This window comes from Natrix helvetica (assembly GCF_964273705.1).
Source record: "Natrix helvetica genome assembly, chromosome: 3".
Lineage (NCBI taxonomy): Eukaryota > Metazoa > Chordata > Lepidosauria > Squamata > Natricidae > Natrix > Natrix helvetica.
In genome coordinates this window covers 158,567,255-158,711,433 of record NC_138549.1, presented here as the reverse complement: position 1 = coordinate 158,711,433, position 144,179 = coordinate 158,567,255, and the positions used below count along the sequence as shown (strand labels likewise).

The following is a 144,179-nucleotide window of genomic DNA, read 5'->3' as shown; positions in this document are numbered from 1 at the left end:
CTGGATATAATTTTATAGAATTATTTTTCCTATGTGTACATATGTCTCCCTCTTCTTTTCTTTCAAGCAGTCACTTTCTCCTGTCTCTCCCCCACCCCCCAAAAAATTAAAAGGGACTTCCTGTCATACTCCATGCAATAGGCATGTTGAAATAAATCAACTCCTTACTTTTCTGATATTTCTTCTGTATTATTTATCCAAATTTTCAGGTTTAGAGAGAGAACTCAAATCATGTGGAAATGATCTGAGACATTGTTTATTAACTTTTATCTTTACCTGTTTTACCTTTACTGTTTTTTTTTCTCCCATTTCTCATTAGGCATACATTCTTCTTCCAGATACAGATCTTTTAAACTGAAGTTCTGTTCTATTCCTAATACTAAAAAACCAATAATTTGAAAAGCAGTTCACCTTTTCAATGCACTTTCAGCTTAAAGCTCAGAACACAGGAGCTGGCATATTATTTGATCTCGTGAGCACATGTTTTATTTAATCGTTGCCATTCTGTAGGTTTTTATGGGGCAGAGCTGACAAGAATGCTTTATCATTTCCCCATGCTGCATTGCTTTATTCTAAATTAGCTTCTTACCAGACAAGGGATATGAATACATAGATATTGTTGTTACAGAGACAAGTCTAATTTTAATTAAAATATTGGCAGCTTGCTAGTCTGTGTACCTTGAACTATACCTTCTTCAAGTGAAATTCATATATCCCTAATTAATTATTGCTGATCCTTCTTGTTTATACCAGATGATTTCCAAATCATCAGCAAGAAAATCATGAATCAGGTTAAAAATGCAGCACCCAAGTGCATATTGAAAGAAGAAGCAAAAAAGAATATGTGAAATGCTCAGACATGACGCTTATGTTAATAAATAACATAAGTTCCTCACAGATGAAGGATAAATTTTCTGTTTGAACATAGTAAGTCAATAGTCAATAAATATGTGTATTACAGAAGGGAGGAGAAGTTATAATTAGGCCAACACACTCCCTCTTTTCTTTGCTCCCATTGGTCAGAGTGTCTGCCAAAGAGTCTACACATGCCAATTCCTAATATTAAAGTCCAAATGTCACCATAAAGTGTTGTGTCTGGTTCAAGCAATATCCCTGAATTGTCAAGGATATCCAGCCAAGGAATTCTGTATGCAGCTGAAGGAAGGAGACTTTCATTTTGTACTTATTTTATAGCCCATCTTTATTGTTTTTTGTATAAATATCTTAAAGCGACAACCACACACAATACTCCTTCTTCCTCCTATCTTCCCCACAGCAACATCCTGCTTTTAAAAACTTTTTAAAAAGCTTTTGACAATCACGTGGCTCACAGTTGCTTTAAAAAGCTTTTTTTTAAAAGCTGAAAGTGAAACAAAAAATTGGCCACACCCACCCAGTCACATGACACCACCAAGGCACGCCCACAGATCGGGAGGGGGATTAGATTTCACCACTGCCCAGCCAGTTGTCATGACTAAGGAGGGACTAGAACTCAGAATCTCCTGGTGATTGGCCCAAAGTTACCCAGCCAGCTTTCATGCCTAAAATTGGGATTAAAAACTCACAGTCTCCTGGTTTCTAGCCTGGAGCCTTAAGTGCTTGACCAAACTAGATCTCATCCTGAACTGAGAACTGAAAACTCGTTGTGATTTGGAAGAAATTACACAGCAAAAAATAGAACTGAAACCAGAAGCATTCTTATTAGGACTATTAGACCAAAGAAATGGATAAATAATCTCAATACATAATCATACACATGCTCACTGCAGCCAGGATTGCTTTCGCACAAAACTGGAAAAAAATCAATACACCTGCAGATGAAACAATAATTAGAAAAGTACTTGAATGTGCAGAGATGGACAAAATGACAATAGAACCAAAAGAAAGAGAAGAATCAGATTTTTATAAAATATTGAATAAAATTTATAAGTGGCTAGAAAACAGAAGCCAAAACATAAAATAGAGAATGCAAATATATGGTGATATAAATAATCAATATTATTATAAGTGTTAGAAGTACTGTTGTTATATTATAGGACAAGGTTAAAGCAACAGGAAGGCAATGCAGAATGGAGAATTATAAAAGCTAAACAGAAAAGCTGATACAGAAGGCTGTATAATTACTTTATATTGTTATGTATGTTCTGTGTTTTGTTTGTTCTTGTGTTGTTTTTTCTTTCTGTTTTTAAAGATTAAAACATTCAATAATAAAAAAGAGAACTGAAAACTCATCCTGAACTGAGAACTTGTGCTCATTCTACAGCAACGTATACTGTTATTCTGCCATTTAAAAAAAAAAACACGGTTAAATCAAGTTAACCTAGTAGCCAATAGCCCTTACTACTGACTTGGGCTTCCATTTTTTTTCCATCTGAGCAATTCATCAGTGGGATTCACTGTTCTAGAGAACTATAGGCTCTGCTTGGAATGAAGGACCAAAACAAAAATGCACCAAAATAAGAGTGAATCGTAAAAGTTCATTGGATTATAATTTATTCAGCTCAGTATGTTGCAGTTATATTTGTCATAGACACTGCACAGCAAAACAATGCTGTTGTGTTGCCTTGGTGATCCGTTTCACAGCGAAACATGACGGATGGCATCACTCTATAAGATACATTACAGCGGGAATCCCACAGTCCTGTTTTTCTTTGGCAGCCTTATTACACTTGCCTTCCAGTTGGTTGCAGTAGAGTTGGGAGAAATACGTACATCAGGGGAAAACTGGCAGGAGTTTGCTAGAGGTACCAAACTTAATTGTTTGTTAAGCATCTGGTTGCAGAGTAACAGGAGGATGTCAGAGAAGAGGAGACCAGCTTCTTGAAGATGCTGGAGAAAGTAGAGGCAGAGATGAAGAGAAGCAGTAAAATGCCTGCTGTAAGACAACTTGGAATCAGTCCAAAAATCAAAATGGAGGACCTCTGGAATGGTGGGTAGAGAAATAAGAAATGAAGCTCAGGAAAAGGTATTAAAAAAAACTATGGAGACATCGCTCCTTTGAAGTAGTGTAGCTGAAGAATTAAATACCAAAAGAATTACAGGAATACTACTTTTTTTTGTTGAAAACTAATTTGAGAGACAGTTTGGTCTAGTGGTTAAGGCACCGAACTAGACCACTGGAGGCCAGGAGTTCTAATCTTGCCTTAGCCATGAAAGCCAACAGAGTGACTTTGGGCCAGTCACTCTCTCCCAGCCCAATTCACCTCACAGGATTGTTGTGGGGAAAATAAGAGGAAGGTATGTTGAATATGTTTGCCATCTTGAGTTATTTGCCAAAAAAAAAAAAAAAAGGGAAGTCAATACAACTTCCAGAGTAATGGGGTCACTAGGATACACCCATTACTGCCCAACTGTCATGTTTCATACAAGCTTCTGAAAATTCTTCAAGGACCACTTTATTGAGAATACATTATGGCAATGCAAACAGGAGGTGACTAAGATGTGAATGCCTACAAGTAGGGTTTCCCAATCTAGGAATGGCTGCATTTGGCACCTAATATGTAAGTGGGGAAAGCTTTCCTAGTCATAGCTGTTACTTGCTCGCCATGCAAGAGTTGTGAACCTAGGAAGAATCCCAATTGTGAACCATCTTTGAGGGGAGGAGCAGAAGTCTATTCAGAATCAAAGCTGGTATGTCTTTGGAATCATTAGTCCCACAAGCCCAACACGGGTTGCTCCTAGGGGATTCTGAGTTTGTTTCTTCTCATCCAGATCCTGACAGTCTTAAGGCACTGAGATGCCCTCCTGAAGTATTGTCTGTTTGGCCAATGGCTAAGACCAGGGGTGAAATCCAGCAGGTTCTCACAAGTTCTGGAGAATCGGTAGAGGACTTTTGAGTAGTTCAGAGAACTGGCAAATACCACCTCTGACTGGCCCAAGAGTGAGGTGGGAATTTTGCAATATCCTTCCCCCAGGAGTGGGGTGGGAATGGAGATTTTGCATTATCCTTTCCCTGCCACGCCCATCAAGCCACGCCCACAGAACCGGTAGTAAAAAAAATTTGAATTTCACCAGCGGCTAAGACTTATTGATGATACCAAATCCTGTTCAAAAAGATGACCCACCCCAACAGTACTTCCTATAAGTACTAGAAAGAAATGGGACAGTCCACATAGTAGGGAGCCTTTGAGCAGAACATTTTCCCATTATTACCACCCCCACTGAAGCTACCTCTAGCTCATACTTCCAGAAGAAGTATGAGCTCCTTTCAGTGTCCACTCAAACTCAAGACATGTCTCTACTGTAGGCATCTCCTCTGCTGCTATTTCTCTCTGTAAGTTTTATAAGGTAGACCAGACTAAAAAAACTATGCCATGCAGGTGAATACTACTTTTTTTTTATTGTAACAGCAATAATAGAATATTGCAAGTCTGAATGTGCTTCTTCCTTCCCTCCTTCTTATGAGCTACAGAGGGGTTTATCTTTGATATTTTCTCAGGTTACTTTCTTGGACTGAGTTCAGATTTATCATTTGTCTTGGTAGGAGTTCTTCCCTTTATCTTTCAACACCATTTCCTCTGTTCTCCCTGAGCAACTTAGGGAAATAAGGAGCAGCAGTAGACCTGTGAGAGGTGAGAGTCAGCTCCCTGCAATCCCCTTAAGCATCCTAACCATCTCCTTCCTCCAGCAGGTAACTAAAGTCTCAAGTCCATCACTTATCAGAAAAAACTTCAGGTGCCCTCTGAAAGTCAAGGGATTCATTAGATGCATAATAGGTTCTTCTCAACTATGGAGAACCAGATAACTCCACATCAGTGCTTCCACTGACTTCACGGCAGTTTTGGGGGCATCATGATCAGCTGGACTGGTCTCAGCTGAGCACCAAGTCATTCCACAAGTCATCTGAACTGATGCTAAACCCCAACAGATTGCAAATGATTTAGAGGGGGTTTTAATACAACAAGCCCAGGAAGAAAACAAGCCTTCCATTCCACCACCACCCCAAACCACCATGTCCAAAGTTATATTGCCACTAAAGACTCTAAAGACCAACATATTGTTCCTGGATTAGGAGAAGAGCCTAAAAGCACCGGGCTTAAATTGTCACCAGATGGTTACTAGGACTGCTTCTTCACTCTCCAAAAAAATAATATCCCTCTCACAGGTGGCCCAAACCAATGGCTCAGCTTTAGCAGCTGTGGCTCATATGGCTTTTCCTTCAAAGGCAGCTAAATCTGTAGCTAATGCAGGAAGGATAAAGTTCTGTCCAGAGAGCCATGCAACATGCCATGATTGCACAGAAGAGCAATAAAATAAATACAGAAAGTGGCAAGTTTTAGCACCTGGCTGGGATGCATTGGCAGTTGCTAAGATTGCTAATACATGTACTGCCCTAAGGGTGTTGGTGTCCTTTTTTATCACAAAGCAGCCACACACACACACACAAATTGTTCTCACAGATCTCTCCTCCCCATTGTTGGGGATCTCTGAATACATAGGAAAGGACTCCCCAGTGGTCAAAGATTGTATGTGTTACCTCCACATACACAAACTGTCAATGCAATTTAATCATTTTGGGAGAAGTGTAGAGGGGGAAATGTGAGTATATTTCTGTTTGGAAGCTGATTATTAAAGCGAAATATAAACTGAGTTCTTCTCTTGAATGTACTACACTAAACCGATGGGCCTACAGGGTTAATTGCAAAGGAACAAAAAGTCAAATTCTGCATGAAAATTTATGGTTGCTCTTTTATTAATATTGTTGCTTGAATACTTCTGACTTCAAGCTTTAAAGTTCTATGTTATGAGGTACTGTCAGTGTCCTGATGGGGACGCAGTGGCTTACTGGCTAAGACACTGAGCTTGTCGATCAGAAAGGTTGGCAGTTCAGAGGTTCGAATACCTAGCGCATGTAATGGAGTGAGTTCCCATTACTTGTCCCAGCTTCTGCCAAACTAGCAGTTCGAAAGCATGTAAAAATGCAAGTAGAAACAAGGAACCACCTTTGGTGGAAAGGTAGCAGCATCCCATGCGCCTTCGGCATTTAGTCATACCGGCCACATGACCACGGAGATGTCTTCGGACAGCGCTGGCTCTTCAGCTTAGAAATGGAGATGAGCACCGCTGCTTAGAGTTGGGAATGACTAGCACATATGTGCGAGTGGAACCTTTACCTTTCACCAAGTGTCCTGATGCAGATTGTATCTTGAGAAATAGGAGCAGATGGATCAACTGAGTATAAAACATATGTGCATTTCATTTGGATAAAGACATTTGGTATCAGCTGTTTCTCTAATCAGGCCGAGGCATGCTTATAATATAATACAGGTAGTATTATGTATAACGTTTGTGTAAAGACTATTCAAAGTTACAATGGTACTAAAAAAAATGACTTATGGTTGTTTCTCACACTTATAACTTGCAAAATCCCCATGGTCACATGATCAAAGTTCATATGCTTAGCAGCCAGCTCATATTTACGACAGTTGCAGTATGCTGGGGTCCTTTTGCCACCTTCTGACAAACACAACCAATGGGAAAGCCAGAACACTTAACAACTGTGTTACTAACTTAACAACTGCAGTAATTCGCTTAACAACTCTAGCAAGAAAGGACAGAAAAACTCCTCCTAGCATAGTACATGATAAACACACTCCAGCCTCAACTTTTTGCTTTTACACATTAATATATAACTAGCCATTTCTATAACACCAAATCTTTCTAACCAACAAAACCAAGATCAAAGTTTCGTTGTTTTTCTTCACATGCACAAATTCCAGAATTGATATCCAAATAAAAACATATTTTCCTCTTTAAATAACCAAGTTAAGCATTCCTGCTTTATCTTCCTTGCTATGAAAATGAGGTGTACTTCTACTTGCACCTAATAATCTGTATGTCACCATTTTTATTTACAAAATTTATTGTATTCGGGAGGAAGATAGCACCCATCCTTCTCCTAAGAAAATGAGATATTTAGGACATATTAAAAGGGCAGAATATTTCCCCTAAAAGGGAGGCAGAAACTCAGCTCCCCCCCCTCACCTGCCTCCATCTTTGTCAAAGGGCCATTAAGGCCTGAGTCAGTCTATTCTACATAACAAAGATCTACCTCCTACAGGCAGAGCCATAGGAGGAATTGCCCAAAGTCCCTTCATTACATCATCACCCAGGAAAACTCAACCAAGCCTGGGACACAGACAACCTACAAAGTTACCCCTGCATGGCCCCATGGGAGTCTGACAACCAATCAGAATACAAGCTCAAATTCAACAGCTCAGGGAGGGCGAAAAAACCAGGCACTCTCAGCATCTCTTCCCTTTTCGACTAGGACCTCAAACCATGTGATCCTGTCCACCATTAAAACCATCTTTCCAAGCAGTCTCCGTGTTTCCAGTGTCTTTCTCCCCACTTGGAACTGAACCCACATGGACATTTCTTCTAACACTTCTTTCAAATCCTTCAAATGCCTAGAAGTCCTGAAGCATTCAGAATGTAAAAAGTATTTGTCAGGATGAGGAAGATGGAGCTGGGGATGGTGGGAAACAGAACTGCCTACATGTCTTTGTTCTCATTCCATATATAATCCCCCTGTGTTAGGCTGAATGCTTACAGAAAGTGATTAGAAAAGATGAGAAGGTACCGTTTTAGAAACAATAGAGGGATGTAATGGAAATCTGGAGTGATTTGCAGAGCATCAGCTGGTTCAGTTGAAGAGACTGTAAGTAAGCACCTTTGGGAGATCCTACACAGCGGAGAGCACAGCATGAGCAGAGAAATCAGCAGTCTTCGTTTCTTTTCTTTTCTACGGTTTTCAACACATTAATAAAGGCAAAAGTGAAATGAAGGTGAGATCTATCAACTGTCTGTCAATTGGAAGTCTGCACCTGCTTAAATAAAACTCTACAGAGAAACAAAATGGACTGCCTGTCCCTGAGTGTTACCCTTAAGCAGGCAAATATAAAGTAATAATGGAGGGTTTTCTGCCCGGGCTTTTAAAAGACTGACAATTTCCTGGTGTGCTTCAGTTGCATAAAGCAGGGCAAACAGCATGGCTGTTTTGCAGTTCCATGCCTCAGCATTCAAAATCTTGAAACAAAGCCATTGCAGCTACTGGGTACTCTTAATGAATTGCTCCAGTTTGTTCTATTATTCCGATTCTTGCTGGAGATTTTGCATTCACTTGAAAATTAGGGATGCATTTGGAGATTTTTCTTGGTGCGACATGACAATGAGAAAATGATGAAAACAGGAGGGGCCCAGAAGACTAGGTTTTCCAGCTATCTTCATCAGAAATTCTTCTATGCAGCCAATAGGTATGTACACACATGCACATGCATACACACACACTCCCAGGGGGCAGGGGTCTTAGCCAACTTTGTAGGCTGTCTGTCTTTTGAGTCCCAAGCTTGGTTGAGCTGTTGCTGGGTGATGATGTAATGAAAGGGCTTTGGGATTCCTATATGGCTCTGTCTGAAGGAGGTAAACGGACACTCTCTTGTCTGAAATGGTATAGGGTCTCCTGCTTGAGCAGGGGGTTGGGCTAGAAGACCTCCAAGGTCACTTCCAGCTCTATTTTGGTTGATTAATTGATTGATTGACTTCCAATCACAATTGGGACCAGAATTTCCATTGCTAAGCAAGGCTGTTGTTAAGTGAGTCACACCCAATTTTTACAACCTTTTGGTCGTGGTTGCTAAGCAAATCACTTGTTTAATTTGTTAATTGGATCCAGCTTCCCCTATTGACTTTGCTTGTCGGAAGGTCACAGATAGTGATCATGTAAACCCAAATGCTGCAACTGTCATAAAGGCATGCCAGTTGCCAAGGGCTCAAATTTTGATCATGTGACTGTGGGGATGTTGTAATGGTTGCAAGTGGAAGTACCGGTCATAACTTACCTTTTTTCAGTGCTGATGAAACTTTGAGCAATTGCTAAATCAGGGGTTTCAAAGTCAACCCCATTGTGGGCTGTATCAGGGTTTTATTTCTCCTTGGGGGGCCAGGGTGGGCATGGCCTGTTTGTTGTGGCCAACCAGCACAGCTGGGGTGGGCCGAGGGTGGCAGGAGCCAGTCCTTTGCCATCTCTGGGACAGCCCTGCAGGACAACTCTGGGACTATTGTGGGGCAGATCCAGCCTGCAGGCCGCATGTTTGACACGTCTGCGCTAAATGAATGCTTGTAAGTTGAGGACCGATCTGCAATGAGCATCAAAGACTATCTGCAGTTTTGAACCAGAATTAGTCCAACAGCTTAACCACTGTACCACAATGACTCTTTTGTCCCTGATTTTTCCTCCCTTTATTCAAATCTTTATCTTCTTTTTTCCCTCTGGGGAATCAGGATGGCCTGGCATGTGTGTATTTTGATTTATACTATTGGAGGCTGAGGTTTTAAATTGCTGGAGAATTTTTGATGGTAACTCTATTGGGTTTTTTAATTCAATACAATACAATAGTAGAGTTGGAAGGGACCTTGGAGGTCTTCTAGTCCAACCCCCTACCTAGGCAGGAAACCCTATACTTGGTTGTAATTATTATTATGTTTTATTTTTCTGTTTACATTCATTAAGTTTAGAGGCCAATATCATAAATTTATGTTTATCACAATTTCATCCATTTGTGATATAACATACAAAAGCAAATACAAAAGCAAAAGAGGAATAGGGAGGGGGAAGGGAAAAGTGTGGAGAAGAAGGGGGGAAGAAAGAAAGAAAAGACTGATTTCAAACTCCCTCTGGTGCAGTAGAATGAAGCATTAACATCAAACCTCAACTTCTTACTTTTACCTAATAGTATAAACTAGCCATTTCTATAACAACAAATATATCTAATTGGTAAAACCCAAAATCAAAGTTTCATTTTTTTCCCACCTCAAGCACAAAGTTCAGAAGTGGCTTCCAGCTAGAAACAATATCTACCATCATCTATCATATTTATGATATCTATCATAAATTTCTTAAATAAGTAACAAAGCTTCCTGAAAGAGCCACTTTGGTATAGTAGTTAAGGAGACAGGCTAGAAACTGGGAGTCTGGAAATTCTAGTCCTTATGACAAAAAGCCAGTGGGGTGACCTTGGGCTAGCCACCCTCAGCCCAAGGAAGGAACCTTGCCAAGAAAACTGCAGCACTTGTTCTGGCAGCTGCCAGGACTCAATAGCTATTCAAAGTCACCCCTGAAAGGAATGCTTCCTGCAAGCCAGTCATTCTTCAAGAATTGAGTTCATGGCCAAATGCCCTGACAGTATCTCGGTTACTGTAGCGGGATTGCTGGGCAAAGTCAGCCAAAAGGAAAGGAGAGATGCTGCTGCTTGAAATCATGCAAATGCTGAAAAGACAGTTCATTCCTGAAATAGCAACTTCCCAATTATCTCCAATGTCCCACATTGTACCACCTCACGCAGGAAATTGTGGACTTAGCTGCTGCTTTATATTTCAATCAGGGACGCAGTGGCTCAGTGGCAAAGACACTGAGCTTGTTGATCAAAAAGTCAGCAGTTAGGCAGCTCGAATCCCTAGTGCCGTGTAATGGAGTGAACTCCCGTTACTTGTTCCAGCTTCTGCCAACCTAGCAGTTTGAAAGCATGCAAAAATACAAGTAGAAAAATAGGAACTACCATATTTTTGGAGTATAAGATGCACCGGAGTATAAGAAACACCAAGGTTTTGAAGAGGCAATTTTTTAAAAAAAGTAGGTAGGTAGATAGAGGGATGTGGAAGAGAGAAATGCAGTAGATAAGTAGAGAGATAGAGAGAGTAGTTAGGTAGGGAGGTAGATAAAGGGGGGAGAGAGAGAGAAATAGAGATAGAGAAATACAGTAGGTAGGTAGCGAGAGTGTGTGTGTGTGTAGATAAGTAGGTAGGTAGGCAGTGTGTGTGTGTGTGTGTGAGAGAGAGAGGGGGGGGGATGAAGTAAATAGGTAGGGAGAGAGAGAGAAGGGAGACAGGTAGGTAGGTAGTAGGGAGAGGGAGGGAGGGAGGGAGAGAGAGAGAGAGAGAGAGAGAGAGAGAGAGAGAGAGAGAGAGAGATACAGTAGGTAGGTAGGGAGAGAAAGTAGGTAGGTAAGGAGATATTTCCAGGTGTATTTATCCATGTGCTGGAGAAGGAAATCGCTGACAATCTGCAGCACCTAAGACTTTGTTTCTGCTGGCACAGTGCTTTCCGAAAGAGGGGGGGAAAGCTTTTGCACTCTGAAAACCTCCCAAAAACGGCCCGTTTTCGCAAAAACAGGCCTTTTTTTTTTAAAGGCATGAATAGCCTTGGGGGGGGGGCTTGCAGAGTGCTCTTGGGGGGGAGGCAAAAACTAGCAAAAAAACGGGCCTGTTTTTTGTCAAAAAAATTGCATGCATAGCCTTATGGAGGCTTATAAAGTGCTCCTCAGGGCTGGGGGGGGGGAGTGAAACGGAGCAAAAAAAAAAGGCTGTTTTTTGCTCATTTCTGCCCTCCCCAGCCCCCAGGAGCTCTCTGAAAGCCCCCATAAGGCTATGCGCTGCCATTTTGGTGAAGGGGCAGAGCTTTGGGATGCAAAAGTGCTGTATTCAGTGTATAAGGCACACCCAGATTTTCAGCCTCTTTTTTGAGGAAAAAAGGTCCGTGTTATACTCCGAAAATACGGTACCTTTGGTGGGAAAGTAAAAGCATTCTGTGTGCCTTCAGCATTTAGTCATGCCAGCCACATGACCACGGAGGCGTCTTCGGAAGGCTGGCTCTTCGGCTTTGAAACTGAGATAAGCACCGCCCCCTAGAGTCAGGAACAACTAGCACATATGTCCGAGGGGAACCTTTACCTTTCCTTTACTATATTTCAATCAATCAGAATCAACGGAATAGAGCTGAAAGGGACCTTTGAGGTCTTCTAGCCCTGCTCAAGCAGGAGACCCTATACCACTTCATACAGGTGGCTTTCTTTTCTTTAAAACTTTTCTTAAAAACCTCCCGTGATGAAGCACTTACAACTTCTCTCCTTGATTAGTTTCCATCCATTGTGTTCTTGTTTTGCTTTCTGGTGCGTTGGAAAATAAGTTGACCCCCTCCTCTTTGTGGCAGCCCCTCAAACACTGTAATACTGCTATTATGTCACCCCAGCCCTTCGTTTCTCTAGACTGGCCATACCCAATTCCTGCAACCATTCTTCAAATGTTTTTGTCTCCAGGCTCTTGATCACTTTATTGTGATAAAGCAATTCTGTCTCCTACCCTCCTCTCACCTCTTTTTCCTTCTGTCCTTTTGCAGCTATACACATATATCATATTTCTTTCTTATGATTGTACTGCATGCCCCCAAACGTGAACTCTGATTCATGGAGGAATATGCCTTAATACATTAGGTAATCTTTAAGACGCCACTAAATTCTTTTTTTTTTTCATTTATCTGTACACTCCTCTGGAATCTTTGCAAAAGTGTATCATAATTACAATGTCCTTAGCTTGCAGCGGAGTGGGGAAATTTCTGCCTTTTGCCCCCCTTTCAGAACATTTAACAAAAACTAGTTTCCTTGGAAACACAAAATGGGTTATTAAGTGTCTTTTGTTAAGACACAGGCTTTGGCCAGATATTAAACTGCTAATCCAACTCACAGAAATTTTATAGAGAATTTTACAGAAAAACAGATATAAAAGAAATAGTGGGTTCTCTTTCTTGCCTTAATATTAACCTTTCTTCTTTTTAAGTAGTGAAGAAATCACAGCTTTAGTCTGCCATGCACTTCACATAGGACCATGTATATTTCCTGTCTTATTGCAGGAAAAGCATGAACCATTTTGGTCAACCACCTGAGAATGGACCTTCATCATCATCATCATCATCATCATCATCATCATCATCATCATCATCTACATCTCCAATGCTCTTTTTCTGTATAAAATATAAGTTGCCATTACTACTTTTAAGGGGATGCAGTGGCTCAGTGGCTAAGACACTGAGCTTGTCAATCAGAAAGGTCGGCAGTTTGGCGGTTTGAATCCCTAGTGCTGTGTAATGGAGTGAGCTCCCATTACTCGTCCCAGCTTCTGCCAATCTAGCAGTTCGAAAGCAGGTAAAAATGCAAGTAGAAAAATAGGGGCCACCTTTGGTGGGAAGGTAACAGCCTTCCGTGTGCCTTTGGCATTTAGTCATGCCAGCTACATGACCACGGAGACATCTTCGGACAGCGCTGGCTCTTTGGCTTTGAAACGGAGATGAGCACCTCCCCCTAAAGTCAGGAACGACTAGCACATATGTGCAAGGGGAACCTTTATCTTTACCTTTATTACTGCTTTTGTGTCAGAAGCACCGAAATGCTTCTTGTGGTGAAAGGATTTCATGGCTACATCACCGATGCCTGGGGGATGCCCAGTTGGGGGCTCCTTTTGTGTCCCCATGAAGTTATTCACTGAAATGGCACCCATTTATCTGCTCGCAGTTTTCCACTTTCGAACTGCTGGTTGGCAAGCTGGAGCGTGTGATGGGAGCTCACCCCATCCTGCAGCAGCAACAGATCTCGAATGTGAGCCTGCCAATCATCAACCCAGCATTCTAACTCCTTTCTGCACAAAGTGAAAACTTATTATGCCTACCAGGCAAGTGTGATCAGGTAGGTTCTACACTCTGTGAAGAGCCATGGTAAATTTGGATACTATGGAAAGTCTACAAGAGCACAGAACACTGTACTTGACAAGAGGCCTAATTCCAGCTCTCCCACCTCAGTCTGTATTTTTAAATTTCACGGGTTGGTCTTAAGGCTAAGTTTTTAATTTTTATAAACTTGTACAGGGGTTTAAAGTTTAATCTGATTTTAATTACATTTATATGGTTTTTAATTTGATACCTGTACACCGCCCCGAGTCCCTTTGGGGAGAGGGGGCAGTCTAGAAATCAAATAAAATAATAAAATAAATAAATAATAAGACATTTAACCTTTAGCCTATGAAAGATGATGGGGTTTGCTGGGGATTGATGAGGGATGACTGTGCAATTCTAATGGTACAAGAGGAACATTGATTCCAGAGTAAAGGCACTTAGAGATGATCTTGATGTGAAAGAACTATTAAGGAGGGACACTCTAGGCTGAATGTCCCAAAGATGCTTTTTCAAGACATCTTGAATACTTCCTTAGTCCAGTTGCCTTTTGAAAAAGGATCAATGGAGCAACAATGATCTGGATGACTGGTGTCTCCATAGACAGCTAGGCTGTGTGAATGATTGATTGGATAATGCCTGGCTGCTATGCATTGTATTTTTATTTGTTGCATTGTATGCTTTATTGTAAGCTGTCTAGAGTCGGGGAAAAGTGAGATGGGCAGCTATATAAATTGAATAAGAAAACGAACAAACTCAGACAAGCTTGGAACAGGATTAATGTCAGTTGTTTGAGGTAGCTCAAAAGATAGATGTCAAAAGGGAACCCAGGAATCTTGAAAGTCTCTCCAAATTTCTCTCTGTCAGGATTAAATGACTGAATGCTGTATATCTTTTTAGAATACACAGCTTAGAAGGACCACTTCTATTGTTTCAACCTTTCCAGAGCCATAGATCCATGTTATAAGAGAGAAACCACTCTTACAATATAGTCTTCCTCCCCCCCCCCCATTTCCCCCAAATAGAATTGATGTTGAAGGCTCTTAAGTAATTGGGAATTGTTATGTTGAAAAGAAAATTAACTGGCTTCAGGGAACAATTAATTCTATCCAAATTAAACTCACACTTGTGATACAGCCAAATAATGATTCATATCCCTTTCTCTTTGTTTAATATTGGCTCTGAGACTTCCTGACCCTAATACCAAGAGTCCCTCTGAAAAAATGTGCCATGCAGTGGGCTTTTGCCTCCAAGTGATACGATCTGTCAATAAAATTCTATTTCCCTGCCAGATTTCTGTTTCCCAAGCAGGATAGGAAGACTATTGATGGGTTTGAACTTCAGCACTGGAGGAGACAGCTGTCCAAATCAAATCAAATCTTCATTATGGCCATAAGCCAACATAGAAGGTAGTGGTTGGGCCTACGGTCAATTAAAAGCATTAAAAAATACACCAGAGTCTTTAAAAAAGATATGAAAAGTTAAAAGATACATTAAAAAAGGAACATATAAAAAATAAGAGTCAACAGGAATCCAAAAAGAAAGGGTAGGAGCATTAAATGGATAAAGGGGAGCATAAAAGTTAGCACATGGAAAAAAAATATCTATCAAATTACAGAGCACTCCAGTGTAGCGAACTAGATGCTCATTAAATCTATTTTATGGCACAGGTCATTATCCGTCAAATTTTAAGCATTGCTGCACAGAACCTGGCAACATTATATGTTGCAGCAGAAATGGGACAACTCGGAGTGGCCATCTTGGCACAGCCAGCTCACCACCACTATCTCTCCACTGCCAAGTTGCCTCTGCCAACTCACCACTGCCAGGTCATTGCAGGGCAACACAGCATGGCCAATTTTCTCCTTGGACAACTCACAGCCAGAGGGAGAACCGGGTGAGTGGGTGAGTGAGTGGCTTGCAGAATGCAGAGTGATTGCAGTGGAGTCCCTGCACACCCCATTTTCACACTGCCCACTGTCACTTCTGTGAGCCATTCGGCAGTGGCAGAGGTGTTCAGGCTGTTTGGTGGCAACAATGAGTGGTCATGTCCCATTTTCATACACTCCCACTGCCACTCCCACTGCGCTGAGCTCCCACTCTGCCCACCGCTGGTGCTGTCTAATGACTGTCAGTGGTGGTGATGGCAGCAGGGTGTGTGAAAATGTGATGAGCCTGATCTTTGCTGCCACTGCTCTGCACTCTGTCTACCTGCTTGCTTACTCACCTGCAGGCTCTCCCTCCAGTAGGATGGCCCCAGCCATTGCTGCTCTTCCTCTTTGCTCTGCCTACCTGCTCACTCACCCACCCACCTGGGTCTCCATTCAACTGCCCATAATGAGTTGTCCCCACATTGAATTGGCCTTGTTGAATTATCCTACAATGACTTGGAAGCAATGAGTTGGTGAAAGCAATTTGGCAGTGGCAAGCTGGTGGCAATGAGTTGTCTTAGACCCTGTTGTAGCAGGATTGGTATCTGAAAGCAGCAGAGAAGTACACAATTGTCCTGTTGCACTCTGGGTATTTATGAAGTAATGATGAGATGAGGCTACTATGAATGTCTCTGTAATCTGCATATATAAAAATGGCTGTGTGTGTGTGTGTGTGTGTGTGTGTGTTCTCCAACATAACTCTGGAACACCTCGATCAATTTCAACCAAACTTGATACACAGATTACTTAATCTCTGGGAACAAATACTGTGGGCAGGGGGTGCTCTGTTAAGATACAGCCTGTTGTGCCTTAAAATGGCTTCTACTGTACAGTGCAGTGGAGTTGCCATGGTAATGGCTTCACAGTACTCCACAAGGGGGCGCCCTCTGGTAAGGGGAAAAAATCCAACATTAGAAATTTTGGCAATGTTCATGGAAGGAGGGCTGGGATAAATAAATACCTGGGCAGCTCCAGGTTATCAACTAGTACAGGTACTAAAAAGTCATGTGATCTGTTGTTTCCATGGGTCCTGAGTCACAAGAGTATTGTCACTCCGGGTAAGGAATCTTATGGTATGGCTTCTGAGAAAATTGTAGTAACATATCGAGTTCAGAATCAGTCATAATTGAAAAGAAGAAAAAAAGAATTGTGTATATAAATAGTTAATATTTATATACTGAATTCTTTAATACTTACAGTTTCTGAACTATATCCAAATGTCAAAAGCTGTTTCCACTGGAGACACTCTCACTTTGCATTTTCTGGCAAATTATACAATGAACGCCAGCAATACAAAGCATATAATCCTGTGAACTGATCTGAGCTAGACAAGACTTTCACCAAAGCTAGTCTAGACGAGACTTTCACTTAAGACCCCCAATAAAATAAATGTGCAGGTTGAAGAGCAAAACAACTATACAGGAGCACCCAAAGGAGGATGCAGCTGCTTTAATGCTTTGGGGAGACATGACTTGCTCACTCTAGTATGCACTGCAAAAACACCCCTTAGGATTTCTTTGCACAATCCTGAGGGGAAGCAATTATGCTGCCTTTAATTAACTGCATTTAAATAAGATTCATTCCTCCCCTCCCCTTTCATCTACATTGGAGATTCTTCAGCTCCCTTGTGCATCAGCCAAGGGCCAAATAGGACCCTTGACCTTACAAGTTGCGTGCTCCACATCGTCAACCCCTAAAGCAAATGTTTGTGATAAGAAGGGTTGGCCACCCTAGCAAGTTTCCCCAGGCCTTAACTTTCAGAAGCTGAATGTGGAGGATTTTGTTAGCTAGCTTAACGATGACAAAAATTACATTTATCAGGTCAGGTGCCTAACACACGGGTTAATTGGAGCTGTGCTCTCACTTGGCGCATTGCCTGCAGGGTTCAGCCACAGCTGTAGACTGTGAATCCGTTTCAAAGATGATGCTGTAAGGCAAACATCAAGAATTTTTTTTTTCTCTCTCACCCCTGAATAAATTCAATTAGCCCCTTCACACAAAATTCTGCATGTGCAGTATTTGGAAACATAGCTCCCAGCTCAAATAGAAGAATGTCGCCGTGAAGGGAAAGGTGTTTTTTATTTTGGATTAAAGCAATGCCATTTTATGGGGAGAGGAAGAGTCAGCTTGGGTAAGATTCTTCAGGTCTTGGTGATTCCCCTGATTAAACCTGTTCGAAGGACCTTGTCGTGTCTTTGGAGTCACGGGAATTGGAGGCAGCAAAGTATTGTGTTGGCCAAAAGAAAACTCAATATGGTTTTCACGGTAATTGCTGCTAGGCATAGAATAGAATAGAATTCTCTGTTGGTCAAGTGTGATTGGACACCCAAGGAGTTTGTCTTTGGTCCATATGCTCTCAGTGTACATAAAAAGACAAGATACATGCGTCAAGACTAGGCCACCACACCTGTTCCCCCAGAATGCTATGATGGGGTCTCAAAAGGACTGAAGGTGAATTAAAATGGTTTGTTTTACTATTTTATTTTATTTTATTTTATTATTTTATTTTATATTTCATTTCATTTCATTATTTCATTTCATTATTTCATTTCATTATTTCATTTCATTCTATTCTATTCTATTATTCTATTCTATTTTATTATTTTATTTTATTATTTTATTCCATTTATTTTATTATTTTTTATTTTATTATTTTATTTTTATTTTTTATTTTTTATTTTTTTATTTTTATTTTTAAAGAACATTTATGGAGTATGGCCATCCAAGTCACTCCTGAAGATGAAGGGAGGCTTACGGAAATAAAACCCTAATATAAAAACCCATAAACCCCTACCTGCCGGTGACCACAATCAAATCAACCACTTGATCAGCTCCATATCACCCCTGGGTTCCCAGGCCCATTGGCAAAACCAGGGCCTTTTGAAAGAGTGTCAGAGTGGAAGCCAATCTTATTTTTGCAGGAATCATGTTCCACAGGGAGGGAGTCACCACAGAGAAGTCCCTCCTTGGTCCCACCAGATGGACCTCCTTAAGAGAGGAGACCTGTTACCGGGGTGGGATTCTACCAGTTCGAACCAGTTTGGGTGAACCAGTAGCTCTGACGATCAGCTGGGAGTGAACCAGTTTGCTCTGATTATCAGATGGGCCCACCCGCCTGCCCACGCTATTTTCCTACCTTTATCTTCTCAGCTGATTTGCGCAGAAGAGCACATTGTAACACAGCAGCTGTGTTACTCCTCCGAAGAAACCCGGAAGTGGAGATTTCTTCAAACTGCAATGCGTGTGCAAATCATGTGATCGCTGAACCGGTTCTTAAACCAGGAGGATCCCATCCACTGCCTGTAACGTACGCTGCCTCCATTCTCTGGTGGGTTGGGTGGATATAACTGGGAAAAGGTAGTTCCTCAAATAGCCTGATTCCAGACCATGTAGGGCTTTAAAAATGACAACCAGCACTAAACACAAAACTGGGGTTCAAGCATTAAGAGGAGAGCTGGGATCAGGTGATGGCAGTTGTCTGGATTGTCAGCTGAATGTGAATTCTGGCAACAATTTGAATTGAGTTGTCACTATTAAAATCCAAAAGATCCTTGACCCCAACTATTCCTCTCCTCCCTTATGATTCTACCCATCTCCAATCCACTGTCTTTGGGGTGTTGCAGACAAGGGGACCTTTTTCCATGGGGAATGCAGAACTCCCTCACTGTGTTTTTCTGTCCTCTAACAATGTCTTTTTCTGACAAGCGTTAGAATTATCTGCTGCTCAGTAATGGACTTCTGGCTGATTATTGATATTTTAGTCATTTATCTATTACTTCTTGGTATATTTGGCTTTACTTTTCTGTTGCTTCTTTGTGTTTATTGTATAATTTGATTTAACTGGTGTACAATGTAGAGGGAATGGTTTTTTTTTAAAGGCAACTTCCTGCCTGAAAGCCAAAGACCTCATTTTCTATAGTTAAGCTCCGCAAATCATCCCAGAGGTATTCAGCTCATGCACTCAGCAGGACAATTTGGTTGTGTGAATAGGACAATCACTATGTAGTGAATAAGCACAAAACCGCTGAACAGGAGCCACTAAAGCAGAGTTCTCCAGCTTTCTATATCTTTTGTACAACAGCTCTAATCTTTATTCTAGCCCATCAGAATGCCTGAGGATAAAAACCAGTTATAAATAAGTTTAATGTTTGGGATATTTCAATTCCATGAACCTATTTACTTAGGTAATGTGATTCAGTACAGCTTAGGTCAAAATTGCTCATATTAAAGTATTGAAAAATCACAGGGTTGTTTTTTAAAAAAAAAATACATGGGCCAAACAGCTGTCACTGGGCAGTTAGAATAAATGATTTAGTCAGTGCGTTTCTCTCTGCAACATGGGAAGAAAATATTAGCAGCTAGCCTTCCCTTGAGAATAAGTTGAAGACTTATCTCCATTTGTAGATTGTAAAATCATTTTGGATTCATTTCATTTTTTCCAGCAAGGTACATCTGATTTCCAAGCATAGAAATAAATCAGATCAATCTAGGATTCGTCCCACATTTTTCCCTTTAAAAATGTGCAATATTCAGCCAAAAGGAAGCCTAGTTTAGAAACTGAGACACAGTAGTGAGATGGATGCCATGTAAGAGTTTGTGTGTGTGTGTTTGCTTGTATATTAAATTGATACACTATCCTCCCCACTTTGGATAAAGCATCCCTCTGAATTTTCCGGTTCCTATTCTGTCAAAAATCAAGGACTACTTGTCTTATATATGTTAAGAAACAGCCTGCTGTGTCTTAAAATGGCTTCTACTATACTTCCATAAAATGGCTTCTACTGTACAGCGCAGTGGAGTTGCCATGGTAACAGCTTCACAGTACTCCGTGAGGGGGCTCCCTCTGGTAAGGGGAAAAATCCAACATTAGAAATTAAGTTTGGCCCAGACATTTCCCCCCAATAAATAAATACCCGGACAATGCCTGATTATTGGCTAATATATCTATAAAGTATACACAAGTAATACAGATACAAGTCTTTTCTCAGAAGAATAAAATGTAAAAGGGGAAGAAGGATTCCTTCATTAAGTCATAAAACTTTATTCCCGCAAACCAAAGTTGCAAAGATATATGGGGAAGGGGGGAATTTCACATTTGGCTTGTGATAATCTTTTGTAAGAAGGTGATTAAGGACTGATAGAAATTAAAACTGTTTGGCATCTCATTTTTAAAAAGACGTACTTGTTTTGCTGATTGATTATTCGATTTACTTGTTTTCAACATGAAAACAAATGGATCCAGAGTTGCTTCTCTTTTGCAGCATGTAATGGCGGAGTCCAGAAAAATGGTTTGAAACAGTGTGATCCATCAGAACAGGGCTTTAATTAGAATTATATTTTCATATTCAATGCTAAGATCTCTCTTTATTTCTTCAGAATAACAGAGTTGAAAGGGATCTTGGAGGTCTTCTACTCCAACCTCCTTTTCAAGCAGAAGATCCTATACTCGTGACGGCGAACCTATGGCACGCATGCCACAGGTGACACGTGGAGCCATATCTGTGGGCCATTGCCCTAGCTCGGCTCCAGCTCCTGGTCCTGTAGTCTGCAATTTTTCCTCTGGAAATCCATTCCTACTCCCACCGCATTCAAAGGGTGTTCATCCCAAATTGTATAGCTAAAAGTCACCCTTTGAATGGTGTGGGAATGTGTTTCCAGAAGGGAAAAAAATTGCAGACTACAGGAACCAGGATCACTACTCAGGTGACCCTGAAGACACAGGTAAGCCTCCAAGTGCTTCAATGACCTTCTAAAAGGATGCAAATGACCAGCCGTCTGCAAGGAACATAATCCTTCCATTGCCCTCTATGCTGTCAGAGTTGAAGAAACTTCTTGGATGAGAAGTGAAACGTCTCCAAGGAAAAAACAAGAAAGTCCAATTGCCTTCTGAAGAAGCACCTGGATGACTGAGAATCTTTACAGACTTTAAGATTTGTGGGCGTATGTGGACCAGAATTCCTCCACCAGCATGGAAATTGCCAAGGTTGGAGACCCCTGATTTAGGCTATCAAACTTACCTCACATTCAGCAAAAGTATCCAAATCAAATTCCTTTCCCCTCCCCCATCCCAAAAACCTGCTGAAGGAAAGTGAACCTTTCTGGATAATTAATTCCATCTTCTTTTCAGAAACGTTTTTCTGTCATTCAATATGAAACTGCCTTTCTGCAATTTAAAGTCTGCATCTTTTTGTCTGGAAAAATGGAAAGCAGATCTTGGTCTTCGAAATGAAGTCCATTAATGTATTAAATGAATATTCTCATGCCCCCCTTAATCTTTTCAAGGCTAAACATTCATGAGTCTTTCAATGTCTCTTAATAAAGATTTATAGTTTCTCTGGCTCAATGGTGGGACTCAATTTTTTTTTACTACCGATTCTGTGGGCATGGGGTGGTGGTTGTGGTGTTGCTTAGTGTATGTGGAGGGGAAGGATACTTCAAAATCTCCATTCCCTCCCTACTCCAGGGGAAGGATACTGTAAAATCTCCATTACTCCAGGGGAAGGATACTGCAAAATCTCCATTACTCCAGGGGAAGGATACTGCAAAATCTCCATTACTCCAGGGGAAGGATACTGCAAAATCTCCATTACTCCAGGGGAAGGATACTGTAAAATCTCCATTCCCTCCCCACTCCAGGGGAAGGTTACTTCAAAATCTCCATTCCCTCCCTACTCCAGGGGAAGGATACTGTAAAATCTCCATTCCCTCCCTACTCCAGGGGAAGGATACTGTAAAATCTCCATTCCCTCCCTACTCCAGGGGAAGGATACTGTAAAATCTCCATTCCCTCCCCACTCCAGGGGAATGATACTGTAAAATCTCCATTATTCCAGGGGAAGGATACTGTAAAATCTCCATTCCCTCCCCACTCCATGGGAAGGATACTTCAAAATTTCCATTCCCTCCCCACTCCAGGGGAAGGATACTTCAAAATCTCCATTCCCTCCCTACTCCAGGGGAAGGATACTGTAAAATCTCCATTCCCTCCCCACTCCAGGGGAATGATACTGTAAAATCTCCATTATTCCAGGGGAAGGATACTGTAAAATCTCCATTCCCTCCCCACTCCATGGGAAGGATACTTCAAAATTTCCATTCCCTCCTCATTCCAGGGGAAGGATACTGCAAAATCCCCATTCCCTCCCCACTCAAGGGGAAGGATACTGCAAAATCCCCATTCCCTCCTGATCAGCTGGGACTTGGGAGGAAGAGAATTGATGGGGGCGGAGCCAATCAGAGGTGGTATTTATCGGTTCTCCGAACCACTCAAAATTTCCGCTACCGGTTCTCTGGAACTGGTCAGAACCTGCTGAATTCCACCTCTGCTCTGGCTATCTCGACTGCTTTTCTCTGGACCTGTTCTAGACACAAATGCATTGTTTCCAATGCAAAATGCTGGGGATAGATTGAGATTTGTTCTATTTCACTACAACATGTTTTTGTTGCTGGTTTACAAAATATATGTCCAAATCCTTATATATGTATTTGATAGGTTGATGGTGTGAGCATACTATAAGGAGAGTATTAAACTCCTAAGGAAGTCTGGTTCTCCTAGACATGAAATATGGCTTATTTCTTTGCTAATCTCAACCAGCCATATGGACAAATAGGGAATAGCCTATTTTGAAGTCTGTATTGATTCCTAAGTCTGAGAATCGGGATTGTGAACAGAAGTATCCCCTACCTTCCCAATGAGAGCAAACAGCAAGTCCAAACAAGAATCATTGCTGATCTAAAAATAGCAATGTAAAGCAATAAATGTGACATCCATTTCCCCAAGTTTAAATTAAAGCAGCACAATATTTCCTGCATTACTTCAAAGCAACTAACATGACAATATGTTAAATGTATATGTCTGTCTTATCCCCTCATTTGAATTATGCTGAAATGCAGATCATCTATCATCTAACAGCATGCAGATTTCATCAAGATCAGTATGAGCTGATGAAAACATAAAATGTTGATGCTATTGTTAACGCTGAGTTTAGAAAGAAGGATTGCCTCTCTGTCACATCAAAATAGAACTGCTGACTTTAAATAAAAAACTTATTGAAATTTGCAAACTTCCTTATAAGAAACGTAATAAATTTGAGATTTTTAAAAAAAAAACTAGAAGAAAGAAAAATTAGCAAATCTGTGCACATATAAGTACCATGTTTCCCCGATAATATGACATGTCTGCTAATAAGCCCAAGCCTGTTTTTTGCCTGGTTTTTGAGTTGGATGTAAATATATGCCCTCCCCCGAAAATAAGACCTAGTGAAAGGGTGCCATGGCAAGTACAGGAGGAAGCCCTTCCCTTCCCTGGTCACCTCAGAGTTTCTTGGCTCCTTAATCGGATCAGTTGAGCCGATCCTACCATTCAAAAAACAGCTGATTTGCGGGTGTTGCTCAGGCTATGGACTCCAGCAAGTCTGGCTGCTTTTGCCATTGATTATGGCCAGAAAAGCAGCAGGAGGCCAAGTGATGCACCCCACGTGCCTTGCACCGGCCTTCCGAAGGGTACTGTAGCAGCAGCTATCCACAATTTTTATCATTATTTCGTCCCGATCCTCGTGGCCCAGTGAGCCACGTGGATCGGGACAAAATTAGGGTAAAAAAATTGTGGATAGCTGCTGCTACAGTACCCTTCTGAAGGCCAGCTTGACTCTCCTGCTGCAAAAGTGGCTGCGCCCAAGATTGCTTTTGGGAGAGGAGGCAAAGGGGAAGCAACCAGCTTCATCTCGCCCTTGCTCTCAGCCCCCACCCACTTCAGCTGAGCTCAAGCAGAGAAGTGGCCCGCAGGGTTTCAGGAGCAAAGTTGAGGCTGACAGGAGTCAGGGCAGGGGGGAAAGTCCAATGCGGCCCCAGCGATCTTCTTTCTTTGGAAACGGAATCTTGGGAGTGGGAAACGGCGTTCCCAGGAAGGGCGGGTATATCGGCATGTGTATAAAAACCACAAAACGAGGGAGCCAGCAGCCGCGACTAAGGAGCTTTGTGAAATGTTACACTTACATGCAAAGTTTGGCAAGGGAGGAAGAAGAGATACTTCCCTCTCTTGGCAGTGTTTTGCTTGAAAATATTTGAGAATCAGCCAGAGAGAAGGAAGAATGAGTCCTGCGAGGAGATGCTGCCGACACTGCTGCCTGCAGAGACACAGATAGAGCGAAGTTCATTGAAGACCTCTCCAGCTAGCCCACAAGACTAAGTGAAAGTTGAGTGGGGGGAGATTTCCTGCACATCAGCAGCGGCGTCTTCTCACAAGGCTTCTTCCAACATCCCCAGTTGTATGTATTTCCATGCCTTCCTTTACGGGATGTTACTTTGCACCTGGGACATCGGGAGAAGCCCTGTGAGGAGACGCCGCTGCCAATGTGCAGGAAATCCCCCCCCCCTGCAGATCATCCTTTCAAAACGTAGTGTCACCAGGATGAAGAGGTGGCTGGAGGTGGCGTTTGCGTTGGGCTTTCTTTGCAAGGCGGACGATCTGGGGAGCAAGAGATTTAGGAAGCCTGGGCTGGTGTGGGTCCGTTTCTCCAGTGAAGCATCTAATGCATCCCTAGGGGTGAACGTTTCACCCTTCATCATCTCTCTGCCCTGGCCTGGAAGCTGCAGAGGAAGCCTGCCATGCCCGGTGAGGGGTGGGGGGAGAAGTGACAGCAAAAGGAGCCATGTTTTGCACCACACCTCTCACTTCTCCCCCACCCCACCTGACACCTGTCTTGCTAAAGAGATGGTGGGGAAGGGAAGCAGCTTGGATTCTGTTAGCATTGGGCCAGGGTGGGAGGAGTTGGGCTGCGAGACACGCGTCCTACCCGAGACTTGCAGCTCTGTCATGTTCCTCACTGTTTTGCCCAGGGAAGTTGAACTTGCAAGATTTTTTTTTACAGGGTGCTTCCCTGGACAAAAAAGCAAGAAACACAACAGAGCTGCAAGTCTTGGGTAGAATGTGTGTCTCACAGCCCAACTCCTCCCACCCCATCCCAATGCTAACAAAATCCAGGCTGCTTCCCTTCCCTTTAGCAAGAGGGGTGGCAGGTGGGGTGGAGGAAAAGTGAGAGGTGTGGAGCGAGACGTGGCTTCTCTTGTAGTCTCTTCTCCCGCCCCCCTCACCGGGCATGGCAGGCTTCCTCTGCAGCATCCAAGCCGGGGCAGAGAGGAGGCAAAACCCTCACCCCTGGGGATGAATCAGACGCTTCACTGGAAAAACTGCCCCATGGCAACCCAGGCTTCCTAAATCTCTCACTCCCCAGATTGTCCCCCTCGGAAAGTAAGCCAAACCCGATGCAGGGCGGTGACAGGACACATCAGAGCAGTGCCGGCCAGCCGCTCGGCCGGTGCAAAGAACAGGGACGGGAGGTGATGGGGGTGACAGGACATGCAGTCCCATGCTTGCTGCCTCCTACATCCCCAAAATAATAAGACACACACACACACACCGATAATAAGACCAAGGCCATATTTCATAGGTCAAAATAAAATAAGACCCTGTCTTATTTTTGGGGAAACAGGGTACATGTAGGGCATTGTGTTAGTGATTAGCTCCTATAATGTGAGCTTGAATTCTTGTTTCTTGGGTCTAGGACAACTTGTCATGGCCAATTCACCATTGTCTACTTGCCATGGCCAACCTGCCATGGCCAATTCACCATGGGACAATTTGCCATGTCCGACTCGCCATAAGACGACTCACTGCAGGACAATTCAAGACTATTCTGTTATTTTTTATTATTGGTGACCATATTTTGGTATTTCTGGATTGACTTTCTTTATTTTATTATTATTGGCCATGATTCCATTCAAATTAATTTAACTTTTGTGTTTGTTGAATTGTCCTGCAATGTTGCCCTGTGGCGAGTTGGCCACAGAGTTTGTCCCATGGCAAGTTGACTGTGACTAGTTGGCCGCAGCAAGTTGCCAAGATGAGTTGGCCACGGCAGTTGTCCCATTCTGTGTTTCTCAGCCTTAATTAGAGCACTAAGCTAAGGTCACCATGCTTTTTCCTGAAAACAGTAGGCCTTCATGCGTTGGATCATTCTGACTAGTTCTCTCCATACTGATATTGACTTTCACATGGCAATATTTACTCCATGATCCATGTATTTCCAAAATATCGGAGTCATATTCACATGGGACAGTGAATCCTGGTAACTTAGCAATTGGCTAGTGCATGCCTCTACAGCTTCTTTCATTGAGATATCTTCGTTTTTTTATTGCCAGATTCTCCAATGTGATATTTTTAAAGATGAGATTTCAGATGCCTCTTCTGTTGCCTGTGATATATGATACTTACTTTTATTTTTAAAGTTCTTTTTTAGGGCTATCGATAATCTGACATGCCGTAGAGTTCCCACAATCACTTTTATTGGAAAGAATGCCTCTGAGTTCTATAAGATGCTATTGGATGTGCTTTGAAAATAAATTTGCTTTGTTTATTTGCTCAGAATTAAGGGGAAGGTAAATTTGAAGTGAGGATCCTTCAACCTTTTTGGGCTGATGAGCACATCCATAAGTTTGAAAATATGCTATGATAATTTTCAGCACATGGTTGCCATCCACAAATAATTTGCCAGGAAGGAAATTGGGTACAGAAGATGCTTTATTTCAAAATTCTGATCTTCAAACTGCAGAAATGATACCAAGTTCAGCATACTTCTACCCAACCTTCTTGTGATGTCCAAATACTTTTTACAACTTACTTTCTTTTTTTCTTTTTTTCTTTCTTTCTTTCTTTCTTTCTTTCTTTCTTTCTTTCTTTCTTTCTTCCTTCCTTCCTTCCTTCCTTCCTTCCTTCCTTCCTTCCTTCCTTCCTTCCGTCCTTCTTTCCACACATCCATTAAAAATTCTTTGGGACATAGCTTGTGATAATTATTCACTATAAAAAAAGCCTCCAGGTTATGTAGCATGTGAATTGTAAAGCCATTTCTGAACAAAAAAATAAATAAATACTTAAGGCTACATTGTATACATATATCCATACACATATTTTCAACTAGCTAAACAAGATACAAACATACAAAAGCATACAAAACCTTTGCCAGACCAATTCTTGAATACAGCTCATCTGCCTGGAACTCACATCGTATATCGGACGTTAACACGATTGAGCGTTCAGAGGTATTTCACAAGAAGAGTACTCTACTTGTCTACTCACAATAGAATCCCTTTCACCATCTTGAAATTTTGGGTTTGGACAATCTGGAACTGTGCCACCTGGTTCGATCTAAGCATAGTACACAAAATTATCTGTTACAACGTCTAGCCTGTCAATGATTTCTTCAGCTTCAACCACAATAATATACAGGCAAACAATCGATACAACTCAAGGTAAACTGCTTCAAACTCAATTGCAGAAAATACGACTTCAGCAACAGAGTGGTCAACACCTGGAATGCCGTACCCGACTCCATTGTTACATCCTCAAACTCCCACAGTTTTTTTCTTCTTCTTTTTTTCTTTTTTTTCTTTTTTCTTTTTACAAAAGGTTGTGTCGAGGGCTGACTTTCAATAGATCGCAGCGAGGGAGCGGAAGGTATTAGATGGTTCCGCCCCAAGCGCCTGATGGAACCAGATAGGTTCCAGACGGAGCTTGGGCCACCTCCTGTGGACCTGACCCGCCCCCGAGTGGAGGACCTGGTGGACGCATGGAATAGTGCGACTACCGGGGTCCTAGACCGGGTGGCGCCTTTGCGGCCTCTCCTGCGGCGATGAACCACCCTGGCCCCTTGGTTTACCGAGGAGCTAAGGGTGATGAAACGCCACAAGAGACGCCTAGAGAGTCGTTGGAGATCCTCCCGTTCCGAATTTGACCGAGCACAGGCACGAGCCTATTTGAGGACGTACCTTGTGGCATTAAGAGCGGCCAAACGTCAATATTGTGCCGCTCTTATTGCATCCGCAGATAACCGCCCTGCCGCCCTGTTTCGGGTGACTCGCTCTCTCTTGTTTGAGAGACCGCGGGAAGCCCCTTTACAGGGCAGAGCAGAGGAGTTTGGGAAATATCTACAGGACAAAGTCGCTCAAATCCAGAAGGGATGGGCCCCTTTCAGTAGTCCAGCTGAGACGCCTGCGGCAAGTCTTGAGGGACCGCTTTGGGAGGAGTTTGACTCGGTTGCCATCGAGGATTTGGACAGGTTGCGTGGACGTCTGCGACCTACCACATGTTTATTGGACCCGTGTCCCTCCTGGCTTGTACTGGCATCCTGGGAGGTTACACGCGACTGGCTCCTGGGCCTAGTGAATGCCTCGTTGGGCGAGGGGCTTCTACTGACCGCCTTGAAAGAGGCGGTGGTGAGGCCCCTGCTCAAGAAGCCTTCCCTGGACCCAATGGACCTAGTCAATTATCGTCCAGTCTCCAACCTTCCTTTTTTAGCGAAGGTTGTAGAGAGTGTGGTAGCACAACAGTTCCCATGTCACCTGGAGGAGAATGATTATCTAGACCCGCGCCAGTCCGGCTTCCGACCCGGGCACAGCACGGAGACGGCCTTGGTCGCATTGGTTGATGATCTCTGGAGGGCCAGAGATAGGGGCTGTTCCTCTATCCTGGTCCTATTAGATCTCTCGGCGGCGTTCGATACCATCGACCATGGTATCCTGTTGCACCGGCTGGAGGGGCTGGGAGTCAGGGGCACCGTTCTACGGTGGTTTGGCTCCTACCTCTCTGACCGGACGCAACGTGTGTTGGCAGGGGAGCAGAGATCGACCCGGAGGCCACTCACATGTGGGGTGCCTCAGGGGTCGGTGCTCTCGCCTCTCCTGTTCAACACTTACATGAAACCACTGGGCGAGATCATCCGTGGTTTTGGGGTGGGATATCATCTGTATGCTGATGATACTCAGCTATACATTTCCACCCCGAACCACCCCAATGAGGCTGTCGAAATGATGTCCCGGTGTTTGGAGGCCGTACGGGTCTGGATGGATGACAACCGACTCAAACTCAACCCTTCCAAGACGGAGTGGCTGTGGCTTCCGGCCTCCCGGTTCAACCAGTTGCTTCCATCTCTGGCCATTGGGGGCGTGCAACTGGCCCCCATGGAACAGGTGCACAATTTGGGCGTCCTCCTAGATGCCCGGCTGTCCATGGATGACCATGTAACAGCCGTGGCAAGGGGGGCGTTCCATCAGGTTCGCCTGATGCGCCAATTGCGCCCCTTATTGGACCGGGATGCCCTACGCACAGTCACCCATGCGCTAGTGACGTCTCGCCTGGACTACTGCAATGCTCTCTACATGGGGCTTCCCTTGAGATGCACTCGGAGACTGCAGTTGGTCCAGAACACGGCTGCGCGGGTGATTATGGGGAGGACGAGATACTCCCCTGTAACACCTCTCCTGCGTGAGCTGCACTGGCTTCCTGTAGTCTATCGAGTGTGTTTCAAGGTTTTGATTATGATCTTTAAAGCGCTTCAAGGCACAGGACCTAGTTACATGCAGGATCGCATCCTGCCCCATACATCCCTACGACCAATCCGCTCACACAGAGAGGGACTTCTTCGGGTGCCGTCCGCCAAACAGTGTCGGGGGGCGACACCCAGGAGCAGAGCCTTCTCTGTGATGGGCCCAGCCCTATGGAATGACCTCCCCCGTGACATCAGGACTACTTCCGATCTCCGCTCCTTCCGTGTACAGTTGAAGACCCACCTCTTTCAATTATCTGGCCTGGCTCAACCGTAAATTTTTTCTTATTCCTCCTGACAGTTCTTTTAAATTTTTTAAATTTTAAATTGTGTTTTTACAATTGGGGTATTTTAATGGTGACTTTTAATTGTCCAATGTGATGTAATTTGTTACCTCCTCCGTGCATGTTATGTCCTGTATATATGTAGGTTTATGTGTTTGTATACATGTTTTATGTTTTATACTCCATTGTACGCCGCCCCGAGTCCTGTCTGGAAAGGGAGCGGCTAATAAATTTAAATTTATTAATTTATTATTATTACGCACGAAACCCCGACCCAGAATCAGGTTGTCTACGAATGATTTAGCACCGGGTTCCCCGCAGCGTGCGCTTCACCGCGGGCGAGAGGCGGCCACGCTCCACTCCTATGACGGATGGCTCTCCACACCGGGCCGGGCGGGCCGGCTATCCGAGGCCCACCGAGGCTCCTCGGCGCTGCGGTATCGTTACGTTTACGGAGGATTCTGACTTAGAGGCGTTCAGTCATAATCCCACAGATGGTAGCTTCGCCCCATTGGCTCCTCAGCCAAGCGCGTACACCAAAAGTCTGAACCTGCGGTTCCTCTCATACTGAGCAGAATTACTAGCGCAACAACATATCATCAGTAGGGTAAAACTAACCTGTCTCATGACGGTCTAATCCCAGCTCACGTTCCCTATTCGTGGGTGAACAATCCAACGCTTGGTGAATTCTGCTTCACAATGATAGGAAGTCAAACTGTCTACCGTTGACCTCTCCCCATTCCTAAGAGGTCCGTAAAGGGGGCGTGCATAAGCGCACTAGTGTGCCTACCGTCCCTGTCCTACTTTCCCCATTTATCTGTATTTACTTCCTTTGTTCATGTTTGTGTTCATGCCTATACTTGTTATCTTTTACATGTTTGACAAACAAACAGACAAACAAACAAACAAACAAATAAATAAATAAATAAATAAATAAATACATAAATAAATATCAAATGGAGAATGGAAGTGAATAGATGATGAGAGCAAATTGGTAGACCTCCAATTGAGAACTTAGATTGTAGATGATAGGGAGCATCCTAGGGTAGCAGGAAACAGGGACTGAGAGCGTCTTCACCAGTGAGCTTGAGAGTAGCTTGTGAGTTTTGTCCATTTTCATTGAGGCAAAGGCAAACTCTAAACTTGTGAACAACATTTCCTAATGTGCCAACTAGAGGAAAATGCCACTTATTGAGTTCCATGAATTGGGTGAAACAAATCTTTTCCAAAATGAAGAATAAGATCTTGCATTGAACAGAAGGCAAAACTATGGAACTGGCCCATTGTGGTTAGTATAAGGCACAGGTGACAAACTCGCTGTGTCATGTTGCCATCACGTGACGTATTGAGCTGTGCGGGTGCAGTGGTTAGAGTGCAGTACTGCAGGCTACTTCTGCTGCTTGACAGCTGCCAGCAGTTTGGCAGATCGAATCTCGCCAGGTTCAAGGTTGACTGAGCCTTCCATCCTTCCGAGGTCAGTAAAATGAGGAGCCAGATTGTTGAGGGCAATAGGCTGACTCTGTAAACTGCTTAGAGAGGGCTGTAAATAAGTCTAAGTGCTATTGCTAGCGTGATTTTTTTCCCCTTTGCAGAGCTGGGGTGAGCATGGCCTACTCAAGATGCATCTGGTCCGCGGGTCACCAGTTTGACACCCCTGGTCTAAGGCTTTGTGAGAAGTACAATTTGTGTATTATTGTACGGTAGGATATGAGGAGATTGCAATCAATTTGAGGAACTGAAAGTTGGATTGAAATTGTTTATCTCCCATTTCATAATTAGCTTTGTATCAGAAATTGATCCCAAGAAACAATGGCGACAACTGGTGGAAAACCTGACCAATAAAATCTAGGTTGTTGTTTTCCTGTTTCTAGCAATAGATAATCAGAGATGTGCTGAGGGTTGCAAAAAAATGGAAGCTCAGGCATCTCATTGTGGAAGGCTGAAACCCCATTATTATGTCCATTTGTAAAAGGTATAAGCTTCTTTTTCATTGATACAACGGGCTTCGTAAAAGATTCTTTGAAACCTTGAATGATGTTGCTAGTCAAGGGAAGAGGAACCATTTGTTATAGGCAGGGGTGTCCAAACTTGGGAACTTTAAGACTTGTGGACTTCAACTCCCAGAATTCCCCAGCCAGCATGGCTGGCTGGGGAATTCTGGGAGTTGAAGTCCACAAGTCTTAAAGTTCCCAAGTTTGGACACCCCTGGTTATAGGGATTGGATGCCATAGGACCTTCTCTGCTGTGGCTGCCATCTCAGCAGCACCTAACTATCTCCGATGAACAAGTGCTGATTTGTCTTGAATGCAATGTTTCCTTCAGCGGTGGGATTCACTTAGGTTTACCACCCATTTGCCACTGTGAGTGTGTGTGCATGCATGCTTGTGCCTTCGGTGCATGTGTGCGACCTTCTGCATATGCTCTTTGCTCGTGCGTGCAGTGTGCACCATGTGCGTGGCATCAAAAACAAGGCTACATAGGACGTTTTGGAGCCGGGATTGGTGGGCAGGCAGACGAATTGGTCCGAACCGGCTGAATCAGAGGTGGTATTCGGCAGGTTTTGACCAGTTCTGGAGAACCTGTAGCAGAAATTTTAGCTCAGAGAACCGGTAAATACCACCTCTAACTGGCCCTTCCCCCATCTATTTTCTGACTTCCGAGTCCCAGCTGATCGGGAGGAAATGGGGATTTTACAGTATCCTTCCCCTGCCAGGCCCACCAAGCCATGCCACACCTATCAAGCCATGCCCACAGAAATGGTAGTAAAAAAAATGAATCCCACCACTGGGCTGAATGTCACCTCTGGTCTCCTTGAACATTGCCTTAATCTGCAGGGCAGCTCCATGATATCCCTAACCAGCAACCTCCAGCAGCTTCTGATACTTTGTGTTTAAAAATCCCACCCGGGGTTTCTTGTCTGGCATTAGTGCAAGCAGCAAAGGTTTGCCATGGACCCATATATGTGTAGAGAAGGCAGTTTCGTTTCATTCGGTTTCATTGGAAAGATCCCCCCCCCCCGCCATTTAATGAAATGCCAGGGTCCCATTCTGGCACTGTAGCTCTGCCAGGTAGCAGAAGAGATAAAGAATAGAGGCCTGATACAGAAAATGGGAAGTTCCAGAAGTCAGATAAAAGGAGAAATAAGTATAAGATATTTTTTGACTTTATTAGCTATAAACCCCAGTTTAGCCAAGGATCAAAGCATGGAGCAGGACTGATAAACCAAATAAAAGTTCTTGCTATTACTATTTCTTTTTTCAACCCATGGGCTCCTGTTCCTTTGAGATGGAAAGAGAGAGACACCTAGTGGTTAAAGAAGCAAAAAAATATATAAAGACAAGAGTTTTAAAAGAAAGCTAAGTATTCTTACGTTGGTAAGTATGTATTTGTGTATGTGTGTATTTATGTATATGTACGTATGTCTTGTTCACATTTTTCAAGGCGTTTTTATTTTCCCAATCAGTTGGGAAATATCTGTTTAGCAGGACTTTGGAAACCGAATGCGCAAATGGGAATGATGTGTGATTTATATGATGAGCCTCTGTGTCATTTTTTACTGGAGTCTCAAGGCATCATTAGACAGTACTTGATTGCATTTGCATATTTTATTTTATTTTGCATTTAAAATAAATAGCAGCTGGAGGTTTAGACTGAGAATACATGCAGGGTGCTCCAGGAAGCAAATGACTGCTGTAGCAGCAAAGAGAAAAAAGAAAAAGAAAACGAATTGCTAGAGTAGAATAGCAGGAAGGGGGGGGGAAAGATGATTTATGGAAAAGGAAAAGCGGATCTATAACTTTTACAGAATTATATATCACTTTTGTTACATTACATATGATAACCTAAAAAGGGGCAGAGATTTCAATGGACAGTTATTTTTTTAACCTCTTTTGTAGACACATGCACACTTAATGTATCTCCTGCTTCACTGTTTGTTGTTAAACTAAATCTTGATATTTTTTTTATTGCATTGGTGTCTTAGCACACAGAATACCATAAGACAACTGTGGCTCCATTTGAAATTCCTAAATTCTGAAAAATGCCATTTTCAAAATTTCAATAGCATCCACATTAATATTGTGTGAAAGGCTCCTCACAATTTATCTACTTCTACTTTATTGTGAAGGTAAATCGAGAGACACTTGCAAGTATGAAAGTCTAGTTTTCCCAAGCACTCTACTCCCCCTCCCCCCCGCCTCTCCTTTACGCTGAGAAACTAGGGAGGGTGTTTTTTTAGCATCTTGCTGCAGGTTATGCTGTCTCTTCTTTGATTGTTCCCTTAGCAGCATCTCTTTGCTCCATCTCTCAAGGTCTTTCTCACACACCATTAAAAAGGGCCTAAAAGGGATGCCATAGACCCGGGCATCTGGGCGGAGCCATCCGTGATTTCTGCTACTTGTTCGGGTGATCTGGTCCGAACCGGTAGAATGCCACCTCTGATGCGTGTGAAAAAGTGATATTATGTACTGATACATTATTCTACTTCCCCCCTCCCTCTTATAATGACTTTAAACTAATCATAATGGGATTTTCACATCTGAAGGAATCTGATCAAATTGAGTGTTCTAGATAATACAATCGCTGCATCTCATCATGCCCCTATTTGAAAGGATATCAGATTAAGCACTTGATCCTTAATCTGTTTAAGGACGGCTTTTGCTATAATTTTAAAACCAGTAGTTGTCATGAACAAACTAGCAGCAACAAATAACAACAGCTATGCCATATTTGTTAGAGCGTGCATAGGGGATTAAAGTGTTCTTACCTGAAATTAAAATTTAATCCCAAGAGAGAAAGGTGAAGAATTGTGTATTGTATATAATTAGATAGATCTGCATTTTTCTTAACTCATGAAGGGAAGTACAGTCGTGAGTTTTCCCGTTTTAGATACTAGTTAGAGCAGAACATTTTCATTTAAAATATGACTTTATCATCATTCATCGGTGTTTTTAATTCATTTGGAACAAAGGAAGGTCACTCTGCTCTTGTGATAATGAAGTGACACAGAAAAATGTTTAATAACTTGAAATCTGAAGCTAGCCATGGAGTTTTGTACACTGCTTAGAACTGCTACATAGCAGTGCAAACTCTTATAACTTGGACACGCCATTTATGATTAATGTCCAGCTACCATGCTTTTGGTTGCATTTCAGCAAAGCCTCTTAAGCATTTCATAAATCCCATTGATTTCAGTACATGCTTAGCTATGAACAAGATGATTCATTTTCCTGCTTTCACTGTCCATAGCACTTGAGAAAATGAAGTAGGATTGGAAGGTTGAAAAAGGAAATGAAATCTGCACACGTACATCTACACAGAGAGAGAGAGAGAGAGAGAGAGAGAGAGAGAGAGAGAGAGAGACAGACAGACAGACAGACAGACAGACAGACAGACAGACAGACAGACAGACACTGGCTTTTTCATTTTTCATCATAAGGAAACAGAAACTGGATCCGATCATTATTTCATCAATGGCATTGCATTGTTGCCATACCAGGCTCAGCCTTTTGCAATTGACTGATGGTGAGTTTGTCAATGCCAATGGTGTTGAAGTAGTGCTCCAGATTGCAATAGCACCTAGGCTTATATACCGCTTCACAGTGCTTTACAGCCCTCTCTAAGTGGTTTACAGAGTCAGCATATTGCCTCCAACAATCTGGGTCCTCATTTTACCCACCTCAGAAGGATGGAAGGCTGAGTCAACTATGAGCCTGGTGAGATTCAAACTGCCAAATTGCAGGCAGCCAGCAGAAGTAGCCGAATACATTGTAACCACTGTGCCACCCACAGATGCTGTTTTGAGATTGCACCCAAGGTGCCTATTATTACAGGATCCAATCTGGGTCGGTCACCGGGACCAGAGATTTTGTCATCTGACCTTTCGGACTCATGCTGCTAGAGAGAAGTTCCCTAAAGATGGGCTCCAGCATGAACCCAAAAGCTCGGAAGACTCCAACTCTGGTCCCGGTGACCGACCCAGATTGGATCCTGCAACATTATCCTGGGACACATATATTCTCCTTCATTCATGTCTATTACTATTGATATTATATTTTATTTATTTTGCCACAGTCATTCCACTTGTATTATGGTTCACCACCCAGTCAGATGTTTAGACTGGATTTGGCAATTTTATTCACTTATTGAGTCATTATTGTTTGTCGCACAGTAGGCCAGATGTTCTGACTGGATCTGGCATTTTTGTCTACCTATCGAATCCTTTCCAAAGATCTGGGACACGTGGATGTTTGATGGTGCTACAGATATCACTACAAGATGTAAGCTATTTCAAGCAAAGCCGCCTTTTGCAAGGGACTGATGGTAAATTTGTCAATGCCAATGGTGTACAAGTGATGTTCCAGTTGTTTTGGGATTGCACCCAAGGCGCCTATTACTACTGGTATTCCCTTTGCTTTCTTTTGCCATAGTCATTCTATTTCTATTTGCAGGTCTTTGTATTTTGTTATCTCCTCCAGTTCTATCTCTTCTCTTTCTATTTTGCTAATGACCTCTCTGGTTAATTCTCATTTGTCCTCGAGGAGAAGTTCATAGTCTGCGCAATTGATCCTGATTATCAGCAACAAGTACCCATTTCTCTCATGATTTTCGGCAGCTTGCTGACGTGACCTATCATATACAATATTCAAGGCATACAAAAAGTACAGAACAATGTAACATTATCTTTACAATTTTGTTTTGCTTCCTACAACTAATGCAGGTTTACCAGATGTCTAGTGCTGCCTATTCAAGGATCCATTATTTCAAGGCCAATGCAATGTAATTACTTGTCTCACAAATAATTGGACTGTTCAGCAGAACATAAAGACTTTCTGTATCAATTGCTGAACAAATAAAGTCTGAATAGAAATATTTACTGAACTGTTATTTTCAGGACAAAGAAATAGATGCTCTCATTTAGCAGAGGGAATGTCCTGGTGGGACAGACTTCTAGATAAAAAATTTGCTTACTCCCTAACTGCCATTTAGGTCACATTTACATGAATATTCCTGTCTGGAAATGAATGATTTTCATTTCTTTATTTTTTAAAAGGAAAAATAATCTTTGTTTCAGGTAAATAAAGCTCACAGTGTAACTGCATCCAATACCTTTAAACAATGAGGTGCATTAATTTCCCTGCCTGAGAAATATAATGCTATTTAGCTTCCTTTCATTTCATATTGTTCCCTTTTGCCAAGACAAACTCTATTTTACGATGTCCCGATGCTTTGTTTTCATTGTTATTCCAGCATCTAAATTTTTCTGCAGATTCTTCTGTTCTGAAAGGTCTTTGGTGTTTCAGATCCAATAACATTTCAATGTCAAAGTTCCTTTTCCTCATTCTCAAAGAAACATTTGGCCTAGGTAGGCCTACTTGCTTCAGATTATTCAATGCTAACTTTAGGTTCTGAATGAATGAATGAATCAATTCATTCATTAATTCTCCTGTTTTTTCCCTTCTGGAAAATTCAAGCAATGTGCCTCAAATTTTCCCCTAATTTATTATCATCACAACAACTCTGCTTCTTATGCTGATCTGAGAGTGACTGACACAAATCACACATCAATTTCATGGTCTGGTGGTGATTTGAAGCTGAGTATTTCTGGTCCGAGTAAAACCTTTTAAACATATGCAACATCAGCTCTTGTTCTTCTTATGCCTTTTTCCGGATATTCTGGTATTGCTGATGAATCGCTAGGCATTATTTTCTTCATTTGAAGGCTCACAACAAAAACATGTTCCATCCTCATGCATTTTTATTCTTTTCACTATCCATGTTTTCCCAAAAATAAGACTGGGTCTTATTTTCTTTTGACACCCCCCTCAAATTGTCTAGGGCTTCTTTTCAGGGGGGTCTAATTATTGACTCACCTCGTGGCAGCAACACCGACAATCCCACACAGCAGGAGCCCTCTGCCGGCCCACTTCTTCTATGGCCACTTCCTGCTGCTCGCACGCATCACCCCCGGCTTTTATCAGCTACAGATGCCTTCCAGGAAGCTCTCTGCAGCCGATAACAGAACTCCGGATTGATCCAGACCTCCTGGGTGGGCGGGGTCTTAATTAGGGCTAATTTTGGGGGCAGGGCTTAATTTGAGCACATGTATTTAAAACCATGATAGGGCTTTTTTTGAGGGGGAAATATGGTATTAACATAATGGTTTATGTGCCTCATGAAATCCCAAATTACTGAACATTTGAACTATACATGTGCTATCAATCTCTACTTGGACTTCATTATGTTTATTTCTGCAAATTGCATTCCTTTGTTGCTTTCTGTGTTCTAAATACACGGAGCAGCATCTGAAGAAATCTCACACAACTTTGAGAAAGGCATGTTCTTTTTCCTCCCTAATATCATCCCATTAACAATAAAGATGTCGTTTATCATTTTTACATATGCATTGTGTACTTAGCATGTAGAAGAATTTCAGAGAGGATCTGGGGGGGGGAAATGGCGCCAGATCCTGAAAAGCAATTGTTACTCTGTACCAAAATTCTGGTTAGATAAGAATTTCCTGTGTTTTTTGAGTTTTAGTGAACTTAGCTTTTACTGCATTCAGCAACCATCTTAGTAATGGCCTTCATATTTTGCTACATCCATACTCTTTTTATTGTTGCTGCTCTTTTCTTAATATCTTTCCTTTTATTTTCATCACCTTCATATTAAATTTTGAGCATGTATTTCATTGCACACTTTGATGTTTGCTTTATTGGTTCACTATAGACGTACAGCTGCAGTTATGAACTCAGCTTCATTTTAAAAAGGAAAGAATAAAGAAATATCTGCAACTAAATGTTTACAATATTTTTTATTTGAACTGTTTACCAGGAGTTTGAGCTCAAGCTGAAATCTTTACACGGTTATTTTGCAGTGCCCTTAGAAAGTGCCTTGACTATCCTTTGCTCTCACCCACTGGTGGATGACCTCACCCTTATTGTTTTCTGAGATATCTTATTATACTTTTAGAAAGGCATTATCAGAAGCAATTTTTCACTCCCCTGTCTTTTGCATAAAATACAACTATTCTGTTGAAAATGCGATATCATCATCTGGGATGTTGAATTCTTAGAATCAGAGCATCAGAGAACTGAAAGGGATTTTGGAGGTCTTTTGGTCCAATCCCTGACCAAGATAGGAGATGTTATTGTATCCAGACAAATAGCTGTCCAATCTACAGATCTACAGACCCAAGGCCTGAGACTGCTGTTATGCAATGCGAGGTCCGTTGTCAATAAGGCCCCCCTCATCCACGATCTAATTTTGGAGGGGGACCCGGACCTCGCCGGAATAACCGAGACCTGGTTGGGCCACGAGGGAGGTCTACCCCTCGTGGAAATGTGCCCTCCAGGTTATCGAGCATTTCACCAGCCTCGGGCCCAGGGAAGGGGCGGTGGGGTAGCAGTGATTATCCGGGAAGACTTAGAGCCGAGAGAGTTCACTGTGCCGCAGACATCCGGGTGTGAGTCCCTCGTCGTGAGATGGGGCCCAGGGAGGCAGTTGGGCCTGCTGATAGTATACCTGGCTCCTCGCTATACTTCAGCGGCCCTGCCCGAACTCCTTGAGCTGATCTCATCGGTGGCGGTTGAGACCCCCAAACTTTTAGTGATGGGGGATTTTAATCTGCCGTCGATGGGAGAAGCGTCTGAGGGGGTTCGGGAGTTCATGGCTTCCATGACAGCCATGGACCTGACCCAGTTAATTCAGGGCCCTACTCACGAGGGAGGCCACACCCTGGACCTTGTTTTTGTCTCTGGCCAGTGGACGAGTGATCTGGGAATAGGGGATCTAGACACTATTCCCCTGTCATGGTCGGATCACTCACCTCTCCGGCTGGACTTCCCCGGTGCTACCCCCCGCCGCGAGGAGGCGGAACTGGAAGGTATTAGATGGTTCCGCCCCAAGCGCCTGATGGAACCGGATAGGTTCCAGACGGAACTTGGGCCACCTCCTGTGGACCTGACCCGCCCCCGAGTAGAGGACCTGGTAGCCGCATGGAATAGTGCGGCTACCGGGGCCCTAGACCGGGTGGCGCCTTTGCGGCCTCTCCTGTGGCGAAGAACCACCCTGGCACCTTGGTTCACCGAGGAGCTAAGGGTGATGAAACGCCACAAGAGACGCCTAGAGAGTCGTTGGAGATCCTCCCGCTCCGAATTTGACCGAGCACAGGCACGAGCCTATTTGAAGACGTACCTTGTGGCATTAAGAGCGGCCAAACGTCAACATTGCGCCGCTCTTATTGCGTCTGCAGATAACCGCCCTGCCGCCCTGTTTCGGGTGACCCGTTCCCTCTTGTTTGAGAGACCACGGGAAGCCCCTCTACAGGGCAGAGCAGAGGAGTTTGGGAATTATCTACAGGACAAAGTCGCTCAAATCCGGATGGGATGGACCCCTTTCAGTGGTTCAGTAGAGACGCCCGTTGCGAGTCTTGAGGGACCGCTTTGGGAGGAGTTTGACTCGGTTGCCATCGAGGATTTGGACAGGTTGCGTGGACGTCTGCGACCCACCACATGTTTATTGGACCCGTGTCCCTCCTGGCTTGTACTGGCATCCTGGGAGGTTACGCGCGACTGGCTCCTGGGCCTGGTGAACGCCTCGTTGGGTGAGGGGTCTCTACCGGCCGCCTTGAAAGAGGCGGTGGTGAGGCCCCTGCTCAAGAAGCCTTCCCTGGACCCAACGGACCTAGTCAATTATCGTCCAGTCTCCAACCTTCCTTTTTTAGCGAAGGTTGTAGAGAGTGTGGTAGCACAGCAGTTCCCACGTCACCTGGAGGAAAATGATTATCTAGACCCGCGCCAGTCCGGCTTCCGACCCGGGCACAGCACGGAGACGGCCTTGGTCGCATTGGTCGATGATCTCTGGAGGGCCAGAGATAGGGGTTGTTCCTCTATCCTGGTCCTATTAGATCTCTCGGCGGCGTTCGATACCATCGACCATGGTATCCTGTTGCACCGGCTAGAGGGGCTGGGAGTCAGAGGCACCGTTTTACGGTGGTTTGGCTCCTACCTCTCTGGTCGGACGCAACGTGTGTTGACAGGGGAGCAGAGTTCGACCCGGAGGCCACTCACATGTGGAGTGCCACAGGGATCGGTGCTCTCGCCTCTCCTGTTCAACACATATATGAAACCGCTGGGCGAGATCATCCGTGGTTTTGGAGTGGGATATCATCTGTATGCTGATGATACTCAGCTATACATTTCCACTCCGAACCACCCCAATGAGGCCGTCGAAATGATGTCCCGGTGTCTGGAGGCCGTACGGGTCTGGATGGATGGCAACCGACTAAAACTCAACCCTTCCAAGACGGAGTGGCTGTGGCTTCCGGCCTCCCGGTTCAACCAGGTGCTTCCATCTCTGGCCATCGGGGGCGTCCAACTAGCCCCCATGGAACAGGTGCGCAATTTGGGCGTCCTCCTGGATACCCGGCTGTCCATGGATAACCATGTAACAGCCGTGGCAAGGGGGGCGTTCCATCAGGTCCGCCTGATGCGCCAATTGCGCCCCTTATTGGACCGGGATGCCCTACGCACAGTCACTCATGCGCTAGTGACGTCTCGCCTGGATTACTGCAATGCTCTCTACATGGGGCTTCCCTTGAGATGCACTCGGAGACTACAGTTGGTCCAGAACGCGGCCGCGCGGGTGATTATGGGGAGGACTAGATACTCCCCTGTAACACCTCTCCTGCGCGAGCTGCACTGGCTGCCTGTGGTCTACCGAGTGCGTTTCAAGGTTTTGATTATGATCTTTAAAGCGCTCCATGGCACAGGGCCTAGTTATATGCAGGATCGCATCCTGCCCCACACATCCCTACGACCAATTCGCTCACACAGAGAGGGACTTCTCCGGGTGCCGTCCGCCAAACAGTGCCGGGGGGCGACACCCAGGAGCAGAGCCTTCTCTGTGATGGGCCCAGCCCTATGGAATGACCTCCCCCGTGACATCAGGATTACTTCCGATCTCCGCTCCTTCCGTGTACAGCTGAAGACCCACCTCTTTCAATTATCCGGCCTGGCTCAATCGCAATCGTAATTTTCCCATTCCTCCAAACTGTTTTTTAAATTGTTCTTAAATATTGATTTTATTGGGTTTTTACAATTGGGGTATTTTAAAGCAGATTTTTAACTGTCTATAGATGTAATTTGTTTCCTCCTCCGTGTATGTATGTGTGTTGTGTATGTATGTACGTTGGGTGTTGTCATATATTTTTTATGTTATATGCTCCATTGTACGCCGCCCCGAGTCCTACTTGGAAAGGGAGCGGCTAATAAATCCAAATTTATTATTATTATTATTATTATTTTCTTGAAGATCTCGGCAATGGAGTCTTCACAACTCCAGGAGGCTTCACCATAATAGTATTAATAGATATTCCTCCAAGTCTCTAAAGCAGCAGAAAATTATGTGGCATAAATAGATGAACCCCTTTCTCTCTTAATATCAGAGCTAATGGATGTTGCTATTAATTAAGTTTTAATGCGGGACAAGCTAAGTAAAGAATAGCAGAATAACAAAATAACAGAAGGGACTTTAGAGGTCTTCTAGTCCAACATCTTCAAGCAGGAAAACTCTTCTTAAAAACCTCCAGTCATGGAACACACACAACCTCTGAGGCAAGCTGTTTCACTGGTTAATTATTCTAACTGTCAGGAAATTTCTCCTCATTTGTAGGTTGGTTCTCTCCTTGATAACTTTCCATCCATTGCTTTTTGTTCTGCCTTCGGTTGCTCTCTTCTTTGTGGCAGTGCTTCAAATATTGGAACACTGCTATCATGTTACCCCAGTCGTTCTTTTCACTAGACTAGACAAACCCAATTCATTGAATGTCATCTGTCAGGTCTGCAGTCATATTCCTTTTTAGGATCTTTGGCCTGTCACAGTCTCTATTATTTCATTATGCTGTTTCATTAGTGAAGTAATTGGGAGGGGGGATAGTAAGGAGTAGAATTGTAGAATGTGTTGTTGTCATTTCTTTCTAGAAATCAAGGTCATCTTTTGTCTCTGCACCTCTGCATCTGACCGGAACTAGATGGGTGGAAATGCCAGCATGGACAAAGATTGGACCATGTGACGGATTTATGGGTGTGGGGATAAGATCATGAACTTTCAACTGGGTGGAATCCCAGGAAGCTTTTAGATTTGGGATTCCACAGTTTGTTGCCAACATGTCTGACTTATTAAATTGGAACTATAAGGATAGTTTTGCCTTGGACTCTGATTTAATTCTGCATGATATTTGGAATGCTGACATCATCTATCATAACAGACTGAGCAAGCAGTTGTTCTCCATTATGTAACAGATTTGAAAGAGCTAAATCCATATTTTTGTAAAGCCTAAATGAAAGAATATAAGACTGTGAGGGAGTTGTCAGACACCTTTGAGAGTACTTCGGCTTTATCCCCTTCAGCTGGGGTGGTGTACATACACAGGTAAAATTTGGTAATTATTTGCACTTATAGGAAGGTGTACATCAGCGGTGGGATTCACTTACCTCCCCTACCAGTTTGCAAATGTGAGCACGCACATAGTGAAGGCTATCTGTATAGAAGAATTAGAAATGTTCAATGCACATCCAATTGCATGTACACCAGTGGTGGGTTTCAAAAATTTTTAGAACCTATTCTGTAGGTGTGGCCTGTTTTGTGGGAGTGCCTCGGTGGTCATAAACAAATGATTGTAACTTGATGAATACCTGCACACAACCAGGTGTCTCTGCAGAAACCAGGGGTCTGGCCATTCCTGCAGTCCAGACCAAAGTACCCATGGAGGTTAATGCCCTACAGCTAAACAGAAGGATCATACTTCTAACAGGGTGAGGTAGCCTTTAATAGCTACACAACTTCCAGCCCAGATCAGGTCATCCACCATATTGCTTAAAAACATCACAAATCGTATCTGCAATTAAACAAAATAGCACACGAACCAGAAAAACACTTTTAAAAAAAACAAGACATTTATCACTCTAAATATTAGTGTTGAGTGAATCACCCCTGATGTGCTTCAAATAATCAATCCAAGCTGTTTATTCAATTTAGGGGAGGGGGGAAGCAGTCATCAAATTGAATAAAAAAATATGCACTCTGATTTGACACTTTAAATTGATTCAGCAGGAGTCAATGAAAGAAATGATTTGATCAAAACCACCTTTTGACTGAAGCTCCAAATCGACTCTTCACAGAACATGATTGAATGGATAAGGGAAGGTTGGTAGAAAAATACCCCTAATAGTTCAGCCTTACATATTATGTCAATTGACCCAGTCCAGTAAGAGAGATCTCTATAGGCAGAAACATACTTCTAAAGTTGTAAGTAGCGAGAAAAGACATGCATCAGGAATGGCGCTCATGTTGCATTTAGCACCTCTTAGGCTCGTTGACTGCACAATTTCATAAATAAGGAAGTGTCTGTCTCATGGGTCTCAAACTTGATTTCATTGAGGGCCACATCAAGGTTTTGTTTGACCTCAGGGGGACAGGGTGGGTGTGGTCAGAGTGGGCATGGCCTGCTCGATGTCACTCATGTCAGGGGCACCTATGGCTGCCCCAGCACTCTGACAGCGAAAATGGACTCCCGAGCTCCGTTTTTGGCTGCAACAGCCTCCTGCAACCATCTGACAGTGAAAACGGAGCTCCGTTTTCCCTGGCAGATGGTTGAAATAGGTCGCCGCAGCTGGAAACGGAGCTCAAAAGCCCATTTTCCCTGGCAGAGACACTGCGGGCCGGTCCCTCACTATTTCCAGGGTGTCCCCATGGGCCAGATCTAAGCACCCCATGAGCCAGATTTGGCCCACGGGCCTTGAGTTTGACACCCCTGGTCTATCTCCACTGAAGACCTCAGTAGTTTTATTGCAAGCATGCAACTAAAAGAAGTCTGAATTCTCTGGATTATAATTAAGTAGTTTTTTTTAATGGCTTTAATTGCACTCAAGGTACAAGTTTGTAACTTAACCCAAGTGAACATTTATTGCCCTTAAGATTCATTAATGGTTGCATAAATTTCTCTCCCTCCCTCCCTCCCTCCCTCCCTCCCTCCCTCCCTCCCCCCCCCCCATTTCCTGTATCAACAGTTCTAAAGTTAAGCAATGAAGGTAATAAAAGCCCAGCATTCTTTCTGAAGCTTCACAAACTGGGAGAGTGGACATACTCCATAATTCCAACAAATTGATGGGTTTTACACAGCCTAAGTGGGTGTATGATTGCAAGTAATGTATCTTGATCTTTAAGTGTCAGGTTCTGAAGCTCAGAGTGAGGTTGAGCTGACAGGACTGATATGCCTGGTTATGTTTCTATGCTCTGTTAGCGGTGTTTGGGAGCAGATGCCTGTAGCTTTTCATTAGTGTCTTCTCTGGGGAAACGTACGAATTTTAACCTTTCTTTGCTGGTATGATGATTGTGCTGTATTCCTGGGGTCTTGCTTTAGTTTATGTAGACACAACAATATACAGTGTTAGGGCAACACCTTTTGGTCAAACAGAGCACAGCAAAGGAGCTTGTCAGAGAAAGATGATCACAATGTTATTTCTTCTGCAGTTGAGAAAACCCTACAAGGTCAGGATACATTTGAAACAGAGGCAGGCAATCATGAACAAATACTGTATTTTTCAGTGTATAAGATGCACCTTTTACCTTCAAAAAAGAGGCTGAAAATCTGGGTGCATCTTATACACAGAGTAGAGCATTTTTGGCCCCCTGAAATACCACCCCCTTCACCAAAATGGCCATGCATTGCCTTTAGGAGGCTTCCAGAGTGCTTGTCGGGGCCGGGGAGGGCAGAAATGATCGAAAAATGGGTCGATTCCCCCCCCCAGCCCTCAGGAGCCTCCTAAAGGCTATGCATGCCCTTTTTTTTGACAAAAAACAAGGGATTTTTTGCTCATTATTGCCCCACCCCCACCCCATCCAGCCCCCCCCCCCAGCCCCCAGGAGCACTATACAAGCCTCCTAAAGGTATGCATGCCCTTTTTTGGACAAAAATGGCCCATTTTCATGAAAAATGGGCCGTTTTAGGAGGTCTGCAGAGTGCAAAACCTTTTTTTTTATTTGCCTCTTCAAAATCTTGGTGTCTCTTATATTCCGGTGCGTCTTATACACCGAAAAATATGATACCTAGAAAGGCTCAAGTATATAGATAGAAACTTATTTTAAAAGTTGGGGGATTTTGTTTCAAAGTCAAATGCACACACACACACACACACACACACACACACACACACGATTGTGAAAATTTGATTTGGTTCTTGGATGGAGGGTATTAAATGAGCTCTTCCAACAGCAGGATGATTCTGTCTCATATATGATGAGGGGGAAGGGGAAAAGGGGGTTTCTATTTAAAATATCTGCCCATTGCATATCTTGTTGGGGGAGGTGGGAACAACCTGATATTTGAGTGTAGTTCTTGGATCAATTTTTATGTAACCCTGGAGTCTCATTTGTCTACTAGAAATTGTAGTGCAGTGGTTAGAATGCAGTATTGTAAGCAGACTCTGCCAACAGCCTGAAGTTCGATCCTGACCGGCTCGAGATTGACACAGCTTTCTATATTTCCAAGGTCAGTAAAGTGAGAGGGCAATATGCTGATTCTATAACCCACTTAGAGAGAGCTGTGAAGCAGAGGTGGGTTGGGGGGCACCAGATTGTTGGGGGGCAATATGCTGATTCTATAACCTGCTTAGAGAGAGCTGTGAAGCAAAGGTAACCCTATGGCCCGGATTAGTGGTGGTGTTGGGAGGCTCTGTGGACCCGCCCGCCCACTTTTGCGCATGCACACGAGCGAACTGGTAGTAAAATAAAGGAAACTCATCACTGCTGTAAAGCACTGTGGTAAGTGCTAGTGCTACTATTGCTAAAAAATCAATAGGAAGATTGCTTATAGTTTTGTGCCAAAACTATTATAAAGTAATGAAGACATTAAGCCATTCGTAAAAGAAATGTATATAAACCCAGAAAAAATTGCACTGTATGAGAAATTCTGACAACCTTGTAATATGTTTCTTCCCACTATGAACCCAAACATTTATCTAAGTTAACTTCAGCTCCAGGTTACCAAACATTATCCATTCATTTTCACCTTCCAATTTTATGCACTAAATATGATAAATGTGTTTTGTATCTCAGAAGCTTAGGTGCATATAACCATGCTAAATCCAAAGTATCTGGTTATGTTTAGGTATATTTAGCTTAAAGAAGTGAACTTAAAAATAAGGGTGAATTTTCTGATTGCTACTAAACAGCAGGACAGGTTCTTCCTGAAATTACAGATGGTAATCTCCATCACTAGAGATTTTCAAAGGTTGGGCAGCCATTTATTGGTTGAACAACTCCTACCCTCAATACGACGCTATAGAGAGAACTTGTTCTGCACACCAGAACAAGTAGACACAAGAACAGTTTTTCCCCGAATGCCATCACTCTGCTAAACAAATAATTCCTCAACACTGTCAAACTATTTACTAAGTTTGCATTACTATTACTATTAATCTTCTCGTCCTATTACCCATCTCCTCCCATGACTGCAGGACTGTACCTTTCTCGCTTCTATCGTTACGATTTATATTGATTGCTTCCTAGTATGATTTGATTGCTTATTTACACCCTATGACTATCATTAAGTGTTGCACCTTATGATTCGTGATGAATCTATCTTGTCATTTTATGTACACTGAGAGCACATGCACCAAAGACAAATTCCTTGTGTGTCCAATCACCCTTGGCCAATAAAGAATTCTATTCTATTCTATTCTATTCCATTCCATTCCATTATCTGGAATTATTTTGGAATATCTGTCTAGGATTTCTGCCCTGGGAAGAATAACCTAAATCATTTTAACCCTAGTTGAGGTCATAAGCTTTGATATCCTTTTTGTATCACAGCCCTCCACCTATGGCCACAATTGGAACCAGAATTTCCATTGCTAAACAAGGGAATTGTTAAGTAAGTTATAGATAGCTTTTTTTTTCATTTTTTTGCTATAGTTGTTAAGTGACTCATATGATCTTGAAGCAAATCTGGCTTCCTCCATTGACTCTGTTTGTTGGAAGCTGGATGAGAAGGTCACAAATGGCCTGAGGATGCTATAATTGTTGTAAATACATGCTGGTTGCCAATCCTCTGAATTTTGATCAAATTACCAGGAGGATGCTGCAGTGGTCATAAGTGTAAGGACTGGCTATAAATCACTTTTTTTCCCCAGTGCCACTGTAATTTTGAATGGTTGCTAAATAAATGACTGTAAAGTAAGGACTACCTGTTATTAACATGCGGTCATATCACGAACTAGCAAATATTTAAAAGCTCTGCTCTGTATTCTGAATAGGCCCTGAACCATTCATACAATTTGAAATCTTCTCAATGCATAACATTAACATGGGGCTTAAAAGGAAGCATCGCTGGTGCCAAATAGAGTAGTACAGGGGTGTCCAAACATGGCAACTTTAAGACTTGTGGACTTCAATTCCCAGAATTTCCCAGCCAGCTCTGCTGGGAATTCTGGGAGTTGAAGTCCACAAGTCTTAAAGTTGCCATGTTTGGACACCCCTGGAGTAGTAGTATTACCTACAGAATCCTGGGCATTATTGCTCTTCTTGAATAGCTCAGAAAAGTTGCATGTGTAATCTTTCTAACAATACGGGAAAGGCCGTTTTATTTCTAAAGTTCTAAGATACATATTTAAGCACTTGAACATGAATTAAAGATAGAGACACAAGAATTATCTTTAGATAGCTTAGCTGAGACAAAACCAGACTTTAATAGGCAGGAGACAACTGATTCCAGTTCCTAAAAATAAGCAACCAGTCTTAAAAGTGGAAAAGTGATACAGTCAGCATTGAAACAAAAAATAAAACCGTAAACTACATTTTTCAAGCAATCACCGAAATGATGAACTAAATGTTGAACAACTGATAGCAAAGGACAAATCAACAGCAGAGGTTAACTATATATGAAGCCCATATTGAAATAAAGTTTCTTTGTTCCAGATGTGATTATGAAACATTGCAAATTACAAATGATAATTTTCAAGACAGCCTCCTATTCTCCTGAAAATTAAGAAATAATCTAGCAGTTATAATTCAGTCTTTTCTGCTTTCATCTCCTTTGTTATTGTTGTCCAGTTGAGTTGCAAGCCTTGGTGTTGGATCAGTCCATCTCAATACATGAACACACAGAGCTTGTTAAAGTCCTTGGCTCCATTTTATCAATGTTCTGACCGATAAGTGGGGAAAGTTTCTGTTCTGTGGATCTTCAGTGGGCTATCTTCTCCAAATCAAACAAAAAGGAGAAAGAAAAATGAGGTTATCAAATTATCACACATTCAGGATGTAATCAGTTAGTCTGATTGAGCATCTCGTCACTTTCACCATTAAAACTAAGATTTGAGATGCCCAAAAACATCATGGCAAAGAAAAGTATTTTTTTCCTTCGTTCTAATGTTCAGATTTTTATAAAGCTTTACATATCGTCATCCATTCCATTTGATTGAGGTGTTGAAATGCCAATCCAAATCTCCTTCACTTTGTACTCACCCAGAAATTTCTGCAAAGAGGTCAAGAGTCCAGATTATGGCTACAAAAGCCCTGTTTTTCATGTTTTCATATAGACAGGGGTCAGTTTCCAAAAACCAAGAGACACTGGAATTCTTTTAAGCAATTTCCTTTATAGCAATAGAAATAGCACTTAGACATATACCACTTTACAGTGCTTTACAGCCCTCTCTAAGCAGTTTACAGAGTCAGCATATTGCCCCCCAACAATCTGGGTCCTCATTTTACTGAATTCAGAAGGATGGGAGGCTGTGTCAACCTTGAGCCAGTGAGATTCGAACTGCTGAACTGCTGGCAGCCGAGCAGGCAGCAGGCAGTAGAAGTAGCCTGCAGTACTGCATTCTAACCACTGCGCCATCATGGCTCATAGATTATAGTTCCTTACCTGTCCTGCCAAACTCAAGCAGATTACTTGCACAGTGGTGCATATTCTCTGTGAACTATTAGTGAGTATCCACATTTACCTTCTTTCTCTCACACAAACGATCTAAACTAGAGCCGTAGTACCACAGTGGTTAGAATGCAAGATTGCAGGGTGACTCTTCCCACTGCCAGGAGTTCGATCCTGACGGGCTCAAGGTTGACTCAGCCTTTCATCCTTTCAAGGTCAGTAAAATGAGAAGCCAGGTTGTTGTAGGCAAGATGCTGACTCTGTAAACTGCTTAGAGAATGTTGCAAAGCACCTGAAGTGGTATAAAAGTCTAAGTGTTATTGCTATTGCCATGTTGCCTCTTGCTCCTCTGGCATGCACCCTTCCCTCCTGAGAATCTGGAAAACATTCCATTGCATAGGGTAGGGTTTTGATCATGCAACTATGCCCACCATCTTGTCTTTCTTGATCTGCTGTGGACCACCCTTCCTGAATAAAAAGAGAATTAAAACACTTCCTTGCTTTCAACCAAGACTGTTGTTGTTGTTGTTTTATTTTATTTTATTTTATTTTATTCATTAAACATGAAACTCAGTCAACTGAACATTTAAAGATGTGTCACAAATACCATTGACTGGTGCTAATGGTTGGTTTGGGCTGCTGCCAGCGTCTTAGGTATCAACCAAGTATCTTCTTAAAATATATGATGTTCTTAGTAGTGCAGGTTTTAATTCCGCTGGTGTTATTGCAGGAAGCTGCAATTTCTTTCTGTATTTTGTAAAATTCTTGGACATGTTACCAAGTGCCCCGATGACAATGGGTACCACTGTTACATCCTTCATCCATCCTGGCGGTCACAATATTTTGTGATTTTTTCCTATTATTATTATTATTATTATTATTATTATTATTATTATTATTATTATTATTATTGCATCAACAGAATTGTATCACAGCGGCCAGTTGTTTCGCTGGATTTGGCATTAATTACTAGTCGGGCCCCACCCAGGGCCCTAGGACGTCGTAACGTATTTTCGTAATATGTGTGCAAATCCAAGCAGTGCGGCCTTTTGCATTTGACTGATGGTGATTTTGTCAATTTTTAACTGTTTTAAATGTAATTCCAGTGCTTTTGGAATAGCACCCAGTGTGCCGCTTACCACTGGAATTACCACTGCTGGTTTGTTGTTGTTGTTGTTGTTGTTGTTGTTGTTGTTGTTGTTGTTGAGGAAGAGTCTAATGTATTTCATATTTGTGTTTCACACTGTGCTGGGCTTACAATACAAAACATGATCCAGGAGGAAGAAAGCCTATGAAAACCTAAGGCTTGGAAGAAATACAAATTGAAGCAAGCACTTAAGTGTTGGGGAGGAGGGAGAGATTTAAAAAAGCAGAGGTTAAAAGTAGCTTTACAGAAGGGGTGTCAAACTTGAGGCATCATGGCAGCATCATGTGACATAGCAGGACTTTTTCCCCCTTCGCTAAACCGGGCGGGGGCAAAGCCAGCACATGACGCATCCTGCTCATGGACCACGAGTTTGACACCCCTGCTTTACAGCCTGCCATTAATAGCCACTAGCTATTAGCTTGAGTAGTAGAGTTTTCAGACAGTCTTCTATTTATCTCTCTGTTTATCAAATCTATAAAGCCACCTAACTGCATAATGGCTCATTACATTTCTTTCCAGTCCCTCCCAAATAATTTATATCGGACGTTTCATAAACACTTTCCTTGGCCACTAGATGTCCTCAGAGATTATAAGACACATCAAGAAGATTTGAACTGAAGCTACAGAAATATCAGAAATATTTTCACCTTATTAGAAATAAGTTTATTCAGAAAAGAGAGAGAGAGAGAGAGAGAGAGAGAGAGAGAGAGAGAGAGAGAATCTGCCTTTCATCATGCACGAGACAATCTAAGCTACTACAGTTAGAGGTGCATTTAGAATAATTACTTAATTGGAAACCAATAACAGATTTTTTTTCCCTTGAGAATAAGAAATAAAATATTCAGACTGTTTAACAGACTGGAGCAGGTTTGGAGTTTGATGCCTGTTATTTCCTAGTTTTGAAGAATCATATATACCAGTGATGGCAAACCTTTTTTGGCTTGCATGCCAAAAGGGGGACAGTGCGGGGAGGTGTTGCGTGCAGGCACACCCATAATGCAATGTGTGACTCCCAGCGCACATGCGCGCATGACCAGCGCTCCCCCATTTTTTGCGTGCTTTTTTCACCCTCCCCAGGCTCCAGAGGCTTTATAGTAACCTGGGGAGGGCAAAAACAGCCTCCCCCCACCCGAGGCCCTCCAAAGGTTTTCCTGAAGCCTCCGGAGCCCAAAAAACCAGCCCTACGGGCAAACCGGAAAATCGGGAATCAGTTTGCTCGTAGGGCCAGTTTTAGCCCTCTGGAGCCTTCAGGGGCATTCCGGAGGCTTCCCTGAAGGCTCCAGAGGATGAAAAACGACCCCACCCTAGATCACAGCCAGTTCCCACTTTTCCTTTTAGATTTCACAATCTAAATTTTGGCAAGCCAAGGAAAAGGTAACATGCAATGACTTTCCATAAAGAGCTATTCAATCAGGCATCATTTTTGAGGTAAAATGAATCCTGTGGACTTAATTGTCACAGACTTTCCAAAAGGGGTGACTTGATCAGCACTTTGAAGTCAGGTCACTTATTCAATTCCATCCATAATCTAGTCGAGATTACTTGGACACTCAGATATAATTAGTAGGTTTTATGCACAAAAAAGCATGTTTTTCTTAGATGAAAATAGTGATGTGAAGTCTAGATAGCACATTGTAAAATGTCATCTGAGATCAAATTTGTCGTCTATGTTTTCAATGAAGAAAAGGTCTTCCACCTTGCTCTTCATAGGTGGCCATGATCTCTCCTATATCAACATGAAACTTATGTGGTCTCTCTTCATTCTCACTTCTTCTTTTACATTCTCCAATTCACCTGCAACTTTCTCATTCGTTCATCCAAATCATACTTTTTCACCATATGCAAATCAGCAAACTGTGCTTTGTCGTCCAATCCAATCTGGGAACAATGGTCTGAAGCTGATTTCCAATTTTATTTGGGAAGACATCAAGATTTGTAATACAAGCATAATAGAAAATTAGGGCTTCCTTGAAATGGGAAACCAGAGAAGATCATTGCCAGGGGAGGGGAGAAGATCAAGAAAAAGAAAGCACTGAAAAATGTCACTGATTAATGCAATACCAAATGAATCTGTATGGCAATACCTGTGAATTTATGCATTAATATATAAATGAACCTGAGGTTCAATGTGCAATGTTATATGAGAAAGACCTTATGAGATTAGATCAAGATGTATAGCCAAGGGAATGGTCAGATAAGAGATACCACAGTCCAGAACCTTCTTATTTTCTTAGGGCAGGGGTCGGCAACCTGGGGCTCTAGAGCTTCATGTGGCTCTTTCATCCATCTGCTGTGGCTCCCTGTCGCTAGTCAGCTCCACAATTGATAGGGCCTTTGGTTAGAACACATAGAGGAAAAAGGACATCTCACTAGGAGGAGACTCTATCACCATAGAGTCAGACTTCCGAACCAGACTTCCGATTGGCTCCAGAATTGAATGGGGGGGGGGCTTCCGGTTAGGACCTTTGTGGCTCTTTGAGTGTTTAAGGTTGCCAACCCCTGTCTTAGGGTATAAATTTGGTGGGAGTGGGTTGGTTGAGATGAACTTTCAGACTTGAAAATTTGGTGCCACCTTCACAGTGTAAATCAGATCCCAAACAGATATAGCTAATTCTACTTTACTGAAGAGCAATATTGAACAGAATCTTGCAAGTCTGAAAGTACCGTATTTTTTGGAGTATAAGACACGTCGGTGTATAAGAGACTCCAAGATTTTGAAGACGTAAATTTTAAAAAAGGTTTTTGCAGTCTGCAGGCCTCCCAAAAATGGTCCATTTTTTGTGAGAAAAAAGGGGCATGCATAGCCTTTAAGAGGCTTGTAGAGTGCTCCTGGGGGCTGGGGAGGGGCAAAAAATGAGCACAAAATAGTTCATTTTTCGCGAAAATGGGCCCATTCTTTGTCAAAATGTATAGCCTTTAGGAGGCTTATAGAGTGTTTCTGGGTGCTGGGGGGGGCAAAAACAGGCAAAAATCGGCCCATTTTTCACTCATTTTTGCCCTTTCAAGCCCCCAGGAGCACTATGGAAGCCTCCTAAAGGCTATGCATGGCCGTTTTGGTGAAGGGGGTGGGGTTTCAGGAGGCAGAAAATGCTGTATTCAGTGTATAAGACGCACCCAGATTTTCACTCTCTTTTTTGAGGGAAAAAGGTGTGTCTTATATTCTGAAAAATACGGTAAATCTCTTCCCCACCTCCTTTGCAGCCCAAGAAACTAGCGCGGGGACCTTCTGAGTTTCTTTTCCCACCCATTATCCAGTTGCAGGCAATGCTGTCTCTTATTGGCTGTTCCCTTGGCTACATCGCTTGGCTCAGGCTCCCAAGATCTTTCACACGTACCATCACCCAACGGGACTATTTTTGCAAATGTTATATCACCCTATCTTGTACCCTACCTTGTAAGCCAAAGAGCTGTCCGGTACTGTGCTGCCGTGTGATGTGCTGCCAATAGGCACTCCTGGGCAAAGGGACCATGGTGCCAAGAGAAACAGCTCGGTCAGTCATTTTCATCTGAAGCTGAAAGAAAATCCAAGGCATAATGGGGTGAATATCTGAGGACCATATAAAATGCACCTTCAACATGTTGCATCAAAACCTAGTTGGTTTTAATGCTTTTCATCTTTGAAATGTGCAAAAAGGAAGCTCATATCCAAAATTAATGATAGTTTATATAACCGGAGAAAGCAGAAGAATGTTAGACGAATCTGGATTTATCAAATAAGATTATTATCTTCCATGTCTTCAATCTGGAGTTCGATTCTGATGCCTTGAGGTTGGTTCCGCCTTCCATCATTCTAAGGTTGGTAAAAATGAGGACCTAGATTGTTGGGGACAATAAGCCAACTGTATAAACCACTCAGGGAGCATTGTATGCTCCATCTATGGAGCAGTAAAACAGAGTAGAGATATCAAGAGCCACATGGATAACTCCTTTGAGGAAAGGGATCCCATAAGCCAAGATTTTACCATATTACCCTGACTGAGAAATAATACGGGTGCAATTTTGTGCATTTATGCGCCCTTCCTTTGTTGGGTTTAAGATGAATAATTTAAGAAGTAAAGAATTAATGACCCATCATGTATTTAACAGCATTGCATTCAAATGTCTCAAATACCAGCAAGGTGGGAGATATGTTCAAAAGCAATACTAGCCTTACTAGAAGCCATTCTAACAATTTGTCTCTCCCAACATGTGTACAAATACACACACACACACACACATGCACAGACACAACAGTTGTGGGATTCAAATTTTTTTACTACTGGTTCTGTGGGTGTGGCTTGGTGGGAATGGTGTGGCACGGTGGGCGTGGCTTGGTGGGCCCACACATCAGAGGTGGGTTCCTACTAGTTCGGCCAAATAGATAGTAATTCAGCCTGCCATGCCCCAAAACCATTTCTATCGGCACCGCTGAATGTGGTACCATCTTGTTTTTTGCTTCTGTGCATGCGCAGAAGCATTTTTTAAGTTCTGTGCATGCGCGCCAAAAGTGCATCCCTAAGCGAACCAGCAGTAGCAGCAGCCGGAACCCACTCCTGACACACACACACACACACACACACACACACACACACACATTTAGGGTCTCTGGGACAAAGGAATCACTGAAATAAAAACTGGAGGACATTAGATTTTTTTTAAAATGGGAATCCCAGAATCTCCTTCTTGACAGACAGCCAAAGAAATAAGAGATTTATTAAGATATGTTGATAACAGTCAAACAGACAAACCATGACTGCTATATACCAACTGCCTCCAAGGCCATCTTTATCCTGCCATGCCTTGTACCACATGGGTCATTTTACTTCTGCGGCTTCTGCTCTCTTCTATCTTTCCATTGGTCAACGAAAGCAACTTATCCTACATTTTGAACATAATATCAAAACTTTCACCAGTTCTTAGGGAGAAGTTTAAGAAAGAATGGCATCGTTCATAACTGTTTGTAGTTTGTAGTTCAGCTTGGCTTTGTTTTGGGATTACAACTTTGGCCATAGTTTAAAACTGATTGCAGTCATTTTCTGATATACTTTTCAACGAATGAAAATGTGTGATTAGACTTTCACAGTATAAAAGAAAACAGAAAAGAAAAGAAAAGAAAAGCATGCCACTTGCTGGAAAGTTGATTTCGTAACAATTCTACCTTAGGGAGTGAGGAGGGAGTTGTAATAAGCTACAGATTATCACACTTGTTCAGAACAAATATGCTATTCTAAGAGTAGGGAAAATAACACATGGCATGGCCATTCGGAGACAAAAAAAAACACTAGGGAAAACATATAATTATTTCCCCCTGAAAAAAAAAACCCATGAATTTTAACAAACTATATTCCATTAATGTCAAAGAATGTTGTCACAATTTCTTCTAGAAGAACATTTGCAGACTGTATTTTCCTTAGAGGAACCCATGGCAGGATGAATATTAGATACAAATGAGATTTTTTTGTCTAATTTTTTTCTACTTTCCCTCCTTCTCTTTCTCCACATGCACACAGAAAGAGCAGAGCTGAAGAATAACAGGGTGGGGGTGGGGGTTATTGAAAAAGTAGACTCACTGGAGAAGAGCCTAATGCTGGGAAAGACTGAGGGCAAAAGAAGAATGGGACGACAGAGAAGGAGGTGGCTGGATGGAATCGCCGAAGCAGTCGGTGTGAGCTTAAATGGACTCCAGAGGACGGTAGAGGACAGGAAGGCCTGGAGGAACGTTGTCCATAGGATCACGATGGATCGGACATGACTTCGCAACTAACAACAATAAGCTCACTCCTAGCTTTGCTTAAAGTTTTATGAATTGCTGCAAAACTCCTTAAAGAGAGACAAGATTCGAATATTTCTTGGACTGAGCAGGTGATAAAACAATGCTAAATGTCACCTGCCCTTTCCAGGGAGCACCAGAGAAGAAAAGAAGTCTGTCACTACGGTGATAAGCCCAATACCTGAAAAAGTTCTCTTGAACACCTTGTAGATTTTCAGAGGCGGTAACTGTCCCCCCCACTTCCACTAAATCTGTTAGATATCTGTTAATTTTTTAATTTTTTTAAAAAGCTGCTGGAATCAAAAATGGCAAGCTGTAGAATGCAATGCATCTTAGCCAATCAGCGCATATTTAATGTCTTCAAACTGGAGTTTAATAAGACTTACACATACTAGGACAGTGATGGTGACCCTTTTCAGCACTGAGTGCTGAATAGGTTGCGTGGAAATGTTGCATGCATGCGCTCAGAGGGGGCCGCGCTCCAAAAAGCTGATCTTCCGGATTCTAGCGTGCATGCGTGCCCAACAATCAGCTGGCTGGTGTGCATGCACACACCAGTTTTCAGCACTGCTGCATGCGTGAAGGACAGCTGATCATCGCACGCACATATGCACACCGAAAACCCAGAAGAAAAACAGGCAAGCCTGCACATGCCGGAAGACATGGCTTTGCATGTCACTTTGGGCACACATGCCATAGGTTCGCCATCATGGTACTAGGACAATATGCAAAATAGGAAGGGCTTGCTTGTTTGTTTGTTTGTTTTTTTAACAAAACTTATATAGTTTTGTTTACGCCAGTTTGAGGTAATGATTAGGATGAAGGCCTAGAAACCAGGAGACTGTGAGTTCTAGTCCCGCCTTAGGCATGAAAGCTGCTTGGGTGACTTTGAGCCAGTTATCCTCTTTAAGCGCAGTGCAGCTCACAGGGTGGTGGTTGTGGGGAGGAAAGAGGAGGAGGAGGAGGAGGAGGAGGAGGAGGAGGAGGAAGGAGAATATTATGCACATGTGTCACCTTGAGTTTCTTACAAAAGTAATAAAGGTGGGATGAAAATCAAATCAATAAATAAAAAGCAACATTATTCATATTCTGAATCATGGCCCTGAGCAGTTCACGAAACAATAAAAACATCAAACCCCCAAAAACCTACAAATAAAAACTTGGTGTAAGGAAAACCAGTCTCCAACACTTCAATGTTTTAGCTTGCTGGGTTTCAGTCTCATTTTTTTCCAAAAGCTTACAAGAGGAGACAGTTCTTTAAGGCCTATCAGAAGACTATGAGGGTAGGATCCTACTGCATCTCTGAGAGTGTTTCACAGAAAACTACTTATATTTAACTTTCAATTTATCTAACATTTAGCCATTTTACCAGAAACAAACACCCAATTTGAAATCTTTAACACCTGCCTCTGGATTACAAACACACCATGCAATAAAAGCTTCTATCCACACTGTTAAATGAATACGTTCCATCAGGTAAACCTTCAGAAGAATGTACAAAATTATCCTATATTTTACTGCCATGGAAACAATTAGAAATCTATTCTAGTAACTGTAGCACATTTTAAAAACTTGCATTTGAAAACAACTTAAAAGCGTATCCCTCCGTGTCTCTCATCTTCTTAAATTAAAGGTATCTTTCTTGTTTAAAATAAAAGACACGGCTAAAGTATTTTTAAAAGATTATTTCTAAAGAAACTTCAAATACTCTGATAGAACAGAAGAGCTGGAGAAAAGCATTTAATCAAAGAAAACAAATAAAGTTTTAAATGAAATATGGAGAAGAACTGTACAAGAAAAAAATCCCTTTCTGATATTTATTTATAGATCACAAGGAATTAATAGATTAAGGAAATTAATCTAATAACAATTTATTATTATTATTATTATTATTATTATTATTATTATTATTATTATTATTGCCATACCAAAACATCTTGGACAACACTTAATAAGCCTGTGCATTGACAAATTTCCATCTATCAATTACAAAAGGCAACATTGTCTAGATCGGCACTATGCTAGTATGTTATGATGTCCTAAATTCTTGGAAAGAACTTGATGCTTATGAAGGTGAACATTAGCTAAAGAACTGACAGCTGTGACTTCACATTATTGTGATAGGGAATAATAATAAGCACCTTGGGTGCAATTCCAAAACAATCGAGAGTACCACTTGACCACCATCAACACTGACAAAATCACCACCAGTCACTTGCAAAATGCAGCTTTACTTGGAACAACTTAACATACTGTGACGATACCCTCTAACACCATCCAACAACAATATCTGCCTGTATCCCAGATCCTAGGGAAGGACTTGGTAGGTGGATAAAAATTCCAAATCCAGTCTAAACATCTGGCTGACTGTGTGACCAACCTTAATATGTTAATCTAACATCTCAAGTTTTGCCTGACCATTTTAGGTATCAGCTGACCTATCTCTTCAGTTCCACAAAATCAAAGACTACATTCTTGTCTTACAGTAAAATTCCAGCAAGATTTGAGATAAAATATCACCTATATTCCAAATGAGCTTTCTAGTTTAACATACATTTGTTCTCAGGCAGATAGTTTTCATCAATCTCATATTGCATCATGAAGTTTGTAGACTTAAAGCTGGGTAAACAAGTCAGCACAACTTTAGTCAGGGTAAAAATATTGTCAAGATGCTTCCCATTCAGGAAATGGACTACAATCTGAGAAGGACAAGATTATTGATCCAACAGTTTGGATAAATGAAGCAGTTCTATACATGAACTACCGTATTTTTCAGAATATAAGACACACCTTTTTCCCTCAGAAAAGAGGCAGAATACACTGAATACAACATTTTTTGCCTCCTGAAACCCCGCCCCCTTCACCAAAATGGCCATGCATAGCTTGTAGGAGGCTTTCAAAGTGCTCCTGGGGGCTCTGAGAGGGCAGAAATAAGCAAAAAAAAGGCTGTTTTTTGCTCAATTGTGACCCCCCTCAGCCCCCAGGAGCACTCTATAAGCTTCCTAATGCTCTTTTTAAACAACAAATGGGTCCATTTTCGCAAAAAAAACAGGTCGTTTTTTGCTCGTTTTTGGCCCCACCCCACCAGGAACATTCTACAAGCCTCCTAAGGGCTATTCATGCCCAGTTTTTGCAAAAAAACGTACCATTTTGGGGAGGTTTGCAGAGTGCAAAAACTTTTTTTTAAAATTTTCCTCTTCAAAGCCTTGGTGCGTCTTATACTCTGAAAAATATGGTACATAGTGATTATGTATCCAGGATGCCAAACCTTTCCTTTCAGGTCCTATTGTAACATGTACTTGATTTCTTCACTTCCCATTGAACAAAAAACAGCAAACAGAGAGTTGGCATGAGACTTAATATAAGAAGACATTGAATTTATATTTTACCAACAAAGAAATAAAGGGAGTGCCTGTGAAGGCTCCTGGATTGGGTCTGAAAGGTGAAAGTGGAAGCAGTGGGCTCTGTCCCACAGTTAGGTAGATCAGGTTGCCCTGCTAGACTGGTCTCACCGGAAAAAAACACATAAGAAGACATTATAATTACGATGATACATTATCTGGTAAAAGGCTAAAAAGGGGCATATTCTGCAGATTTGCTGAGAAAGGCATTTTGAACAGAATAACACCCAAAAGCTTATAATGTCTTCTTTTGGCTTCACTTCAGAGGTGGGTTCCTATCGGTTTGGCATGGTTCTGCAGAGTAGGAAGGAACTCAGCCTGCCATGCCCCTGAACCAGTTCTATTAGCAGCACGAAAGGTGCCACCATCTTGTTTTTTTGCTTCTGTGCATGAACGGAAGCAATTTTTTCATACTGTGCAGGTGTGCGTAGTGCGCACTAAGAGGGCAGGCACGCAAAGCGCATCCCTGAGCAAACCAGCAGTAGCAGCAGCTGGAATTCACCCCTGATTACTTGTGTTACATCCCCCTACCCCTAAAGACTCATGAGAGGCTCATGTCTTTCCAAGGAGCAGGGATGTGATTTTCTTTTAATACTTGAGGGTTAAATGAGTAGGTCAGCAACAAAGGTGAAGCCAGGGCTGGATAGACTGCAGTCCTAGAAATGCATGGAGTTCCAATCACCCTTCTGCCAATCCTGTTCTGACCTAGGCTTTCCCAGCAGCAAGAAGCTAAGTCCTCGTCCCGATAAACCTCTTTTATTTATTGTACAATGAATTCCTCTCCAGCAAAGTCTTTCCTCTCACACAGTCTTTCAAGATAGTTCGCCGTTACCAACCTTTATCAGGCTTGGAGAGTGGCGAGGTCAATATCTTTCAGACGCCTCAATACTTGGCAAGAATGTAGGAATGAACTAATTGTCTCCTGCAAACTCCACTCCCCTTTTGTTCCTCTTTTATTTCCTCTGGGAGGGGCCATTCACTATCTACCTGTGGCCTTACTCCCAAGTCAGCCCTTATTCCTTAGCTGTTCCCTTCATCTGGAAACTCTGTGCATGTGCACACTGGGAACAAGCTCCAGCTGTTTGTCTGCCTCACTGTTGTCTGACTCCGAAGGCAGTCGACAACTGTCATACAACCCTGGCCCCCTCTCTGCCTCCGATTCAGAGCATTCTTCAGAGCCTTCCCCAGACTCCAGGACTGGCCCCTGTTCCTTCTCAATCTCCTCACTGCTGCTGGAGGGCCACAAAAAAACCCTAGAGCAGGGGTGTTCGTCGTTGAAAACTTGAAGATTTGTGGATTTCAACTCCTAGAATTCCCCATGGAGAATTATGGGAGATGAGGTCCACAAGTCTTCAAAGTGCCAAGGTTGGACACCCCGCCCTCGAGGATATCCCAATACATGTTTCTGAAAGCGAGGGGCGGTGTGGCAAATCAACCCATCAGGATACTTGAGGTAGCCTTCACTTCCCATATTCATCCATCAAACAACAATTTCGACTCAGCCATGTCATCAATCAGTGCTTAGGAACAAAGATGTGGATCAAGCTAGCAAGAGCAAGCAGACTGCTTTGCTGTTCGTACCATCCAACCTGAACTCTGGCTTAAGAAGGTGGCTTGTGTGGTTCATGAAATTTGGAGGCCTACCATGGATGTTTTCACACTCTGCAGTAAGTGGTCGTGCTGTTCTGCTATGGTCAAGGCAGCCGAGTGGACTTTCTGATAGATTGCCTCCCCATCTCTTGTCTGGAAGATGAATAGGCCTTCCCCAGTATCACACATCCTGCCAGAAAAAGAACAGAGGGTGGCTCCACATGATCAGAACAATTTATAATAGTGCATTCCTACAGCAGGGTCTCTCTTTGCTGGGGGAAAGAAAGGATGAAGCAAAAATAGCAGATAACAGTGTATTAAATTCAGATGAATTTCTGCCTTCCCCATTTCTTGCAATGTTACCACGTTTCTTGACGCAGAAGTTGATCCTGTTCCAATTTTATGCTCCTGTGTAGCTTTTCCATTGCAACATATTGCTATGGAAATACATTTCTCTGCAGGTTTGTGTATGCAATTTTCTATAAGGTGTACATTGACTGGAGAGCTGTACTACAACGTGCAGAAATGTGCAAAAATCTAAGGCTCCTTAAGAGTCCAGTTTGCATATGGTGCTTGCATTAAAATTTAAACGGTGGTTATTAGTCAGACAGAGGTATCACACATATATCCTTGGGTGGACAGATAAGCATAAATAATTTCTACATCTGGGGAATCTAAATAAAGGCCATACAAAGCACATTTAATGAAAATAAAAGCACAAAGAGAGAATAGTCACAATTTTAAAGTTCATTTCTTTTCTGGAAGACTACTTTTTAATACTCTCAAACAATTCTCTTTTTAATGCTCTCAAACATTCTTTCCCTACATGACAAGATAGCTTACAACCCATCATTCCAGATATGGATTAGTAGAGTAGCAGGAGAATGCAGATAGTCCTCAATTTACAACCACAATTGGGACCAGAATTTCTGTTTGCTAAGCAAGGCGGTTGTTAAATGAGACCCACCCAAAGTGATGCACTTTTCTTGCCTCAGCGGTTAAGCAAATCACTGCAGTTGTTTGGCGAATTGCATCATGATTAAGCAAATCTGGTTCCCCACATTGAACCTATTTGTTGGAAACCGATTGGGAAGGTCACAAAAGGAGATCATACGATTCCACGACATTGCAACTGCCGAAAATTCATGCTGGTTGCCAAGCACTGAAATTTTGGCCATGTGACCCTGGGAATGCTGCAATGGTCCTAAGGGCCAGGACCGGTTGCAAGTCCCCTTTTTTCACTGCAGTTGCAACTTGGAACAGTCGCTAAATGAATGCTTGTAAGTTAAGGACTACCTGCATACTACCTTTGAATTTAGCTATGCTGCCATTTTGGCTAACTACTTCAGCCAGGTTAAACCTGCACATTTTAAGAGGACTTTCAGTAAAGAAAAAAATTCCTTTTTTGTTCATCTGTAAAGCAGAAAAGATTGTTCCTCTAGTACTGGATACCCTTAATTCTGTGATGGCAAACCTATGGCGTACAAGTGGCCATACAGAGCCCTCTCTGTGGCACGCAAGCCATTGCCCCACTCAGCTCCACCACACGTGCCTCCCGCCAGCCAGCTGATTTTCGGGTCTCTGTCGCGCATGCGTGGGGGGAGGGGCGCTTGCTGGAGATGCACATGTATGTGGGGGTGTCACACACACATGCATAGGGGGTCACATGTGCATGCACGGGGATGCAGCGCGCACACACACACACGTGGCCCATTTTTGGGGCCAGAAAGCTCCAAGGAGGCCTACTATGCCCAAATGGGGTGCAAGGGGGGTCACACACATGCATGCACGGGGGGAAAGGGTGGGGGTGTCACGCACACATTGCATTATGGGTGCAGGCACATGCGAGCGCATTTGGCATGCAATGACAAAAAGGTTAGCCATCACTGTTCTAATTAATCCAATGCTCTCCTTGTCTACCACCCAGGCCAAAATCTGTACACGTGTGTAAACATATGTGTGTGAATATATATATGTGTGTGTGTGTGTGTGTTTGATTCTGCAGCATTTACAGATTGGGCTGAAGAATTTTTTAAAAAATAATCTAAAAGGATTCCCCAAAAGTCCTTGCTAATCAATGTAATACCAGAAAAGATACAGTCCAGTCTGAATCATGTTTCTGTAGCTCCCAATGCCACCGACTGCAATCAGATTCACACTTGTCAAGAGATTAAAATATTGGCTGTTCTCCCAAAACCAAATAGACTTACTTCCTCTGCCATCAAATATATCAGATGTTATATTAATAGGATAGAGAACAGTTGTTGCTGCTGTATATGTCTGTTGGCTTGTTGTCTGACTTGTTAATACGATATACAAGGGTTCCAATGCAGAGAATTTCCTGTTTTCAATAACATTATGAAGAAAAAAAAAACCTGCAGAAAAGAATTTGCTCACCTTCCAGCTTCAAATGTAAACCAGGTTGAGTCCCTGCCATATCTCCGGAGGGCACTTAAAGGCCAAGACACGAGTTTTATTCGGGGATTCTGTATGTCCCAAAGACAGATATTTTCAAATGTTATCTGCAAGGTACATTCTCCATGCACATCTAAATTAGGTGACGGCATCAAATACACGTGGAATCTCTCTGGGGGAAAAACAAAAGATTTAAATTCAAATCCTTGCAGAACTAAAAGCTGGCATAATCATAACAAATCGTGCATCACTTTTTCGTGGCATTTTCAAATTGCTCCATAATTATTCCTACATTTCCCCCCCCCCCCCAACAGCCTACAAAATAAAAGAGCAATTTTACATGGCTTGGAGGACTTTTATTTGATTGTACCACTTCTGTTGGCAGAAGAAAATCGTATTTCTGAATGTCACTGAAAAAAACCCACTGGTTGAAGAAAGTAGTTCACTTAGGATAAAAGTTCAGTTTAGTCTTTTGCCTGACATGCTATGTTGTTCTATGGCTGACATATGTGAAACCGTTTCAAAAACATGGAGCCCCAATACAATTGTTAAAAACTTAAATTCTAAGAATTTGGGGGACTGAATTGTGCATGATGTACACCCAAAGAATCTGCAAGATTCTGCCTACAAGCTTTCTGTTTTTGAAAGTTAGAAAGTCAACAGGGTTCTTACTGATATAGAAGTGTAACTGTTGGACATGAACACAAGGCCTAAGTAGGAGGTTGGACTAGAAGACCTCAAAGGTCCTTCCAACTCTGTTATTCTATTCTAAGTTGCAATCCAAAAACCCTTAGCTCCTACAAGGATAAGCCACTGTTCAGATGGAGATTAAAAATTTATGCATATTGCTAAAACAGATTGATTTCCACCTAACAGAATTACAGAGTTGGAAGGGACCTTGGAGGTATTCTAGTTCAACCCCCTGCTCAAGCAGGAAACCTTATACAATTTCAGATGAATGGCTGTCCAATCTCAGCATTCCTCACATTCCTAACAACAGCTGAGATTTAGTCTCATTACAAATAATTTCACTTTTACTTAGAAAGGTAGTTACTGTATCTGCACCTCTATAACTGTCTGGTCTGGTTCTGCAACCCAACAAGACAGACATAGATTTCAGAGAATAATTAGAACTGCAGAAAAAACAATTACTGCCAACCTGCCTTCCATTGAGGCCCTGTATACTGCATGAGTCAAAAAGAGGGTCGTGAAAATATTTACAAACCCCCTCGCATCCTGGACATTAATTGTTTCAACTCCTACCCTCAAAATGATGCTATAGAGCACTGCACACCAAGACAACTAGACACAAGAACAGCTTTTCCCCGAACGCCATCACTCTGCTAAACAAATAATTCCCTCACCACTGTCAAACTATTCACTAAGGCTGCATTACGATTATTATTAGTCTTCTCATCATTCCTGTCACCCGTCTCCTCCCACTTATGACTGTAGGACTGTAACTTTGTTGTTTGTATCCTTATGGTTTACATTAATATTGATTGTTTCCTGATTGTTTATTTGTACCCTATGACTATCATTAAGTGTTGTACTTTATGATTCCTGACAAATGTATCTTGTCTTTTTATGTACACTGAGAGCATATGCACCAAAGACAAATTCCTTGTGTGTCCAATCACACTTGGTCAATAAATAATTCTATTTTCCTTTTTCCCATTTCCTAGGACTGAAACATTTAACTAAGCAATGCCGAATCTACCTCTGTTGGGCAACACATAGTTTAACTGGCAAGAGGGAAAGAATGAGGCAAGAGAGAGGAGGACAGAATATTAACAGAGATGTCACTTGCACATTAAAAAACATATATGACCAAATTAAATAACTGAACAAAGGAGCATTTCTGGATTTTATCAAGCCATTTTGAAGGCACCCTGAATGTGTCTACTTGTGGTTATATACAACATGTATTTACATACCATTCTGTTCCCTCTCTACACCAGAAGCCAACAGATCAGGTTCTCCGAGGCTAATATCATTAATCTGAGTCCCCAGGCACTCAATTTGAAGGACTTTGCACCATTCATCGGCTTCAAGCTCTGCATGCAAATGACCAAAAATTCTGCAGGTTGGTATGGGCCATTTGTAATATTTTACACCTACCCCAATTATGCACATACACACACATTAGTCTATGTCATTAGACCTACCTGATTCACAAGCAAAAGTCCTGGATGTGTCATCGTTAAAATATATCCCTACGGCATGTTTCCTCGTGCCTTTTGGCAACCGCAATATATTCTTCACATGATTAAGTTCTGTAACCTGGAATTAAAAATTAAAACAAAAGAAAAACAGCCACTTGTGAATCTCATTAAGGTTGTTTCACAATGAATGTTCTAGGTAACAGGTGCAACCTGACCAGATGTGGGTTCCTACCGGTTCTGACTGGTTTGGCCGAATAGGTGATAACTTGGCTGCCTGGGTAACTGGTTCTCCTTCGGTGGCGCCATCTTGTTTTTTGATTCTATGCATGCACAGAACAATTTTCATTGCCAAAATGTAATTTCCCCCCCTTTTTTAACGTTTTGCGCATGGGCAGGCCTTTTCAGGCACAAATGCGCACGTGTGTGAAGAAAGCGAGTGCATGCATGCAAAAAATTTTGCGCGGCGAACCAGCAGTAATGCCAGCAGCAACCTGTTCTGTTCTGTGATTCCAATGAATATGCAGACCCAGGCTTGGCTGTCTGCCATGACTAATTACATAGATAAAGCCACCCCTTGGCTGGGAGCCTAGAAAGTTCTCTTCATGAACACAAGATATAACTTACAGAAGGCTTTTACAATGGCTCGAATATGGACTGTTGTTTCCTGCCAAGATTCCCCTCCCGTCGCTCTACTTATAAACTCTTTGGGAGGGTCCACACCCTTAACCAGCTGTTCTTACTTCTATGACGTCTTCTCCACAGCTGTTCCTTTCTCTTATCAATTCGATGCATAGGCACATTAGGGACAACCTCCCTCTGTTCCTCCTCACTGCTCCCTGACTCAGATGCCACCTGGTGGCCAAAGGCTTCTCTAGTTCCTGCTCTGACTTCAAACACCCTCCAGGGTCTTCCTCATCCTTCAGAGCAGTCCCATAACGGTCTGAGCTGTCAGAGTCCACCAACAGCTCAGCCGGCCACAGCTGGGCCACAACACAACCCACTTCTGAATCTGACACATTGACACCATGATTTGAGGTAAAGAACCTAAAGCTCATTTCTTTTTGTTTTCTACATCCACAGGCCATTACCATGGTCAGGTAAGCTTACCTGTGCCTTGACAGGGTCTGGACTGTAGCTACTCATGCAGGAAGGGAGAAATGGAAATACAACATAACATACAAGTAATCCCTGACTTACAGCCACAATTGAGTCCCACATTTCTATTGCTAAGCAAGACAGTTGTTAACTGAATTTTGTCCCAGTTTATGACCTTTCTTGCCACATTTGTTAAGTGAATCACTGCAGTTATTAAATTAGTAACAGGGTTGTTAAGTGAATTTGGCTTCCCCACTGACTTTGCTTCTCAGAAGGTCACAAAAGGAGATCACACAAGCCCAGGACAGTGCAACTGTCACAAATATGAATCAGATATCAAGTGTCTGAATTTTGATCATGTGACCATGGAGATGCTGCAACAGTTGTAAGTGTAAAAAACGGTCATAAGTAACTTTTTTCAATGCTGTTACACCTTCAAATGGTCACTATACAAACTGTTGTAAGTCGAAGGCTACCTGTATTAACTTAAAAGGACAAATGAAGAGCAAAGGGTAAGCATAATGGACTGGAATATGCTTTATCGAGGAATTCGATTCTGAATGTTGAAAGATCAGCAGTGTGATATTCCAGCGGTCCCAACGTTTATGGCTTGGTAGCCCAACCGGGGTGGGGGGGAGAGATGGGAATTGGTCCACAGAAGCATCGGGCTAGCACATGTGTATGCCAGTCTTCCATTTGCACAAGTCAAGCTGAGTGCATGCCAGCCAGAGGTGGTATTCAGCCAGTTCTGACCAGTTCTGGAGAAATGGTAGCAGAAGTTTTGAGTAGTTTGGAGAATTGGGAAATAGGCTGCCCCTGCCCCTGCTGGATCATGGCCTCCCAGCCTCCTAGCTGATCTTCTTTTATTGCCCTGAACAGGAGAATGGAGCTGGAAAGCAGGTGTGTGGGGTGTGGAAGGAATGGGCATTTTGTAGTAACCTTCCACTGCCACGCCTACAAAGCCACACCAATAAACCACGCCCACAGAACTGATAGTAAAAAAAATGAATCCCACCACTGATGCCAGCCCACCACTCATGTAAGTACTGGGCTATGGCCCAGGGTTTGGGGATCCCTGTGATATACAGTAGCCTCTTGCAGTGAAAGGGTCCAAAGTCAGCACATGAAAACCAACATACCTACATGTCTGTTATATACAAGTACAAGCAATTAGTAAACTCCTAGTAACAAGGCTCCCAACTTTTATCCACTTGTAAATGCATCTGCATCTATATGCAGACATATCATTTCTCTCTGGAAGTGAGCAATACAGGTAGAGTCCTTGACCTACGACCACAACTGAGCCCCCAAATTCTGTTGTTAAGTGAGACATTTGTTAAGCGACTTCGCCCCATTTTACGATCTTCCTTGGCACAGCTGTTAAGTGAATCCTCACAGTTGATAAGGTAGGAACAGGGTTGTTAAGTGAATCTGGCTTCCCCATTGATTTGGCTGGTCAGAAGGTTGCAAAAGGGGTCACGTGACCCTGGGACACAGCAACGATCATAAGTATGAGTCAGTCTCCAAGTATCTGAATTTTAATCACGTGATCATGGGAACGCTACGTGAGAAACGGTCGTAAGTCGCTTTTTTCAATGCATTGTAACGTTGAACAGTAACTAAACAAACGGTGGTAAGTCTAGGACTACCTGTACTGTACAGAAAGTAGAAAAGGAATAAGAAGTAATAAGCTAAAGAAATTAAAGGCATGAAATAAGAAAGAGAAAACTGCTAAGTCAAGTTATCCAACATGCCATTCGCTATTCTTCTCTGTTCCTTTCTATTCTTGCCAATTTTCTTTGTCTGCCTTGTTCTTTAAATGTTTCATATATCTTTCTGAGGATCCCCTCAACTCCAAGCATTCTTCTGAAGCCATTCATTCTTTCTTGACATATTTATTTTGTGATTCATTCTTCATTGATTCTTGCTTTATGTCCAAACCATATCTATTCCTTTCTTTCTTTCATTTTTATATTTGATTCATAGTCATTCAAGCAATTGCATTATTGACCCCCATCTTTTCTTTGATTGTACACACATCTTAAGTGTTCCATTCAAACTGCATTCAATTCCCACTTCCATATAACAAAGCAGGCAAAATCACACCCTTGGGATTTATATCTTCCTTTTCGATTTTACCCCCTTGATCACTAATATTTATAGCATTGGCTCCCCATCCATTCCTCAACATCATACTGTCACCTATAAAATCTCATTCCAGCATTCCATCATTTCAACATGAATACTGTAAAGTTTGCTTAGAACGGGTTTTTCTTTTCCTACTGTACTGTTCAAGCTCAATCCTTTTGGTTAGTCTGCAACTCAACAGAATTGTGCAAATTTAGAAACTGTTCAAATTCAGGTTCAGTGTACTGGATAGACTTGCAACTATTCAAATTGGCTTCAGGTGAACAGAATATTAAGGTCCTCTACCTGACTTAAGTATTTGTAAATACCTCTAGTATTAAAGATTAACGTCATCTCTTCTACTTGTCAGAAAAAAAATCCATGTACAGTTCCAAACTGGGAATAGAATTGTGGCTGATTGGAAAGAAAGAGTTTGTTTATTAGTGAACAGAACCAACACACACACAGTGTGCAGTTCTGGGACAGCTGATAAAACGGAGTTGAGAGTTAGGGTGGGTTTTTATACCTGTTTGATTTCTATGGGGTCATGTAAGGGTCATGGCTGGCTCTATAGGCAAAAAGGGAAATGCAAATCCTAGGTGTTTGTCTGAGCTAATCTTGTCTTGCCTAATTATGTTGCTTATAAGTTTCTGTCTGACCCAGTCTTTCTGAATGGATTACCAAACCTGCATTTCTAAAAGCTGGCCTCCTCAGTTTCTGCTTGGGGCAGGGAGACTGATGCTGGTTTCCGCCTCCCTTAAGATTTTTTCCCCATTTTTCTTTAGGGAAAATATTCTATCCTATCTTTTCAATATTCCCCAAAATATTTCTTTCTCAGGATGGGTTCCTGCCAGTTCTAACCTCTTCTATAGAAGAGGTTCCACAAATCTACAGTGCCGTTTAGAACCGGTTCCAGCTCCCTCCCCCTGCCTGTCCGCACCACGCTTGCCCCGCTGATTGGCTGGCTCACCAATCGCTCCACCCGCCTCTAAGAGTCCTATCTAAACTTTAAAATCTTAAATCTGTCAAGTTTGAACACCCCTGGGGGTTTTTTCTATAGGGTTAGGGGCGCAAGGGTCTTGTAAGTTGACAGCTTTAAGACTTGCACACTTCAATGCCAGAGTTTCTGAGCCAACATTTTGGTTGCTAAGCAAGAGCATTGTTAAGTGAGTTTCACCACATTTTACAAGTTGGCCACGCCCACTCAGTCACATGACTGCCAAGCCACTCCCACTCGGTCACATGGCTGGCAAGTCACTCCCACCCAGTCACATGGCTGGCAAGCCACTCCCACAAAGCAGGCCACACCTACAGAAGAGGTTCTAAAAAAATTGAAACCCACCACTGGTGGGTGGGTGTTTAATTTCTACATACCACAGAACAAGCAGAAGCCAAGTAGGTAAGAACTACTGCTTCCTTCTAACTAAAAGCCCAGCCTGCATTTAAATTTCTTTCTAGGAAAACCCATAAGCAACAGTGTGAAAGATGATCGTCCTTGCAAATTTTCCCTGGCTTAATAGTAACCTTTCTCTCTGCTTCCATCTCTCCAGCCATGTAATCTTGGCAAGAAGAGAATATGAGCTGAAAAGCAAAGCAGGAAGTTTGGGCTTATAAAAAAAAATAATCTTTACTTTCTAAGAGAAGCTAGTGTATGTTGAAAATGCCAAGAAAGCAATTATTGTCAATCGCAGCTCATTTAGAAATGAAATGCCAAAAAGGAAGGTACTCCAACATTTGCAGGATATGAGTGGGTAGGGAACAAATTGGTAGGAGAGTACTCTGGGCTCCCAAAATTATTTAGCTATGCTATTAACTGAAGTAAAACCGTCTAGTGTCTCTTCCAAAGAAGATCCAATCTAATTGCATATTTCAATAGACATAATTCAGTTTCATGGATGAGCTCCAGTACATGAACCAACATTTTCTTGAATATGCCTATAAGTGCCTACAAAGTGCTATAGGAAGTTAGCACCCACCCCTCTCCTAGAAAAATGAAATATCCTGGGAAATATTGAAAAATCAGAATATTATATTTCCCTGGATAAGAAATGGAGAAACATGTTTTTTGGTAGGAAACAGACTCACTCTTAATAGCCCCCACCTTTGTCAATGGGACATTAAAATTCCTGAGCCCGTCTATTCTACATAACAAAGATCTACCTCCTTCAGGCAGACCCATCTGCAACAAAAACTCACCATATGGCATCTGGGAACTCAATGAAACTTGGGACTCAAAAGACACACAACCTACAAAGTTAGCTAAGACACACACACACACACACACACGCCCCTGAGAGTCTGACAACCAATCAGAATACATTTCTTACACAGAAACAGGAAACAAAGAGGTGGGGCTGGACAGACAGTATAAAAAACCCAGGAACTCTCAGCAAGCCCCTTTTTTTCCCTCTTTTCTCTTCTTCACCCAATATCTTGAAGCATGTGATCACCTTTTCTGTTCAGGACCTCAAACCATGTGGTCCTGTCCACCATTAAACCATCTTTCCAAGCAGCCTCCATGTTTCCAGTGTCTTTTTCCCACTTAGAGCTGAACCCAGATAGACATTTCTTGCAACAGTGCCTAATACCTATTGCTTGGTCCGCAAGCCAAGATAATGCCAGACGCCAAGTTGCAGCCAAACCTTTATTAACAAGCTACGTAAAACTATGAATGAGCAACAAGGGCTGTCTGACAACCATTTGTAGAACCGCCGCCAGGCGGTCAGCCAATCCAAGGGCTACGCTCAACGCTCCTGTCTCCAGGCATGCTGGAACCAATCAGTGCAGCCCAAGCGAGTTCAACTCAGCTCAGGTCGTAAGCCCGAGGACTTAACACTCATTCCTCCCAGATCGCAGAAACGTATTCAGACAGGTGGGCGGGCCGGCGGATTTTCCCCGACCTGCGCAGTTCGGGGGAAAATACTGGTGGAGGAGAAGGAGCGTCACAGTCCTCTGGCGGTGGACTCGACGAACAAGGAATGCCCATGGAAGACTCTGCCTCTGGAGCAGGACAACCCACTGCAGGTACGGGAGCCGGCGTGAGTGAGTCGGGTTTTAGAGGAGGTGAAGCTGGAGATGGCGAAGAGCATGGCCAGTAGGCGTCGTCAGAGGGCAGGTCGGCGTGCTCTCTGGGCTGGAAGTCGAGAAGGTCATTGGAACATCGCCGTAATAATTGATTTATATGACGCCGCCATTGTCTGCTATCATCAAGGCATACCCTATAAGAACAGGGCCCAGTGACAACAAGTACCCGACCCGGCAACCTCTTCGGGTCTCCCGCAAAATTCTGTGCGAAAACCCGATCCCCCACCTGGAAAGCCCTACAGACAGGGGACTGCCGTGGCGGCCCGATATCAGAATACTCAGGATGTAGTCTGTCCAATGAGGTGCGGAGCCGGCGACCCATTAAAATTTTCACCGGGCTCTTGCCCATGCTTTGGCAAGGCAAGTGTGTCAGCTGCCAGGACCAAGGCAATGTAATACGTCCTTCACCGAGCGCACCTCTCACTCTGCTAAACCGTTCCCTGCTGGACGGTAAGGAGCCACAAAAACTTGCCTAATTCCCAGGGAGGCTAAATAGGTCTGGAAGGTAGCAGACGTAAACTGCGAGCCATTGTAGGATACAATAGTATCCGGCAGCCCATGCATCGCGAATAGCTTGCCCAACACCCTAATAGTAGCATCTGAGGTGATGGAAGTCATGGGGCAAACATCTATCCATTTAGACAACGCATCCACCACCATAAAGAGATACGTCTGTCCCTCCAATGGTCCCGCAAAATCAAGGTGGAGCCTAGACCATGGGCTTCATGGCGTTTCCCAGTCCTGAACCGGGACAGTGGGGGGAACCGGCCGGCTTTGTTGGCAAGGACGACAATGCTGAACCCAGGATGTAATATCAGCGTCCATATTAATCCACCAGGCTTAAGCGCGGCCACGTGCCTTCATCTGCATTATGCCTGGATGGCCATCGTGGAGGCAGGCGAGGACAGTGGCCTGCAATTCCGCTGGCACCACCACCCTAGTCCCCCATAACAAACACCCAAATCTGGGATACCAGAAAGGAGATATTTATAAGAACTGAGAGTAGGGGGGGGGCGGTTAAACTTAAATATAGTTAGGATAAGAATGTCAGAGCAGGCAATTAATAAAGTGTTACTTCTCTTTCTGAAGAAAAGATTCAGACTGTCAGAGATCTTTGTTTTACTTGTAAGGATGAAATTCAAAAATGAGGGGAAAAGACACTGGAAACTCTCTAGTTCCTCCTTCATGCCCTGGTACTTCTCTATTTACTCATACTCCTTCCTAATCTTACTGTCACTTGGCATTGCTACATCTATCATCACTCTATATATACACATCGCACAGACAGACACACATCCATTTCTAGATGTATTATTGAAATCTAACTTTCTGTCTCTCTCAATTAACTATAACACTTTGTCTTTGATAACAAAGACTCCCCCCCCCCCATTTTTCCTCAGCCTGCTGAAATCTGAATTCTGCCTATTCAATTTCTTTGTGAAGGTAACTAAATATAGAGGAGATATGAGCTATTGACTGCCCATGATGGCTTTATGAGGTTTAGGAGAGAACGATGTAATACAAAAGATGTTTCCCAATCTATTCCCATTATCAACTCATCCTTAAAGGTCAGATACGGAAAGAGCAATTGCTCTGCCAAAATTTAAAACGAAGAATGATGGGTTTCAACAAACATTTTGCAAGCCTCACTTCACACTGGTGCTTCAGAGTCCATCCATCTGAAGAGCAAAATGGGTTTGCTATGGGTTACTTTCTCCCCCCACATCTGCACTTTACCAGTTCATAAAGCAGACTATGAAGATTGTTCATCACCTGTGACTGTTATCTAGATTGAACAAGATTCTGATTTCATACTACAGGTATCAAGAAAGATTAATCTTCTAAACCCAACAGCTTGATTCAAACATCTGCGAACCAAGACAATACACTGATTAGGCAGAATTTCATGCAAAATTCCCAGGGGAACAATGGTATCTGGAATGGAGTCTGAGGTCACATTGAATGCTTTCAGAGAAGCCACGTTCAAACTATTGCGATCCTGAAAAACACAGAGCCCTGTCATATTAAAACACCCCTTCCAACACAGAACTCAACTGACAGGTGAGGTGTGAGAACAACAGTCTTTTTACATTGTGGTTCATTTTGAATTTCAATTAAGTTCCAAATGATAATAGAAGGTAACAAAGACTAATAAATAACGATCACTCCTAAAGAGATACCTGAACATCCCTGCATTTCATTTCAGTGAATGACTGCAAGTTTTAACATTGTTAGAATGTCTCTCCAGCCACACTTTTATGCTAAACAAAACATATGCAGCCCCAATGTTGTCATTTAGATGCCAGATGTTATGAGAATACTATAGAGTAGTGCACCAAGTGTCCAAATAGGAATGCGCATGTGTGCATGCATGCCAGAAACCCAAAGACCAGCTGGCCAGTGTACATGCGAGTGCCAGCCACCTGGTCTTCGCATGCACCGAAGCACCGGAAACTCGAAGTCCAGCTGGCCAGTGCGCAGGCGTGCATCGGCCACCTGGTCTTTGGGTTTCCGGCACTCCAATGTGTGTGAAGACCAGCTGGCTAGAGCACATGTGTGCCAGAGGAAACCAAAAGAGCATTTGGCGATGGTGCATGTGCCCACAGAGAGGGCTCCATGTGTCAACTCTGGCACGCGTGTCATAGATTCACCATCACAGGTATAGAGATCACAAGGTGGAACATGAGCTTATTTTTTCTTGGGGGATTTCCAAATAATTTAAATATTTTAATAGTTGAATTAGTGAAATGACCCTCACATTTTTAAGAGGGAACACACACCCCATCCCCAAAAAACCTAGCCATTTTGCTACTGATCTTAGCGGGCTTTAGAGTGCAAACAGAACTTTGATGGCGATGGTGTCCATATCGACCCTAAATTTGAAAGCCCTAGATGTGGTATCTGAGGAGTCCTTGGTGCTTTCTGAGCTTGGTTATTTCCTTGCAGACTTTCCATTATAAACTAAGTGACATCATGAAATGACTGCAACAACACAACCAAGCTCAGAGAGCACCAAAGACTCCAAAATTCAATCCTGTGTTAAAAATACAAATTCTCTTCTGTACTATCTGTTCTCACAGGTTAGCTGTTATAATCTTCTAATAATTCTCCTTACACTGCTGCTAACTTTTGTTACTTAAAATTAAATTGGCCAGATTTGAATTGAAAGCTCCTTTCCAATGCACATTGGAGGATTCAGACACATTTGTCTTAATCATGGCTTGGATGCTGACTTCTGTCCCTTACAAGGAAGAAACATTCCATTCACAGGTCCTTCCTGATGATGGAAAAGTTCATCCAAGACCTCATATCTATAAATAAGAGTATTAGTTATAAGTTAGCCTAAGACATTACCAAAGGAACTAAGCATAAGCCAGCTGAACAACTGCAATAAATCATTAAAGTGATAAGAACAAAATTATCAGATCTGGGCTCCGCGAAATTAAAACAAACTTCAATCTATGGTGCTTATTGGAACACAACAGCAAGTTCAATAACTTCAGTAAACTTTATTGTTCTAAATCTGACCATAAGAAGCATTATATAATTAGGTCTTGTTAGTAATGGCAACCTCAATTTTCACCACCCATCATCACCCTGCAGTAGATTTCAAACTGTTGAGTTCTTGATGGTAATTGAAGATGTGTATTTATTCCGACTTAACAAAATCTTTCAAAACCAGTCTAAACTGCAAGTCAACAGGGGGGGAAATGAAGTCACTTCCAATTCAAGCTCCGTTGCTAGTAGTATACATATGATATACCCAGGAATATCTTGTCATCATACAAAAGTGATTCTCCTGAGCTTTCTTCTTGATTTTTTTTTTAAATTCCCAGTATAACATTCAAAATATAGAAACAGATTTAATAACAATAACAGGTATTAAGCAACAAAAATCCAGACCACCAGGAAAAATGTAAATTGATAAATTTAAGACTAAAACTTTATTTATTCACACACACACACACACACACACACACACACACACACCTATATATCTATATCTATATCTATCTATATCTATATCTATATCTATCTATATCTATATCTATATCTATATCTATCTAAATCTCTATCTCTATCTCTATCTCTATCTATCTATCTCTATCTCTATCTCTATCTCTATCTATATCATCTATATCTATATCTATATCTATATCTATATCTCTATATCTATATCTATCTCTATCTCTATCTATATCTATATCTATATCTATATCATCTATATCTATATCTATATCTATATCTATATCATCTATATCTTTATCATCTATATCTATATCTATCTATCTATCTATCTATCTATCTATCTATCTATCTATCTATCTATCATCTATCTATCTATCTATCTATCTATCTATCTATCATCTATCATCTATCATCTATCATCTCTCTCTCTCTCTCTCTCTCTCTCTCTCTCTGTCTGTCTGTCTGTCTGTCTGTCTGTCTGTCTGTCTATAAAGCCAAATCCACTCACTCATCACAAAATCTCCAGAACCGTAAAGCCTACAAACTTGGAATTTGGCATGTATATTCCTCTTGGCTTCTAGGTGCTCGCTAAGAAAGAATTTTTTGAAATGACCATCAGATCATTAGTATTTCTTATACAGTATTTATATATGTATAGATTAGCACGCTCTGATGCTAATGAGTTAGACATTCTATTCCCCCTCCCCACCTGAAAAGAATTCTGTTCCAACTACCACTTGGGCGTGGGCGTGGCCAACATGGGCCTCATCCGGCCTGCGGGCTGGGAGTTTAGACAATGGGGCCAGCCTGAGGGAGAGAAGGGGACAAGATAGGAGAGGCCTCTGTGGGGCAAGCCTGAGGGGGAGAAGGGGGATAGGAGAGGAGAGTATTCTGTGGGGCAAGCCTGAGAGGAGAGGTTAACCGTAACTACTCATTAATTTTCAAGTTGTAAGTGTTGATTTATCAAGCCCAGTCACATAGTTTTGTAGCGGAGCAGGGGTATCCAGCTAGTATCTTAACATACCCTAGATCAGCGGTTCTCAACCTGTGGGTCGGGACCCCTTACACATATTTTCGAAAAAATACAGAAAACATAAAATAATTTTATGGTTGGGGATCACCACAACATGAGGAACTGTATTAAAGGGTCACGACATTAGGAAGGTTGAGACCCACTGCCCTAGATAGACATCCTTAGATTAAATTTATCCTCAGGATATAAGGCAATCATTGCAACAGTTTTGTTGGTGTAACTTTAGTAACTGTTCAGAGTTCAGATCCTTTTTTTCCCTCTCCTGAGCAGGACAGAGTTTATTTTGGGAACTTATGCATAGCAAGAAATAAAATCGCCTTTTGAGAGAAGAGGAGAAAAGAATGAATTATTACTTAATTCATGATATTATAGTCAGGCTCAAATTCCCTCATCATTCAGACAGCTTTGAATGTACCACTTACATTTTGTATTAATATTAATGTATTAATATTAATAATATTTTGTATTAATAATGTGAATGGGAAAGAGAGAGAAAATTCAGGATTTGCTTCGATAATTTGCCTACTCAATATTATTTCAAACTACATACTTTCTGTGCCAACCTAAAATTTTATTGCTGCAAAGATGGCTCTCCCCAATTTCTATAGACCCGTGATGGTGAACCTATGGCACATGATCCAGAAGTGGCATGCAGAGCCATCGCCAGCTGCTCTTCTGGTTACCGGCACACACATGCATGCGACAGAAACCCAAAGACCAGGTGGCTGGCGCATATGCATGCGACAGAAACCCAAAGACCAGGTGGCTGGCGCATATGCATGTGACAGAAACCCAAAGACCAGGTGGCTGGCGCATATGCATGCGACAGAAACCCAAAGACCAGGTGGCTGGCGCATATGCATGCGACAGAAACCCAAAGACCAGGTGGCTGGCGCATATGCATGCAACGGAAACCCAAAGACCAGGTGGCTGGCGCATATGCATGCAACGGAAACCCAAAGACCAGGTGGCTGGCGCATATGCATGCAACGGAAACCCAAAGACCAGGTGGCTGGCGCATATGCATGCGACGGAAACCCAAAGACCAGGTGGCTGGCGCATATGCATGCAACGGAAACCCAAAGACCAGGTGGCTGGCGCATATGCATGCGACAGAAACCCAAAGACCAGGTGGCTGGCGCATATGCATGCAACGGAAACCCAAAGACCAGGTGGCTGGCGCATATGCATGCGACAGAAACCCAAAGACCAGGTGGCTGGCGCATATGCATGCGACAGAAACCCAAAGACCAGGTGGCTGGCGCATATGCATGCAACGGAAACCCAAAGACCAGGTGGCTGGCGCATATGCATGCGACGGAAACCCAAAGACCAGGTGGCTGGCGCATATGCATGCGACAGAAACCCAAAGACCAGGTGGCTGGCGCATATGCATGTGACAGAAACCCAAAGACCAGGTGGCTGGCGCATATGCATGCGACAGAAACCCAAAGACCAGGTGGCTGGCGCATATGCATGCGACAGAAACCCAAAGACCAGGTGGCTGGCGCATATGCATGCAACGGAAACCCAAAGACCAGGTGGCTGGCGCATATGCATGCGACAGAAACCCAAAGACCAGGTGGCTGGCGCATATGCATGCAACGGAAACCCAAAGACCAGGTGGCTGGCGCATATGCATGCAACGGAAACCCAAAGACCAGGTGGCTGGCGCATATGCATGCGACAGAAACCCAAAGACCAGGTGGCTGGCGCATATGCATGCAACGGAAACCCAAAGACCAGGTGGCTGGCGCATATGCATGCGACAGAAACCCAAAGACCAGGTGGCTGGCGCATATGCATGCAACGGAAACCCAAAGACCAGGTGGCTGGCGCATATGCATGCGACAGAAACCCAAAGACCAGGTGGCTGGCGCATATGCATGCGACGGAAACCCAAAGACCAGGTGGCTGGCGCATATGCATGCAACGGAAACCCAAAGACCAGGTGGCTGGCGCATATGCATGCGACAGAAACCCAAAGACCAGGTGGCTGGCGCATATGCATGCAACGGAAACCCAAAGACCAGGTGGCTGGCGCATATGCATGCGACAGAAACCCAAAGACCAGGTGGCTGGCGCATATGCATGCGACGGAAACCCAAAGACCAGGTGGCTGGCGCATATGCATGCGACAGAAACCCAAAGACCAGGTGGCTGGCGCATATGCATGCAACGGAAACCCAAAGACCAGGTGGCTGGCGCATATGCATGCAACGGAAACCCAAAGACCAGGTGGCTGGCGCATATGCATGCGACAGAAACCCAAAGACCAGGTGGCTGGTGCATATGCATGCGACGGAAACCCAAAGACCAGGTGGCTGGCGCATATGCATGCGACAGAAACCCAAAGACCAGGTGGCTGGCGCATATGCATGCAACGGAAACCCAAAGACCAGGTGGCTGGCGCATATGCATGCGACAGAAACCCAAAGACCAGGTGGCTGGCGCATATGCATGCGACAGAAACCCAAAGACCAGGTGGCTGGCGCATATGCATGCAACGGAAACCCAAAGACCAGGTGGCTGGCGCATATGCATGCAACGGAAACCCAAAGACCAGGTGGCTGGCGCATATGCATGCGACAGAAACCCAAAGACCAGGTGGCTGGCGCATATGCATGCGACGGAAACCCAAAGACCAGGTGGCTGGCGCATATGCATGCGACGGAAACCCAAAGACCAGCTGGCTGGCACGTGAATGCACACCGGCCAGCTGGTCTTCTAGTTTTTGGTGCTCCGACACGCACATGTATGCTTTCCAGTTTGGGCACTTGTTGCCAAAAAGGTTTGCTGTCACTTCTATAGACAAACAAATGAAGAAGTCAGATTTAAAATACATCTTTATTTTGCTCCTCAGCAAAACAAGTACAAGTGTATAGCACAGCAAAGAAAAGAACCAGCATATTCAATATTTTTCATAGTACAGAGGAACAAGGAACTGGATTAGCCAGCATAGGCATTTCATATAATAAGTTCTTCCATATCAAATGGAACATTTAATTACATGATGCAAATTAACAAAGAGCAGACTACTGGGTCAATATCTGTATGCAGCAGCACAGAAGTTGGTCACATTTAGAAAAACGGATAAGTCCTTGGCCTTTTCTCTGATTCCACACACACATGACTTTTGAACATGGTTTTGAAAATCCGTAAGTTTTTATTTCTTAAGATTCCAAGCACGGTACATAATTGAAAAGCTTTAATAATACTATACACATTATGCGTCAGGCAGATGTAGATAGATGGGGAAAATTTAAAGGGATTTAAAAAGATTCAAATGCAGTTTGCACATGACTTTTATTTCTTAAATGTTTCTCAAGTCAAATGAAAATAGATCAGCTACCAGAAGCTTATCTTTTTTGCTCCAAGGCTCCTAAACGCCACACCTAAATCCCATTTTTCTAATGTATTAAGCTGCACTACCAAAGCTTAAAAAATAAGTAATACTGTAGTTATCATAGCACAGCATGGAATTACACATATATTTTCCAGACAGATTACGTGATCCTCACATAATAGGGGCACATACAGCCCCCCCTCTCTTTCTCTCTCTCTCTCTCTCTCTCTCTCTCTCTCTCTCTCTCTCTCTCTCACACACACACACACACACACACACACACACGGAGAGAGGGAGGGAGGGAGAAAGAGAGAGATTTTTATTTATTTGCAATGCTTATAAGCCACTCCAGTTTAACTGGGTGTTGTACACATTTTGAAATCCATAACAGTTAAAACACATAATACAAATAGGCAAGATAATATCACAAACATAATAAAAATGAAAAGTGAAAAAGCAGGAAGGAGCAATTTGAACATCTATACCTTAAGAAGAGTACCTAAAATGTTTCTTTGGCTCCTGGAATGGACAATCCTTGCTTAAGGGAAGATGGATATATGGGGTCAGGAAGATTCATTTAACCAGGCTATATCTAGCAATTTTATTCCAGAAAGTATTGGACTTAATACACTTCTGAAAGTTTACATGATCTCAGAGTAGATCTTGTATTCTTATTTTAAAAAAGAATGCTAACACTGTTTCAAAATCATATAATAGGCTAGCCCAAGGGTGTCCAAACTTGGGAACTTTAAAACTTGTGGATTTCAACTTCATCTCCCATGCTGGCTGGGGAATTCTGGGAGTTGAAATCCACAAGTCTTAAAGTTCCCAAGTTTGGACACCCCTGGGCTAGACAATGACAATCTGAAGCCAAAGTCTCATCCATACTTGACTGTAGCTACCAAAATCTTAAAATTCAACTAACAGGTGTAGTAAAATTCCTGAATGCTTCTGCTCATACTTGGACTACGAGAATGCTTACTGAGCAAAGTCAATAAGTACCTTGGCTGGAAAATGTAACAATGGAAGAACACATCTGGAGGGCATTCTGTGTGTATAAGGGGTACAATAAAATGTGCCAAACACACTTTAACACCCAATGAAATTATTTGTAATATACCGTGTAGCTATGTTCCCCAAAATATGGGTTGGAGCATCAACTGGAGCCTAGGATATGGTTATATTGAAGGATGTTTGTTTTATCTTAACCAATTATACATTTGTGTATTCATTTTTTTTTCTTTTTACAATATATTGCAACTATTGTCAACCACCCAGAGTCATCCTAGTAAGATGAGTGGCCTTATAAATGGAATGCACCAATGAACCAAAAATACATAATGAATACAAAAAGCTGGATCAAATGTACTAGGCATGTTATCATCTATTTCCCCAAATAAATTCATACTACCATTCAAACATCTTAAAATCAGAATCAAGACCAATAAATATTTTGTTATCAATACAATACAATACAATAGTAGAGTTGGAAGGGACCTTGGAGGTCTTCTAGTCCAACCCCCTGCCTAGGCAGGAAACCCTATACCGTTTCAGACAAATAGCTATCCAACATCTTCTTAAAGACTTCCAGTGTTGGGACATTCACAACTTCTGGAGGCAAGCTGTTCCACTGATTAATTGTTCTCACTGTCAGGAAATTTCTCCTCAGTTCTAAGTTGCTTCTCTCCTTGATTAGTTTCCACCCATTGCTTCTTGTTCTACCCTCAGGTGCTTTGGAGAATAGTTTGACTCCCTCTTCTTTGTGGCAACCTCTGAGATATTGGAATAATGCTATCATGTCTCCCCTAGTCCTTCTTTCTCTTAAGCTAAACATACCCAGTTCCTGCAACCGTTCTTCAATAATAAAGAAACTGCAAGCAAAATTGTTCAATATTTTTTCTCCTTTATTTATCTAATTTCTATAACATCCAATTCAACCAAGTCACTCTGGTTTTTGTGTAGGCATGAGGTGCTGTTGGCAAACCTATGGCACACTCTCTGCAGGCATGCGAGCCGTCGCCTCAGCTCCCCACTGCACATCTGCACACCCCTCCCACTGACGCACATCCAGAGGCAGTGGGATGCATGCAGATGTATATGCATGCACGGGAGGAGAGGGGGTCATACATGCATGTACTGGGGGCAGGGGGGTGGGGGCAGGGGGGTGGGGGCAGGGGGGTGGGGGCAGGGGGGTGGGGGCAGGGGGGTGGGGGCAGGGGGGTGGGGGCAGGGGGGTGGGGGCAGGGGGGTGGGGGCAGGGGGGTGGGGGCAGGGGGTGGGGGCAGGGGGTGGGGGCAGGGGGGTGGGGGCAGGGGGGTGGGGGCAGGGGGGTGGGGGCGGGGGGTGCGTCATGCCCCCTGCGGCCTGTTTTTGGTCCCAGGAGGCTGCAGGGAGGCCTGCTAGGCCCAAAACGGGGCATAGGAGGGTCGTGTGCACATGCACAGGGGGAGGGGAGCACAGGCAGAAGGGGTCATGGGGAGGTCACACACACATGCACAGGGGTGCAAAGGGATCATGCACACATTGCATTATGGGTGCGGACACGCAACAACAGAAAAGTTAGCTATCACTGGTATAGATAATATGATTCAGCTGGGGCAAGGAATGCAAATGCCAAGGTGATGATACAGATCACGTGGTTAAACTACCATCTTGATTTCCTTTGTCCCCCACCACAATATCCCTAGATTAAGTGCTAATAAAATCAGAACAATCCCAACTTTAATTCTCTTTCAATGTCAGAGTATGTCTTTAGATGATTTGGCACAAAAGGCCAATTTGAATTATCTGTATAAGATTTTCATCATGGCATGACACTGCGGAAGAAGCATCTCATCCAACTCTTTAACTCTTCTTACCTTGTGATAACATCGGAAGTATGCAGCACGCTCATCTGAAAATTTCTCCATTCTTCTGGGCCCTTTGCTGGATGCTTTCTTGAAGACTAGCCAACATCTTTGATAAATCTATGAAAAACATACACAAACATACTTCCCCATGACTTGTATGACAATGGCTTTATGAAAAATATATGCTCATAAATATCTATACCCCCTATCCATCTAGATACGTTTAAATCCTTCATCCAGAATTTAAAATTAGGTCTATGCAATTTGTCCCAGTGATTCCAAGAGACTTGAAGTTCAATTATTCTGAGACCCATCTCAGTAATTAAACATCACAAACAACATCTTAATTTTGGTTTAAGAGATTATATTGTTATAGACCAGTAAATAATTCAAAATCACTGTACAATTATAAAAAAAATTAGATGTCCTGCATTCCTTTTTTTCCTCTTACATTCACTCATTAATTCATAATCATAGTAGATATGGAAGCCCTATTTCTGAATGACTAAATTAAACATGGAGAAGGAAGAAAATAAGACCGTCTTATTTTCGGGAAAACAAGATATATTGCCAAGGGAGTGTCAAAATAGACATTGATCAACAGCTAGAAGAGGGAATGGAAGCCCCACCCCAATTCATGATAATGATGGCGGTGGTGATGGTGATGACGGTGTGTCATCGAGTCGTTGTTGACCAATAGTAACCACATAGATTTTGTCCGTGTTGTTCTGCCCCTAATCTAATCCTTCAGTTCTTCCACAATACTTTCATAACTGATTCCACACACCTTGCTGCTGGTTATGTTCTTCTCTATCCTTTCATGTTTTCCAGCATTAGACCATTATCTAGAGAACAATATCTTCATATAATGATATCATGCAAATATTCAAATGAAATAGGAGCTGCAGTACAATGCAGCTTGTGTTATCTTAACCAAAGTGTCAGAACCTGCAGAGGTTTTGGAAAGAATCTAGGATTGTGAAGGGGTCTTGAGAATGTTTTACTTCAAATATATTACTGTCTTACTCTCTCTCCCTCCTCCTTCTTCTTCTTCTTCTTCTTCTTCTTCTTCTTCTTTTTTTTTTTTTTTTTTTTTTGCTTAGGTTAATTTTTTTTACAAGAAATACGTTTTAGCCTCATGTTGTTCACCAAGTCATCCAATGTGGTGGCCATAAAAATGATTTAATGTTGTTTAGCAGGAACATGAAATGTAGATTGGAAGGATCTTGAATAAGAATGGTATAATCAAAAGCATCTGAAGATTTTGATAATTGCAAATATTTATATATCATGGTTGCAATGCTTTGATATGTGGGAATCAGTGGTGAAATACAATTTTTTTTGCTACCGGTTCAATGGGCGTGGCTTATTTATTTATTTATTTATTATTCATGCTTCTAGACCGCCCCCTCTCCCAAAAAGGGACTCGGGGCGGTGTACAGTCCATGCAAAATATATCAAAATACAATAAAAATTGAATATGTACAGTTGGAATGGAGGAGGTTAAAAATGGAATTAAAAGAACTGTACAAAGCAATATATATAAATATAGGATTTTGAACCCCTAAAACACACACAATAAGTTAAAAACAATACCCCTAAAATAACCAGTTAATACATTTGCCAGGAGGGACAGTTGTAATTATGCCAGGCCTGCTAATCGGAACAGGTGAGTCTTCAATTTGGTGGGCATGGCAGGGGAAGGATACTGCAAAATCTCCAATCCCACCCCACTCTGGTGCCAGCCAGAGGTGGTATTTGCTGGTTCTCTGAACTACTCAAAAATTTCCACTACCTGTTCTCCAGAACCTGTCAGAACCTGCTGAATTTCACCCCTGGTTGGAATGTTAGAAGATAAATGTGAACTGTCTCTCAGGATAAGCTTAACTTTTATTCATTGACTATGTAAATCCTTTATAATCAAATAATGACAAGCATTACCTCTGATTTAGTCTACATTTACTGTATAATCGCCAAAATCTCAATAGAGAGTTTATAATTGAAACATCTAACTGAGTTTTTGGGTTCTTCCCAGTCTTTATTTTATTTTGTCTGATGAAGAACTCTGCTCTTCTTTGCTCTGTTCAGTCTTAATAAATGTACTGACCTATTGTGGTTAATGGGTTTTCTTTTAAACTTTACTCTGTTTACTTTGCAGAAGTCAGGAGCTTCTGATTCCATATGATGTGATAGAATGCAACAAGCTGGATTCCTAGGAGGTAGAAAGCTGCATTCCAGACAAATAAGGATAACTCAGTTGAGATATATTGTGTGAGAGAAAGAAGGTGAAGACAGTTCCTCCCTAATAGTTGGAGTATATGGCAATGCAAATAATAGAGTGTTTAGTCTGGCAAGAGTCTGTCTATAGGTGTGGACCAATAAAAAATTCAATTTGAAAGAATCACTACATGACTTTCTTGGTTTGGGAGCCTAAGAAACTAGGAGAACTAAATCTGGTAACATCAAGGTTCTGAGCTAACTGAAATGGACATAAATAACACAACATTTATAAACTAAAACGCAGGCCTTGTAGCTACAGATGGTCTACTATTTCATACTTCAAAACACCACAACAATTATTAGCATACAATTGTTATGTTGTACATTACAACTGTAACATACATTCAGGCTTGTTCTTGGTTAAAATTCATTTCCTTGGCAACAACCTGTCCTGCCGTGCTTTTAGAATGCTGTGCCCCAGTAAGTACCTCATATTTAGTACCTCATATTTACAAGGGTAACATTTTTTGTAAGACCTTCAATTTCTTAAAAATTACAGGTGGGTGGATGAAATCTCTGGAACAGAATTTTTTTGGCTACAAGATTAAAGTTCAGTCTTTAGTGCTTCCCTCTTTTAACCAAGACATACTGTATGCAATCAAACCATCTTTTGATTCAACTTACTACAGTCAATGTAATGGCAGAAAGTTTTTGAATTTTGTGAACATGCTACATTAAACATTAAATGTTTAACAATTAAATTGTTGTTTGAGATTAGCAGAAATGTTTTCAAACAGATCACCAGACTGCTGGAAACATAGTCAGGCCCAAGGAACATATTATCATATGTGGTGGACACGCACAGCAGCAAAAAAATATTGGATAAGAATAAAAAATGGCTTGAGGAGATAATTAAACAACCAATAGAATTAAAACCAGAACTATTTTTATTAGGGATAATTACAGGGAATTATGAGGAAAAAAATCAGTATATAATATTAAATGTCATAACTGCTGCTAGAATTATCTATGCATAAAATTGTAAAAATAAAATGTGGAAAATGTGATAGGAAAAGTGTTAAGAGTGTGCGGAGATGGATAGACTTACATAAGAAATAAAAGACAAAGGAGAATCTGAATATTACTTGGCATAGATTATATGATATTAATCAGTGGTGAAATTCATTTTTTTACTACCCGTTCTGTGGGCGTGGCTTGGTGGGTGTGGCAGAAGGATACTGCAAAATTTCCATTCCCACCACACTCCAGGGGAAGGATATTGCAAAATCTCCATTCCCACTCCATTCTGGGGCCAGCCAGAAGTGGTATTTGCCAGTTCTCAGAACTACTCAAAAATTTCTGCTACCAGTTCTCCAGAACCTGTCAGAACCTGCTGGATTTCACCCCTGGTATGAATGGTTAGAGGGTAGATGTAAAGATTAAGAAAGCATCAAGGGAATAAAGATTAAGGAATTAGAAAACAGTTACAAAGCCATATAAATAGACATGATATAAAATGTAAGATATGTTGTATATAAATTAGTACACCAGTAAATTAATGTGTATAAAAGAAGTATATGTATACATGTATGTATATAAAGGGAAAAATTGAGGTATACTGGATATATACCGATGTGGAAATGTTGCAAAGATGACAATTATGTAACAAAACTGGGGGAAGAATGTTCAATAAAAATTATTTGGGGGAAAAAATAAACATTAAAATTTTAACAATTAAATTGTTAATTAATTACATTATTGTTTCTGTGAATACTATCATATCCATTCACAGCAATTATTCAGTGTCTTTCAGCTCAACGGAATGCGGGTAAATGAAGCTGTTTGAAGAACACAGATCAATAGATGCTCTCGTGGTTTTTTTTCCTCTTTTCCTTTTTTTTAAGCTACTGTCTTTGGCAAGCCATTCAGGTGATAAAACTGTTGTCAGAGCATCAAGCAGAAACTCTCATCCCAGAGCATCAACATGTTTTAGATTTATTCTAAACACATATTGGCAGGAGAGGCACTTCAAATTTAGTCTACTACTTCATTTTCCTTTGGGGAAAACATCAAGGCTTAAAAATACAACATCCATCTTTTGCATGCAAGACAGCTATAGCATCTCCAGGTAGGACTACAAAAAAATCTTCTATGTCTCATCACCTGAGCAGATGTTGGAATTAACCATTGTTCCCATTGCTTTCGATTAACCTAGGAGGTGACATTACGATGTTGATTTTCAGATCCTGACAATTTCAGGTACAACGGATAACGACATGGGAAGCTGGGAGTTGAGGCACAGCAACATAAGGAAGGCCACACCTTGTCCAACTTTGTGCTATGTCTTTCATAAATCACAACTGGCTGGATCCACCCACTGAGTCAAGCTATAAACTGCTTCCCACTACCCCTTTCACCATTGGAGGAGGAGGAGGAGGAGCAGCAGCAGTAGTTGTTGTTGTTTAGGACTAAATTTCGCAGTGTGCGACATGCATCCTGGGCAGTTCTTCTACCATTGTTTCAATAGCTATGGTGCCCAATCCACACAGAAGAACAGGAGGAGGAGGGAGGAGGAATGGAGTGAGGGAGGGAGGGAGGGAGGGAGGGAAGGACGGAGGGCAGAAGTGAGGGAGGGAGGGAGGGAGGGAAAGAGGGGGGAGGAAGGAAGGAAGGAAGGAAGGAAGGAAGGAAGGAAGGAAGGAAGGAAGGAAGGAAGGAAGGAAGCAAGCAAGCAAGCAAGCAAGCAAGCAAGCAAGCAAGCTAGATTACTGGGGCATCTCCAAAAGTCACTCTACTACTACATTCTACTACAAAACATAACCTGTGTTCAGGTGAAAAATGGGAGCAATATAACTATTTAGAGAGTTCAATGAAATGCATTGTCAGGATTTTATATTTTTGTTGTTGTTGTGTATAAGGACTGCAGAAAAAACATGCATAAGGAGGAAGGAGGCTTAATGTATCCCCAAGTGCTGAATCTTCAAAATGATTAATTTGCTGCTTTCATTAAAGCCAAGGAATAGCAAGGGCTTCACTTTTCTCTATTGATCCCAAGCATATGGCAACTATTAAGGCAGGTTTTTCACAGCCAAGAAGCTAAGCAGTAGCAGTTTGTTCTAAACAAGGAGGATCAAATATCTGAAGGAATGCCAGAAGTAAATGAGATTGAGTCATTTCCACCAGCCCCAGACAGGCACTTACAACTTCAGCTCAACATCTGCTTAAACAAGCTGCCAATAACTAGGAAAGCTCACCTAATGGCACTTTAAAACTCTGAAAATGTAAGAGAGAAAGACAATTAGTAGATTCTGACAATAGAACTTGGCATGGCTCTTAATTGTGATCTACATTAGAATTAAGTTTCTCATCTCAGCCTTTAAACATTTCTGCATTCTGAACTATGACAAATGCTTCCATAAAACCAAGAAAGCACTTTGTGAACTGAGTTTGTTCATTGTGACATACTGTATTTTTCTGAGTATAAGACACACCTTTCCCCCCCCAAAAAAGAGTGTGAAGATCTGGGTGCGTCTTATACACTGATACAGTATTTTTGGCCTCCCGAAACCCCACCCCCTTCACAAAAATGGATGTGCAAAGGGTTTGGGAGGCCTGCTCCTGGGGGCCAGGAAGGGCAAAAATGAGGGAAAATGGGTTGTTTTTGCCCCCCCCTGCCCCCAGGAGCACTCTACAAGCCTCCCAAACCCTATGCATGTCCTGTTTTTTGCAAAAATATGGGCTCATTTTTGTGAAAAACGGGCCAGTTTTTGTTCATTTTTGCCCCCCCCTAGCCCCCAGGAGCACTTTGCAGGCCTCTCAAACTCTCTGCATGTCCTGTTTTTCACAAAAAAATGAGGCATGCAGTGGGTTTGGGAGGACTGCAAGTGTAAAAACTTTTTTTTTTAATTTACCTCTTCAAAATCTTAGTGCGTCTTATACTCCGGTGCATCTTAATAGTCCAAAAAATACGTCAATTTGCTTAACCATACAGGAGGCATTGGTTAATGGTATCAACTGGGATTGGAACTTCTATCACTAAGCAACATCACATGACCGCATCACTTAGTTATGGCAGTTCCTGCATTTCCAATTTCCATTGTTAAGCAAATTATTGTGGGTCATGAAGTGAGGATGTCATGTGGTCTCCCTTTGTAATGTCCTGCTAGCTTCCCCATTGACTCTCTCTCAGCCCAAGCTACTACACGGAGTTGTTCTCGTGGGGGAAATAGGAGAAGGAAGGAATATTAGGTAGGTTCAACAGACTTGAATTATTTATCAAAACAATAAAAGTGGAATATAAATAAAAATTCAATAAAATTAAATTACTTTGTGGCTTCTCTCTATTTATAAACTGTAAGTGGCCTGTAGAGAAAAATTACACATCTGTTCTTAATGTTTTCTTTCTTTAAGGTTCAGAATAATTGTAAGAATAACTTTGCAAGGTTTCAACCTTTCGCAAAAATTGTAGCAAGCATTAGAAATAGCAAAGTTCTGAATGGTCTCTTTTGTGGGCTATTAACTCAGCTTCCTTTTTCACATCTTAATTTATGTGGGAGATTTATTGTACCCATCTAGAAAATTACAGCGTGGTCAAAATTTACAGATATTGGGAGCTGTTATGATAACCAATTGTTTCACATTCATGTCCTGGAAATTTAAACTTTATTACACAATACAGCCCAGACAGGAGAACATCTTTTGACCTGACAGTCAAAAATAAACTTAAATGGGGTTAAAAGGTTAAATACGTATGATGGAATTCAAGTGGATCTCTTTTAAATGTAGGTCTTTTTTTAAAAAATTACTTCTGGGTCACTCAGGTCACTTTCTTTCTCTTTCTTCTTTTCTTTCTTCTTCTTTACCACTTTCTATATATTTATTATGAGTCAGTCTTTGAGAGCTGAGTAAGATCATTCATCAATTAATCTGCTCATTAGATTTATACAACAGCTTTTCATTCAGCTCAAAACAATGTCCAAATCACACTCAACTTCTCCCTAGAATAACAGAGTTATTAGATTGATAAGGTTGGAAGTATCTAGTTAAAGGACATCCACTGAGTTCCATAGCTGAGGGCCTTACTGACCCTAAGTCTCCCACGTCTCGGTTCAATAGATTAGCCCCTCCAGAGAGAAAGAATGTATCAGTAGCTTTGCTTAACATCCTTTCTTATAACCTTCCCCAATACATCAATTTAAGAGGACAAAGAGAAGTAAGATGGCAGTACCTTATATTCTAAACCAGTGTGTTTCAAACTTGAAAACTTTAAGATAGGTGGACACGCTGGCTGGGGAATTCTGGGAATTGAAGTTCACACATCTTAAAATTTTCAAATTTGAAAAACACTGTCCTAAACCAAGGATTTTCAATCTGCATTCTGCAGAACCATGGGATTTTGGAAAGGTTCTTGGACAAACATTGGGCATTAGCACCCACCCCTCTCCTAGGAAAATGAGCTATGTTAGGAAATATTATTTAAAGTTTTTTTTTTCATTTTCATAACAAATAACCACATGTATACTGTTACATAACCAACATTATTTTATATTGTTAGATATTTACATCAATTTGTCTTCCCATTAACCCCCAAGAATGATTTTGGCTCTTCTGCTCTCCATACACCATATTTGTACCATGTCCATCACTTTCTTCTCCCTCTCTCCTCCCACTCCCTACCTCCCTTCTTCCCTCTGTCATCCTTCTCTTCTCTACTTCCCTTCCTCTCTCCTTCTCCTCTCTCCCCTTTCTACTCCTTCTTTCTCTTCTCCTCTCCCCCCCCTTGCCCTCTCTCCTAACCCTCTCTTCTTCCCTTTACCTCTATCTTTTTTTAATATTTTAGAAAATATTAGAATGGCAGAATGTTTCCCCTAAAAGGGAGGCAGAAATTCACACACACACCCTTTGTCAATGGGCCATTAAGGCCTAGGTCTATCTATTCTACATAACAAAGATCTACCTCCTTCAGGCAAAGCCATAGGAGGAATTGTCCAAAGCCCCTTTATTACATCATCACCCAACAAGGCTCAATCAAGCCTGGGACACAGACAATCTAAAAAGTTACCCCTGCAGGGCCCCATGGGAGTCTGACAAGCAATCAGAATACAAACTCAAATTCAAAAGTCCAGAGAGGGCATAAAACCCGGGCACTCTCAGCATCTCTTCCCTTTTTTTCTTCATCCAACATCTTCAAGGCATGTGATCCTGTCCACCATTAAAGTCATCTTTCCAAACAGCCGCCATTGTTTCCGGTGTCTTTTCCCCACTTGGAACTGAACCCAGATGGACATTTCTTCCAACATATACATTTAGGGTTATTTTTATCCCAGGGACTCCAGGGAACATGAATGAGTCTCTTTAACTAATAAGAGTAACGTAATGTATAAGAGTAATAATGTACAGTATTGTATATACCTAACCATTGCTTAAAAACCTTTAATGTCCTTCAGATACATTGAAATGGCTGAGAGTCTAGAGATGAGGTATAAGTCCTTAAAAAGAAACCAGGATAGAGGAGGCAGTATTAGGCATTACTTGGGGTTATCTTGATAAAATGAAAGGTTGTCACTGCAACAAGATGCAGTTCAAATTCCTCTATCCACACATCACTACCAACATCCAATAATCTTCCTTATTAACACTATAGTTACACCAATCCATAATAAGATGTTGTGATACTTATCTACTTTAGTCAAATATGCCTGAAATTCATTAAGCACGACACTGTTATCACCCTCCTGCTGATCTAAATGTGTTTCTTAAACACATTTCCAAAGTGCACATATTACATTTTACAACCTCTACAGAAATATGACAATGCTCAAAAGTGTAAAACAATAAAATAAGTTTTAACCACTTTCTTTCTGAAAGTGATTTGTCCTAATTTGTCACATGAGAAAAATACAGAATTAAACAGTGGGATGTAGGCAGGTAGGTAGGTAGGTAGGTAGGTAGGTAGGTAGGTAGGTAGACAGACAGACAGACAGACAGACAGACAGACAGACGATGGATGGATGGATGGATGGATGGATGGATGGATGGATAGACAGGAGAGATGATAGGTAGGTAGGTAGGTAGGTAGGTAGGTAGGTAGGTAGGTAGGTAGGTAGATAGATGATAGATAGATAGATAGATAGATAGATAGATAGATAGATAGATAGATAGATAGATAGATGATGGATGGATGGATGGATGGATTGATGGATACACAGGAGAGATGACAGGTAAGTATGTAGGTATGTAGGTAGGTAGGTAGGTAGGTAGGTAGGTAGGTAGATGATAGATAAATAGATTGATTGATAGATGATAGATGATAGATAGATAGATAGATAGATAGATAGATGGATGGATGGATGGATGGATGGATGGATGGATGGATGGATGGATATAGACTGACAGAACTTCCCAGATTATACAAACATTTCTCAGAAAGAAGTGTGGTACTCTACATATGAATGAATTTTAGTCTGAAATTTTTCATTCTATAGTCTGACCGTTGTCCCTGGGATTTTGAAGAAACCGAATGGAAAGAGTACTGATATTTTTTATTTTTGGCTTTGGAGAAGACTCCTGAGAATGCCATGGAAAAAGAATACAAACACAGAATAAATCAATCCAGAGTTCTTTTTTGAGGCAAAAATGAGCAGACTCCACTCACCATATTTTGAACACATTAGGACCTGAATTTCTTGAGAAATCTATAATACTTGGAAAGGAGAAAGGAAAGAGATGAAGAGAACAATCACCAGGAAGATGGATGGACTCAACTACAGCAGTGATAGGTGCACAATAGACTGGACAACCATTTGACTGGGATGGTATAAACCAAAGCTGAACTACAAAAAGACCCAAAGAATAAAATTAAAAAAGAAAAAAGAGAGATGATAAAACATAAGATCAACTTAATAACTCAAAAGGAATTAGCACAGAAAATTAAAGCGGCCAGACAAAATTACTTTGAACAAGCCAACAAACCTGGATGATAGCTGGCATACAGATTGAAGAATGAAAGAAAAAAGGATGATATACCAATTAAAAGATGATGAGGGAAGAATTCAATACAAAGCGGAAGAAAAGAAGCATATTATTCATAAATACTTCGCAAAACTATACGCGCAAGATAATATGGAGGAAATCAAGATAAAACATTATTTAAACACAGAAAAGATAACACCAATCTCAAAAGAACAAAGGGAGGCGATAAACAGGCCAATAACATTAGCCGAAGTGGAATTAGTCCTGAAAAACCAGAAAAATAATAAAACCCCAGGACCAGACAGAATACCAGTTGAGCTATACAAATATAATAAAATAATATTTGAAGAACTAGGAGTGGAAATGTTTAATGAAGTTTTAGGAAAAGCCAAAATGCCTGAATCATGGACGGAAGCAATAATATCACTAATCCCGAAAGAAGAAACTAATCTACAAGAAATTCAAAACTACAAACCAATTTCATTACTAAATTCCGATTATAAAATATTTGCAGCAATTATGGCAGGAAGAATTAAACAGGTTTTAAATGAACGAATCTACCAGGACCAAAACGGATTTTTACCACACAGACACATTAAAAATAATACGAGAGTCATCCTAGACATAATAGAACATTACGAGTCGCATCCAGAAAAACAAATGGTACTTGTTTTCCTTGATGCAGAAAAAGCATTCGACAATGTAATTGGGAAATTTATAATAACACTATTAGACAGGATGAAATTCGGAGGAAAATTTACAAAAATGATAGAAAAACTTTATAACAGTCAGACAGCCAAAGTTCTGATGAATGGAGAACTAACAAAGAAGATTGAAATAAAAAAGGGAGTCAGACAGGGCTGCCCCCCCTCTCCTTTGCTGTTTATATTAACCCTGAAAATTTTATTAAATAAAATTAGGAAGGACCAGGGAATAAAAGGTTTGAGACTCAAAAACGAAGAATATAAAGCCTAAGCTTATGCCGATGACTTAGTATTTGTTCTAGAAGATCCATTAGAATCCAGTCTGAAATTAATTGAAAAATTAGAAGAATATGGCAAAGTGGCAGGATTAAAAATCAATAAAGGCAAAACAAAAATAATAACCAAGAATATGACAAAAAAAAGCAAGAACAGGAACAGGAATTAGCAACTAGAATGCAAATAACTAAGAAAGTGAAATATTTGGGGATCTGAGTGTCTGCAAAATGTTCCACAATTAAGGACGATAATTATAAGAGATTTGCAAGAGATTTGCAGTGCTGCTGGCAACTAACCTAAGACCGGGGGGGGGGGGGAGAATAAGGAGAACAAGATATGGCTAGGAGTTGGTGAGTTAGCCGGGAGAGACCAACTAGAGGTGGCTATGGCGGCGAGTGAGGGAAAGGAAGGTCGCCATTGCCTGGACTTCTGCTGTTTTTTCCATCATACCCTGGCTGCTCCCAACGCCCCTATGCCCCCCCCAGGCCCTGTCAACGCCAGCAGGGGACACCAAACTCTAACTGTAAGTCTCTGTGGACCTCTAGGAAGGAACCACCCTGAACCAGCGCGAATAATCTCCCACTTTTGGGTCACCCTGCCATGGAACATCCTGAACACCTTGAACAATCTCTCACCTTGTGGTCACCTTCGTCGTTTTATGCAATTTTATGTAATTAAGGGTATTCGATCATTCCCACCCCCTTCTTCTCTATCTAAATATTTTAACATCTCCTTCCTCCCTCTAAGACCCCGACTCATTAGCCATCAACTTTTATGAACTTTCATCAACTTTCTATCAACCTTTATTAGCATCCTGATTCCATTGGACTTTTAACGAACTATTTATTTGAGGTTGGACCTGCTCCGCCTGCGGGAGGCCCCTCTCTCGCAGGTATGGCCCTTGGCTCTCTCAAGGGCCTGCCTTGATGACGGGTTTGTGAACCCCGAGAGGTGGAAGAAACGGAGGCTGAGGGGCTTTTTATCCAGAAGTTTTTTATTGTTATTAAGGGGTTCCAGGGAGGGGGGGTGTGATAACCAGGCCGGGAGAGGCGCCAGTGCCAGTGCCAGACGGACAGGTGAGTCTGGGAAGGAAGTGAGCGGAGCGGGGGGGGAGAGGGAACAAGTGATTCCAATAGAGGGTTGTTTGATTACAACGGTCGTGGGGAGGGGGGGATGCGAGGACAAGAGAAGATCACAAGGTCGGTTGGGAGACCGTGGTTGTTGGCTATGCCCGGTCGTTTGTACCAACCCCCGCAACCTAGGTGGCCAGGAACTACAGAGCCCGGGCCTACGGCTGATGCTTTGCAATGCAAGGTCCGTAACCAACAAGGCCCCCCTCATTAATGAGTTGATCTCTGAGGGGGAGCTAGACCTTGCAGGGATAAAGGAAACCTGGTTGGGCCACGAGGGTGGTTTACCCCTCGTGGAAATGTGCCCACCAGGTTTCCATGCATTCCATCAGCCTTGGGCCCTGGGTAAGGGTGTTGGGGTGGCGGTAGTTATACGGGAAGGTCTAGAGCCGAGGGAGTTCACTGTTCCTCAGATATCCGGGTGTGAGTCCCTTGGTGTGAAATGGGGCCCAGGGAGGCAGTTGGGTTTGCTGATTGTATGCTTGGCTCCTCGCTATACATCAGCAGCCCTGCCCGAGCTCCTCGAGCTGATCTCGGAGACGGCGGTTGAGATCCCCAGGCTTGTGGTCATGGGGGATTTCAACCTGCCGTCGACGGGAGCAGCGTCTGAGGTAGCTCGGGAGTTCATGGCTTTCATGACAGCCATGGGCCTGACTCAGTTAATTCAGGGCCCCACACACGAAGGAGGCCACACATTGGACCTTGTTTTTGTATCTGAGCAGTGGACGAGTGATCTGGGTAGAGGGGATTTTACTGTTACACCCCTGTCATGGTCAGATCACTCATGTCTCCGGCTTGACTTCCCTGGCGCTACCCCCCACCGCGAGGAGGCGGGACCAGACGGTCCACGCTGGTACCGCCCCAAGCACCTGATGGAGCCGGATAGGTTCCAGACGGAGCTTGGGCCATTACCTGTAGCCCTGACCTGCGCTCGGTCAGAGGACCTAGCGGCCGCCTGGAATAGGGCGGCGGCTGGGGCCTTGGACCGGGTTGCGCCTTTGCGACCTCTCCTGCGGCAGCGACCCACCCGGGCCCCTTGGTATACCGAGGAGCTGAGGGTGATGAAGCGCCACAGGAGACGTCTAGAGAGCAGGTGGAGGTCCTCACGCTCCGAATCTGATCGAACACAGGTAAGATCCTACTTGTGGACCTACCTTGTGGCATTAAGGGCAGCCAAACGTAGATATTGCGCCACCCTTATTGCGTCTGCGCCCTGCCGCCCTGTTTAGGGTGACCTGCTCCCTCTTGTCACAGAGGACACAGGGGGCACCCTTACAGGGCAGAGCAGAGGAATTTGGGGAATATCTGCAGGACAAAGTCGCTCAGATCCGGAGTGGATGGGCCCCGCTCAGTGGACCAGATGGGCCGCCAACAGCGAGTCTTGTGAGACCATCCTGGGAGGAGTTTGATTCTGTTGCCCCCGAGGATTTAGATAGGTTGCGTGGACGGCTGCGACCCACCACATGTTTAATGGACCCGTGTCCCTCCTGGTTGGTACTGGCATCTTGGGAGGTGACCCGAGGCTGGCTTCTGGGCCTGGTGAATGCCTCATTAGGTGAGGGATCCTTACCAACCGCCTTGAAAGAGGCGGTGGTGAGGCCCTTACTTAAGAGGCCTTCACTCGACCCAATGGAGCTAGCTAATTATCGTCCAGTCTCCAACCTTCCGTTTCTAGCGAAGGTTGTTGAGAATGTGGTGGCGCAGCAGTTTCCACGACACCTTGATGAATCCGAGTATCTAGACTCACGCCAGTCCGGCTTCCAACCCGGGCACAGCACAGAGACAGCCTTGGTCGCGTTGGTTGATGATCTCTGGAGGGCCAGAGATAGAGGTTGTTCCTCTATCCTGGTCCTATTAGACCTCTCGGCGGCTTTTGATACCATCGACCATGATATCCTATTGCGCCGGTTGGAGGGGATAGGAGTCGGAGGTACCGTTTTGCGGTGGTTCGGCTCCTACCTCTCCGACCGGAGGCAATGTGTGTTGACAGGGGGACAGAGGTCGACCCCGAGGCCACTCACTTGTGGAGTGCCACAGGGGTCGGTCCTCTCGCCTCTCCTGTTCAACACATATGTGAAGCCGCTGGGTGAGATCATCCGTGGTTTTGGGGTTGACTATCACTTCTACGCTGATGATACTCAGCTGTATATTTCAACTCCAAACCACCCCAACGAGGCTGTCGAAGTGATGTCCCGGTGTTTGGAGGCCGTCGGGGTCTGGATGGGGGACAACAGACTCAAACTCAACCCCTCCAAGACTGAGTGGCTGTGGCTACCGGCACCTCGGTTCAGCCAGCTGATCCCATCGCTGGCCATAGGGGGCGAACAATTGCCCCCTGTGGAACGGGCGCGCAATTTGGGCGTCCTCCTTGATGCCCAGCTGTCAATGGATGACCATGTGGCAGCCGTGGCAAGGGGGGCGTTCCACCAGGTTCGCCTGGTGCGCCAATTGCGCCCCCTACTGGACCGGGATGCCCTACGCACGGTCACTCATGCGCTGGTGACGTCCCGCCTGGATTACTGCAACGCTCTCTACATGGGGCTGCCCTTGGGATGCGCCTGGAGACTGCAGTTAGTTCAGAACGCAGCCGCGCGGGCTGTGATGGGGAGTACGAGGTACTGCCACGTAACACCTCTCCTGCGCGAGCTGCACTGGCTGCCTGTGGTTTTCCGGGTGCGTTTCAAGGTGCTGATTACCATCTTTAAAGCGCTCCATGGCACGGGACCTAGTTACTTGCGGGATCGCATCCTCCCACATACATCCCTGCGGCCAATACGCTCACACAGGGAGGGACTTCTCCTGGTGCCGTCCACTAGGCAATGCCAGCGGGCGACACCGAGGAGTAGGGCCTTCTCTGTGATGGGCCCAACCCTCTGGAGTGACCTCCCCCCCGACATTAGAACCACTTCTGACCTCCGCTCCTTCCGGCAAAAACTGAAGACCCACCTGTTCCGATTAGCAGGCCTGGCATAATTCAACTGTCCCTCCTGGCAAATGTATTATATCTGGTTATTTTAGGGGTTTTTAATTTACTGTATTTGTTTTTAGGGGTTTGAATTTATTTTTATCTGCTTTGTACAGTTCTTTTAACTACATTTTAACCTCCTCCATGTCAATTGTCAACTGTACATATTTAATTTTATTGTATCTTGTTATATTTTGTATGAACTGTACACCGCCCCGAGTCCCTTTCGGGAGAGGGGGCGGTCTAGAAGCATTAAATATTATTATTATTATTATTATTATTATTATTATTATTATTATTATTATTATTATTATTATTATTAACTAGTGACATAAATAAAGAAAGATTTAGAAAGCTGGAAAAAATGACACTATCAGTTGCATACAAGGAAAATCAATACAAAATGTTTTACAGATGGCTCCTGGCACCAACAAGGTTAGCTAAAATCTCAACAAATACCTCCCCAAAATGCTGGAAATGTGAATCAATACATGGAACATACTACCACTTATGGTGGACCTGTCTAAATTTTTTTGGAAAAAGACCAAAAAGTGGCTAGCAGTAATAATAGGTGTTAGAATAGAATGGAAACCTGAAGTTTTTTTTATTAGGAATAATGACTGTGAAATATAAAAAAGAAATTCAATATTTAATATTACATATAATTATGGCAGCAAGGATTGCCTTTACCCAGAAATGGAAAAACAAATTAATTCCAAGCGAAGATAAAATAATAAGAAAGGTTATGGACTGTGCTGAAATGGACAAATTAACAAAAGAAATCCAGGGAAAAGACGAAACAGAATACTACCAGATATGGGATAAATGATATAGGTGGATGGAGAAAAGAAACAAGGATCAATGAAGGAAGACAACAAAGCCCCAAAATAGTAGTTAAGGAGAATTAACATATGTATGTATGTATGTATGTATGTATGTATGTATGTATGTATGTATGTGTGTTACAACCCCTGGTATGCCTAAATATTATTTATTTATCAGCACAAATACAACACAAATACATACATTTATCAGCACAAATACAACACAAATACATACATACAAACACACACACACACACACACACACACACACAGAGTATATATGTATATGTATCCAAGTGGCTTAAACTTACTAGAGGTAATCAGCCAATATAGCAGACAGAGGAGTAAGATAAGAGGGTTAAGAATGGTGAAATACAAATGAAATATAATAGAAGGGGAAACAATATAAGGTGAGCGATATCGATTGGCAATTGCTATTAGAAAGAAAAGGAAGCTCCTGTTCGTATTGTATTGTGTAAACGTGGTGTACGTCTAAGTTTTGTGTATGTGTATTTTACATGTTTGTAATTATTTTTTTTTAAAAAAAGACTTGACAACCATTTGACTGGGATGGTATAAGGTTTTTCTGCCTTATGTTGCGCTAGAAGAACTCTGAAGTTCCTTCTAACTAACTAAATCAAAAGCAGATTATCCTTGAGAATGTGTATCCAGTAGTCGTTAAGTCAACATCTACCTGGTGGCACAAAATCATTCAACAATTCTATAGGCTGCAAATATATCCTGACTACCTTTACTAATATCCATTTTGTTTCAATTCCAAACAAAACTTGGATGAGTAAAGTTCATTGTACATTGTCTAAGTCTATAACAACAAAGCCCAGAAAACACAGTTGAGTCAACATGCTTCCTGTTATTGATTAAGCTTCCACTACTGCAACATTTTTTTTACTCAGTTCCTTAATAACACAGACAGTCTGTCAGGGCAAGATATTCAATCGCTCAAACATGGATGGATTTTGTAATTTAGAACCAAACATGACTGGGAGAGAAGGAGTGGATACCAATTATGAACAAGCCAAAAGTACATTAACTTAGATAGAAAGAGTGGTGCTCCCAGCCATGATGGTGGTTGACTGATTGAATTTAGGGGGGAAATAGTTTAAACACTAGTCAGTCTGCAGCTCATGAAAACTCTGATAAAATAGATTTCTTTAGAACAGTTTCAGTTACTTTTTAGGTCAGAAGGCAGCTTTGGTAATGCTTGTAGATGATATGTGACAGGGCCAGGATAGCAATGGTGTATCCATCCAAAATCTCTCAGGAGTTTTCAATACCGGTGACCATGAAATCCTTTTGAACCAGTACAGGTAGTCCTTAACTTAAGATAAAGGTAAAGGTTCCCCTCACACATATGTGCTACTCGTTCCCCACTCTAGGGGGTGGTGCTCATCTCCATTTAAAAGTCAAAGAGCCAGCACTGTCCGAAGACGTCTCTGTTTTCATGTGGCCGGCATGACTAAACGCCGAAGGCGCACCAAATGCTGTTACCTTCCCACCAAAGGTGGTTCTTATTTTTTCTACTTGCATTTTTCTACTTGCTTTCGAACTGCTAGTTTGGCAGAAGCTGGGACAAGTAACGGGAGCTCACTCCATTAGGCGGCACTAGGGATTTGAACCGCCGAACTGCCGACCTTTCTGATTGACAAGCTCAGTGTCTTAGCCATTGAGCTACCATGTCCCCTAGTCCTTAACTTAGAACAGTTCTTTTAGTTTGAAGTTAGAACAACACTGAAAAAAGTGACTTATGTTCATTTTTCACACTTATGACTGTTGCAGTGTCCCCATGGTCACACAGTCAAAATTCAGATGTTTGGCATCTGGCTTAGTTTATGACGGTTGCAATGTCCTGGGGTCATGTGATCACCTTTTGCAAGCTTCTTACAAGCAAAGTCAATGGGAAAGCCAGATTCACTTATGTTAGTATTACTAACTTAACACTTGCAGTGATTCACTTAACAACGGTGGCAAGAAAGGGTGTACAATGTGGCAAAATTCACTGAATGGTCTCACTTAGCAACAGAAATGTTGGCCTCAATTATGGTCATAAGTCGAGTATTACCTGTACTGCAGATTGAGAATTGGGGGGGGGGATTCAAAGAATATACATGGCCTTCAACTCCCAGAATTCCTAGCTGGCCAAACTAATTAGGAATTTTAGAAGTCCAGTTTATAGGGCACCATTGAGGAGTGATGGGATATGAGAAGCCTCTGCTTTAAAGTCATACATCAGATTTTTTTAAAAATTGCACATATGTGGGACGCAGTGGCTCCGTGGCTAAGGCGCTGAGCTTGTCGATCAGAAGATCGGCAGTTCAGCGGTTCGAATCCCTAGTGCTGTGTAATGGAGTGAGCTCCTGTTACTTGTCCCAGCTTCTGCCAACATAGCAGTTCGAAAGCACGTAAAAAATGCAAGTAGAAAAATAGGGACCACCTTTGGTGGGAAGGTAACAGCGTTCTGTGTGCCTTTGGTTTTTAGTCATGCCAGCCACATGAACATGGAGACATCTTTGGACAGTGCTGGCTCTTCAGCTTTGAAACGGAGATGACCACAGTCCCCTAGAGTTGGGAACGATTAGCACATATGTTCAGGGAAACCTTTATCTTTGCCTTTTATATAGGGTATTCTTATCGGAAGACTAATTTGAGGACATAATAGCAACATAGTGGGGAACTTTAGATGCTCGGAATTACCATTCTTTCTTGATTTGTATTGTCTGTTCCCTAGTGAGACCTGGTCCAATTTCAATCCTGTCGTCTGATCCAAAAATATGTCCTAAGGTTTTATCCTATGCACTTAATATCTCCCTGAGAAATTCCTGCTCAATCTTTTCTTGGAATGGAAATCCAATGAGCTTCTAAGCTGTTTGTTCCGGTAATAAGATCAACATAAATTCTCACACAAGATCATAGGAAGTATTACTTCCATTGCTTCTGATTTCATAGGATCATATGAGCAAGACTTCTTTTATAACACTATTTTTTTTAAAAAAAAGCTTACTCAGAAACTGATTTTTCTATTTTCAATAGGATACTCTGCAATGTTTCAGGCATAGGGACACAGTATAAATAGGAATTAAATGGACAAATGGTAAAATTGAGCAACTGAAAGAAGGTGCAATACATATATTTCTCTATTTTTTAAATACGGATGACATGTGGGCTACTAAGGAAGAGATAAAGAGATTTCCCATTTGACTAAGATAAGTAAATGATTTTCTTCAACAAATAAGGTGGCAATTCTATTGTAAATTTTGTTATTTTCATACTATCTGATTTTGTTCAATAGAAGAAAATTTTTAGAACTCAACAATAACTGGTCAAATAGGTTGCCTTTCCTATAATTTGCAATTTACTTTAATGTATGTTTGGAGTATAAATGAATTTACAATGAAGTAAGCAGCATGTCAGCGTTCCAAATATCATGCAGAATTAAATCATTGTCCAAGGCAAAGTAGTCCTTAAAACTCCAATTTAATAAGACAGGCATGTTGGCATTAAGCTGGTGAATTTCAACTCTAATGTACATCCGGTGAATTCACCCAGTTAAAAGTTCATCATTTTTCCCCATACCCCATAATTCATCACATGGTCCAATCTTCATCTTCCACGCTGGCATGTACACCCCTCTTCTTCCGGCCAGGTGTCGAGGTGCGGAGACAAAAGACAACCTTGAGCTTCTAAGAAATTCACAACAATACATTCCACAATCCTACTCCTTTCTATTCCCCCCTCCCAACTACTATACCAATGAAACAGCATAATATATATATGTTTTAATTATGTGGCAGGCCAAAGATCCTAAAAGGAACAGAATTACAGGCCTGACACAGCACACTATTCACTGAAAAGTATTAACATTCTTTGCACACATCTTTCCCTACTGTATAGCAAATCCTGAAACTATCTCATTTGTCTTTGTATGTGTCTGTAAGAGAGAGATGGGGAGGGGGGAGAGAAAGAGAAATCTGGCACAGTGATCTTGGAAAAAGCCATCATCATCAGGATTGGGATTCAGCCAGTTCGGACCAGTTTGGGTGAACCGGATGTTAATTTTACATCTGATTTGCCGAACTGGTAGGTGCAAGGACTGGCTGGCCCTGCCCACCATGCCCCACCCCACCCACTCTGCCCCTCCCAGGAGTCTCCGCACAGCCTGTTTTGGATGCCAGGTAAGTGCAGGGCCGGCATGAAGGCTCTGGGAGAGCGAAAAACAAGCCTCCCGGAAGTTCCGGAAGTCCGAAGGGCTACAGAGTTTGGGGAAGACTGTTTTTGCCTTCCGAGAGGCTCGAACAAAGCCTCCAGAGCCTGGAGGGCAAAAAATGGGCCTCCTGGAAGTCCAGAAATGGGCCCATTTGTGGCCTTTGGGAGGACTCTGGAGCCTGGGGGAGGGAGTTTTTGCCCTCCTGAAGACTTGAGGAAAGCCTCCTTACCCTGGGGATGGTGAAAACACACCCTGGCCGTGGTGCAGGAGGCCGAGTAGGCCATGCCCACCATGGCCACGCCCACCCAGCAACCAGGCAGAGATCCGGTTGCTAAAAAATTTTAATCCTACCTCTGATCATCATTGTAAATTTCATCAATTTCTATCTCAAAGCAGCCTTAATTAACAGGCATTTTATTTCCCCAATCCATAAATTTACAACCTGGAAACCTCTACATTGATTTTAATCAAAGTTGGCAATCTACATCATGTCATTATTATCTAATTAGCTTGCATTTTGTTCCATTCTGCTGGAAAAAATAAAATCGGGATATATATATTTTTGGGTTGGTTGGGGTTTTTTTTTTTTTTTCATTTCACCCATGCTAGGGACAAGCAATGCACTGTTTTAAGAAATTTTATGCTGAATTTGGATAGTTGATCAGATGGCACAATTTGAAGTAAATCATCATTTTTCTAGCCTTAACCCAAATGAGGTCTTGGATCTGTGCATCTTTATGGATATATAAAACTCAAAAAGATGATTGTTTCTGGACTCCAAATATAAGCTAAGTTTTTTAAAAGAATTGGGCACAAAGAAATTTTAGAAATTGAATCACAGAAAGAGTTATACCTTCACATTATATGAGTTCCTTCTTAGCATCTTTTTACCTTATCTTTCCATATTTTTTTAAAAAGGACTTCTACAAAGTTCTGAATTAATTCATTCTTTTTCATTACTAACATAGAAATGAGATCAGTCTGTCCTACATATATTCTTCGACATTCATTTTTCTTTTCTGGCTGTGGTTTGAAAATGTGTGCGGAGGGGGGAGGGGAAACAACTTATTCCCTTTTACTTAGATTACAGTGGCATCACAGCTATGTTGATACCATCAAGGGAGAAAAAATAAAAATAGAAAGGGCTTCCATTAATGTCAAAGGAGGTAATGTGGAAAGAAGGATTAAGGGCATCCATGGGTGCAAATATTTGGAAAAGGCAAGGGAAGGCACTGGAATAGTAAGAAGGGAACATTCCCCAAGAGGAAAAGGTGGGAGACCAGTTCAAATTAATTATTTATTTATTTATTTTATTGTATTAAATTTGTTAGCCGCTCCCTCTCCACAACGGGACTCGGGGCGGCGTACAATAAATAAAAACATATATTATAAAATTACACATTGTACGGAGAAGGTATAAAACACAATACAATATTATAATAACATAGAAATATTAAAATAAGTTAAATTAAAACCCCAATGGAAATTACAAGTTTAAAAATTGCCAGGAGGAATAAAATGGAGCTATGGTTGAGCCAGGCCTGCTAGTTGAAAAAGGTGGGTCTTGAGTTTTGAACGGAATGGGGAAGTCAAGAAGCAGAAAAATAACCAATCAGGTGAAGATCAAATGAAGTGCTAGGACCACTTTATAATGCATTGGTAAGGCCACACTTGGAATACTGCATGCAGTTTTGGTCACCACAATCTAAAAAATAAGTTGGGTCCAGAAGTGGGTTACTCTCGGTTCAGCCCGGATCAGGTGAACTGGAAGTACTGGCGGCCGGAGGCTCCACCCACCCACCCAGACGCTTCTGCGCATGTGCAGAAGCTTATGTGCATGCACATAAGTGTTGTATGTGCGCATGAGTGCACGAGCGCACACGAGCGAACCGGTAGTAAAAAAATTAGAAACCCACCACTGGTTGAGTCTCTGGAAAGAATGAAGAAAAGAGAAACAAAGATGATTAGGGATCTGGAGGCAAAAACATACAAAGAATTGTTGCAGGAATTGGGTATGTGTAGTCTAGGGAAGAGGGGACATGGTGGCTCAGTGGATAAGACGCTGAATTTGTCAATCAGAAAGGTTAGCAGTTTGGTGGTTTGAATCCCTACTGCCGCGTAACGGAGTGAGCTCCCATTACTTCTCCCAGCTTCTGCCAACCTAGCAGTTCGAAAGCAAGTAGAAAAAATAGGAACCACCTTTGGTGGGAAGGGAACAGCATTTCATACTCCTTCGGCATTTAGTCATGCTTGCCACATACCATAGAGACATCTTCGGACAGCGCTGGCTCTTTGTCTTTGAAACAGAGATGAGCACCACCCCCTAGAGTCCAGAATAACTAGCACACATGTGCGAGGGGAACCTTTACCTTTCCCTAGTCTAGGGAAAAGAAGGATTAGGAATGGCTTGATAGCAATGTTCCAATATTTAAGGGGCTGCCACAAAGAAGAGGGGGTCAACCTATTTGCCAAAGCACCAGAAGGCAAGACAAGAAACAATGGATGGAAACTTATCAAAGAAAAAAGTAATGTCTTCTGTCAGGAAAAATTTCCTGACAGTGAGAACAATTAATCAGTGGGATGCCTTCAGAATTTGTAGGTGCTCCATGATTGGAGGTTTTCAAGAAGAGACCGGACAGCCACTTATCTAAAATGATACAAGGTCTCCCACTTGACCAAAGGGTTAGACTAGAAGACCTCCAAGGTCCCTTCCAACTCTATTATTCTGTTAAATCTTGTGCTGACTGCAATCTGCACTGAGCATCCCGTCTGCAAACCAGACTAGAAGTTCTGAAGGTGTTCATGAAAGAGGCAGGAAGAGCATGAGAGAGATCAGTGCAGAATGGCCTTAAAGCATTAATCTTTTTCTTTTGTTTCCCTGTTTTTAACTTCAGTTTTTGTTATCTAAACATTGATAAAATAAGTCCCATGTCATGTAGTATTCAATTTGTTCTTTTTTCCTTAATTGCTAGCATTAGTCTATCCACTTCTGCACATTCTAATGTTTTCCTGATCACATTCTCATCTGTGGGGATCTCTTCAATTCTCCAATTTTGTGCAAATACAATTCTAGCTGCAGTTAATACAGGAATAATTAGATATGCATCCCCCTTACTATATTTTCCGGGTAAGATCCCCAACAAGAATTTTTCTGACTTTAAGTCAATGTGCTGCTTTGTCATTTTTTTTCCAGCCACGTATGTATTTTTATTTTACAGTTTTTGTAAACTGTAAACTTAATGCCACAATGATTTTGCTGCTACTCAACTCTTTCACTGCCACTGATTCAGTATTTAGCCAGTTCTGACCGGTTCTGGTGAACCAGTAGTAGAAATTTTGAGTAGTTCAGAGAACCAGCCAATACCACCTCTGGCTGGTCCTGCCCCAAGCTATTTGCTGTCTCCTCAGTCTCAACTGATCGGGACTGTTGCCCTGCACAGGAGAACAGAGCTGGAAAGCAGATTAGTTGGGTGGGAGGGAATGGGGATTTTACATTATCCTTTCCCTGGAGTAGGGTGGAAATGAGGATTTTACACGATTCTTCCCCTGCCAGGCCCACCAAGCCACGCCCACCAAGCCACGCTATCCCCACAGAACCGATAGTAAAAAAAAAATTGAATCCCACCACTACACTGATCATAAAACTGCCATCACTGCTAAAGAATGTGAGATAGAAGTTACAAAGAAATAGGTATCTCAGATTCCCTATTTAAATAGGATATCACATTTTGCAGTATCCTTCCCCTGCCAGGCCCACCAAGCCACACCATGCCCACAGAACCGGTAATAAAAAAATCTGAATCCCACCACTGCGCTGATCATAAAACTGCCGATCACTGCTAAAGAATGTGAGAAAGAAGTTACAAAGAAATAGGTATCTCAGATTCCCTATTTAAATAGGATATCAAATTTTGCAGTATCCTTCCCCTGCCATGCCCACCAAGCCACACCATGCCGACAGAACCGATAGTAAAAAAATCTGAATCCCACCACTGCACTGATCATAAAACTGACATCACTACTAAAGAATGTGAGATAGAAGTTACAAAGAAATAGGTATCTCAGATTCCCTATTTAAATAGGATATCAAATTTTGCAGTATCCTTCCCCTGCCACGCCCACCAAGCCACACCATGCCCACAGAATCGGTAATAAAAAAATCTGAATCCCACCACTGCGCTGATCATAAAACTGCCGATCACTGCTAAAGAATGTGAGAAAGAAGTTACAAAGAAATAGGTATAACTACTCTCACTCAGTAGAGGGGAAAAGAGTCTATGGAGACTTTGGATGGCTCCTATCCAAGACTAGATACTGGCAATTCCATATCATGTCCTCAGATTCCCTATTTAAATAGGATATCAAAGTTGCAGGAAGGAAGTCACTATGGAACGTCCAGGTCAATTCTGCTCACATTCTAAAAATAAACACAAGCTCTCCAGATGGAATTCCTCTTCATGTTACAGTCCGTGGCAGAACAGGGGCATTATTTATGATTGCATGGCTTGTTGTAGGAAGTTAGCACCCACCCCTCTCCTAGGAAAATGAAATATTCTAGGAAATATTTAAAAAGCAGAATATTATACCACCCTCGATGAGAAAAGGAGAAACATCCTCTTGGAAAGCAGCCCCCACCTTTGCAAATAGCCCCAGGAAGGCTGGGCCAGCTCATCTACAAAAGACATGGCCTCCAGGACATATAAGAGGACCCATCTAGCAACAGAACTCAGCACATGGCACTTGGAAAGATTACATCACCCAGCAAGGCTCAACCAAGCCTGGGACATAGATAACCTACAAACCTGCATGGCCCAGGGGTAAAGCTACTGGTTCAGACCGGTTTGCCTGAACCAGTAGTAAAAAATGCTACTGGTTTGCCTGAACCAGTAGTAAAAAAAAAATGCTACCAGTTTGGGCGAACCAGTGTTTTTGACAATCAGCTGTGACATGTGATTTATATTAACTAGCAAGCGGATTCCCCCCCCCTCACTGTTCTACTTTCCTTTGCAGGCGTGCTCAGTAGCAGGCTCCGCCCACCCATCCAGACATCCTCACATCCGTTTTTGATGCTCTGCACATGCACAGAAGGTCCCTGCAAGGAGGTGGCTTGTATACGCTCACATTTGCAAAACGGTAGCGAAGATAAGTAGATTTCACCCCTGTCATGGCCCCATGGGAGTCTGACAACCAATCAGAATACAAGCTCAAATTCAAATGCCCAGAGAGGGCATGAAACCCAGGCACTGGCAGCATCTCTTCCCCTTTTTGCCCAGGACCTCAAAACCACGTGGTCCTGTCCACCATTAAAACCATCTTTCCAAGCAGTCACCATTGTTTCCAGCATCTTTCTCCCCACTTGGAACTGTACCCAGATGGACATTTCTTCCAACAATGTGAACATGGATTTTGATAAGCCGTGCAAAATCTTTAGGAGGCCCGCAAGCGTGATTTAAAAACTAGGAGGAATATCATGGGACCACACGAGAAGAAATGCCTAGCTCTGTCTAGACAAATGCTTTAGAGAGAAGATACGGTGAATGTTTTGCTAGGAGTAGAATGTTTCTGTCACAGTAATTGTACAACAGCTCATTAAATTCACCGACAGGAAGCAGCGAGTTTGAATTAGAACATGTAAGCAGATAACCTCTATGTGAGGAAATGGAACACAAAATTCCATTTTGTTAATGGATACTCTCTATAATGGATTGTATTATTAAGGCATTATTACTAAGGAAGCAAACTACTTTTGTGATTAAAAGGAATTCAATTCACCCTGCAACGTGGACAAGTGTCGGAGCCAAACAAAATATTAGGGCGAAAACCGCATTTGACATAGTTTAACACACTAAATAAAATCCATCCATCGACATGATTTAATTCAGTCTATTGTGTTCAAATGGACCTATCCCCAAATTTATAGCTATGTTCAAAGTATAAAATAATAATTTTATAAACTTTTATAAATTACAACTATTTTTTAAAATATATTTTTTTTTATTTTAACTACAGTTTGGCAGTTGCCATGGCTTCCTTCTTGGGCTAAAAATGAGAAAGAATGTTATAAAATAAATAGAACACATAATAATATTTTCCACTTTGTGAGCCAAGAATGGAATTTTTTTTTAATGTACAAAATGCCATGATGTAGAGATGTGATAATTTACTTCAGAGCATCTCTGCTGGTATAGAAATAATTCTTTTTATGAAATTGCCCATTTAAACTGCATGTAAAACTTTTTTGGGGGTTTATTATACAAAGAGTAAACTACCTAGATTATATGTCTGAAGCTATAGTCCTTAGCTACCCCTCTGTAATTCACTTTCCTTGTAATTGCTGCTGCCGGCATCAGCATATATGTATGTTGATTACTTTATATATTTTAATGTTTTATGTGATTTTACACATTTCCCTTGGTTATGCCACAGACTTTGGTGTTCAGCTATGTATAGAAACTATCAATAGTGTTTCATTTCAACCAATTCGGGCATTTAAAAATATTACGGAGTCCTTGGTGGTCTCTGAGCTTTGTTGGTTGTTTGCAAGATGTTTCATTACCTGACTAGGTAACAAAATTATCCATTTTTAATTCCTAGCTTTTTTTCCTCAGGTGCAGGGTCTGCTTTTTAAATTAACCAGATGTTGATCCACTGTTTATAACAGGAATTGACTGACTGGCTTGTTGCCTTGATGTTGTGGCCTGACAGAGTGTGACTGTCCCAAAATCACCCAGCCACTTTCATGCCTAAAGTGGGACTATAACTCACAGTCTCCTGGTTTCTAGCTTGGTGTCTTAACTACCAGGGGTGGATTCCTGCCAGTTTGGCACGCAAAAAAAATTGCCCTCCGCTAGAAAACGTTAGAAAAAGGGAAAAAACTTAAATTTTTGCAATGAATATTGTTCTGTACATGCACAGAACTGAAAACCAAGATGGCTGCGCCTCCGATAGAACCAGTTCTGGGGCGTGGCAGGCCAAGTTACTACCTACTTGGCCAAACTGGTCCATACCGGTAGGAACCCACCTCTCTTAACCACTAGATTCAACCCTGATCTATTCTCTTCTGTTTAACAAGACAGCTGTTGATCATGAAAAGCACAGTGAAATCCGTTATGGTGACTAAATCCATTGTGCTCACTCCTACCATTTTAGAAGCAATTAATACAGCTAGATCAAGGCTAAATAAACAAAAATGTGTGACTATTAAGAGGCAGCAAAGAAATGCAGAAGTCCATTGTTCTCGGTAGCCACATGGGGTCATTTTTGCAACCTAACTCTCAGCCTAAAAATAAGGGGTTTTCAGTCTATTGATCATCTTCCCTTTTTTCCTCTTCATATTATTATCATTATTTTTAGAATTGTGGCCCGTGGATGCCTTTCATTGGGTTCCATTCTAAACCACCACGACTGTGTTGGCTGAAAGTTCATCCATAAATACTGTTAAGTAAACAAATTCTGAAATGACCTCTAGTTATACAGGGCTACTTAAAAACAAGAAGAAGAAAAATGCCATTTGTGGCCCTTAAAACGATTTTATCCACTTTCCACAAGCCAGTGGATTTCCCATCAGTTCTGAGCCCTCTGCATCCATTCCCCTTGATGCTCTTTGGATGAGCAATGAAAGTATTTTACAACTCTTGGGCGCCCTTACATGTCCCAAAGTCCTCTGGAATGGCTTTAAGTGGACAATAACCACAAATGCATCTGATTTATTATTTTTCAAGGTAAACGATCTCGAGAGGGGCTTCATGTTGTGTGACCTTGCCGCCACTACTTCTAATACACAGCCGGGATCTATGGCCTTTCACCTTGGCTGCAGCCTTTCTCTCTGCACATGGATTTCATTCTTCAGTATTAACTGCAGTATAAAAGATGACTTTAAGCTCTCACAGGCCACTTTGCTGGAGTGAATTCTGGTTTCCCCAGCAGGTCATCTATCTATAGTGCATATACATTTGGAACAGAGACTATAGGCAAGCACAGTGTGGCACAAAGTCATTAGCTGCTCGTAAATCTCCTGCAAACTAAGGTTTTATCTAGATAACAGTTTGTAACCTTTTAGCACCATCAAGTCCTTTGAGAGTTTGGTGAAGCCTATAAACACTTCTCAGGAAAAAATGATTGAATTGCATAAAACGTATATAGATCAGTGGTGGGATACATTTTTTTTTACTACTGGTTCTGTGGGCGTGGCTTGGTGGACGTGGCAGGGGAAGGATACTATAAAATCTTCATTTCCACCTCACTCCAGGGGAAGGATACTGTAAATTCTCCATTCACTCCCCACTCCAGGGGAAGGTTACTGCAAAGTCCCCATTTCCTCCCAATCAGCTGGGACTCGGGAGGCAGAGAATAGATGGGGGCATGGCCAGTCAGAGGTGGTATTTACCAGTTCTCCGAACTATTCAACATTTCTGCTACCGGTTCTACAGAACTGGTCAGAACATGCTGAATACCACCTCTGATATAGATGTTATTACAAAGAAAGCCAAAGAACTTCAATTATCAAAATATTTTAAGAATAGCCAATGTGGACATTATTAATACAGGTACTTTTTTATTAATCTATTAAACCAATGTCAATGCTAGTTTAATTGTTTTATGCCTGTTTTATGCTGCCCAGAATCGCTTGTTGAGATGGGCAGCTGTAAAAATCAAATAAACAAATAAATAAGCAAGTAAATAAATAAATAAGGCAATCCCCTTTTTAACGTGAAATAATTTTAGTGAGGCTTATTAATGTTAAGAAACATTTTGCCATAAATCAGTTTGCTATCTACTTTACAGAATAAAAAGCTACATTTTAGTCAAAGATTAGTGAAAGTAAATTTGATAAGGTTCATCCCTCTAAGTTCACATAAGCCCAGAAAGGCAGTGGCGTAGCGTGGGTTGTCAGCACCCGGGGCAAGGCAAGTAATTTGCGCCCCCTAACCCGTGGATTTTAGCACTAGATTAGTTAAAGAAACCCTTACCCCCTAAGCACATGTATTGTTTGTTATGAAAATACTGATGTAATTAAAGTAAAATGCATCTAAATACAAGTTTATTTTCAAACACTTTATTGAGTTTAGTGATCCTGCCTATGCCCTGCTAAGTGTCCAGCGTGCCCCCTTTCAATGTGGAATGACCAGCATGCCCCCTTTCAATGCAGAGAGACCAGCATGCCCCCTTTCAATGCAGAGAGACCAGCGTGCCCCCTTTCAATGCAGAATGACCAGCGTGCCCCCTTTCAATGCGGCCGCCCCCCCTGCACCCCCCACGCTACGCCACTGCCACAGAAGCATCTTTGGACAATGATGGCTCGCTCGGCTAAGAAAGGGAGATGAGCACTGGCCCCTAGAATCAGACATAACCTTTACCTTTTATAAGTATTACAGATAGTCCTTGACTTACAACCACAATTGAGCCCAAAATTTATGTTGCTAAGTGAGACATTTGTTAAGTGAGTTTTGTCCTATGTTAAGAAATTGCGGCCAGTTTCTTGCCACAATTGTTAAGTGAATCACTGTAGCAGCACGGTTGTTAAGTGAATCTGGATTCCACATTGACTTTGCTTGTCAGAAGGTCGTAAAAGGGGATCCCATGATCCCACAATACTGCAAGTCATAAACACGAGACAGTTGCCAAGCATCTGAATTTTGATCATGTGACCGTGAGGATATTGCAACTGTCATAAGTGTGAAAAATGGTCATAAGTCACTTTTTAAAGTGATGTTGTAACGTCAAACAGTCACTAAATGAACTGTTGTAAGTCAAGGACTTCAGTCTGTCTCACTAGGTATAGATATTTGTTAATATTTTCATAATGACCTTTGAGGGAGTTCTGTATACAGTCACAATTAACAGAGAGTGCTTAATTTGAATCTCTTTAGTCATTTCCTACATTCTACCTTGCACTTGGCTAGGAAGAATTTATTATTTAAGAGTATTGCATCTAATTAAGATGTCAGCCTCTGCTTTTTAGTCATCAAAGTTAGGTATTTTCTATTGCAATTATCTAGTATTTTGTATAATTACATAATTATATTCCTTGCTTGAATACTTTCTTCCTGAAGATAACGTAATGATATTTAACAGAATCAAATGCACATTTCTTCCCTTAGAAATCATAAATCAAATCTACAGGTATAGGATGGAGGACATGGTGATGTCTTGGTAATAGAACTTATGCAAGTATTTTGAAAAGATAAAATAATTGCATACAATATATGAGTGAATGTTGCAATGTGGCTGCAAAAAAGGCAAGCACAATTTGTATACTTTTCAAACCACAGGAAGGAAGTGTTCCCTTTCATTCTGTGTTGGCCAAATCGCATGCTGAATTATTGTGTACAATTTAGAGCATCACACTAAGAAGGATTTAGACAGATTCAGAAAATAACAGCAGAAATAAATGCAAGGGAATTTAATATGCTCCAGTTATTGTGTCTGCAACTTTAGGATTATATTACTCAATGGCAGCTGTGTTTTATGTACTCCCAAACACAGAGACTTTCACAAGACCATCCTAATGTCCAAACACTTTATTTTGCTTACTATTGATTTAAATTCCCAAGAACAGAAACTGGATTGCCAAGATTGGTCAAACACGCCTGCTTGCAGAAGAATCATATTATGAGGGGTCTTTGGTGCTCTTTGAGCTTGCTTGTTTTCTTGCAGAGGTTTCATTACCCAAACTAGGTAACATCATCAGTGCTAGTAAAGAGTGTGGCGTCACTAGCACTGATGTTACCTAGCTTGGGTAATGAAACGCAAGCAACTTCAGGGAGCACCAAGGACCCCTCATATCAACCCTGAGGTACAAATATTTCTCTTTTATTAGAATCATACTACTTTATTCCTGAATCCACAGATTGCACACGTCTTATTCTTTAATTAGGCATGAATTTGTATGAATGCAATTTAGTCAACAAACCACAGCTAAGCCAACTATGGCTTTTCATGGAAACAGATTTCACCCCCACCCACCCACCCCAGGTAAATCCATAGTTTGCTTACTCCTAATTATTTCGCTAAGCCCGACCTGTCTCCGCTCACACATAACGTGTGACTTAAATGCACATCTTGATTTACAAGCCACAAGTAAGCAAACCACCACCTGTTTTACACAGCTGCATAAATATGTTCGCCCGCTTTGGTTTCTTCCAGATTACTTGAGGGATGCAAGAGACTTTTGAAGTCCCACACAAACATTTAGCGGAACCCAAATTATGTTAGTATCAGAGAAAAAGGTCAGCCGGGACAGACATGTTTCACCCTGGCACGACTTCTATTCTTCGAAGAGCTGCGTGAACGGGAGGGCAAAGCTCTACCGAGCGGATTTCAGCCCAACCCACCCACCCCCAGCAGATCTAAGTTGGCCCCAAAAGTAGCAGCTCTGCAATCGTCTTAAAGGCGCAGGAGGTCCGTCGGGGGGGGGGGGGAGAGGGGGGAAGGCCAAGAGCGGCCACGAAGGACCGAAGGACCGACAAGGGGCAAATGTCTGGCGTAGGGAGGCGCTGGCGGTGTCTTTAAGGCGCTGTCCCCGCCCCGTTTTCAGACTGCTGGACACCCCGCCTTCCTCCTGCCGAACCGGAGGAGGAGGAGCGGACAGTACCGTAAGAGCTACAAGCCGCAGGTGTAGGCAGACGAGTGCTCCCGCGAGTGCGCCCCTCTCAGATGTTGCGCCCGGTGCGGCCGGCCCCCCCTGCACCCCCCACGCTATGCCACTGCAGAAAGGAGATGGATCTCAAGTTGAGAGCCCTTATTTTAGATCAGGAATCTCAAACTCAATTTCATTGAGGGCCACATCAGTGTTGTGTTTGACCTTGGAGAGCTTGGGTGGGCGTGGCCAGCTTGACAGCACTTGTATCAGGGGTGCCTGTGAAGCCAAGCTCCGTTTTTGGCTGCGACAGCCTCCTGCAACCCTCTGCCAGCGAAAATGGAGCTCGGGATGGCTGCACAATCCATTTTTACTAGCAGAGGCACCTTGGGCTGATGCTTCCCTGTTTCCAAGTTGGCCCCCTGGGCCAGATCTAAGCATCCTGCAGCCCAGATTCAGCCCATGAGCCTTGAGTTTGATACTCCTGTTCTAGATGGTCATCTAGTACATGGGAATGGAAAGATCAGAATTAACTGCTCTCTTCATTCTGTTCAGTGACTCAGGTTCAAGAACCACTTTCCATAAGGAGCTAAGCCCATATATTGAAAAACTCACAATGCACAATCAGGATCCTTTAAACAGAGAACAGGAGAATGAGGGGAGATTATATAATGGCCCTCTATAGGTATAATTGTTTGATACGATTAACTTTACTTAAGTTAGGCTTTAAAATCATTTCAAGGTTGAAACTGTGGTTAAAGTTGTCTACCTTAGCCACAATCTCAAAGTATGGTTTGTAGCAGTGGTAGGATTCACTTACCTTCCCTATCGGTTCGCAAATGTGAGTGCATGCACCTCATCTGCGCATGTGCACCACCTTCTGTGCATGTGTAGAGCTCGTGCATTATGTTGGGGCCGGTGGGCAGAGCCGCCTGCAGCCACTGCTACCAGTTCACCTGAACCGGAGAGAACCGGCTGGATATCACCTCTGGTTGTAGTAATGTTACATGAATTACTCCACATGCAATCTAAATCCATATACTTGGTGAGGTGGGCTGGTGGGAGGGATTTTTTTTTTAATTTGAATTTATTCCATCTCTTTAATTTATATCTCATACTAGCAACAGCCTTGTCCAGAAAGCTGAAAAGGTTGCTAAAAGTCAAAATAAGGATTTAAAACTCTTATTTATTTGCTTTTATGATTTTTACCCTGCCCTTTTTTATTTTGGTAAGCACTCAAAACATCTACAAAATTTAGAAACAAAAGCAGAATATATAAAAAAAATACTGATTAAAGGAACAATAAAATAATTGGTGCTTATTTATCATGCTTCTACATAGCTATATTTTATGACGACTCCCCAGTGGGTAACAACATAATCGTACACATCAAATATCCATAGTAAACCAATTTAAGTAATTAGGTTTAAATTAATCAAATTAACACAAGCACAGTAAAGATAATAATCATGATAATAAACATGCATTAAAATGTCAGAGCATCATATAATTATTGCGATTGGGATATTAACAAAATGAACTCCATTTACTATGACTACCATTAACAATTAAAAGCCTGTTGAAATGAGTTGGTCTTCTAATGGCAAAGATCGGGGGAGTAAGTGCAACCCAAACGATTTTATGCAAGTCTTCTCTCACTTCCATAGCAAGAGGCCTCTGACAATGGAGACCTCTTCAGATAAGGCCTCTTGAAAGACAGGAAGCCATACCTCAGAGGTGGGTTCCTACCAGTTCGCACCAGTTCGGTGAAACCAGTAGGGGAAATAGCGACTGGGTCTCCGAACCGGTAGGGGCAGCATGCTCGCCAGAGCCCCCGAACTGGCTCCCTAGTCGCCGCAACATCTTTTTTTCACCTTTTTAAATATGTTGTGCATCCGCAGACTTATTTATAGGCAAGTGCACACGTGTGCAAAATCGTGCATGCATCGAACAGGCAGTAATGCCGGAAGAAACCCACTCCTGCCATACGTAAGTTTATTTAAAAACAAGTGGCAGAATATCCAACCTTGGTGGTGCCGGAAGAAACCCACTCCTGCCATACGTAAGTTTATTTAAAAACAAGTGGCAGAATATCCAACCTTGGTGGAGCCCAAAACAATTAAACAATGTCATTTATTTATTTTATTTATTTTTCAGGATTTATAGACTGCCCCCTCTCCCCGAAGGGACTCGGGGCGGTGTACAGGTGTCTCATTAAAACGAATACAAAAGACGAATATCCTATACCCTTAAAAACGAATACCTTCTTAGAATGTGAATGGATAAGCAGAAGGATATATCACAGCCATAGGTTCAACTGGGAAGTCAAAAAACACCCTCAACGGCAATAGTAACCTTTCATACCATTACCAGGAAAACTACAGACATGTCCACGGAATCCAGAACTGTCCTCTGAATGCCAAAATGTGCATTAGGGCTTCACCACATAACTCTGTTCCTTACATACTTAGAAGCAACACCAAAATTCACATTATGAGAGAATCCCATTTGCTTCTGCTTTGCTCCCACCATAGGTGCCTATGTACATCCATGTACAGTAGTTACCAGGAATCAAGATTGATTCAGTCTTATTTATTTATCCAAACACAGCATATTATGCTTAGTAGACAATTTGCTATCAATGCAGATCCTTCAAGACAGCCATTGGGTGATGCAGGAGCCTAGCTGCTGAATTTTGCACCATTCATTCATTCATTCATTCATTCATTTTGCTTTTTTTTTTGTAAATAAATAAAAAGTAAGATTAGCATGCACAGCAGCTCCTGCTCCAATTCTTCTTGATCTGAAATGAAGAGTGAGTAGTGCAAAGTATCCTATGTGTAGTTCTATAGTTGATGGGAGATTTGAAAAAATGAGAAGTCCTTGGTGTTCTCTGAACATAGTTGCTTTCTTGCAGATGTTTCGTTACCAAACTGGGTACTATCAGTGCTAATAGGGAGTGAGATTTGTTCTCCTTTTACATCCTACTGGCTTGCCCTGTCAGGGTTGGTTGGTTTGGTTTTGGTGGGTTGCTTGGCAGTTCCTTAATTAGGGTATAATTTACTTCTTGATTGTTAGGGTAATGTTAATCCTGAGGTTAATCTCTGCTCATTTGGGTGTTGATTGCTGCTGAGGGGTTTTTTGGTCTTTGTATTACCTTTTTGACTTTTTTATTCTTTCTTTTGAATGGTCTTTAGACTTGAAGAGGGATCCTTCAGGTTCTCATTTGTCCTTCTACCTGCATCCCACTAGCTCTCAGGAGCTTGATGCAAGTGTGCTGTGATAGTTAACATGAATGGCCTAGATATTGAATCTGATCAGCCCATGAATCTGATCAGCCCACACTAGATATGGCTGTGCAAAAAATTAATTCCTGAGCATCAAACAGCACTCCCAAACAGAGAGCGCTGGTACTTTCAGAAGAAGTGGAATACTGTCTAATCACAGTTAAACTTTGAGTCATGTTTATCCATTCCATCTTGTCTGGATTGAATGTCAACATGATCCCCATCATCCACCCATTATCAACAAAAGAAATCTTCCTTCTATTCTGAAACTGGAGGACCAGACAAACTGGAAACTGGATGTGTTCCTGCACCCACTTATTTTCAAATTCTTGGCTAGTGATAATGGAAGTTGCATTCCAAAATGCTTAGAAGGTATTAGCTTACCTCCTTGGTCTATACAGTGGTGTATAAATATTATAATTTGGGATAAACACCCAAGGAGTGTCAGGTTCAGTTTAGCCATAAAGTTCTTTGGGTTAGTGCAAAATATTGTTCACACATCACATTAAAGCCTTCATCTGGTTTGGTTTAGCATATTGTAAAAAAACAATGTCATGTATTTCCTAAGTACAATTAAATAAATCATAACTGTTCTGTAGGGAGAACGAGGCAGGCAGGAACTGAGGCAAGGCAGGTTGAAGCTAACACAACCTTTATTAACAGTTTAACATGGTAAAATGTAAGGCAAACCTCGAACCGGCAAAACAGCAACATTTGACAGCTGACAGCCCTTTTATACTAGAGCTGTCAGACGCTGAACCAATAGAATGGCTGCATTCTCCCGCCAGCTGGCTGAACCAATAGAATGGCTGCATTCTCCCGCCAGCTGGCTGCTCACGTCTCAACCAATCAGGGGCCGGCAATGATAGTCAATGGCATCGTAGCTCGAGGACTTAACGCCCCTCTCCTCCCAGTTAGCACATGCGTAGTCAGCCAAGTACACCGACTGGCATCGGCTCCACCCGATTGTCTTTGTTGCGGCTTCATCCACGGCTGCCTGAAGGCTCAGCTCTTTTCGTGCTAGCAAGCATCGCTGAAATCTGAGGTCTTTGATACCACAGACCAGCTGTTCTAACAGGGCATCGTCCAGCACAGGAAAGTCACAGTGCAGGGCCGTGTTCTGAGGGAAGCTCACAGATTCCCCTTCTCTCTGGGTCCTCTGCCTAAAAGCATAACATCTGGCTATGTGCGAGGGAGTTGGAGAGTAATGCTTTTTAAATTTCTCCAAAAGAGTCTCCCGAGGCATCGAATGGACGGACTAAGGGGCTGCTAAAGCCCTGTTCCAAACATGTCGTGGCCACATGCGCTGAGAAAATATCCTCTTTTACGGCCACTGGACAAACCGGTGAAGTTGTTTGCCTCCAGGAAGCATTCGAACCACTCGAGGTAGGAGTCCCATGTTTCAGTGGCTGGGCTGAATGCCGTGAATGCCGGTAAATTAGCCATCCTTAGAAGGACCGAACTGAGGAATTAGCCTTGGAGTGACGTCTCGTCACCTGTGACTTGAGGCAGCTCTTATTAGTGACTTCGCTTTTCCTTTACCTCAGTCCTAATCCCATCCTCGTCGCCAGTGTTCTGTAGGGAGAACGAGGCAGGCAGGAACTGAGGCAAGGCAGGTTGAAGCTAACACAACCTTTATTAACAGTTTAACACAGTAAAATGTAAGGCAAACCTCAAACCAGCAAAACAGCAACATTTGACAGCTGACAACCTTTTTATACTATACAGCTGTCAGAGGCTGAACCAATAGAATGTCTGCATTCTCCCACCAGCTGGCTGCTCGCATCTCAACCAATCAGGAGCCGGCAATGATAGTCAATGGCGTCGTAGGCTCAAGGACTTAACAATAACACTAGTGCCTTATAGAAATCAAATAATGATCTCTCACTTTTCCTAATTGACCTTATGCATTTATTGTAAATTGGGACACAGTGGTTCAGTGGCTAAGACACTGAGCTTGTTGATCAGAAGGTCGGCAGTTCAGTGGTTAGAATCCTTAGCGCCACGTAATGGAATGAGCTCCCGTTACTTGTCCCAGCTTCTGCCAACCTAGCAGTTTGAAAGCAAATAAAAAATGCAAGTAGAAAAATAGGGACCACTTTGGTGGGAAGGTAAAAGCATTCCATGTTCCTTTGGTGTTGAGTCATGCCAGCCATAGGACCACAGAGACGTCTTTGGACAGCGCTGGCTCTTTGGCTTTGAAACGGAGATGAGCACTGCTCCCTAGAGCCAGAAATGACTAGGGGGTCAGTGCTCACATGTGCAGGGGAACCTTTGCCTTTACCTTATTTATTGTAAAACTAAAACGAAGTAGGCAAAGTAGACATTTTTTAAGCATTTTGGAGGAGAGGTGAGATAGTGATGTAGTAAACATAACCTCCACCCCATGTTGTCTTCTTCAGAAATTTCCGAGCTTTGGAGATGCTAATCTGAACATCTTTACTTAGAAATATATAATAGGTCACTAAAAACTAGGAATTATATTTGTACAGTCCTCGATTTAAGACAACAATTGGGATCAGAATTTCCATTATGAAACATGACATCTTGATTTGATCTTTATTGCTACAGTTGCTAAGCAAATCACTGCAGTCCTTAAGTCAATCCCGTTTCTCCCATTGATTTTCCTTCTTGAAAGCTGGATGAGAAAGTCACAAATGATAATTACATAACCCTGGGATGCTGCAACTATCGTAAATAGCAATAGCACTTAGACTTCTATACTGCTTCACAGTGTTTTACAGCCCTCTGTAAATGGTTGGCCTCTTGCCCCCAACAATCTGGGTCCTCATTTTACTGACCCTGGATGGATGGAAGACTGAGTCAACCTTGAGCCTGGTGAGATTCAAACTGCCAGATTGCAGGCAGCCAGCAGGCAGCAGTAGTAGCCTGCAATACTGAATTCTAACCACTGCTCTTTAGTTTAAATACATGATTGCCATGCACCCATGGTCATAGGACCATGGCAATGATGTGGCACTTGTGAGTGTAAGGACCAGTCATAGGTTACTTTTTCAGTGCCATTGTAACTTCTAACGGTTTCTAACAAATGGTTGTAAGTCAAGGACTACCTGTGTACAATTAGGAACAGGTATCCAGGATCACTGTGTGAACTGCCACAAAGAAGAGGGAATCAAGCTATTCTCCAAAGCCCCTGGGGGCAGGACAAGAAGCAATGGGTGGAAACTAATCAAGGAGAGAGCAGCCCAGAACTAAGGAGAAATTTCCTGATAGTTAGAACAATTAATCAGTGGAACCACTTGCCTCCAGAAGTTGTGAATGCTCCAATACTGGAAGTTTTTAAGAAGATGCTGGATAACCATTTGTCTGAAGTGGTGTAGGGTTTCCTGCCTAAGCAGGGGGTTGGACTAGAAGAGTTAGGGTTAGGACTAGAAGACCTCCAAGGTCCCTTCCAACTCTGTTATTCTATTCCATCAGTGTATTTATTCTTTTCAACTACATAGCTCTTCCAACACTCACATATATGCAGCACACAGCACCAAGTTCACACTGCGTGAACCTTTCAGTTATAAACAAGCTCTCCCATTTTTACAGTAGCCAGTGACATTTACTATCCACCTGGTGAAATGAAGGGCACTTGAGTTGAAATTGTATCCCATTTCTTGCAAGGCTAAGACATCGCCCCCATTGTTTATCAAAACTGCAGACAATGTGCCTCCAAAGAGTTAAAGCCTTGCAGATGTCTATGAATCAACTTCTCAAGAGAAGCCACAATAACTGCCAAAACAGCTACCAATGCACCGGCAACTGTCTGGTACAAAACAGTCCAGTGCACAATTTTAACATAAGACTCATGCTTAGCATCTTTGTAGTTTTTTTTTTTTTACTGAAAAAGTGTGCTGGATAGGTAAACAATGAAATAAATGCTCCAACACAAACATGACAACCAAATTGAGACCGTTCTGAAAAATCAGAGGTGCAAACCTGTTCCAAGTATTTTTTATGACAAATAAAAATTCCCACACAGAGTTTTCTATGCACCCAAACTAAGCAATCAGCTCTGCACAGTAGGACTTGTGGTGGATTGATATGGGTGTTATCTCCCCAAGACTCCAGTTTCAAAGTTATCTAAATTTATTTTCCATGTCAAAGGCCATGGTTTACTGACTTCCCCGATCTATAAAAAGTTTCATGAATGAAGGAATCCTCTGGGGGAAGCACACCATCAACATCTGACTTGGAGGCACGGTTTACTTGAATGGTATTTCCATGTGACCCTCATGCAGAGTGACAGCATATTTTAAAGAGACAGCTAACAAAAGCATGATGGGTTCAACTGGTTTAGTATCGCAGAACTTCAGAATTCTCTGGTGCAGATGATGAGATACAAGACCCATTAAGTGTAAATAATGTAGGTTTTTTTTCCCTACTTGCAGGGCCGGTTTTATTCAAGTGGAATGAACACCGCAATTCTATTCCTGAGAATATTTTGCATCCATTTGGACTTTTCAGCACATTTATACTCCTAAGCAATCAACCTACTGAAGCCATGAAGATTTACTTTTGGGTAATCGTGTGTGTGTGTGTGTGTGTGTGTGTGTCTGTGTCTGTGTCTGTGTGTGTCTGTGTGTGTGTAATTACTGGTTTCTTATCTCAAACAGTTGTGCCAGCACAAGCTTATGCGTGTTGATGCTAAATGACGCCTGTTGCCTTGACGGCAGTTCTACACACATTTTACTTAAAGTATTAATGTCTACTTCTTTGTATAAAAAAACAAGGTTGCACCCTTGCACATCAACCCACCACAGGTCTCACTTCTGAGTGAAGTTACCTAGGATTAAGCAAGCTGTGCATTTCCAAGGTGCCACAAGACTTTAAACCAAACCCCATTGCAAATGCCGATCGCACAGCTGCCCTGAAGTTTGCTTGCTCTTTTGCCCTAACCAATATTGCACCCTTGCACATCAACCCACCCCAGGTCTCACTTCTGAGTGAAGTTACCTAGGATTAAGCTGCATGTCTCCAAGGTACCACTAAGGGAGGCTCCTCTTCAGGAAAGAGGTGAAAAGTTAGGAGACCCAGACTGCCTCAATCTGTCGATTCCCGATTTCTTAATCAATTTCCAATCAAGCCATTGCCTCCAACCCAATTCCCATAAGACACCACTCGCCCCAGTCCCCTTTGAGGAAGGATTCTGCCACATTCAGTGCTTGCTACTAGCACAGTTGAAAACCCTGAAAATACCCATTTAATGCCAGCGCAGATCTCTTATTTTCCATTCCCTGAACGCTATGTAGAAATGTGCTTTGCAATTCTTTCGGGTACGTAACGCAAGGATCTGGAAAGGCTCAACTCTCCGCAAGGGATAAGTAAATAACTAGAACACTAAAGCAGACGTTGCTTGGCTTTTCTTCTCCTTCAGACACCCAGACCGATTCCCACCAACCCACCCGGCGGCCGCGAGGAGCATCTGGCAAGTCTCAAACCCTGCCGCTCAGTCTCGGATGAAAATGCCAAGGGGAGAAGCGGGGATGGGGAGAGGGGGGCGGAATGGGGAGGGGAGGGACGCCCCAAAGCAATCGTAAAATACTTACGCCCAAACGCCTGCTCCTAATCTTGACATACCCTTGCTTTACTATATCATTAAAATTGGAAGCCATCCCGGATTACGGCGGACGAAGGCGGGCTGGAGGAAAGTTGCAAACGCAACCCAGTTTGTAGCTGCGCCTGGCTCGTTGGCTGCCGTTTGAACTCCCCCCCTACCCACCCCAGATGATCGATCCGTCTTTGGGATAAATCCTCCAATCCTGACCCAGAAGCTCGTCAGCGAGGACGACTGTTTTCCTGCTCTCTCTCTGTCTCTCTTTTCCTCTCCTTCTCTCTCTCTCTCTCTCTCTCTCTCTCTCGCTCTCTCTCAGAGAGAGAACGGTAGCTTGAACGCTGCGGAGGTCGCAGCGGAATGAGAGAAGGGAATCAGCCCAAATACTCTTCCTCCTCCCACCTCCCCGGTTCTTTCTTGACTTCCCTAGTAGGGAGCGCAGTTCCCTCTCTTGCTTCCTGGATGCAGGAGCAACTTTCCCTGCCACCTCACTTCTGATAGGGCAGAAGCACCATCCACAACTAGGGAGGCGGAGGAAGTGACAATCCTATAGTATATAACACCGTGGTGGTGAACCTATGGCACGTGTACCACAGGTGGCATGCAGAGCCCTCTGTGTGGGCACATCAGCCGTCGCCCCAGCTCAGCTCCACCGTGCGTGCATGCATGCATGAGCACCTCCCGCTGGCCAGCTGGTTTTGGGGTCTCTGCTGTGCATGTGCAGGGGGCATGGGAGCATGGGTGGGGTCATGCGCGCATGGGGCAGGGCAGGGCACATACAGAATGCTTGGGGGCGTGACTCGTGGGTGGTTGTCACGTGTGCATTTCATTATGGGCACGCATGCGCTCTCAGCATGCAGCAATGAAAAGGTTAGCCATCACTGGTATAACACAAGGAAGAGGTGGGGATCTAATTTTAAGGGCAGTAAGCTTCTACTCCACCATCTTTGACCAATGCTAAGAATGGACTATCGTGATGATCAGACTAAGAATGGACCAAGTTTCCTCAAGCCACTGTCCTTCAGCTGTGGTGAGCAGAAGCTTCCAGGAGAATTGTACTCCAACACCTCTAGATGAATAAATAAATGTGCCCCTGGAAGATATGGAGTCCCATTTCCTAGAGTCTATGGGAGCGGGCAGCTATAATAAGTATAAATTAACAGTAAAATAGTAATTTACTCCATTATGAGCTACTTGGAGCTTCTTAATGTTGAACATTATCCTGTAATGTATTTAATCAATGAGTTTGAAGTTTGGCATTAGCTATGACCCCTCAATATACTATGGATAGCCAAAGATAAATGGATCATTGAACAAATCAACCCAGAGTTCTCACTCAAGGCACAAATGGTTACGCTCAAATTATCTTACTTTGGACTTATTTTCTGAAGACCTAGTCCTCTGGAGAAGGCTCTAATGTTGTGACCGATGAATGGAATGAAAGGAGGATGACCATCACCAAGATGAATGGATAACCAGTTACAGTGGTGATGGATCCACCATTAAAAGATCTGAAAGACCAGGTTAAGGCTAGATTGTCCTGGAGAAAATCTACCTACGTGGTCAATAAGAATTGACACTGACTTGATGGCACACAATCAATCAAATATGTATTTAGCAAGATATAGCAATGTTGGAAATATTGCTCTTTATGTTGTAGGATATATTAGATTCTGAATCTAGAAAAAATAAATGAAAATAAGTCCCTACTTTGTCATGGTCATCCTCACAGGGTGATCCTTTCTCCTTTTGGATATGGCATTTTCTCAAGAGGACATACTGTATTGTATATATATATAATGGTCATATATCAACAATACCTGAAAAATTATTTGCAGAGGAACATAATTTTCTAAGAAGTAAGTTGGAGAAAAAAAACTGAACATATCAGTGACAAGATATTGGGTCCCTAGTGCTTTGCAGCCATCCCCCTCTCACCATCATTTATTTCAAAAATAATATGTGTTCTAACATGTGCTCTGTATCCAAGGAGGATTGTAAGTGCTTGTATTGTCAATACGACGAGGATTCTGCTTCACACACCTTGGGTTCAAAGATGTGCTGATTGCAAATTCTGAAGCTGTAATCTAACACCATCTCAGGAAACCTAATTCTATTGGAAATATATGTCTCTTAACCACATATTTTTCCAGCCCAACACCTTGCAACTTCTAATACCAAATGATATCACAAAATTGAACATGAGAATTTTCTACAGTCAATATTTGCGCTGTAAATGATAATGATACTATAACAACAACTGTTAGTTAGCATTAACTCAGTGTTAATTCTTATAGATCATGTGTAGATATGCTACAGGGTGAGTTATCCCTTTATGTTATTGCTGGATCAGTGGTGGGTTCTCGATCCCGTTCCAATTGGTACGGTTGGAACAGGCCCAGTGGCGTCCACATGGACGCCTGCAGTGCCCGCATGTGTCTTAGCGCCTCTGCAATGCTCCAGCTAGGCACTGTACGCACCATGCACGTGCGTGGAAGCCTTAAAAGACAGGTAAGGAGCTGGGGCAGGCGGGTGGGCCCTCTGGAGCACCGTATCGGAATGGTATCCAGTGCTTTGGGCAGGCTCCGGTACGCTGGTACTGTACCGCCTGCAACCCACCACTGTGCTGGATGCTTCTTCACTTTCCATTCATCTTTCCCAAAATTATGGACTTCTCTAAGCAGCTGGGTCTATACATATGTTCAAAATATTATAGTTTGAGACTGTTCATTTGTGCTTCAAATGAGAATTCCAAATTGACTTGATTTATAATAAATTTGCTGTCTGGTATTCTCAGGAGTCACCTCCATCTCTAAAGTTCAAGGCATTCCTTTGCTTTCCGTTTCTTTAATGTCCAACTTTTACATTTGTAGAGTAGCACAAAGAAAATTAATGACTGCACAATTCTAATTTTTTGTACAATACATATAAACACGTCACAGCATCTTCTCCAAGATCTTCACTGCCACCGTATCAAGTGTTAATCTGGAGTGAATTTCTTGATTGCTGGTTCTTTTATTGTTGATAGATGATCTGAAAAGGCAAAAGCAATCCACCATTTCAATGTCTTCATGGTCAGTTCGAAGGCTGGTTGCTGAACCCGTTTGTGATTAATTTGATTATCTTTATATTTAACTGTAGTCCCAATTTTCACTGTGCTCTGTGACTTTCATTACTAGAGCTTGCAATTGATTTGCATTTTGGCTATCAAAATCCCAATAAAGATTATTGATGCTTTTTTCTCCAAATATAAAATTGCATACATCTTCCACTCCAGGTTCTCTCAATCTATATTCTGCATATAGATTGAATAAATAAGGAGAGAATATACAGCCTTACTTCATTCCTTTGCCAACCGAGCACCAATCTATTTCATTGAATATGGAAGTATAATCTTTATTGCCGTTGTACTTAAATACAACGAAATTGGTATGAGAATGAGCTGAAGAAGCTTGTAATAGATTGTAACAGATTAATAGAGTTGGAAGGAACTTTGTAGGTCATCTAGCCCAACCACCACCACCACGTCCCAAGCAGGAGACCCCCACCTACACATTTCTGACAGATGGCAGTCCAATCTCTTCTTGAAGGTCTCTAGTGATGAAGCTCCCACAACTTCCAACGGCAAGATGTTCCATTGGTTGATTATTCTCACTGTCAGAAAATTTCTCCTTATTTCTAGGTTGAATCTCTCTCCTTGATCAGTTACCATGCATTATTCCTTGTCTGACCTTCAGGTGCCTTGGAAAATAGCTTGACCCCTTCCTGTCTGTGGCAACCCCTCAAATATTAGAACATTGCTATCCTGTCTCCCCTGGTCATTTTGTTCACTAGAATGCCCATGCCCAGTTCCAGCTTCTTGGATGAAAAGTGAAATGTCTTTAAAAAAAAAAACAAGGAAGTTCAGTTGCTTCTTTAAAAAGCACCTTTGAGACAATCTACTTCATTGTTTTCTGCCCAGAGTCACTTGCTGTCTTATGTACAGACTTTTTATGAGGATGTTCTGAGATTCCTACTTTAATAAGGATATTCCATAGCTTCACATGGTTAACACAATTGAAGCCCTTCCCATCATTAGTAAATGTCTTTTTGCTATTCTTTAGATTTCTCAATTACTCAGTGTGCATCAAGAATAATGTCTCTTGTTCCTCAGCCTTTTCTAAAAACCACCATTAATGTTTCCCTTTCTATGTAGGGCCCTAATCTGAGTTAGATCATCCTGAACATTGTTTCACAAGCATGAGAAATTAAAGAATTAATTGTACAAAACTTTGCACATTCTGTTAAGTCTTCTTTCTTTGGTATTCTTTGGTATAGAGCCAAGGTGGTGCAGTGGTTAGAGTGCAGCGCTGCAGGCTATTTCAGCTGACTGCTAGCTGCAGTTCAGCAGTTCAAATCTCACCAGCTCAAGGTCGACTCAGCCTTCCATCCTTCTGAGGTGGGTAAAATGAGGACCCAGATTGTTGGGGACAATAGGCTGACTCTGTAAACTGCTTAGAAAGGGCTGTAAAAGCACTATGAAGTGGTATATAAGTCTAAATGCTATTGATATGTACACTTGCTTCTTCCAGTTGTTGGCTGTTGTGTCATTCTTCGGTTTAGCTAGCCCAATTAAGTTAGCATCTTTATAGATTCCTCCTATACAGTATCTTGGTATATTCTTTCCCTCTTTGTTAATGTATTGCTGCTTCTGGTTTCTTCTCTTTTTGTTTGTTGTATTTTTTTTCTGATCTCTCATTGACCCTCATGCCATGTTCCTCTGGTTCCCTATGAATGAGGCACAGGATTTCCAAGAGATTCTTGAAAGTTCTCCTTGAAAAATGGTGAGATTGCAGACCATCTCTTATAATGGAAATTGGTCAATTTCATTCTTCCGCTTCATATTTGGAACTTGCATATTTGATCCATTCCACACTCAACTCCTGATCATATTTTTATTGAGATTTTCAGCTCCTTCCTGTTTCAAAGCCTTTATTGTACATCATGTATACAACAAAATTGGTTTAGCCCAGTGTTGGCGAACCTTTTCGGCACCGAGTGCCAAAACTGGAGTGTGCACATGTGAGCTGGAAACCGGAAGGGCAGCTGCTTCTCCTGGCAGCTCTGTCACCTGTAAACACCCCTCCCCATTCGCTCCTCTTTTATTCCCTATGGGAAGGGCCATTCACTGTCCACCTGTGGCTTTAGTCCTAAGTTAACTCTTGTTCCTTAGCTCTTCCCTTCATCTGGCAACTCTGCGCATCCGCCCACTGGGAACAGGCTCCAGCTGTTCTTCTGCCCCACTGATATCCAATTCCGAAGGCAGCTGATAACTGTCAGATGGCCATGGACCCATCTCTGCCTCTGATGCAGAGCACTCGTCAGAGCCTTCCCCAGATTCCAGTACTGGCCCATGTTCCTCCTCACTGTCCAAATCTGTTGCAAGATCCACTGGCTGCTGGCAGGCCACAGCAGTACATTCCATCCAATGATGTCCATATGTTGTTGTGTTAGCCTATAAAATGTGTTAGCATCTTCCCATCTTTTCGTCCTTGTGGGGAGAAAATTGATATTGTCTTGTTATATTTGTCCTGGATAAGCTGAAAACTTAAATAGAGATAAATGCTGCCACTCTAGTAATCTTCAAGCATTTTCCACTGTATTATCATTAGGCAATCTCAACTCTGTGTTAGCATTTATAATTGTGGGAGAACAAAAGGTCAGACTGAAGTATTAGTGGCTCCGTTATTAATAATTTACATGGATAGTAATTATAATTACATTATTCTGTAGAGTGGGAAGAATGTTTTAGTCTGTGGTGCAGCTTCACAAAGATTTCTTTTGGCAGGACAAGGAGAAGCATTAAATGATTCAACCAAAAGGATTGGCAGTTCATTCCAGAAGTCTTCCTCTCTTTTTTTTTTTTTTGCCCTTTTGAACTTCTCTTCCTGAAGATGAGAATAGGAAAGATCCCGTTATTTTTAAAGCCTTTAAACAGTAATATCGACCTTCAGTGGTGTTTTCGGAAAATAGGGAACCAACAACTTCATAGAGCATACAGCCCATTCAGCTCTTATGCTAGTTTTGAAAGACATGATTGTTCTGCATATATGAATACCCCTGTCCACGCATACAGGTTATAAGCATTGTAAAAGCTAACATATGAATGAGTTGCGTCTGTAAATATTCAGCAATATTTTCTGGTCTTATGGATCACCTAAAGCTTATTTTAGGCTTTGTGGTGATCAACTTAACACTTTCAGGATACTATCTATCTATCTATCTATCTATCTATCTATCTATCTAGCTATCTAGCTATCTAGCTATCTAGCTATCTAGCTATCTAGCTATCTAGCTATCTAGCTATCATCCATCCATCCACCCACCCACCCAATAGAAGAGAATATAATGCAGCTCAAGACTGAACTGTGGAGTCCTTGGTGATCTCTGGCTTTGGTTATTTCCTTACAGATGTTTCATTGCCCAACTAGCTGAAGACACACTTTATTCTGTTGCTCATCTGCCATTTCTGAAACTTTATTGTGATTTTAATTTTGTATAGTGTGTTAAGTGATAAACTAGTCAGAATTCCTGCAAACAAATGTCATAAATCCACATCATCTGCTGCTCAGTTTTATCATCAGTTTCATGTTGATGCAGAAAAAAGTCCTAGATGAGTTGAGCAGGACTCCCAACATGACTAAGGGTTGAGGTGAGATGGGAACCTGGCTAAATCATTGCTTATGATGACATTTAAATGTTAAAAGGAAACAATGATTACATTGACAAATGTGACGAAGCTCATCATAGTCATATAATCAAGTATCTACTTTAATGCCAGCAATCTAGATGCTCACAGGTTCATTTTCTAAAATTCATACAGTTACGGAGATGAGTTTCAAAATCTGAGTTCTGGATCCTACATGATGTCTTAGTAAGGATTTTCACAAATGTATTTATGTAAAGGAATAAATAATCTTGTGAAATATATGAAAGAGCTTTTAAGGAAGGACTCGCTAAAAAAGATTAAACAGAATTGAAGCAAGCATGGGAAAGAAACTCAGAATAATCCTTCTTTTGTTTAATATAAAACGGAACATAAAGAAGCCTGGACAGGCTTTCATGATTTTGTTGACTTTTATGGAGATCTTGTGGTGTGTTTCTTCACCAAGCACTCCTGAAAAGGCTGGTACCCTAAAAGCCTGTAGCTGAAAAATTCCAGGGCCATTTCACCATGATGTCATTTGGGGAAATTAAGTAGATTAGCCAGTGACGTGCAGTCTGGGGAGGCAGGGGAGGCAGAGCCTCACTGCTCTCGTCATGAAAAGAAAGAAAAATCCCCTTTTCTCTTTCATCTCTTTCTTGCGTGTGCAAGCAAAATACCCCATGATCACGGTGGCGAGGACAGCAACTCCTTCTGCTGCGCTGCGGAGAAGAGCCACAGGAAGGAGGGGAATGGGACCACGTGTGCAGGAGGCTCCTCAGCGCCAGCCTCAGATCAGCGCAGCCGCAGTCCCCTTCATGTTGGCTCAGGAAGGAGGGGAATGGGACCACGTGTGCAGGGGAAGGGGACCGCGGCTCACGCTGATCTGAGGCTGGTGCTGAGAAGCTGCCTGCACACGTCCCATTCCCCTCCTTCCTGTGGCTCTTCTCCGCAGCGCAGCGGAAGGAGTTGCTGTCCCGGCCACCGTGATCCTGGGGTATTTTGCTTGCACGCTTTGCAAAGATCAAAGTTGTCACAGTCCTCCCTTCATGATGATAATTTGATGACGTCACCAGCCTCACCAGCCCTAAACCTCACCGCACGTCACTGAGATTAGCTGTTGTGGCCCTTCAGTGGTCAGAGGAGCTGGCAGCAGATTTGGACAGTGAGGAGGTTGGGGAGGAACATGGGCCAGTCCTGGAGTCTGGGGAAGGCTCTGACGAGTTCTCTACATTGGAGGCAGAGACGGGACTAGGTCCACCTGACAGTTATCAGCTGCCTTTGGAGTCGGATATCAATGGGGCAGAAGAACAACTGGAGTATGTTCCCAGTGTGCGCATGAGCAGAATTGCCATATGAAGGGAACAGCCGAGAAACAAGGGTCGACTTAGGAGTAAAGCTACAGGTGGACAGTGAACGGTCCCTCCCATAGGGAATAAAAGAGGAGCAAAAAGGGAGGGATGTTTGCAAGAGACAAGTACTTCATACCTGCATTCTTGCCAAGCATTGCGGCATCTAAAAGATATCAGCCTGGCAACTTTCCAAGCCTGATAAAGGTCAGTAATTGTGAACTATCTTGAAAGACTGTGGGCCGGGACTTTGCTGGAGAGGAATTCACTGTCAATTAAATAAAAGGGGTTTATCGGCTTTATGCTGCTGGAAAAGCCTAGGTCAGAGCACTAGCCATGTTTATTTTTAAAATGAATTACTTCAAATCACAATTCCTTAACATTTATTATTGCCTCAAAGAACTCTGGAATAATAACAAAAGTAAAATAGAAGCATGCTAGGTAGAAGGTTTTGGATTTGACCCTTAAGTTCTCTTCTAAAATTGCTGAGACCATGGCGAAGTTTACATTAATCAGATTAGCTACAAAACTCCAACTTTTTCAGGCTAGTGAACTTATCTTTGGAGAGCATGTTCTGAACTTTTGCACAAAATCATTGCTGTGGAGGGAGCTTAGAAGGTGCTCTCTTAACATCCATACTTATTTACGTCTCTTGGGAGGAGGGTTGTCACATATCCAAGGAAAATGCTATACTGCATTATACCCATTATTTTTATTTCCTAAGAAAACTTTTGGAGACAGCTTGTGCCCTGAAGACATTCTTGGATATCAAGAGGAAATCACTTTACTGATACTTTGTTTTGTTTTGTTTTTTTCAATTAAAAAAACACTGAAATCTTTTTTGTAAGGCAGATGCGGCAAGTAGACACCAAGAAATTCTGAAGACACTGTGGACAATGTAGCTAGTAGTTATTATGGCTTTGTGATATGTATAAGAACAGCATCAAGTTGCTTCTGAATATTTATTATGGGAAGACAAGAAGAGGTTGATTATCCCCATATTCTACCTGTATATTCTGCAGTACCATGTATTCTACTGTGACGTTATGGGATACTGGATGAGCCTTTGATCTGTTCTGGGTCCTCCTATTCTCTCTATATAAAGTACTTCTATAGAAAGACTAAAGAAGATGATGCCCCTGGGCTGATATATTCTCATGGAAAACCTTATTACTCAGAATAGTATTTGATTATTTTTTTTCCAATCTAAAGAAGAGCTGGCATCTCCTAAAGCAACTAAGTTAAAAGAACAGCTTTGGAGAATAGCTTGACTTCCTCTTCTTTCTGAAAACCTCTTGGATACTGGAAAACTAGCAGGGTCACCCCTAGTCCTTCTTTTTCTTACATTCCTGCAACTGTTCTTCATATGTTTTACCCTCCAGTCTCTTAATCATTTTTGTTGGTCTTCTCTGCACTTTCTCTACAGTCTCAACATCTTTTTTTATATCATGGCGACCAAAGGTGGATGCAATATTCAAAGTGTAGTCTTACCAATGTTGATCTTGTGTATCACCATTATTTATGAAGATGTCCAAGGGGCATATATAATCCCTATTCCTATGTTTAAAATATAATAATTATTACAAAAAGATTGCTAAGTACAACTTTGATTGGGTAGGGTTGGGGTTGGGGTCAGTGGTAGGAGAAACGATTGGATATAGCCTTACCAAGTTTTCTGCAATTGGCCATATACTCCATTATAGTATTCATTATATAAAGGTGTCTATGCATATTTTTAAAACTCCCCAGGGTGCCTGCTAACTGTTATCTAATCTTAAGAATATAAGATCACAAGAAATGTCCTGCTAGAAAAGATCTCTGACCCATCTAGTCCCCAATCTCTTTTACAATGATCAACCTAGTTGCACAAATAAGTCTCCCAGCATCTCCCCAGAGATACCTACACATGCAATCACATAACCTTCAAGGCTAATAACAATTGATCTCAAAGACTTCCAATTGACTTCTACAGGGGAATAATTGAGTTTGTCATCTGCACCTCTATAACTGTCTGGTTTGGTTCTGCAACCCAACAAGACAGACACAGACTTCAGAGGATAATTAGAACTTCAGAAAAAACAATTACTACCAACCTGCCTTCTATTGAGGACCTGTACAACGCACGAGTCAAAAAGAGGGCCATGAAAATATTTACAGACCCCTCGCATCCTGGACATAAACTGTTTCAACTCCTACCCTCAAAGCAATGCCTTAGGGCACTGCACACCAGAACAACTAGACACAAGGGCAGTTTCCCCCCCCCCCCCGAACGCCATCACTGTGCTAAACAAATAATTTCCTTAACACTGTAAAACAATTTACTAAGTCTGTATTACTATTACTATTAATTTTCTCATCGTTCCTATCACCCATCTCCTCCCACGTATGACTGTATGACTGTGACTTTGTTGCTTGTATCCTTACGATTTATATCGATTGTTTCCTAGTATGATTTGATTGCTTATTTGTACCCTATGACTACCATTAAGTGTTCTATCTTATGATTCATGATGAATGTATCTTTTCTTTTATGTACACTGAGAGCATATGCACAAAAAACAAATTCCTTGTGTGTCCACTCACACTTGGCCAATAAAGAATTCTATTCTATTCTATTCCATTCCATTCCATTCTATTCCATTCTATTCCATTCTATTCCATTCTATTCCATTCTATTCCATTCTATTCCATTCTATTCCATTCTATTCCATTCTATTCTATTGAACCTTCTTTGAAGCAGCAGAGCCAGTAGACAACTCCTAATAGCAAATTCCAACATTGTTCTACTCTGTCAGTTGCTCATATACTGTATGTTGCTCAGTAAGACAGGCTTCTCTAACTCCTCCTTTCCAAAGTGCTACAACTGCAACCATCACAGACTTTATACATCTCAAGCTAATTTTAATTAATAATTATGATGTGCCATTCAGTCTTGATTCAGAGTGCCCTGATTTTAATGATTTACAGCTTCAGTTGTTTTGAGATTTACCTGATGTTTTGATTCATATATAGATAACGAGTACTATAATGTTGATTTCCCCCTTCCCCCATTTTTGCCAAGGTCTTTTGGTGAAGGTGCTACCTAAGAGGCAGGGTATACATCTTGAAATGAATGAATAAAGCTACCTCTGCTCAATCTGCTTTTGCTTCCCCACAGTCACCTTGTCAGAGCAATACAAGAATTAAAAATGTCAACCAGTTTTAGAAGCTGGTCTGAGCAGCATTGAAGTGCAGCCGAATAATTTTTTTAAAAAAAAATTAAAATCCAAAATTAGTAAACACATTTACTTCTGCTTGCAACTGACCAAAGCAAGTTGCAAGGCCTTATTTCATCATTTAATAGCCATCAAATTGTCTGGTCCGATCTCTTGAAATAAGAAATTCTGCCTCCTCTATGGATGATGCAGCTAGAGAGTTGTGACATTTCATGCTTTGTTACCTGCATCTGATAATTGGTTTTATCTGACTCACCCAAGAACTTTTAGTTCTTCAAAAAGAAAAACAAATAAATGTTCTTTGTGTGTTTCTCTCTCTCTCTCTCTCTCTCTCTCTCTCTCTCTCACACACACACACACACACACACACACACACACACTGCATGCTAAGATCTTTTTGAAAAGCCATTCTTGTTTCTTTCCAGCTCTGAATGAATGCAAACATTATCTGGAGTTCACTGAAGCTTAGCCTAATAAAGCAATTACTGCAAAATCTTAATGAAATGACTCACTAATTACCCTGCCAGGCTCTTGTTGGCACATAGGAAGCAACATGTCCATTGACTGAAGAAGAATCCAGGCAAAATAGAAACAATGACAGACAATGATTTGGGGAGAGTCGGTGATGAGCAGGCGTGTCTTAATATTGGAGTGACTTCTGGGGAAGAAACGGCAAATTGAAAATGGCTCCACTAAAAGCAGAGTCAACATTTTAGAATCCATTCTCTGGATAAGAAGAGATCATCTATAAGTGCTCCAGACAGATGGCCCTTGTGAGGAATTCTCAACAAAGCAGTTTTTGGTGCGTTCAGAGCAATGGCGAAATTTAAACTTTTGAATTACCAGTTCTGTGGGCGTGGCTTGGTGGGCGTGGCAGGGGAAGGATACTGCAAAATCTCCATTCCCTCCCCACTCTGTGGCCAGCAAAGGTGGTATTTGCCAGTTCTCTGAACTACTCAAAATTTCCGCTACTGGTTCTCCAGAACCTGTCAGAACCTACTGAATTTCACCCCTGGTTCAGAGCTCTGGGAGATGAGGAAATAACCATCTTGCTCAAAACACAATCAGCACCTTCAGAAGAACCCTGGGTTTGCAAACTTCTTTTTTTAATCACTTTTGCAAATTGTTTAAGTGCAATTCTTTTGGCTATTAGGAACTTTTGGATCAACAAGGCTGAAAATATATGTGAGTTTCCTTCAATTAGTAGCAAAAGAAGATTGATGAATGGAAAGCAAAAAAGAACTTGGTTTTGGAAAATTATAAATGGTTTAGATCAGGGGTGTCAAACTTGTAATGACACATGACGGGTGACCAGTTTGACTTCCCTGATCTAGTGGATCTCAATGTACCTAAATCTTCCTGGCTGCTGGTATATTTGAGCTGTTCATGTTAGCTGCTTATTAGCCCTAATCATTCGGTTGTTGGATCTTGGATCTGACTTCTACTCCTAGACTCACTACTTCCTACTGTTCTTAAGCTTTTGGTCTTTAATCCAAACTTTATATTACATAAAACTCTTCCACCCATTTTTCCCACCATCACACTTACACACACACAAACACACATTTTTGATGTTGACAGTGTGCAATGACATTATGAGGATGGATGATCTGCAGTTAGGGATTTAACACTAAAGGTTAAATTTACCCTAGAAGTTTAAAAATGATACTATTAGGAAAGACTGTCAAGAGAAGACTAATATGGAATAGGTGTGATTATTCCTGCCCAGCTTCAAACTAGAAAATCCCATTAAGATGAAATCTGTAGCGTCATGCCAAACTGACATTGTTTGTTCTTACATCTATCCAGGGAAACTGAGTTGTCGTCTTCACAAGGAAATCAATATTGGCTAGGACTGAGGCTTTGTTTCCTACTAAGCAAAATGAATGACAGCCTGCAGCTGGATTTACACGTGTTTGGGGTTCAAATCCATTGTTGAAGTGAAGTGATATTATGGAAGCCAGGTTGAAGGACCCCAAGGGATGTTCTTCAAAATCCTTGCCCAATGTTGCTCTGTATTGATCTAAAACAATGTCCATCCAAGCGATTCAGAATGGTCACAGAATTTTAATTTCAAACTCAAACTCAGAGTCCAAGGATTGAATCAGAGGTGTGCTGTTTTCAATGGGTTAGCAAGAGTAATGTCACTTAGACTTATATACCGCTTCACAGTGCTTTACAACCCTCTCTAAGCAGTTTTACAGAGTCAGCATATTGCCCCCAACAATTTAGGTCCACATTTTACCCACTAAGATACTCAAGAGATGATTCACACCCTGGTCAGTGTCTCTTTGCACTTCTACCATCGGGCAGAAGACATCAAAGTATAGCCAGCCGAACAAATAGGTTTAAAAATAGTTTCTATCCTTGGCCTGTCAGACTTTTTGGTTTTTTTCTTTTTTTCGTTTCTGCTATAATTTTGCACCAGTGAGGCATTTATTTTGTACAATGACAATAAAGACTATACTATTCACCTTGGAAGGATGGAAGGTTGAGTCAACCTTGAGCCTAGTGAGATTTGAACTGCCAAATTGCAGGCAGCCAGCAGTTAGCAGAAGTAGCCTGCAGTACTGCACTCTAATTACTACGCCATCAGGGTTCATATTAGCTACAGTATTTTTTGGCGTATAAGACACGCCTTTTTCCCTCAAAAAAGAGGGTGAAAATCTGGGTGTGCCTTATACACTGAATACAGTATTTTTGGCCTACCAAAACCCCGCCCCCTTTGCAAAAATGGATGTGCAGAGGGTTGGGGAGGCTTGCAAAGTGCTCCTGAAGGCTGGGGAGGGCATACAAAAGTAAAAGATGGGCCATTTTTGCCCCCCCCCCCAGCCCTCAGGAGTACTCTACAAGCCTCCTAAACCCTCTGCATGGCCCTTTTTTTTTGCAAAAACTGGCCTGTTTTTGCAGAAAATGCACAATTTTTTGTTCGTTTTTGCCACCACCACCCCAGCCCGCAGGAGCACTCTATAAGCCTCCCAAAGTTCTGCATGCCCTTTTTGGTGTGCAAAAAAACGAGATGTCCAGAGGGTTTGGGAGGCCTGCAGAGTGCAAAAACTTTTTTAAAAATAAATTTACCTCTTCAAAATCATGGTGCATCTTATACTCCGGTGCATCTTATAGTCCGAAAAATATGGCGTATTCTGCTACTGACCGTGTGCTGCCCATCCTGCCTACTTACAGTGAGAAAACAAAAAAGAGCAGGAGGTGATAAATAAACTGCCCAGAATCAAAAGACAGGAGATTGTCCAAATCGAGCAAGGGAAAAACAAGAGCTAAAATATATGAGGGGGGAAAACAGGACATAAGTCGTACATCAGGATAGTAAATGTCATCAGACTGATGTTACAAGAGCCAAGGCAACAGGATTATCACAAACAAGGATTTATGAGGGGTGAATTTCAGAAATCTGATCAAGGTTCTGAAATATATTTACAATTGACCCCTCTCGTGAACCTCCTCCATTTGATTTCATTCTGGTTCAGATCATTTCAATGCGTTTCATTACAGGTAATTCTCAATTTACAACCACAATTTCCCTTGCTAAGGAAAGTGGTGTTTAAAGCGAGCTCTGCCCCATTTTATAAACATTTTTGCCCCATTGGTTAAGCAAAACATTGCCGTTGTTAAATGAACCATGTGGTCATTAGGCAAATCTGGCTTGCCCCATTGGCATTTCTTGTCAGAATATGGCTGGGCAGTTTACAAATGTTGATCACGTGATCCTGGAACAAAGCAACTGTTATAAGTACCGTATTCTTTGGAGTATAAGGTGCACCTTTTTCCCTCAAAAAAGAGGGTGAAAATCTGGGTGCGTCTTATACACTGAATACAGCATTTTTCGCCTCCCGAAACCCCGTACCCTTTGCAAAAATGGACGTTCAGTGGGTTTTGGAGGCTTGCAAAGTGCTCCTGAGGGCTGGGGGGGGCAAAAAAGAGCAAACAAACAGCCCGTTTTTGCCTCCCCCCATCCCCCAGGATACTCTACAAGCCTCCCAAAGCTCTGCATGTACTTTTGGGGGGGGGGAATGGCCCATTTTTGTGAAAAATGGGCTATTTTTTGTTCATTTTTGAAACCCCTCACCTCAGCCCCCAGGCAGGCCTCCTAAAGCTCTGCATGCCCCCCCTTTTTTTGTAAAAAAAAAAAGAGGCCTGCACAGTTCAAAACATTTTTTAAAAAAACTGTAAAAGATTAGCAGAAGGATGAGGCAGGACTCGGTCTGAGGCAACTAACAGCCAACTTTATTAGCAACAAGACAGCAACTATATACAGCAAAAGAATTCAGCACTTTCCTGCCTGACAGCTATTTATACGGAGCTGTCAGGCAGGACAACCAATCAGATGCTCCTGTCAGCCCGCGCTCAGCCAAGCCGCGTCTTAGCCAATCAGGCGCGGCTTGGCTGTTGCTGGCTGCCAGGACATAACAAAAACAATTTACCTCTTCAAAATCATGGGGTGTCTTATATTCCGGTGCGTCTTATAGTCTGAAAAATATGGTACACGCTAGTTGCCAAGCACCTGAATTTTGATCATGTGATCATGGGGATGCTGCAAGGGCCATAAGTGTAAAAACTGCTCATAGGTCTTTTTTTCCCCCCAGTACCATTGTAACTTTGAACGGTCACTATAAAAATGGTTATAAATAAAGGACTACCTGTGTTTCCTTTTTCCTTTTCTAAGATGGATTCTCCGGCTTTGCTTCTGGCGATCAACACACCTACATTTTTGTTCTCATGGATTCAGGAGCATCCCTGATTCTTCCGGCTTTGGTTAAAGGAAAATCTGGTCAGAACAATCTTGATGAGTTGTTCTTTCATTAAATAGTGGTGTGTCTTCAACCTTACTGTGAATCAACCTCTGATTCACAGTAAATTGACTATTGTTGTGGCCCACCAGCAGCCAGCACAACTAACAGCAGATTTGGACAGTAAGGAGGTTGGGGAGGAACATGGGTCAGTCGGGGAAAGCTCTGATGAGGGCTCTGTGTCGGAGGCAGAGAGGGGGCCAGAGCCATACGCCAGTTATCAGCTGCCTTCAGAGTCAGACAGCAGTGAGGCAGATGAACAGCTGGAGCCTGTTCCCAGTTTGTGCATGTGCACAGTTGCCAGACAAAGGGAACAGCTAAAGAACAGGGGTCAACTTGGGAGCAAGGCTAGAGGTGGACAATGAATGACCCCTCCCAGAGGAAATAAAAGAGGAGCTAAAGGGAAGTGGAGTTTACAGGAGACCATTCATTTGCTTAATTGGTTTGTGACTCTCCAAGACTCTTTGCCAGGTTTTGCAGATATCGGCCTGGCAGCTCTCCAAGCCAGATAATGTCTGTGACTGTAAATCCTCCCTTGAAAGACTTTGCTGCATGTGAATGAGCAGAATCCACAGTCAATTAATAAAAGGGGTTTTTGTCGAGACCAGGAGTTTGCTTCATGCTCTTGGGAAGCCTAGGCCAGAGCAACTATGACAGCAGAGGCAAAAACGTCTCTGATTTCTTCCTTCCCATCAGATCTTTCTCTTCAGAAAGCAAGTCTACTTGGGTTGCCCTAGCACATGGGTATCAAAATAATGTTGTCATGGCAGTGTCACGTGACGTTTCAGGACTTTTTTGTCAACCCTGCCCTAGCAGCTCAGAGAAGCACTATAGCATCTGTAACAGTGCCAAAAAAGGAAAATATTCCATGTTTTAGAAGTACACAACCCTCAGCCTATCAAAAAAAAAAAGAACCGGTATGGGAAAGATACTATTTGCAGACTTCTGTTTTCCATCTTTTGTTAAAGTGTAAGCTATAAAATTGCAGTAATTTGCATTATATGAAACCCATAGGTCCTCCATTTTTAGCAACAAGGCAGGAGGAACCTGGAGAATTTCGGGAAAATTTAAATCCTAGCTATGCCACTAATTTGGCTCTGGAGCATCTGCCACAGTACTTACTTTCATAATGAATACTGAGTTTATTTATTTTGCATCATTGTCAGACCCAGCTCACGTTTATCTCAATTTGTAAAATACTGTCATGCCATATCGGATTCCCTATACATTAGCCAGTTTGCATAGAATTATCTGTTCCTCAGTTATTTTGTAAATATTTATTTTATTCATTTATTTGGAAATGTATATTGCCACCTATTCACACATGGTGACTCAAGGAGGCTTACAGAAATTATATACATACATATATACATACATACATACATACACACATACATACATACATGACTATGTGACATACATACATGTATGACTAGAAGACCTCCAAGGTCCCTTCCAACTCTGCTATTGTATTGTATCGTATTATATTGTATTGTACTCTGCTATTGTATTGTATTGTATTGTATTGTATTGTATTGTATTGTATTGTATTTATATGTATGTATGTATGTATGTATGTATGTATGTATGTATGTATGTATGTATGTATGTTGTGGCCCAGCAGGAGCCGTTGGAGCTGCCACCTGACTCCAACAGCGAGGGTCCCTATGAGTCGGCTTTGGAGGATGTGGAGGATCCTTGACAGGGTTCCGACTCCGAGCAGGGATCAGAGAGGCTGGTTGGCCACCAGGAGGCGCCTGGGGCATGGAGCAGTGGTGAAAGCCAAAGGGAGTGTGCTCCTGATGTCATGCCTTGGAGCAGTGGGGAGGAGACAAGTGAGGGTGAGTCAGACGTCAGCAGTGAGTTGTTGTTGGATGCTCGTCACCGAAGAGCTAATAGGCGTCAGGAACATTTACAGGAGGTAATTGCACTTGGCTGATGGTAATTCGACTCCTCTCCAGACTATAAAAGGACTGCTTGTGCTCACGCCCTTTTGCAAAAATCAACGCATGAACTAATGTGGGAATACAGTCTTGTGAGCGTGGCAGGTTGGATTGCTGCTAATGCTTATCAGTGCCGGGTTGTTATTAAGGCTTATCTGATGAGAGCTAAATAGTCTCCCTTTATTTATTTATCAGCACAAATGCAACACAAATGTAACAAGGCAACATTAAAAAAATGGCTTTCTGCCTGGTGTGTGTTGTATTTGTGCTGATAAATAAATAAAGGGAGACTAGTATATATCTATTTCAACCTATTTAGGTCTCATCAGCTAGCCATACCCTTACTGGGAATCGAACCAGGGCTGTATTGCATATTAGGCCGATGTAATTGCCACTAAGCCACAGGCTCTCTTCCTTATCAGCTAGGCCAGGGAAATAGGTATGTATTTTTGTTACAACCCCTGGTATGCCCAAATATGGGAGGGAGCTCACTACTCCCCCTATATATATATTCACTTTTTTGTTGATAAATAAATGAAGGGAAAGTAATATAGATCTATTTCAAGCTATTTAGCTCTCATCTGCTAACCATACCCTTATTGGGATTTGAACTTGGGCTATTTTACATGTTAGGCAATTATATTAACCTCTAAACCAAAAGCTCTCCTCCCTTATCAACTGAACCAGGGGAATGATTAGCTGTTTTGTCAAAGCACCTGGTATGTCAAAATATAGGAGGGAGCCAGTGGTGGGTTGCAGGCGGTATGCCCCGGTACAGGTGTACTGGTGCCTGCCAGGAGCACCTGGTACCGTTCCGGTGCTCCGGAAGACCCACCCGCCCACCCGAGCTCCTTATCTGCATTTGAGCTCTTCGGCGGTTCTGCACATACACACAGAGTGTACAGCGTTTGCGCAACACTCCACTGAGCAGCTGGAGTATCGCGGAGGTAAGGATTCATGAGCGTGTGTGCGCACTTGCTGTGCAGGTGCATGTGGGGGACACCAGGATCCGGAACCCACCACTGGAGGGAGCATACTGCTTCCCTTTACTGGTAGTTGATGAGAGCTTTATAGCTTGAAATAGATCTATACTAGTCTCTCTTCATTTATTTATCAGCAAAAAATGTAATACAAAAATGGTTTCAGCCTGTAAGGCTCCTAGGGTGGAGCTGAAAGGCAAAAGGGAAGCAGTATGCTCCCTCCCATATTTGGACATACCAGATGCTTTGACAAAACACCTTATATGCATACATACATACATACATACATACAAAAAGTAATAAAACTAATAAAAGAGAGAATAATAAATTAACGAAATAACATAATAAAATAACCTCACCCCACCCCGGCGACAACATATCACACGAGCCATTTAATGGGCTCCATCCTGCTCTGCGTTCCCCAGGCCCGCTGGCACAACCAAGTCTTCAGCGCCTTCTGGAAGAGTGTTAGAATGGGGG

The 144,179-nt window shown here is 42.3% G+C and overlaps 1 protein-coding gene across 3 annotated transcripts; it reads right to left on the bottom strand.

Annotated features, from left to right (window-relative positions):
- Nucleotides 1–48,821: 48,821 nt before the first annotated feature.
- On the bottom strand, nucleotides 48,822–125,067 carry DOK5 (docking protein 5). 3 transcript variants are annotated; one of them, XM_081949402.1, is made up of 8 exons: nucleotides 124,721–125,066; nucleotides 83,998–84,105; nucleotides 66,489–66,603; nucleotides 66,258–66,377; nucleotides 64,303–64,492; nucleotides 61,960–62,095; nucleotides 54,557–54,677; nucleotides 48,822–49,340 (listed from the first exon to the last, which is right to left on the bottom strand). In XM_081949402.1, exons 1-8 carry the CDS (start codon nucleotides 124,784–124,786, stop codon nucleotides 49,282–49,284), a joined length of 915 nt encoding a protein of 304 aa, XP_081805528.1. In that variant the 5' UTR covers nucleotides 124,787–125,066; the 3' UTR covers nucleotides 48,822–49,281. The 3 variants fall into 3 exon arrangements, with proteins under 3 accessions (XP_081805528.1, XP_081805529.1, XP_081805530.1); XM_081949403.1 differs by lacking the exon at nucleotides 66,258–66,377 and having other exon boundaries at nucleotides 124,721–125,067; XM_081949404.1 differs by lacking the exon at nucleotides 48,822–49,340 and having other exon boundaries at nucleotides 54,606–54,677; nucleotides 61,897–62,095; nucleotides 124,721–125,067.
- Nucleotides 125,068–144,179: the final 19,112 nt, after the last annotated feature.

Coding starts and splice junctions, on each gene's coding strand:
- DOK5 (XM_081949402.1), bottom strand. CDS start 124,786: ATGGCTTCCAATTTTAATGATATAGTAAAGCAAGGGTATGTCAAGATT. Junction 66,378..66,488: donor GACTTTTGCTTGTGAATCAG/GTAGGTCTAATG, acceptor ATTTGCATGCAG/AGCTTGAAGCCGATGAATGG. Junction 62,096..64,302: donor TTTACATTTGAAGCTGGAAG/GTGAGCAAATTC, acceptor TTTTTCTGGCAG/GATGTGTGATACTGGGGAAG.